The 107,183-nt window shown below is 38.6% G+C and overlaps 6 protein-coding genes, 1 long non-coding RNA gene and 3 pseudogenes across 21 annotated transcripts; 5 read left to right on the forward strand and 5 right to left on the reverse strand.

Moving 5' to 3' along the window:
- The first annotated feature begins 24,334 nt into the window (after positions 1 to 24,334).
- On the forward strand, positions 24,335 to 28,831 carry LOC133735735 (uncharacterized). Of its 3 annotated transcripts, none has more exons than XM_062163174.1 (5): positions 24,337 to 24,706; positions 24,831 to 24,936; positions 27,056 to 27,128; positions 27,291 to 27,391; positions 28,070 to 28,831. In XM_062163174.1, exons 2-5 carry the CDS (start codon positions 24,855 to 24,857, stop codon positions 28,195 to 28,197), a joined length of 384 nt encoding a protein of 127 aa, XP_062019158.1. In that variant the 5' UTR covers positions 24,337 to 24,706; positions 24,831 to 24,854; the 3' UTR covers positions 28,198 to 28,831. The 3 variants fall into 3 exon arrangements, with proteins under 3 accessions (XP_062019166.1, XP_062019158.1, XP_062019152.1); XM_062163168.1 differs by having other exon boundaries at positions 24,346 to 24,458; positions 24,556 to 24,936; XM_062163182.1 differs by lacking the exon at positions 28,070 to 28,831 and adding an exon at positions 27,654 to 28,052 and having other exon boundaries at positions 24,335 to 24,936.
- Positions 28,832 to 30,261: 1,430 nt separating this feature from the next.
- On the reverse strand, positions 30,262 to 31,027 carry LOC133726520 (AT-hook motif nuclear-localized protein 17-like; annotated as a pseudogene).
- Positions 31,028 to 31,424: 397 nt separating this feature from the next.
- Positions 31,425 to 36,214, forward strand: LOC133724714 (transcription factor GTE11-like). Of its 8 annotated transcripts, none has more exons than XR_009853928.1 (4): positions 31,425 to 32,449; positions 32,603 to 33,513; positions 34,364 to 34,426; positions 35,009 to 36,214. XR_009853928.1 is itself a non-coding variant. In XM_062151538.1 (4 exons), the coding sequence occupies exons 1-3, from the start codon at positions 31,540 to 31,542 to the stop codon at positions 34,395 to 34,397; spliced, it is 1,017 nt and encodes a 338-aa protein (XP_062007522.1). In that variant the 5' UTR covers positions 31,425 to 31,539; the 3' UTR covers positions 34,398 to 34,426; positions 35,009 to 36,214. The 8 variants fall into 8 exon arrangements, 3 of the variants coding, with proteins under 3 accessions (XP_062007522.1, XP_062007523.1, XP_062007520.1); XR_009853929.1 differs by having other exon boundaries at positions 35,458 to 36,214; XR_009853926.1 differs by having other exon boundaries at positions 32,603 to 32,675; positions 34,364 to 35,261; positions 35,458 to 36,214.
- Positions 36,215 to 38,299: 2,085 nt separating this feature from the next.
- LOC133724715 (uncharacterized) lies at positions 38,300 to 40,861 on the reverse strand. Its single transcript, XM_062151540.1, has 3 exons — positions 40,500 to 40,861; positions 39,043 to 39,307; positions 38,300 to 38,789 (listed from the first exon to the last, which is right to left on the reverse strand). Exons 1-3 carry the CDS (start codon positions 40,759 to 40,761, stop codon positions 38,555 to 38,557), a joined length of 762 nt encoding a protein of 253 aa, XP_062007524.1. The 5' UTR covers positions 40,762 to 40,861; the 3' UTR covers positions 38,300 to 38,554.
- A 15,393-nt stretch (positions 40,862 to 56,254) lies between these two features.
- On the reverse strand, positions 56,255 to 66,857 carry LOC133724717 (KIN17-like protein). 6 transcript variants are annotated; one of them, XM_062151547.1, is made up of 10 exons: positions 66,657 to 66,857; positions 64,249 to 64,279; positions 63,578 to 63,756; positions 60,963 to 61,018; positions 60,783 to 60,844; positions 60,080 to 60,214; positions 59,383 to 59,461; positions 58,816 to 58,936; positions 57,318 to 58,583; positions 56,255 to 56,801 (listed from the first exon to the last, which is right to left on the reverse strand). In XM_062151547.1, the coding sequence occupies exons 9-10, from the start codon at positions 58,456 to 58,458 to the stop codon at positions 56,779 to 56,781; spliced, it is 1,164 nt and encodes a 387-aa protein (XP_062007531.1). In that variant the 5' UTR covers positions 58,459 to 58,583; positions 58,816 to 58,936; positions 59,383 to 59,461; positions 60,080 to 60,214; positions 60,783 to 60,844; positions 60,963 to 61,018; positions 63,578 to 63,756; positions 64,249 to 64,279; positions 66,657 to 66,857; the 3' UTR covers positions 56,255 to 56,778. The 6 variants fall into 6 exon arrangements, with proteins under 6 accessions (XP_062007531.1, XP_062007526.1, XP_062007527.1 ...); XM_062151542.1 differs by lacking the exon at positions 56,255 to 56,801 and having other exon boundaries at positions 57,108 to 58,583; XM_062151543.1 differs by lacking the exon at positions 56,255 to 56,801 and having other exon boundaries at positions 57,108 to 58,583; positions 64,236 to 64,279.
- A 147-nt stretch (positions 66,858 to 67,004) lies between these two features.
- LOC133724716 (lycopene beta cyclase, chloroplastic) lies at positions 67,005 to 69,137 on the forward strand. The gene is made up of 2 exons (XM_062151541.1): positions 67,005 to 67,153; positions 67,364 to 69,137. The coding sequence occupies exon 2, from the start codon at positions 67,465 to 67,467 to the stop codon at positions 68,956 to 68,958; it is 1,494 nt and encodes a 497-aa protein (XP_062007525.1). The 5' UTR covers positions 67,005 to 67,153; positions 67,364 to 67,464; the 3' UTR covers positions 68,959 to 69,137.
- A 752-nt stretch (positions 69,138 to 69,889) lies between these two features.
- Positions 69,890 to 71,500, reverse strand: LOC133737987 (UPF0481 protein At3g47200-like; annotated as a pseudogene).
- A 473-nt stretch (positions 71,501 to 71,973) lies between these two features.
- On the reverse strand, positions 71,974 to 75,303 carry LOC133735759 (pyrroline-5-carboxylate reductase-like; annotated as a pseudogene).
- A 6,146-nt stretch (positions 75,304 to 81,449) lies between these two features.
- On the forward strand, positions 81,450 to 90,657 carry LOC133724719 (uncharacterized). Its single transcript, XR_009853930.1, has 3 exons — positions 81,450 to 82,474; positions 83,246 to 89,786; positions 90,558 to 90,657. It is a non-coding gene; the product is annotated as an uncharacterized LOC133724719 (long non-coding RNA).
- Positions 90,658 to 91,092: 435 nt separating this feature from the next.
- LOC133726538 (uncharacterized) lies at positions 91,093 to 92,007 on the forward strand. Its single transcript, XM_062154109.1, has 2 exons — positions 91,093 to 91,247; positions 91,290 to 92,007. The coding sequence occupies exons 1-2, from the start codon at positions 91,093 to 91,095 to the stop codon at positions 92,005 to 92,007; spliced, it is 873 nt and encodes a 290-aa protein (XP_062010093.1).
- Positions 92,008 to 107,183: the final 15,176 nt, after the last annotated feature.

Below are 107,183 nucleotides of genomic sequence, written 5' to 3' on the forward strand. Positions count from 1 at the left end.
TCCTTTTGATCTCCACCCTTGATTTGGATTGCCTAGGCCTTTAAATAGCCCTTCCACTCTCCCAAAACCGTGCACCCCCTTGGCTCCCTCATTTTGGAGCATCAAAATCTCTCTTTTCTCTAGTTTTAGGTTAGTTTTTCATACCTTGTACATAGTTCTTTGAGTTTGTGTGAGAAATAGGTGTGTAGGCACTTGGGTTTCACCAAAACCGAAGTTACTACACACTCTAAATCAATCAAAACACTTGCTTTCACACATCCAAGCCTTTGTTCTTCTTTGTTATTGAGTTTTGTGGATGTGTATTGTGTTTTGGGTTGTAAAATTGAAAATCCCATACCATGAAGCAATTGTCTCATCATTTGACATCTTTGAGAGCTAGGTGGAAGGTTGGGTAGTTCTTCTCTTTTCTCTTCCTTTTCTCTTTAATATGATGGTCATGGCTTGTATTTGTAATAACATGTGTTATGAGTAGTTGGATTTGAGGCTAGGGCTAGCTCTAGCCAAACTTATGTGCAAATAATGTAAATTTCCATGTGTTTTGATATTTATGCATGTTTTGAATCTTTTGGCTACTATACTTTCATGTATCCTAAGTGTGTTTATAGATTTATCATCTAGAAGCATGCTTTAGGAAATTAATGAACTGGAAACATGAACTTGATAAACTCTTGATTCCGTGAGCATGTGTAGCTAAATAGGTGGTGGCTTAGCTTATTCCTACGAGAAGAACTAAGTTGATTGAATTTCTTACCTTGAAATTAAAGCATGATGTTCTGAGTTTAGGTTCCGGAAGAATTTAGGCTCACGGCACCATAGGCCATTTAGGATCCAGAAGATTTGAATGGTATAAAGGTCATGTAATTTAGCTTTACTTCAAAAGAGATTGTTAAATTACATGATTAGTTGGTTTCTTGGTAGCTTCACCAAAGCACTAAGGAGAAGTTTGTCAAAGCATGTTATTACATCAAATATGGGTTACAGTTTGTGCATGAGTAAGGTTATGTGTGATGCCTAAGTCTCTATTCTTCTCATTGATTTAGTCTCTACATTTTTATTTGTTTCTTTTATTTTATGCATTTAATTGTCTTTATCCAAATTAAAATCAACCAAACTGTTCACTACCACAATTGTAAATACCATCCTCATGATCTTTAGATTCCAAAGGGCTAAGGTTGTGAACTTGTAAAAAGGTAGACTTATATGTGTTTTCTAGGTTTATTTTCACGGTGATCTAGCTAGGATAGAGTTACTCAATCCCTTGAGTACGATACTCTCACCACTCTCACTTTCCCTTTACTAAAACTTGACCTCCTGTACTTGGAAGTAGGAGACATCATACACCAAATTTCATACACTTTCATACTCAAGGATGTCCGATCCCCAATAAGTTTTTGGCGCCGTTGCCGGGGATTGAGGTAAATCTCAATCCCCATTAGGTTGCCGTGGGACTAGAGAATCCATTTTTAGTTTATTTTTTGTTTAATTGTTTGGTAGTTTTCTGTGTGGTAGTTTAACTTTTGAAATTGCTATAAGTACTTTGGGTAAGTAAATTGGTAAATTGTGGTAATTGAAAGACTAAAAAAAATTTGAGCATGTTGAAAATGATGAAAATAGTCTTGCCTATTTGCTATTTTCTTATTACTTATGTAATTTCACCTTTTAGTTATTTTAAATTTATTTAAACGTAAGTGCTTTGACTTATTTCTTGTAAATTTGAATTTGATTAGAGCTTGTAATTTTTAAGTAAATAGGATTTGGAATTCATCTTTGTAACGTCGAGTTTATTCACTCTTCACAAGTAGGCTCATCCGATTGGATATGATGTCTAGGTAAGATTTGAATGAGAGAAGTGTATTCAAGTGAGCTTCGGCTCCACCAAAATGTCTTCCTACTCTTACCTGGTCGTATTTCATGAGGAGTTACCGAACTGTTGAGTGTTAGACAACACCCAAATTTGGATTTCTTTTCCCTTTTGCTTTTCTAACTACAAATTCTAATTTGAGTTCTAATTTTCTAGAAATAGTTAAAGTTTTAATTTGAGTCACATTGGACCTTGTTAATGTCCTTAAACTTAAACCCGGATTGGCGGACTCCAAAATGAAGAAAAAAATAAGCCAAGATGAAGCTTGAGAGTTTGGAAGGGTGAAGTGGCCGTGAGCATGGTTAGTGTCTTCAAGTCCAAGTGTGAGGTACCTTTGGTTCTATATGCATGGAGCTTAATGGATGGCAAGTGCCTAACTTGGCCTTGTGTGGTTATCACCTATTTGCATTATGGAGCTAGTCGGAGGATCTTCAAAGAGTTTGCGCTTTCTAATCTCTCACTTTTACATTTCCTAGCATGATTTGTTTGTTTAGTTATTTAAGTGTTAATAAACTGGTGGCTTCCAGAGTTTTTGATAGTTATTTCACCCTTGGTCAATGGATAAGACACAAAAAATTTAGCTTTTATTGAAAAGATTATCGAAAGTTCAAGTGTGAGGTGGCTACCATTTCTCTCTTGCCTTGTGTTAGTTTAATTGTTCTGAATGCTAGTCTCGGCCATATGAGCATGTCCCGGCCCCAAAACATTGATAGGATCTTAATAGCTTCATTATACATTAAGGACTATATGATGTTTTAAGTGTGAGGTGCTTGTTAAGCCAATGTTTAGTTTGTTAATAAATTATGTTGACTAGCATTAGGAAGTTATTATTTGGTGCTACACTTTGCACATGTTTCACAATTGTTCATAATGGCCGCACATTGAGAACAATGTGTGATTTAAGTGTGAGGTGGTAAGGCTAAGTAATTACATTCCTTATCCTTTTCTTCATTTGTTACCCTTATTGAAAAATCACTCGTATATGGCTAGCCTACACAAGCGATAAAAACCTCTCCTCCCCTTTGGAAACTTGCCCAGAACCCTCAAGATGCACTTTTCCTCTAACGGGGTTAAGTTAGTATCCTGCCTCACTACGATACAAAGAAACGCTGTTAGCACACTGGTAACGCACATATACTAAAGACGCGATCACGATACTCACAAATGGGATGAAACTGAGTAGGAGCCTGGTTCACCATATCGAGGTTCTGCCAGAGACCGCCAATGAGACAATGTCTCCCTCTCCATCGAGTATAAATGTTGGAAGGCAGATCTTCAATGATTACGCGCCTCCATGCCTTGAAGTTCACGCAACCACTATCTCCAGTCTTCGTGGAGTACTGCATCTTGAACATGGAACTAAACTCGTTAATACTAGGGCACTGCTGTCTGCTAAGCTTCCACAACACCAAACCCCCATCATCTGCCTCAGTGCATTAGGCGACAGTTGCCCAACAGAAATGTTAAGGCAAGAGAACAAGTATTGCATCTCCTCTGGTATCGGAAAAGTCAATCCACACTTGAACTGGTACTCGAAAAAGCACTCCCACCCCATCTCGGAATGGCTAAAGAACTCGCCATCCCTTAGGGGACGCAACAACACATTGCCCAGAATGCCCCAGGTCGTCCTCATCTCGTCAATTTGCTCCTTTGTCATGCTCGACCTCGGTTGGTCGATAGACATATCGTCGGGGGCAACAAGCAACCGCCGGCGCAGCGATTGGGAACCTCCAACAACTCGAAGTCTTCCACCTCGGGAACTTCTTGACCCACAGTTTCCTCAAGAGCCCTACCACCACTCAGACCACCGCGAGAGGAACCCTTGCTGCCCCCACCTCGAGAGGAACCCTCACCGGCCCGCTTGCCACGACTACGTTGCTCGCGAGCCATGCTGTGAACGACACCCAAAGTAAGTCAATCACTCCTGCCTCTCGCCTTCCCCGAACACTCCACGAAAAAAAATTTAAAATCCAGACACACCAGTTTGGAGCCACAACACAGGCACTGACCATACCCAAAATTCACACTCCCCAAACCTAACCCACCAACATAAAGACTCAAAATTTCCCGGCTACTCCTAACTCAAAACAATAATTTCTAGTCAAACCCACATTCTCTCGACAATACAACGACAGAATGAAACCCATAAAATAAAAGGCCGACGTACCTGTTCTCCTCCACAGATGAAGACCATAAACACTAACGCAGGAAATCTCCTCTGCAACTAAAAATTCCAGCAACATGCACAAGATTCAAATCTTCTGAGCACCAAAGTCTCCAACTTTATCTGACTTCTCCTTCAAAATCCAGACACACACTCTCCTTGTACACTTTGTTCACTTAGCCGAAAATCAATTTGGGAAAAGAGTCAAGATCATTAGGAGTGACAATGGGCCAGAGTTTAAACTCACAGAATTTTACTCGTCCAAGGGCATTTTGCACCAAACTAGTTGCATCAACACGCCATAACAAAATGGCATTGTTGAGCGTAAACATAGACACTCGCTGAATATGGCTCGAGCACTGCTTTTTCAAGCAAATTTACCTAAGCCTTTTTGGGGGGAGGCTATACTCACTGCTGCCTATCTAATTAACAGAACACCAACACCACTTCTTCAAGGCAGATCACCTTTTGAAAAACTCTTTCACGAAGAGCCAACTTATTCACATTTACAAGTTTTTGGATGTCGGTGTTTTGTGTCAACTCATCCTCTTCGTCCTACCAAGTTTGATCCTAGGTCCACTGAGTGTATCTTCATCGGATACCCACATGGGCAAAAGGGGTACAAAGTGTAAACTTGGTGAGTAAGAAAACTCTCGTACCAAGAGACGTGATTTTCTTTGAAGATGACTTTCCTTTTCAAAACAATCCTCCACGATTTTCTCCTTCAAATCCTATCCATAATAATCCTTCAAATCTCTCTCCATCACACTCTAAGGTTTTTCCTTCTTCGAGTTAATAACAACAGTTTGACTTTGATATTATCACCACAAATCTCTCACCTAATCCCCATCACAACTCCTCATCTTCCGCTGACTTGAATCACTCTGCCACATCTTCTACACGAGATCATGTCATTGATACATCACCAGATCCTATTCCTCAAAACACGCCTACATCTTTACCACCAGACAGTACACAAGCCCTACATTTAAATTCCTCACCACCACCTCCACGACGATCTTCTCGTCCCACCAAGCCTTCAACAAAGTTGCAAGACTTTCATATTGAGGCGGCTCTTCCCTCACGTACTGTCCCATCTTCTTCTTCGAACGAGGTCGAGATTCCTTCCTCAGGTACCATTCATTCTCTCTCCACTGTACTTGCTTATGATAAGCTTTCTCCTACTCACAAAGCCTTCACTGGCAAGCTTACTATGCAGCGAGAACCTACACTATGCCAACAAACCCATCAGACGACAGACATTGACCATCGTCTGATATGAAGAAAATTTGTCCTCTATTAAGCTGATATCTGATTGACGTTCAGACGACGGTTAATGCCCGACGTCAGAAGGTGACTCATACGACAGTCACCAAAAATATTTCTGTCGTCTGAATGTGGCCAGATATGCACAAAATGGTAGTATATGTGGTTAAATATGATATAGAACAACAGTCAAATGTTGTTGTTGTTTAACTTTAGCAACAGACTTTAATAATTTTCTATTGTTTGAAAAAATATGAGACAACAATAAAGTGTCGACTGAATGCGTAGAATTTAGAAGTTTATTTGGCAAATCTGTTGTGTGAACTTTATTCAAACAACATCTACGATGAGTTATCTATGGATTCTGGTTGTTTCAGACAACAGAATTTTACTTGGATTCTGTTGTTGGATGTTCAGTTGTTATGCTTTTTATGGTATGATTTGGTTTACAACCACATAATTTGGCTTCAATATATTGTTCTTTTCTTAATGAAGCAAAATACATTCAGAAACCTGGAAACCAAAATATGTACCAATCTACTAAGAACTGCTCTAGTGGAGTTATTTGAAGTGATTTCCGTGAGGTTATGAAATAAAGCGGTACAACCACGGTCTCCGTAGTAGGTAGTTGACCAAAGAGCGACCGAATGCCACCGCAGCGGGATTTAAGACACTTTAATCCCTCGTGAGGTAAAATCATCAACGATGCCCCTGTTACAGCGGTTTAAAGCATCGGAATTGATGAATAAACGCATGATATAGAGGGCAAAAGTCTTCTTGGCGGAAGTAAACCCACTTGTTGTACTCATGTGGCACTGAAAGTATACACCTAGTGAAGAAAAAGGGTTCCCAAAGCATCAGAATTGTTCATGTGGCGCACCATTCACTAATAATTGGCTAGGGTTAGTAATAAAGCTAAACGTTGAAAAGCGTAATGAATAGACCGTTCATGCCTTCCCCCGGAATCCATTTACTATCTGTAAGCATGTTCTTCAATAACCTTTTACATAGCGTAATAAGAGAGTCATTCTAAAACAGCTTACTGCTTGTTCCGGTATAATGTATTGGCATACCGTTCATGTCCCACCCCCGTGGTCCATTCACTATCTGTAAGCATGAATTCAATAAGGTAGTGACAGGAGTTAATTATAAAGCTAAACAACAACTGGTTTTAGGGCGTATAGCATCAAGTCAAGCTATAACAACTTGGTTGTACCGTTCATGTTCCACACCCGTGGTCCATTCTCTATCCGTAAGGTTAATTCAACTAGGATTGACGATTGATAGAAACCTAGCAGGAAATTCGATACAACTGGTTGTTGAGCGTATAGCAACAGAAATACCGTTCATGTCCCACACACGTGGTCCACTCACTATCTGTAAGCTAGTTCTTCAATAGTCGTCTAGGCGTAACCTTAACCATCATCCGCTACGGATAAATAAATTTATGAATAAGTACATTTTATCTCTCCATAAGGCGTTCATCTAGGTATATCGGAAGATGCGAAAGAAAGTGTATGATTTTCTGATCGTCTAAAGGGAGCAAATTCATATCAGAATATTGTTGTATTAGATCATCTCCGGCAAGATAGGCGGCTGTAGCCAATATACAAACGGTTAGGCTGGCGATCACTAATCGACTAATAACGATTTTTGACGCCTCCATCATTATTTTATCCGACTCTGTTACATCAGCGGATGTACTCTCTACTCTCATTATATTCCCCATTGATTTGATCGAAAACACAACACTTACTTGTTTTATTGTTAAGTCAGCCCAATCTATTAGCATCTCCTTAATGGTATTAAGCATGTCGGGGGTTAGTATTTCACCATGAGTCTTAAAAACCCCGATGTTAGTGATAAGAACCGGGATTAATGTGTACTAGATGGAATATCCATAGCGAACCACAGTAGTCATACGTCCACAGCAGGTTTTAAATATGTCACGGTTGATGTCTATCCTAACCGTATCTAGGAAGCTGGAAAACGGCTCGTACCGTTTCTCTAATAGATTGATACGATCAGAGATTTTGACGGTCATCTCTTTTAGTCTCTCTATTTCTTTAAAGATGAACAATTTCTCTATGATACCACGAAAACAATATTCACTGGCCCTATATTTTAATAACAGCTAATCTGTAATTGAAACCTTTGACTATTCTTCCAACGTTGGGGAGCGGACTCCTCAGCACGAATAGACAATTTTTTCTATATGAGATAGCGGTGGAGGGAAGGTAATAAGAAGGAATGTAAGTACGTTTGGGTGGACCTCTGTAATAATCTTTCAAAACCCTTACCATTGATTGTATATATTTTTAAAAGAGTCATCTCTCTCATTACTGGAGAGCCTATAGGGTAGTAATCACGTATACGACCTGTGTGCATTGGAGGGTTGAAGATCAAATTGGAAATAGAAAGCATTTTCCCTTTAAAGAATGCAATTTTATTTCCAATTATATTATTTTTCATATCCCTTTTATATACAGTCATCTTTCTTCTTTTTTACTTCGAATTTGACTTGACCATCATGGTCAATACTAACTAGACCACCATAACATGGGATAGGAGCGTCACCCCTTCCAATTAATAGACCTATATTTACCAGAGAAATTAAGTTGGTCAAATAGACCTACTACCCTTTCTTCGAATATCTCCAATGTAGTTCCGTTCATACTCTCAGTTATCCGAAAGCTTATGCAAAAGACTCTCTCGATCTATCTTCATAAGTGAGTTAGATAGATCAAATTTATAAAGCCTCATGACATTACCTCGCGAACTTATAATACCATAAAAATCATCCAAAATAACTTTCAAGCCTAAGGAATTCTCCATGTGAAGGTTCGATAAATGAATACACGTATTTAACAATAATCCTAGACCTATTAGCACTAGCGCATCTTCCGGTATCACTTTGATAGTAAAAGCGGTATGGGGCGCGTCTTCTATTGTCACAATATGAGACGACATACACCAATATGTATCCTCTTCTGCGATGCTGGTAATTTTAAGCGGTGATAGAATATACCTCCTAGAATAGAGTAGCGAATTAATATGCATAAGATGAATGGGAGTTATGGATTGATCGAATTCTTCTTCGTTCCTGTATACATAGTCTATGTTAGACACAAGCTTATCTAACAAACAATTTTCATATTTTATCAAACTATGATATCGTTTCGTAGAAAACACTATATCGAGGCTTGATTCAATCAATCTCATTGGCATTTTCACTTTAAAGAATGCCATTTTCTTTCCAATTATATATTTATTCATATCCCTAAATGAGCGGCCCTTTCTGAAAGGGTTAAAACCAAAATCGCTAATCCAAGGTAAGTGGCAACACCTCTAGCCCTGTTAGGAACATTAGCCGTTATTTGTAGTGGGTCGGCAGGCAACTCAGTTGTTCCGATATACATCGGTAATGCGATGTTATATGGCTGTTCACATGGGCATGGACTAGGGGTTCCGTGTTCGCTACAGACGTACCTAATGTATGTATCCATAGCAACCTGATGGAGATCGGCTATATCCGGCGATACGAGAAGTCGCGGCCATTCTAGCACAGCACCAGGTACCGAGGAAATATACGCGGTAAACCCTATTGAAAGGGTCGTTCCTATGAGGTATTTTATGTAGCGCTGGATACCGTAGTTCACCCCGGCAGATAGACCTATACCCGTAAGCTGTCGTGCCATAATCAAGGGATTGTAGTATTCACGCTTCCACTCCCTAGGAGGAAAGATTGATCTATGATACTTCATAAATGGAGAGAAGATATAGGTGAGAGAGTCTCTGCCTCCAGTTAATTCAAAAACAAGATGCACCTGACTGCGCTCAGTCATCCAACCCCGACTTAGCCTGCGGAGTGGTAGACTATCCCGAGTCTGTTGAAACAAATATAATCTCATACGGGCTTTACATACTGGTTCACGAGAACTTGTGACAAACTGTGAATTTTTGGAGAAAATAGGCATCGTATCAAAAAAAGATTTCATGGTATATATACATTCTTCGTCAAAACAACATTCCCTTTTTTATTTAGACGAAGAAAAGCCCCTAGAAAAAGATAAGGATAAAGATAATCTCTACCCTTATTGGGCAATATTATTTGACTTGTGTAGTTGACATCTTCTAAACCAGCCTTGATTAAGACTTCGTCTAAACATTCTTCTTCTGGTCCTTCACCATACACAGGAATTAGAATTTGGTTAAAATACCTTACATGTGGCTGGTCTAAAACAATTTCTGGAAATACAAAATCAAAGCGGTTTAAAACTAAATTCATTATTACATCGCAGAGAGGACTTACTGGCGGAATACCTATATCATCCTTATGATCCACACCCTCACTATCAATAATAGGGACATTTAGAAAACTCTGTAGTAGACTATGCATTTTACTATCCTGATAGAAAATATCATAAAGGTAATGTAGGATTACACCTCGCGGAATCATAAAGGTAATGTAGGATTACACCTCGCGGAAGTCTGCGTAATGACTCAGAATTAATAGAATGATATTCAATTTTAGATAACCCCGCCCAACTATTGATTTTATCTAAGAAAATGGTAAAATCATCACCTTTTTTTTTTTTTTTTTTTTGAGTAAATGGGGTTTGGAACCCAGTCAAGCTGGGAGGCTCATCCCCACGCCCATGTTATTATTAATAATATTTTGTTGCATCGGGGGGGACGTAATACCTGTACCCCGAGCATACATAGTTGCGTGATAATTATCCTCATAGAGGACATCCTGTAGGAAGACAGGTGCCTCAACTAAAGAGAGATCCACAACATGATCTAAACTAGCAAAGTGAGCTAATCTATTAGCTGCACTATTTGCTTCACGATAAACATGCTGAATTCTAATATAGTCAAACGCAAGCATAAAATGTTTACAATCATCTAGAATCCGGCTCACCTCGGAGTTGTCCTCCACATGGTGATTAAGAGCAGCAACTAAAACGGAGCAATCACTTTCCACCTCCACATGCTGCCAGCCTTGATATATAGCTAGCAGCAACCCGGCTCTGCAAGCCTCGGCTTCGCTCTGATACGCCGACCCCAGATTGGGGATCGACCTAGACCAAGCCCCACAAAACTTGCCTCTGTCGTCCCGCACTATGACTCCTATGCCACCCGTCGCATTGCTACTCTTGAAAGCCCCATCAACATTTATTTTGAGTCGTCCACGTGGTGGAAAGACCCATTTGGCCTCCCCTCTTCTCTTCCCGCCAGTGGGAGCTTTAAGAGGATGAAACTTTTGATACTCACCTAGAAGATGCATTGCCCACGTTACTGCATGCATGGGGTTAAAGAAACCACCTACCCACACCAACTTGTTTCTTTCTGACCATATGGTCCAAAGTAACATGAAGAAAGCATCAATTTGTTGTTTATGGAGAACTTCAAGCATGTTCCAGACCCAATCCTTCAAAGACGTTGCTGCATGGTTTCGAGCCCAAAGCCCCAGGGAGCTGTAAAGCCACATGCATGCAATTACATTGCACTCCTTAAAGACATGCAAACCTGTCTCTCTCTCGCACCGGCAGAACACACATATTTGGTCATCCAACTCTACTGTTTTACCATCCAATGCAGCTTTCGTGGGAAAGATCCCCTTAACCACCCTCCAAATAAAATGTCTCACCTTTGGTTGAACATTCGCATCCCAAACTTTCCTCCATAACATGTGATCACCCTGACCATTAGACATCGTGCTTGGAGAGGAAATTGAGGCAGAAACCCTTGCTACATGGTACCCAGATTTCACATTATAAATACCTCGCTTATCAAAGTGCCAGACGAGTCTATCCTCGAGACTCCTCATGCTAAGTGGGATCCTCCTGATCATGTCGACCTCATCCGGGTAAAACAGCTCATGTAACCAATCAAGCATCCATTCATTCGTGTCTGGGTCAATCAAGTCAGCCACCTTCAATTCATCCAAACCATCAATCACTCCAGAGTACGGTCTGAAGGTATGTGGCCGAGGCAACCATGGGTCGTCCCACACCGATATAGTCTCTCCTGAGCCTACCTGATATCGGACACCTTTGACTAGCAATTCTTTACCTTTCATCAAACTCCTCCATGTATAAGAATCTCCCGAGTTTACACCAGCCTGTAAGAAATCAACATTGGGAAAATATTTAGCCTTCAAGGTTCGAGTAAGAAGGGAGTTTGGATACTGAATTAATCTCCAGCCTTGTTTAGCTAGTAGAGCCTGATTGAAGAGCTCCATATTTCGAAATCCTAAGCCACCTTCCTCCTTAGGAATGCACATTCTATCCCATGCCATCCAATGGATCTTCCGACCCTTGTCAGAGTCCCCCCACCAGAATTCCGCCATGCAGCGCTGCATTTCATTACAGAGATGTTTCGGTAACTCGAAACAGCTCATAACATAGGTAGGCACAGCTTGGACCACTGATTTAATCATCACCTCCTTGCCAGCCATGCTCAGAGTTTTCTCTTTCCAACCTTTCATTTTATTTCTAGTCTTCTCCACGATGAATTGAAAAGCTTCTGCTTTCGAATAGCTAACCTCGGTAGGTAGACCGAGATACTTATCATGCTTATCCACTCTTGCCACCCCCAAAACTGCAGCCAGCTGTTCTTGTACCTCAAGGCTAACATTCTTCGAAAAGGAAATGCAACTCTTGTCGAAGTTGACCTTCTGACCCGACGCAACCTCGTAACACCACAAAACTTCCTTCAAACGACCACATTCTTCCAAATCTGCCTTCATAAAGATAAAGGAATCATCTGCAAAAAATAGATGGTTGATAGGGGGCGCACCTCCAGCGATCGAAATCCCATGTACCCGCCCTTGCTCTTCTGCCTGTTTCAACATTCTAGACAGACCCTCCGCACAAAGCAAAAAAAGATAGGGAGAGATCGAATCCCCTTGTCTTAAACCTCTAGAAGGGACTAGATTACCTCTCGGTTCGCCGTTTAGAATGAAAGAGTAGGAGACAGTTTTGACGCATCCCATGATCCATTTAATCCATGTTGAATGAAACCCCATACTCCTCATCACAGCTTCAATGAGGGAGTGGATGATGAAGAGCTTGAGACGTTGATCTTGAATCTTAAAAGCAAGACTTCACTATCACGGCACAAGGTGGATGATGACGGCTAGGAGGCTTCATGGCTTGTTCTTCTCTTCTTCTCTTTGCTTGGAAATGCAGAAACTTGAAACTAGAGGATGGAAAGGAAAATGGAAAGGAAATGGTGAGACAAGAAGATGGAATGGATGAAGGAATGTGTTTAGAGTGAGAGGAGAAGGTGTTTATATAGGGAAGAAAAAGAAGAGTGAAATGATAAATGGAAGAAAAATAATGAAAGTGGTTTGTAAAATATGGAAAAGATGGAGTAATGATGAAATGAAAGCAAGGCACGAAGGTGCAGAAGTATGGAAGTGATGATGATCTATTGGAGCAGAAAAATATATCCAAGGAAAAAGAGAAAAGCATCTAGCTTTCTTCATGTGGGTAGGAAACATGAACATGTGGTGTTGAGCTGTTTTTAGATCAGTTTCTGCCCCTTTATTCCTTCAATTATTTCTCCAACAGGACTTCAGATTTGGCTCTTGACTTCTGCATATGAAATAATCTACCATGAGTGTAGATCATCCTGACAAATTTTCAGAGCTTTATTCCATGCGGTTGGGCTGGAAATGCTGTTGGACCTCTTACAGGTCCAGTTTTCCAGTTTTGCTTCTGTAGAAAATTGGACTGATTGTTTGAAGGCATTCCACTCAAAACTAGCTCTGGCACTCTTCATAAGAAATGATCCTTAGGATGTCTAGAATGGATCTGGAAAGTTTCAGCTCATTTGGAGTTCATTTGGTCAGGCGGCCGCTCCTTCTTCCTGGCTTGGCTTGGTTTCTCCTAGCCGGAGTAGGAAAATGTGTAAAATTGACCTTTTAGTACATTTCCATTTTTCTCCATCATTTATAGGTAATTATGGACCTAATGCTCATTTCATCATCATCTACTCCAATGTACCTAAAAAAATAGAAATTAAGTTAAAAATCGATTCGTTAAGGAATTAACTAAGCAAAATGTGAGGAATTAACTATTAAAATACCACATTAAAATGCTCCTATCAGAAAGCATGTGGCTATGTTGGACATGTAGTAGGTGCTGCTCCTCGTATTGTTAAGAAGAGAAAGGCTGCTTCATAATGTCTGCAAGCTTCTCTCTAATTTCTCTTAGTTCAACTTTCTGTTTTCAAACTCCGACACATGCTAATTCAGCAACCGCTTTCCTGTTGCTGAAATTTTCCTAGCCACTTGATGTAAAACATTACCGGTTGTAGGAGTCGCCCACTGCTTTCGAATAATATGCAATGCTCATTCCTCCGTGCCACATCTTTTCAAACCTAAACTTGCGTTTAGGCTTCATGAAACGGCCCTTCTCTGCTCGAAGTTCCACAAGTATAGGGTAGTGATCTGATTCATTGGACGAAAGGCCAGGGTGAGAGTTCTGCTAAAAGGATAAAGGCTTCTCAACGAAACGGAATGGAAACTACGATCAAGACACTCCTTTGTATACTTGTTAGACCACGTAAAGCGACTGCCAATAAATCCCGTATCTAGTAATCCACAGTCAGTCATAGTGTGTCTAAAGGCAGCCATAGGCGCTGCAGCACAAGGCGCTCCGCCTGATTTGTCAGCTTGGCAAAAGATTTGTTAGATGTCTTAAGAACAAGACATTGTATTAGGCTGGACATAGACATATATATATGTGACTGGTATGGAATTCAATTATCAAATTGAGGTTGCAGACTTAATTAAATCATGTTAGTCCACCTCATTAATCTGTTTTGATTTTAAATTCAAATGAGTACAGTTATTAGGATAAATCTAATCAAGACAAATTTGAAAAAGCAGTTGAAATGGCATGACAGTTTCTTGATGGAAGAAACTGTCATGCATGGCTAAGCTTCATATATAATCAGGTTTTGGTCCCTGCTGATACACGCCCCTTTTCTCATTCATAAAATAGTCCCATCTACTTGTAGAGAATCATAAAGGTGTAATCAGGAGAAGATCAAAATGAATGAATCAAGTTCTTCAAGTAAGTATGCAGTTCTTCTAGTTTTAATATTTTCTGGAAATCTGGGATTGCTGATGCTGTATCTATCCTAGTTCTATTTTGCACATAAATGTCTATCTACATGTATTCATTTGGATATAGATTTGTATTTATTTTCATGTACAGTTCTAACAATTGGTATCAGAGCATGTCTATATTCATGTGAATTACATGTTCTGTGTGTTTTTCAATTTGAATTCTGGGATCACACAATAATCCGCATATAGTTTCATTATATATCGTTTAAATTTGAATGCATACATATAGATATAAATCTGAATGTTATGATACAGATTATTAGTATGAATTCATCAATTTACATTAAAATAATTGCTTCAACTAGTTGTTATAAGTATGTATATCACATGTTCTGTGATTTTGATACATGTTTTAATAAAACTCATCTCTATAAATTCATATATATATGTTCACTGCAGTTTATCAAATTGCTTGATCTCCTATATGTTTTCTTGACATGATATGCTGCCAAAGTAGCTATAAATAAGAAAATCTCCAGAATTGGGAAGATCATAAAGACATGAATAAACCTGACAGAAGAAGTTTCATTTACTTCATGCTATCAAAGTAGCCTAGTATACAAGAAACTATCTACCTATTCTGTCTACTTCATACAAGATCACATCATAAAACTTAAAATCAAATTGATGTTAATTTCCAAAGAAACATGCATCAAGCATTTGGTTTATGATTGTGCATATGCAGAACTGTGAACTTTTAGATATCATTAGAGATGAGTACACCACAAAGGTTGTCAGAATCTTGAAAGTGATTGAGTTTCATTTTTTTGTTTATATGATTTGGCATGGATGAATTTTCAAAACATGAACTTTCATTTCATTTTGGGACTTGAAAATATTCTGGTATTTGGCAAACTAGAATGTTTACTAAATTTTATTGATATGCAGCCATGCATTTCCCTATGAGTACCAGCCAAATTGAGCTTTTGAATGGCTCTAACTTCAGAAAATGGAAATCGGACATTGAGCTCAACTTGGGAATACTTGACTATGATCATGTGCTCAAGGAGGATCCACCTGAGGAATTGACACCAACTGCAAACAGGGAGGTCAAATTGACACCAACTGCATTTCCCTATGAGTACCAGCCAAATTGAGCTTTTGAATGGCTCTAACTTCAGAAAATGGAAATCGGACATTGAGCTCAACTTGGGAATACTTGACTATGATCATGTGCTCAAGGAGGATCCACCTGAGGAATTGACACCAACTGCAAACAGGGAGGTCAAAGAGAAGTTTGAAAAATGGCACAAACACAACAAAATGGCTTTGATCATGATCAAGAAAAGCATACCTGATAATGTGAGAGGAGGCATTCCAGATTCTGAGTATGCCAAGGAATTCTTCAACTTCATTGCTGAGAAGTTTAAAATCTCAGATAAGGCTGAGATAAATAATCTCATGAAATCACTCATGAGAATGGAGTTCAATGGGAAAGGCAGTGTTAGAGAATTCATTATGAGAGGTTCTAATGTTGCTGGAAAACTAAGGGTACTGAATATGCATGGCTGTGGAAGATTCATTTCTAGTTTACATGCTGCTAAACAAACTGCCAGAAGAGTATGATAATCTGAAATCACTTTACAAGACTCAGAAGGAGCAGTGGACTGTGAATGAATTGATCTCACTCTGTGTTGAAGTTGAAGATGAAGTCAAGAAGAAAGGAAAAGAGATTTCAGTGAATTTAGTCACCAAAATGCAGCACAAGAAAAGGTTTGGAAACAATTGCAACAAAGGCAGCACCTCAAAACTTGCAGTTAAGACTGACAACAATAAGGGTAAGTCTTCTAAGCCTGCTATAGTGATGAAATGTTTCTTTTGCAAGAAAACAGGGCATTTTAAGAAAGATTGTGAGGGTTTCAAGGCTTGGCTAACTAAGAAAGGTAATTTTCTGTCAAAATCAGTCTTTATTTTGGAAACAAATGATTTTCTACATGACAATTCATGGTGGTTTGACACTGGCTCACCTATACATATTGTCAATTCATTGCAGGGATTATCAAGAATAACAATCCCAAACAGGAATGAGACAAAGGTGTGCACTGCAAGTGGCCAAAAAGTAGCTGTAAAAGCTGTAGGAATTATCAAGCTTGTGTTTAGGAACAATTATGTACTAGAATTGAACAATGTTTATTGTATCCCTAGTATAAGTAGGAATCTTATTTCTGGTTCTCAGTTTGTGTCAAACAATGGTTTCAAGTTCTCTAGTAACAATAAAGTTATGCTATTCTATCATGATTCAGTATGTTTTGGTCAAGCTAAAATTATAGATGGTTACTGGTTTGTGGATTGTGTTAATGCATCATCTGGTTCAAATCAAAATTAGGAAATCTTCATGTTGAACAAAAGTCTTGCTGTCAAAAGAAAATTTGATCATAATTCTTCATCTTATCTATGGCATAAAAGACTTAGCCATATATCTAAGGAAAGAATGAAGAATCTGATTAAACAAGGCATTTTACCACTTTTGAACTTTGAAGATTTTGAAACTTGCATTGATTGTTTGAAGGGAAAAATGACTAACTCTAGAAGGACAGGTTCAAAAAGAAGTGAAAATTTGCTTGACTTACTGATGTTTGTGGCCCTTTTCCAGTAAATACGATCTGTGGGAATTGTTATTTTATTACCTTCATTGATGATTTTTCAAGGTATTGTTATATTTATTTGATTTCTGAAAAATCACAAGCCTTGGATACCTTCAAAATCTTTAAAACTGAGGTTGAAAGACAAACTGGAAGACCTATAAAGGTTGTTAGATCTGATAGAGGAGGTGAGTACTTTGGAAAATATTCAGAAAAAGGCCAACACAAAGGTCCATTTGCACTGTATTTGCAAGAATGTGGCATTGTGGCACAGTACACCACTCCATACACTCCACAACAAAATGGAGTTTCAGAAAGAAGAAATAGGACCTTGATCAACATGGTTCGAAGTATGATTTTGAGATCAGGTTTGCCAAAATTTCTGTGGGGAGAAGCATTGAAGACTGCTAACTACATTTGTAACAGAACTCCAAGTAAAGCAGTTTCTAAAACACCTTTTGAGTTGTGGCGTGGCTACAAACCAAGCTTACACTACAAAAAAGAATTGTATTAGCTTCACCAATTTGTGTCAGCCTTCAATTGCCGTCGCCAATGCCTCCTCTTTTGCGACGGCAAAAACTGAGGGGTCGCGATTGTGCAAAATATTTGCGACGGTAACAACTGCCGTTGCCACTGGGCGTGGCAAACCCAATGGTTTACTTCGGAAAGAGTTAGCCGTAGTAAAATAATATGCTTACGATATGTTTGTTGCAGGAGATTACAATCCCACCTAAATCTAGTCGCTAACCCTAATCCCTCATTCCCTCAGCCTCTATTCGAGATTTCGACTGACCCTGACCCTCAGCCTCTCTTCGACTCACTCCCTCAGTTTCAGTCGCCGCCGACCCACCGCAAAGTTCGACGGTTCGGCCTTATCTCTAAGCTAGCTCTAACCTCTCAGTCAGTCATCTCACTCCCTCAGCCTCTCAGTCTCAGTCTTCCTATTCGTAATCTCGAACCGCTGAACCGCCGACCCACGGCTTTGCTTCGACCCACTGTAAGTAAACCTTCTCTCTATACTTCATTGTTGGGATGTTGGTCTCCGACCCATCGATCTCTAGTTAATAGATTTGATTATTTGAAATTTCATCTCACAACTCTCAATCTCCCTCAGTCCCTCATCTGAAATTTCATGAACCCAGTAAGTCAAGTAACCAATTATTTCAATTTTCAACCCAATCTCAGTAACTAACTCTCTGTTTTTGATTAAATAGTCTTAAATCTTACTCTTGGAGAGTTGGAGTCTTGGGGAGAGCGGAGGCCGGAACTCAGGAAGACGAGCAGTCAGAGTAGACAGGAGGAAGGAGGTGAGAAACTGAGAACGTGCGGACTGTGAATCTGTGAGTCTTCATTTGAAAATTGAAATTGCTTTGTGGGTTGTGGCTTCTTTGGTTAATTGATTATATATTTATATGCAGCTAAGCAGCTTGATCAGTTTTTTTTTAATTATAATTTATATGCTTGATTGCTTGGCTGCTTCGTTGAAAGACAGAGAGGGATGGAAATTGCTTTGTGGCCTTGTGGCTTGTTTGATTAATGAATAATGATTATATATTTATATGAGTCTGTGTCTCTGTGTATCAGTGTATGAAAGACACAATGGTCAAATGGAATTGGTCAATTGGATTGGATAATTATGTTTGGTCATGGAAATGTTTGGTCAATTGGATTGGATAAAAATATATATATTTCTGTTTGTAGTGCAATGCCATCAGGTTTTTCACCACAATACTCATCGGCGTACTTTTTGGTGTCATCTTCTGGAAGAAAAGAAACGTGTTGTAAGTTTAAGAACTTTAACTTACTATAAACTCCATTTGTCAATTTCTTTTTTTGTGTTCTTTTAATATGCGACCGAGTTACAAGTTTTCTCCAATCTGAGTTTAGACCTCCATAAAATTGTTTTTGTTTTGAACAAAGTTGTAGAGGATCCCATTCCTTTTTCTGTAAATATTGTCTCCTAGAGTTCTCACACATATGATTTGTCAACAGAGGGAAACAACAAGATATTGTTAACCTTCTGGGAGCAACCTATTCTGCTGTTCTTTTCCTTGGAGCGGGAAATGCTTCTGCTGTGCAATCTGTGGTTGCGATTGAGAGAACAGTTTTCTACCGAGAAAGAGCAGCAGGAATGTATTCAGAGTTGCCTTATGCATTTGCTCAGGTAATCTATTCGAACATAGACTCACTTTTGTATTTGTTTTTGCCAAACACCAAATTATACATTCTGCTTTGTTATTTATTTATTAACTTTTTATGAACATTTTGTGATGAAGGGTTTGATGTCATCTTCAGAATCTAGTGAAGATGGAGGAAATGAAGTGTTCTGATTACCAGTTTTCCAGTACATTAACTATATGTAATTTAATTTTGTAAATTTATGTATTTGAACATTGGTGAAGATATATAAAATTGATGTTAAAAAGTAATTTGATGGAACTTTTCCTTTGTATCACTTTCTTCCCTAAAATAAAAATTTTAAAAAATTCTAGCATGTAAATTTTGTATGCTAGATTTTTTTTTAATTAATAATTCACATTTTGCGACGGCAATTTGCCGTCGCAAATATCAATGGCGACGCCACCAACGACATCGGCAAAATTGCCGTCGCCTAGCCGTCGCCATTGGTCTTTTGCGACGGCAAATTGGCTTTCCGCGACGGCGTTGCGCCGTGGCAATTTGAATTCTTTTTTGTAGTATTAAATCATTTCCATGTGTGGGGATGTAAGGCAGAGGAAAGAGTGCATAGTGTTGAAGCTGGGAAACTTGATTCTCAAACCTTGAGTTCTTATTTTATTGGTTACTGTTGTTTGGCTCCAGTTTTTCTTGAGCTAGTCAACAGTCTCTTTTCTGCGCGGGCGTGCCAGCACCGTTCGGGTGCGGTCGTCGGGGGTGTCCCTTGACCTAACTTCTATCAAGCGATTGTAGACGAGGAGAGCACCAACCTCGTCGTGGGATTCTTTATGCCTCGTGGTGAGGACTTTGCTGAAGCTTCTTCTTGTTAACACAATCGATACTCAATATTGTAGATTGAGCAGAGCGACATCACCGGGAAGTATTGAGAACTTGCTAAAGCGTGACTTTAGCTTGGCTGGGTTGCTAGGGCGTTACCCTTGCTTGGCTGGTTCTGTAACCGTTGTGGTCGCGGCACTACCGTCGGCTCCCGAGGAGACTAGGACCGAAGCACGTTGACAGAGGGTTTGGTGGCACTGAAAGTCGGCTTCCGAGAAGACTAGGACTAGGAGTGTGATCACCGATAAGAGAAAGAGAAGGAGAGGAGTTGCTCTTAGAGAGGTTTGCTCTAGAGAGAACTTAGATCATCTTAGAGATGTTTTGAATGTATGAATTGGTCCTTTGTGGTGTTTTTGGTCGTGGTACTACAATCGGCTCCCAAGGAGACTAGGACCGAAGTACGTTGACAGAGGGTTTGGTGGCACTAATAGTCGGCTCCAAAGGAGACTAGGACTTAGAGTGTGATCACCGATAAGAGAAGGAGAAAGAGAGGAGTTGCTCTTAGAGAGGTTGCTCTAGAGAGAACTTAGATCATCTTAGAGATGTTTTGATGAATGAATTGGTGAATTGTTCTATGTTGTAGCCTCTATTTATAGGCTACCAAGCAACACTATTTGGCCTTAAACAACTCATAATGGGTTAGGTTTTAGCACTTAAACATTAATGGAATGTTAGGTTTGAATACTTAAACACTTAATGGAATTTGTTAGGTTTAAGTCATTTTCTGCTCCCTTATCCCTCAATTTTTATCTCCACTAAGAACTCAGATTCAACCTTCGATTTCTTCATATGAAATGATCCACCATGAATGTAGATTATTGTGGTAAAATTTCAGAATTTATTTCCATGTGGTTGGGCCGGAAATGCTGCTGGACCTCTTACAGGTCCAGTTTCCAAGTTTTGCTTCTGCAGAAAATTGGACTGTTTGTTTGAAGGTTTTCCACTCCGAACGAGCTTTGGCACTCTTCATAAGAAATGATCAATGGGATGTCTAGAATTAATCTGGAAAGTTTCAACTCATTTGGAGTTCGGATGGTTAGTCCGCCATCCCTCATTTCTTGTCTAGCTCGCTTTCTCCTAGCCGAAGTAGGAAAATGTGCTAAAGTTGATTTTTCATTTCCATGTTTGGTAGGCCTTATTTAGCCTCTTAATAATATATTTTTGAACTTATCGAAAATATATATGTGAGCCACTGATATTGGCTCAATTTCTCCAAGACATGCTTTGTCAAACCAAAATGCTCATTTTGGGTCCAAACAACTGTGACAAGTCCAAAGGCTACAGATTTTATTGTCCAAGAAGAGGGACTAGGATTTTTGAATGTCACAGAGCTATTTTCTTTGATGAGTTGATTGATCAACAAGAAAATGTGGATGATGACATAGATACAACAAGTTCAGTCCATAGCAAATTTGAAGATTGGTTCATATATCCTACTTACTGTGATGATATTGAAAGCAACAATATTGCTCAAATGGAATTATTTCCATTGCAAGAAATGCAAAATGATCAAGTCAACATTGTGGGAGAAGTCCAAGGTGAAAATGCAGAAGTTGCTCAAGTAAATGCAGAACCTGAAAATGCAGAAGCTGAAATTGCAGAACCAGTAGTTCTTAGAAGATCAGGGAGAGAAAGAAGGTCAGCAATCCCTGATGACTATCATGTTTATCAAATAGATACAGAACCTGACATAGGAGCAGAAGATGATCCCACATCAGTTAAGCAGGCAATGCAGTCTATAAACAGTGTTAAATGGAGAGAAGCCATGGAGGATGAATTGAAAAGCATGTCAAAGAATGAAGTATGGTCCTTGGTGGATAAAACTGATGCATGTAAACCTATAGGCTGCAAATGGGTTTTCAAGACCAAAAGAGATGCAGATGGGAAAGTTGAAAGGTTCAAGGCTAGACTAGTTGCTAAAGGTTATAATCAGAAAGAGGGAGTTGACTACAACGAAACCTTCTCACCAGTTTCCACAAAAGATGCATTCAGAATGCTTATGGCCTTGGTAGCACATTTTAACTTGGAGCTGCACCAAATGGATGTAAAGACAGCATTCTTGAATGGAGATTTGAGTGAGGAAATCTATATGTTGCAGCCAGAAGGTTTTGTGGAAGATGAAAGAAAAATTTGCAAGCTTAGAAAGTCAATATATGGGCTTAAGCAAGCTTCAAGGCAGTGGTATCTGAAATTTGACAAGGTGATTACTGATTTTGGTTTCCTGGAAAACAAGCTTGATGAATGTGTTTACATGAAGACCAGTGGGAGTAATTTGATCCTTTTGATATTATATGTGGATGACATTTTGCTAGCAAACAGTAAAACATATGTTTGCTAAAAGAGACAAAAGTTTTTCTTTCAAAGTAGTTTGATATGAAAGACATGGGGGAAGCACATTACGTACTTGGAATTGAAATTACAAGGGACAGGAAACAATGTGCATTGGGACTGTCACAAAAGAACTACATAGATAAAGTACTCCAAAGATTTGGGATGTAGGATTGCAGGCAAGGAGAAGCACATATATCTAAAGGAGACAGATTGCACAAATGGCAGTGTCCAAGCAATACTCTGCAGAAAAGGAGTATGGAAAATGTACCATATGCAAGCCTAGTTGGAAGTTTAATGTATGCTCAAGTATGTACAAGACCTGACATATCTTTTGCCATAAGCATGCTGTCAAGGTACCAAGCAAATCTAGGCTATGAGCATTGGGTTGCAGGTAAGAAGGTTTTAAGGTATTTGAAGAAAACCAGAGATCATATGCTGGTTTACAAGAAAATTGAAGATGAAGATTTTGAGATAAAAGCATATGCAGATGCTTCATACAAGTCTGATATGGATGATTTAAAATCCACTTCAGGCTATGTTTTTGTTTTGGCTGGAGGTGCAATTTCATGGAAAACTGCCAAGCAAAGTTTGACAGCAACTTCAACATTCCAAGCAGAATATATAGCTATTTTTGAAGCAACTGGTCATGCACTGTGGCTAAGGAATTTTGTATCTCAATTGAAGCTAGTGGAGTCTATTGAGAGACCTATGATCATCTATTGTGACAATGCATCTGCAGTGTTCTTCTCAAAGAACAATAAAAGATCATCTGGATCTAAGAACATAGATGTGAAGTATTTTGCTGTTAGAGAAAGTGTGAGAGATGGTGAAATAGAAGTGGTCAAAATTGGAACAAAGGATCAACTAGCAGATCCTTTGACAAAGGCATTACCTGTGTCTGTTTTCATTGAGCACATCAAAACTATGGGAGTTTTGGGAAGCTTGGATGCTGATATGAACTAATCACATTGTACCTAATACTATGTGTTCTGGTTTTATTCATTAAGAGTGAGTGAAATATTGTAGTTCATTTACATTAATGTATTTAATGTGTTGTTTGCTGCAAAATAAAGTTGTACAACTATAGATGCTGTTAATGTAACAGTATATTTGCAGACGAATGATTTTAGTATGAAATAAATTCAGTCTTCAATGTATGTTGAAATTTTGGTAGGACTATATATATATATGCTTAACTGCAGATGATTGCTCAAGTTTAAGCATATATTCACTACTGTATTTTGAGGTAATTCATGTGGTTTTACTTGCTGCATTGTGGCTTTGGAAAGCTGGTGATTTACAAATTCACCAAGACATTCTTTGGTTCATTACAGTTTAAGTATAGCTGACGGGATTTTGAGAACAGATTTGTGATGTGAATTGGATTCAAGTGCACACTCTAGGATGCTATGTCATATATGTATATCTAAGTCTTAAACAATGTCTAGTTCAGTGGGAGATTGTTAGATGTATTAAGAACAAGACATTGTATTAGGCTGGACATAGACATATATATGTGACTGGTATGGAATTCAATTATCAAATTGAGGTTGCAGACTTAATTAAATCATGTTAGTCCACCTCATTAATTTATTTTGATTTTAAATTCAAATGAGTACAGTTATTAGGATAAATCTGATCAAGACAAATTTGAAAAAGCAGTTGAAATGGCATGAAACACTACAAGAAATCAGGTAATCAGCGAGGAAAGTATTTGCGAGGAACGATAATTCCTCACCCAAAATTACAATTTGCGAGGAATCAATGGTCGTTGCTTAGTTAAAAATCAGTGAGGAAAAATGCCTCACAAATTCTCATAGTTTGTGAGGAAGTTTATGATTCCTTGGTTATGAAGCGGTGAATATGGCGCCAAAAATATACCCAAAAAACAGGAGCAATAGTTTGCTCGTCCCGCCTAATTTTTTTGTCGAAAGTTAAACTTCCCACCTTTTTTTTCCACACATATTCGCACTTTGGCCTCTATATTTCAGCTGACCTCTCTCTCTCTCTCTCTCTCTCTCTCTCCGTGCATCTCTTCGTCGAACAAATTGGAGCTCTGATTCTTTAGCTGAGCAAAACAAATCTCACCACAGATGGGTAATTCTCTCTTCTTCCCAATCTGTCTATAGCCTTTTCTTATATCTATATGCTTTATGCAGATCATAATGTATCGGTGGCTTTCTCCTATATCCAGATCGAAATTAGATGCTATGCCAGATGGTCGATTCATAATTGATATTTATGCGGATAAGATGCTAGAGGTTTAATTTTTGTTTTCATCTACTCTTCCGCAGAGGCTGAAACCGTCTCATCCTCTCATCAATGTCGTCGCCGTTGTGATCAAGGTGAGTGTTGAAATTCATCAAGATTATAGCTTTTGTGAGATTTGGATTGGACCCATGATTCCAACTTGGGTCTTTGAGCTTAAAGTTGGTTTCTTTTTTATGAGTTTCAGATCTGTGATTTCAGGTAAAATGGTAATGTGAAAGGTACATGACCATTTTTAAGAACAGGGACACGGCAAGCACGCCCAGCACGCCGAGGAACACGGCGGCCATTAATCCATTCAAAACTGGTGTATTTCACTCTTCCATTCTTGTTTCTTTCTATGGATTCGTTCATACTTTATTTCTTATCTGCTGATTTTTTTTTTAGGCAAATTTATCGAAATTGGATGAGATTTGTAATTGGGCGGTTTTGTTTGTGGAAATTGTGACGTGTGTTTCTGCTATTGTTGAGTGCTAATTTTTGTGTAATTCCTTGTAGTTGGTTGGCTTTTGCACTTTGATTTCGGGATTACTTGTTTATGATTTGATTGCGATCTTCTGCGTATTGGTTAAGTAGGAGATAATGCAGCGGACATGATTGTCTGTATCATGTACTGTATGGTGGTAGTAGTGGAAGTAGAAACAGAATCAGGCCTTTTTGTTTTGGCTTCTTAAAAGTGTTGACAATAGGTTATGTAATCCCATTGTGGGGAAGATTGATAATTTGATGTTATAATTCGTAAAGAGGTTGCTTTAGTTTTGCATCTAACTGAGGTTTACCTTGAGTTGAATAAGAGGTATTGGGTTACTTGATATCCTAATTGGGTAAGCCTTTATCAGCGTACTGCCTGATTGAGCAGTCATTCATTTTGCATATAATGTAGGTTGCATTGTTCTTTAAAATTGCATTTGGGTTAGCCTTTAGCATTGATCCAACTGCTATGATCTAAGGGGTCATTAGGTAACAAAGTTTGGCCTGCTATTTGAACAGCAAACTTTAATCACTAAGATTTGAAACTTGCATTTGGTTTAGCATTTAGCATGACCTATCCCTAAGATCTAAGGGATGGTCAGGTGATGGAAGTCCATTCTGCAGGTGAAGCTTTTCTTGTGTTAAGTTTTATAACCTTCCCATTGCTTCTGATGCCAATTTGAAGAAAGAGTAGTCCTTTAACATATTACTTAGTAAGTACAAGATAGAAATTAAGAAGAACTCTCTCTCTCTCTCTCAAACACACACCCACCCACACCCACTTGATGTTTTAAATAAGAAAATCAAAGGCAACGGTTGAGCTGCAGCAGGTGTTAAGGGAGGATGATTTGAGGGATGTTGTGTTGGGATTCATGAGGAGATTGGAGACTAAGATTGTCTGTGGTCTCAGCACTTTGAATGCACCTAGAAATCCTTCTTTCCAGCAAATACACCCACTTTCTAAGATGAGTGGACAATGACCCGAAACTGCTGACCTTTGCATCATTTTTTTAGTTTTTTTTCCCCACACCCTTTCTTATGAATCACCTTGCAAAGTTCAGTAAAATGGAAAAAGTGTTTAGCCTTTTTTCATCATAAATTAGTTTTGTTTTTGTCATTGACTGCTTATTTGTTGACAATTAGATGGCTGAATTGTTTCTTTCACCTGATTTTGTGCAAAGACAATATTTGAATGCTTACCAAACAGTCACTTTCAGATCCTTGAATCACATTGTGTTTTGAGCCTATAGTATTATGCTATCCACTCTCTTTCACAATTAGATGGCTGAATGGTTTCTTTCACCTGATTTTGTGCAAAGATTTAATGTTATGTGGCTGGTATCATACTTATACTTGAGCTTCAGTTGTTTTTTACATCTGGTTTAAGAAGGGATTCAGTTGCTGCAAACTTGAAGATTATCATTAGTACCCTATTTGCACTGGACTCTTCATCTCCCAAAACAAAACAAATTTGAACTCTTAATTCCATCTAAAACAGGGAACAGTTTTACTGAAATTCTGCATAAACTGCAGCACTGCCCTCTTCAGGATTTATTTTAACCAACTTAGTTCCGTCCAAATGTTCTGTAATTTTGACATGTTTCTGTTCTGCTAGTTAACAAAGGATCTGGAAAGTTTCATCTTATTCCGCTGTAAAGTGAATTTTTGATGTTTTTTCCAAGTTTGGTCTGTAATTTAGAAAGTTCTAAAATTTTGAATGTATCTTCTGATTTTCTGTTGAGATTTGAACTCCCATTTGAATCAATGAACATCTAATTTTTATGTATATTGAATTAGACATTTCAAATGGTTGTTTCAAGACTGATTTTAAGTCAATTGGATTTAAAATGAATTTATGCACAATTTCGAAAGAAGATTGTGTCACTACTCTTTAGTTTTGTCCTTCAGAGATGCTCTAATGAAACTGAGAAATTGTGCATTTCTTGTTGATGTAGTAATATTTTCAGTGAAGAATATAAATCTAATTGCAAAAGCAAGCAGCTCAGTGCTCCACAAATTTGAATTCAGGTTCAACTTTCATATTCATATTAGAACTTTCATATCTAATATTGTTTCTGGATTATAGAAGTATATTATAGACTACAAAAAAAAAAGTTGATAATTCAAATCATTTTTAGGTGATGATCTAAATCTAAAATTACCTTTAAGATGTATTGGACAAACTGCCAGGACCTTGATCAAGGAGGAGGGTTTTGGTTTATTGTATAAGCTGGACAAGCTGCAGAGTCATGTTCTGCGGTATTCTGTTCTGAAGTTTGCTCCTCTCTTAGGTAAAATCCATCTTCAATACTTATAATTTAGTGTTGTTTTTTATCTCAGAATTGAAGAAAATACTATTATTTGGGAAATAACAGCTAGCTGGTATGTAATATAATAAGAAGAGTTAAAGGGAGCAGCATCTGTTTGAAATGAGATCAGTTTGAAAGAACTTTAATGAAGTAACCAATAGAGTTAGTTAATTTCAACTATCTAGAATTTGTGCAAGTATTTTGTTTTTTTGACCTTGATAATGATGACTTTCTTATGTGTTAGTTACTTGTAGTGTTGCTGGAAACTGGAAGGTCACTGGACTTTACTGTGTTTTGGTATGCTGATGACTAATTCTATGTTGCTTATGATATCTGTTTTGCTGCTAGTTGTGTGATTATGTTGGTGGCAAGACTCATACTATGCATTAGAGTCATTAAGCTTTATTGGTTATGTAGCTAATGTTCCATTCCACGCTCAGATGCAATACAAGCTCCTCAATGTGCTGCTTTCATTTATGTTGAATAGAATTTATTGTTCAAGCTAATATCATCCATAAAGTACTACTTTTTGATAAGTTTTTGGTGGTGGTATAACTTTTGTTATGGGTTGATCAATGTCAGATTATTACTAAACTTATGATATAAATTTTCTGGATTTGTTTGTCGGCTATGTAGTCATCTCTTTTCATTTTGCTGTAGGAGAAAATGAAGAAGAGGATGAAAGATTTCAGGGCAAAGCGTTGAAGAGGCATATCATTGGATACTCATCTTCAGTCATACAAGTGACTTTGAGTGACAAGCTTCCAATAATAGTCGAGCAAAATTGAAATCTTTTTAGTGGATGATCTTTAACAAATTACAGGGGTGTATTTTACTAGCAAAAACAATGGGATGCTTTGCACCAGGATTGATAATGTTGAAGGCATAGATGACTTCCCAGGGGTCTTGGTATGGAGGATTTAAATTGATGCCTTGATTTTCATGGACCTCTACTTAGAGAGTATCTTTTGTATATGTTATTAAGGAACTAAACATCTTCCAAGATCTTTTGTTCTTGCAGTTGAGGAACTATATGTAATAATTATTCTTTATTTAATATAAGTCCAAAAGTGTTATTGATAATTCTTTAGTTATGCCTTTTATTTGTTGTTTATCTTCAAGGCTTCCAGCAAGTAAAATAACAGCATATAAAAAAAAATTAGAATTGTGAAATGAACAACATATTCTTAACTATGAGGATACAAGAGCCTCACAAATATTAATACGAGAGGAATATGTGTTCCTCGCAATCCTCAATTTGTGAGGAATATGCGTTCCTCGCAATTCTTAATTTGTGAGGAATATGCATTCCTCGCAATTGTTCATTTGTGAGGAAACCAAAAGTCCTCGCATATAGTAATTCGTGAGGGGGTTTAGGCGAGGAAAGTTTGCGACGGCTTGATTTCCTCGCTCATCACTTTTAGCGAGGAATTTAAACTTTTTGTGAGGAATTCTATTCATCACATTTTTCATTTTCTCTTGTAGTGAGTTGTGGAGATTCAAACTGTCTTTAACCACGACCCTTAAACATTACTTTGGTGATTTTTCTTTCGAAGATTTCCAACACAATGATCCCATTACCATATACATCTCCTTTTCTTGAATGCTCAACACCAATTGCATGCTCTGCAACTCAGAAAGCAATCGAGTTTCTATGTACTATATACATTCTCTAGATGTTTAATTAGACCCATTTCATCATCAATATGAAAGCACAGGTAAACCTTAAAAGGATATTGAGATCTGTTTGAGATTGGTAATCTTAGAACTCTATGACCTCTGCCTTTGCATTTAATGGATACTTCAAGAAAGACTCATGAGACCAAGACTGGCTAAACAGACACTTTGGATGTGCCAATCAAAGCATATGGCTCCAAGGACGTACTAACCCAACCGGGTTAAGGGATGAAAGAACTGTACACTAAGAACAACATTGGCGGATCAAAACCCACATAGGCTACTTGGACGGGATTGAGATTGAGAACTGTCGGTCTCTCTTCATCATGCTCTTAGACAAGAAATGCTCAGAGACAACGTCTATATATAGCAATGATTAGTCGAATGCTGGCTGGGGTTAGCATGAAGGTGACAATAGGGTGTGAGGCTCTCGCATATGAAAGCACTTCAACCAACTAGCATTTAGTCTACCTAGTACTTCTAAGGTATTTCCCCTGCAAAAGGAAGCGTCAGTAAAGATGTCAAGTTCGACATCTAAGGTAACATTAAGGTCTCTTTTGGTTCACGGAAAGGAAAGTAATTCCTTTGCCTTTCCCATGGGAAGGGAAATGAAATTTTCCAAAAACTTTCCATTCTGATGTTTGGTAACATAAGGAAAGTTATTAGGAAAGTTGTTAAAAAATTTGTAAATAATGTAATAAAATAATATGTTGTGAGTAATAAATACAAGGAAAGAATAGGGGAAAGTGATTCATTTGGAGTTTGGAAGGAACCACTTTCCCCCTTATTTTTCCTTATTTCAGGAAATGATTTACTTTTCTTTTGCATCCCAAACGCAAGAAAAGAACAAATTTCATTTTCTGATGCTTACTTTCCGCGAATCAAACGTGGCCTAAAAGAAGTTACATATTTAATACACTAACCATTTGACACAATCTTCACACGTGACAATTAGTCTTTTCATTTTATGAGAAATTTTGAAGAATAACCCTTTTTTGGTCTTCAAATTGAAATATAGCCTGGTTTTCTGAAATAGTTGAAAAATGACCATATGAAGCATTAAAATGTCATAATTACCCTCACTGAAAGCTTACATTTCCCAACTCTCCTTCTTACTCAATGCACTTTCCATCTTGCCGAATTTTCTATCTATCACCTAAATAGAACGCGCTAGCTCACGGGCTTAAGAGAAATTGAAACTTCTTCCTCCCGGTCCGGCGGAGACGCCGGGACTTTGTTGGCCCTCTGTGGGTCTGGACAAAACTGGACTCCTCTTGCGACGTGTCCTCGACGATCTGTCCCTGCTGTCCGGCAAGAGAGATGGTGAAGCCGTTGGGGATCAGGCTGGTCGCCGTCGTTTGCGGAAGGAACGTGGCGGAGATCGAGAGGATGTCGAAGCGGCCGTGGAACGTTGGCGACGAATCCGATGTTCTTGCGGCAGCAGAATCTCGAGACGACTTCGACGACGTTGCTTCCGCCGGGGACTTCAAGAATGTACGGGCTCATGGCGGGCTCGGTGTCGCGGGTTATGATGACGGGAGGCTTGGGCTTGTTCTTGGAGCCGGGAGGGTGGCCCCTGGGCCTGCGGACGACTTCAATGGTGGTGCCGTCGCCGTCAGTGGGGTTGTTGGGATCTGAAACAAGCGGCTTGGTGGCTGTGCCGCTGTTGGTTCGGCTGGTGTCTTCTTCTTCAGAAGTTTGAGGCTGACATTCGCGGACTAGGGTGATCTGAAATGGGTTGGAGAAATGGTGGTGGTAGTGTTGCTGCTGGGGGTGGTGGGGGTGAGGATGAGATTGTGGGTTGTTATGATGGTGAAGCTTCGAGAACATGTTTTGGGTTTCACTCTTGGTGTCACCACCTCCGTATTCACCTTCCATGGAATGGCTTGAATCTGTTCAGATCCGTCCGATCTGGGTTAGGTCCTCACAATCACGTGTATTGCGAAGAAGAAGAGTTGGAGAGTGTTAACTTTTCATTAAGGGTAATTATGACATTTTATTGCTTCATAAGGTTATTTTTCAACTATTTCAGAAAACCAGGCTATAATTCAATTTGAAGACCAAAAAAAGATTATTCTTCAAAATTTCTCTCATTTTATGTTATTTTTGGAACAAACATTGGTCGTTTTATTTGTGTAATTAATAATTTGATTTTATATGTTTCATTTTATTTGTTGAAGTGAATCTGCTTATTATTATTTGTTTTGGAGAATGATTTATCCTGGAAATTATATAAAAAATTGATTTCATTTCATTTTCTTGGAATAAAAGAAAACAACGCGTCACGACGCCGTATTGGCAACCGACCCTTTCCTTTTCCTTGTCATATATAGTCTTGCGTTTCATAAGGGATCTCCAATTGCACTCGCTTCGCTTATTTGTTTTCTTCTATCACTCTTAGTTTCTGCGTTATATCTGTCTCTTTCTGGGTTTTGCGCTTCAGAATTGCAGCTATGGGTTGCGATTCTAAAAGAAGGCGTAGAGAGGATGTGGGTGACACAACGATTTCATCATCCAAGAAGCAAAAGCTGATGCCGGTGACAGGTTTGGAGCAGACCCAAAAACTTCTTTGTTGCGGCATCTTGCAGGAGCTAATTGATCACCGTTTTGGCTCTGTGGCTGTTCGAATCCCTGATTCTCAGGAGGTTCGAAGGCCTATGGATCTGTCCACCGTCAAATCCAAGTTGGAGAGAGACAACTACTCCAGTATTGATGCCTTTGTGGCCGATGTCAGGCTTACCTTCCAAAACGCGTCATGGTGTTACCCTCTTGGAGATAAACAGCGTGCAATGGCCAGGACTCTTGGTAAGGTTTTTGAGGCTAAGTGGAAATTAGGGTTTCCTGAAACTAGGTCTTCAACCTTGAAAGCTTCTTGTGCTAGTTTGGATAGGTTTGTGTCTCCTATTAGTCCAGTGAGTCCATTAAGTCTTAAACAACTCAACAACAACAACAACAAAAGAGAGGCCAAGAGGTCATCCAGAAACCTTGACGAAAAGAAGGGTTCTGCTTCTGCAGTGGATAAAGATAAGGAACACCGAATCAAGCGCGGCCTTGACGAAGGGAAGGGTTCTGCTTCTGCTATCACTTGTGCAGTGAATAAATATAAGGAGCTCCGAATCAAGCGGCTAAGGGAACAGGCTCGTAAGGAAATTTTGAGGGTTGAAGAGGCTGCTCGCTTGAAAGTCGAGAATCCTTTACAAGATCTTCAACAACTCAAGTTGTTGTGCAGTGGTGGCATCAAACAGGATTCTTGTTACAGGGTTTATCGTTGGTTGACACTTGAGAAGTTGGGCATCTATTTGAAGAGGGATGAACTTGAAGATGTTGATGAGGATGAATTTCGCATTGGAGATTGGGAAGAAGGTGAAATCCGTTGATGGAGCTCGCAGAATTTCCATTTTACTTAATTGATTATCACTTCTTTAACTTGAAATTCTTTGTTGAAATTAAAGAAACTGAAAACAGTTTCTTCTCTAATTGTCTGTCCCTTGCATTGTGATTTGTTATGGTGAGCAGATGGAGAACAGAGTCCACAAACAACTAAATATTACATCCACATATGGTGGCATATCATCATCATCATCCACATGTAAGAGAAAAGAAACAGTACCATTTCCTCACTGTGTGGGGTTACTGATTCCAGAAAAGGGTATCTTGTCTGTACAGTGATTTTGTTTTTACAATTGCATCTGGTTTATTGCAATGAGTAGCTAAACCGTACCATAATGGTTATTTTGACATTGATCCATGTGGTAAATTTTGTATTTAGTGTGCTCCAATATTTGCTGTACTTGGTTGAGTATTGAGGGTACGTACTTTTCAATGTTTCTTCATAGACAGCATTCAATTTAGACTGCTGAAAGTTTACGTCTTGGACATGAACTTATTCTTGGTTCACTTGTGTACAGAATTCTGTTTCCTCCAGAATGCATGGTGGCTTTACATTTTGTGTTTTGAACTTTTGAAGCTAGGAAAACTATGTTGTGAACTTGTGATGTTATGAGAAATTGCAAAAAAAAGTCATCCTGTTAATGATTTTTTGTTTGAATTTCTTTTCGAACTATGTGATTCTATTTCTGTAGTTCCAGGAAATTAGATTTTAAACTTAGATAACCTTTTGTTTTGCCTAGTTGTAAGGGTTTTTGTTGAATGTGTTGTTTTGGAGATTTTTTCTTCTGTTTTGTGTTTTCAACTTCAGGAGCTTCCTGAAGGTAGCTGGTATTGTCCGCATTGCACCTGTTGGATAGATGGCGATTCTGCTGATGATAAAGAGGCTTCAAGCACTTCTGATGGATTTCAATGTTCACAGTGCAAGCAAAAACCTTTTGTAAGACTATCTTTCTTGCACCTAAATAGTTTTCATTACCTGTAGAGAGGGCTTAAAGTTGTTTGTTGTGGACGTGTGCTATGTACATCAGAACCGACAGGTAACTGATATTGGTAAAAGAAAATCACCCTTAGTATAAAGAGTTTCCATGCTAGAAATCAAGATTTTCAATTAACTTTTAAGTTGGCATGCTGAAGCTGGTTAACGTTTTTAGAAGGTGTATAGCATTAGAAGCTTATGAGATGGTTAAAGAACAGAAGTATTATGTTTGAAAGCAGACAATTATTTGCTATCATCTTTCAGCTTTGACTTGTTATGAATTCTCAATTTCACATCCTGTCTATGTGCTATTATAATCGCTTTATCTGCTTCTACTTCTTAGATCAGTCGGAACTGGTTTTCAATTAATTATCTTGGTTTTAAAAATTATTTCCTCTGTGTGTTACTAATGACCTTGTGGAGAAGTTAAATTACCTTTCCATCTTGGTTTCACGGAAGTTCGATGTCTACCTTGATCATGAGGCATGTCTCAATAAAAAATGCATTTATGTAGGAGCCATACATACTGAATTCTTGGTTGTGTTGTAGAAGCTGGCAAGAGGTATGTTAGCAATTCTAAATACACTTAGGAGGATCAGTTGATTTTAACAAATGAGGAAATTAAGGATTTCTCTTTTATCCTGCCATGTTTTTATTGGTAAAGCAAGGACTTCACTTACAGCTTGCTAGTGTTCAATCCCATTGCTTCGATATGGAATATTGTGGTTTCACTTTCCCGAAGCTTCATTCTAACTTTAGGCAAATACTTGCAAACTGTTAGTGTCTTGTTAATTATATCAAGGACTCCATTTTTTAACAAAGAGGTCTAGCTTGCTTGCTGCATGTCTTCTGTTTTTCAGAGTCAAATGAGGTTAATATTCAACTTAATGCGTATATTTTTCTCTTGCCAGAGTTCTCTTCCAAGGCTTGACAGAGGGGTGTTAGTGGAACTCTATTGAAGATGTATTTCCCAGGTCAGGCATTTGCCAAGAATCATTATCGACCCTTGCCCTATTTGGTGCATGTCTTGTGAATTGTGACAGTACACATCCTTAGTTCCTTATTCCCAACCTTTTGATTTGAGTCTGTGTGGTTGAAGCGCAAGGTATTTCAATACTTTGTTCAAGTCCTCCTAGCCAACACTCTAGTTGCTGTATAATACATTAAAGCCTTTTGGCACTTGTTTCATAGCCAAAGAGAAGTTCTGGTTAAGCTAGATTATACTCAGAAGGCCGTAATTTCCAATGGGGGATGTTTCATTTTATCTTCTAGGAAAAAAACTAGCAAATATGCCTTGGTTTTTCATGGCAGCACTCGTTACATTTCAACCTCTGCAGACAATGTAAAGTTGAGTACATAGCAGCACTAGTTCTGTATCTTCATTCTATTCTTTGGTGATGCCTCCAAGCATACAAAGTCCGATCTTAAGAATCAAAAGTATGCACTTCAACACGTGTTCATTTTCCTCAGATTCTCACATACAGTCTCTGTTTTCAACTTCAATTCTGCTTTGATTTCGTTTTCACAAGCACTCATTTAGTTCACTTGATTTTCAGATGTGCTCATTCGACAGTGGCAGAAAGAGCAAGGTCCAAAATTTGCACAAGTCTTCCGAGTGTTGCCAGATAACAAAGTACAGTTTCTTGATGGAAGAAACTGTCATGCATGGCTAAGCTTCATATATAATCAGGTTTTGGTCCCTGCTGATACACGCCCCTTTTCTCATTCATAAAATAGTCCCATCTACTTGTAGAGAATCATAAAGGTGTAATCAGGAGAAGATCAAAATGAATGAATCAAGTTCTTCAAGTAAGTATGCAATTCTTCTAGTTTTAATATTTTCTGGAAATCTGGGATTGCTGATGCTGTATCTATCCTAGTTCTATTTTGCACAGAAATGTCTATCTACATGTATTCATTTGGATATAGATTTGTATTTATTTTCATGTACAGTTCTAACAAGATTTTGTTAAAATCACCGGCCATCTGCCATGGCATATCACAGTTTTTCGCAGCCAAGGCACGAATCAAATCCCATGTTCTGCTCCTTTCTCTCCGGGCAGCAAAACCATAAATTCCCGTAAATCTATACACAGCAGGGATACCTGGTTCTTTGATCTCCACATCAATGTGATGGGGAGACTTTGTTCGAAGATCAGCATGAATCTCACCATTCCAGAGAAGAGATAAACCCTAAGAACCATCTTCATGTGGGTAGCAAATGTGGCCAATGAAACCAAGTTTGTTGGCAAGTGAGGCAATATGTGATTGGTTTGGCTAGGGTTTCAACCAAAAAAATCAAATTTGGCTTCTTTAATTGAGCTAGGTCAACGAGGGCTCATTGAGTTTCGTTGCAGACAATTCCACGACAATTCCATATCTAAACGTTACCTTGTAGCATTCTTGATCATTGGAGGACGACATACTCATCACATATAGGGGTGGCGCAAACCTTAGCAGCACTGCTTAGAGAGAGTATATCTAATATGCCCTTCTGATAGTAGAAATGCCCTTCTGATAGTAGAAAGTTAAATTAAGGGGGGTGTATTCAATCTAGATTTTAAATGATTCTATATGATTTTTAATAATCCACGGATTCTCATGGATTTTGCAGAATCCACATATTGTTTTAATTCTATATGGATTTAGACATATTCTAATGTATTATATTAACAAGATTTGTTTGGATTTTAGGATGTCAACAAGATGATCTGTACGCTTGAACCTTAATATTATCTGGGAGTGGATAATCATTTCATGCACATGAACCAGCATCCATGATCCAAATGAGTGGAAAATAGTTTGAAGTTTGAAGGCTTAAGAGTTGAGAGTAGGTACTTTTTCTGCTACCTCAACATTGCATTGTCAAAAAAAAAAAAAACGATGTAACTTTCACGATTATGTACTGCATGCTTATGAGATTGAAGAGGAACGGCATGCCATAAGACATCCGCAATGGCTTATATATGAATAAACAAGCAACCACAAAACTTAAATAGCCATGTGGACGCCCACAATCAATTTAAAAGCATATTCCCGGGCATTTATTTCTCTTTCTTTTCATTTTCAAGCATCAGATTGTGAAAAAAATTTCACCAAAGAGGCTTCATTGAGTACAAACAAAATAACAAATAGATAGGTTCTCTGATCTGTTTAATCGTTTATCCACATTCTAAGGAGTATGGTCTAGGAAGGGGAAAAACGACGAAGTATAATCATAGGATCTATGTAAATCAGTATGCAATACAAGGTCTGTTGCTAAATGCTGGCATTTGTCTAAGCATCACCTCCAGGCCCCTCATCAAGTGGTATTTCATGTCGCGGCCTGTAGTACTTCTCGCGTTGTTGCTTGGTTAACAGTAAACAAACTACTCATAGGGGGAATGTTTGATGTCTGATGTCTGATTCTCCTCAGCAACTGCAGCACAAGAAAACCAACAAAGTTTACAAAATGACCACAGGCACTTATGCAATAACACTTCAACAACTGCTACGCAACGTAGCTAGAGTGCTCACTAGCAAACCTTGCACCATTTTCAACAATACCCTTATTTTTCCAGACTCTTTCAAAGCAACATTAGCATCTACAAGGGTACAGCAAGTCCAGTAACATTTAAGCTCAAGCAGATAATGCTAATGTTTACACATGAAATCAAAATCGGAACAACAAAATTCAACTAAACTCTGCCAATTCCATCTTGCATCAAATTTATAGCATACAACACCAAATTGAAGACTCTGGTCAAAATCTAATCTTTCTGTACCATGTGTGAAAATTGAAATATCATTTGTAAATCCCAAGCATCTCTGTTCCAACAACCAGAACAATCCTAATAGCAATCAGCACCGATTAGATAGCTGACCTCTGTAAAATGGTGTATAAGTGAATACACCCCCCTAAGTTTCTTCCTTAATCTTATCATCTATTTAAATTTGAAATAGTAAGTTAAAAATCAGGTTGTTTTAACTTTATCATTATCACTTACATCCTTGATTTCTTCCCTTCTTTATATTGTTATTACTGACTTGAGTATATATTCAGACTCATTGAAAACTTTGTTGCTCATCCCCTTCTCCACTAAGGCCTTCAAGCTTATGATACCAGCCATGACTTGTTAATATGAAGCCGTGATTATAATTTTTTTTTTTTTTGCCAAGTATAGTTATGATATTCCATGTTTATTATCTTGACCAACAAATTGTCTCCATTTTTCTTTTCTCTTTTTCTATTACATTAACAATCGGGAATTACAACAACTAAATTCTGTGAGTCCAACTTATGAAATTGAGACTGTCATTAGTAATGGATAATTGTCTCTATTTTTCTTGTCTAAATTTTTTGGTCTATTTTTCATTGCGCCTGAATAGAAATAACATCATCAATCCACCACTGCTTATAATCAAGCAAGTTCCTCATCTTATTTTATAACATTTACATCATTTTGTGCTGAATTTTGCAACACCAAATTGAGTTAGGTGTAGAACAGATGCACCAAAGGAATCCTAAATTACACTACTGTTTTGGGCGTACAATCTGATATTTAGTTGTTCGTGAAAAGGTCGAGTTGTTTTAATGGTCCACCATTACTCCCTTGCAGCTTCTGATTCACTGTGTTTTAAAAATAAAAATTAATTAATTAATTATTATAAAAATTATAAAAAAAATCATTAAAAAAATAAAATAAAAAAGCGGAAGTAGAAGACAGCATGGTGCGTTCATGTCAACTTTGGAAATACTCCCCCTTAGGTGCTGTTTTAAAATGCTGGAAGGAATTCAGGAAACAAGTGCTTAAGGGCAGGTTTGTAAAATGTTCTCAGAGTTTGAGATCCCATTGAATAAAACCGAGTTACGAATACATGGTACAAATACATCCATGTAAACCATGATTTAGAAAGCACATTAATACTCAATACACGCAAGTGTCTCGAAGCTAAAATTGGACAAATAGAGTACATACATCTACTTACCAATCAACGTCTTCAATAATTAACTTTGGCTACAGAAGATAACTTTAATATAACTATGTATAGAGCAGGCATACACATATGGTAGCGCATCTCAACCCACATAGTTTACCAGGAATCTGCTATTTATATAGCGCCTAAGACGTATATTCTCTTGATGCCCATCTCTCCTCATACCTTCCAAATGAATATGCAGTTGATGGCACCTCAATCATGTGAAGAGGGTCTGGTTCGATCCCATAATCTGTTAATGGTCTATGCTCAAGAACATCATCATGAATTTTTACAAAGTCGGGAATCTCAATCTCTCCTTTCTTTATATCATCCCAAAGATACTGCAGGCGGCTTACATACTTGATTTTCCAATATAGGCTGCAAAGAAACAGAATACTTAGAAAATATCAAAGATTTGAAATATAGTCATTTTGTTTGATACTCAGACATAATGTGGATGACTACATGGTATGATGTTGTTTCAAACCTTGAGGTATGTTGAAAGAAAAGTAGGGAGGAATGTTACTATTGTAAAAATACTTGAACCACAGATTCTTATAATTATTACTACTACTATTCGCTGTTAATTAAATGTTAGATAACTGGTTTCTAAATATATGAAATCACTCACCCTCCACTTAAGAAAAATCGGCCAAGAGTGGCAAAGACAAGCCTTGAGCGAAGTCCAGGGTGAATGAAGTACACAACTTGAAGCCTATCCTTCAAATAACTAGGAAGTTCTTCATAAATCCACCTCAAGATAGTTATTCCAGGGGAGTTATCCTCCTTTTGCACAGTACTATGCATGTAAACAATGCAGTATGGCCCTTCTGGAGAGTCACTGCATAGTTTGTTGCATATGTACCTCTTTAGCCTATCCCCACTCACAACTGGAGCTGCAGAAAGAGCATAAATAGATCAAAATAATTCATGTCATGTTTCTGCTAACTAAAATTAGGATATAAAGAAAATTTAAGTGTGTTTGATTACATCTTTACTTTTTTTTAATTTTTTTTTTTATGTTTTTTAGTCAAGGAGATATGAGAAGAGAATAAGAGGTAGAGAAGTTTAAGACTTTAACAAAAAGAAAAAACTAAAAGCCATTTAAATCGATTTCTAGTTTATAAGTATGTATTTTGAATGATTCTATGTATTATTCCATTCTCTCCCTCAAATTGTTCATCTCTCTCCTCTTCTCCATCTCCCTTAACCAAAATATAAACTGAAAACAAAACAAATAAGTTATCAAATGGATCCTAAATTATGGTCTCTTCTAACTATATGAAATTCTAGAAGTTCTGAGCCAAACTAAATGGAAGCAAGACACCATCTTCTTTACAAAATTAAATGCAAATCAATAGACGTTATCCATAAACAACTGAACACGCATAATATATTCCGAGACATTGTTACTTAACCACAATCCACTATTTATCAAAAAAAAAAAAAAAATACAATTTTTAAATGAAGTTTTTTTAAGAATCACTAGGTCCTACAGAGTCTTCTAAGCTCAATATAAATCGTTGTAAGCTGAACTCAACTTCTGATTGTATTAAGATGCAAACTTCACATGCAGCACCACTACATTCAGGTGTAAAGATCAAATGTTGAAATATCCACAATCTTGGACTCAAGTAACTCAACTAACAAGACATTATGTCTCCCAGCCATCCTCTTATCAACAGCTATATTAAAAAACCAGGGCAACAGAGCCTTTTAAAGCTTTTCGCACAACATTCTTAAATAAGATTCACTGCCATCTCTCAGCTAAAAAGTTCTCTGTCTGCAAACATCCCAAAAACAATAAACTCTATGCAAAAATTCATAAAGCGATCCTAGCCTTAAGGAAATCATCTGTCTGCCTCTTTTCAATTCCTTGTACAGTCAAAACCATAATGTTAGGGTTGTTTATGGTAACTAGGCTAGATACATAAAGGACATGTTTATTATCAGTTAAACAGAGATTAGTTTCGAATAACAGATGAAAAATTTTGTATCCGAGCAGCCGAATTATTGTAATTACAGAATTTATAGCACATGATTCTCCTTAATGGAGCAAATACGGAAGGTGTTAGATCGGATTGTTACCGGGAAAGTATTTTCCGACAATACGGAAAATCAGGTTTCCAGATTTGTCACGGCCTTGGGGACGAAAGAACTGCAAGAGCTCGAGATCGGAGAAGTCCTCGTCGGAAGAGAGGTGCTGAGGACAGTCGTGCCAATTGTCTTGGTCTTCTTCATCTTCTTCTTGTGAGGACACTCTCTCCTGGTTCGTGAGGAACGGCCTCGCGTCGATTCCATAGTCCGATGGCAGTACCACCACCGAGAAGTCGTTTGGTGAGCTCCCCATCTCTCTCTCTGCGTTCCCTTCCTTTCCCTCACTCGCTCGCGCGCGCGCGCGTTTGGGGGGAGCTAGGGATACCCAGGAATTTGAGGTATTGAAGGTCTGCTACTGTTACTACGTGGGATTGGACACGTGGGAATATGTGATACGGTGAGTGGGCCGGATGTTGCAGTGGCAGAGTGGGAGTCGGAGGTGTTACCAAAATTATGTGTCTCTAGATACACACGATGATTACCCCCTCATCGATCGTGTCTAAACGGATAAGCCCTCAAGAAGCCTAAATTACACTTCGATCCCTCTAATTATTATTATTTTTTTTTCCTGAGAAGATCGACTCCTGTTACATTAGGGAAAATCGTCCAAACAGTGTCTGAACTTTTCCAGACTATTAATTTTCATACCTATACTTTAAAAAACCTCATAATGGTACCTGAAGTTTTGGTCTCGACCCAATTTCCGTACCTAGCAACAGTAAAATCGTTAACAGAGTTAACTTTTGAAGGATATTTTCGTCATTTTACTGTTCATCTTCTCTGAAAATCGTCTGCATCCTCTTCTTCTCCTCCACCGAAACCATCACCAACACCTCTCTTGGAAGTCCTTCTCCAGCAGAACATGTAGAACACCTCCTTTGATGGGCTGCTGTAGTCATCTTCTATCTCTCTGTTGGTCAGCCTCTTCTTCCACCACAGCAAGTAGTAAAGCTCAGCAATTAGAGCCAAGAATAAGCAACCAAAAACCACACTCAAACCAAGTCCTACACTACTCAAAGATTTCATCTTTGTCTCCAAATCTCATCAGAAAACCACTAATATCACCTTTAAAGACTCCAGCTTTTTTCACCCAAGCATATTATCAAACAACCAAGATGGTATCATCCAAAACATACAATGCTCATAGTTTTGGGGTACAGAACATTATTTAGAGCCATATCAAACAAGGGAAATGCAGAAAAATACATCTGAAACAAGAATTAGCACACAATTAGAAGAAACCCAATACCCCTCTATGGTTCTCCGCCGAGCTCCACTCGAAGATTCTCATATGGGTACACTTTTGGGGCAAACAGAATTTTGGACGCCTTGTTCCAGAACATGGTGGCGAGGATGAACCCAGTGACCACAACGGCGCCGAGCCGGATTCTGAACAGCTCTGACATTCGTCTCGAGTTTTTCATGGAGCGTTTCGCGATTTCGATCCAGATGGGGTTGGCGAAGGTGGGGACCATGGAGTTGGGGCTGGCGTCGTTGTTGGTGGCGCCGGAGACGAGCTTGCCTCGAGAAATGCCGGCGGAGATGGCTTCTTGGAGAGGAACCACGTGTAACATCCCGTATCTTAATTCACCGGTTTACTAGTCATTTGGACAGTAAACGACAATTTGATATACTTTTACTCTTTTTCGGTAACTTTAGTGGCCCTAAAAGTTGACTTTTTGATCGGGTCAAAATTTGAGAAAAGCTTCATTCATGGAAGTCGTGGAGGACGTTAAACCGAGCCCGTGCATATGTGGTACGTAAAAATCGAAGTTCGTATGCGTAAGTTATAGCCTAAATACTAAAGTTACTGTTCACAGTAACTTTCTATATATATAGAAAGTTACCAGGGTAAGTTTCCATTTTGGGAAACCTACCCCCTACCTCGACTTTCTCTCTTCCTTTCCCTCTTTCCCCACGTCGGCCTCTCTCCTTCTCCCCTTCGTTTTGCCGCCGTCCGGCCACCAATCGGCGAGCCCAGGGTGACGGTCGACTCCTGATAGGAGCATTTTAAAGTGGTATTTTAATAGTTAATTCCTCACATTTTGCTTAGTTAATTCCTTAACGAATCGATTTTTAACTCAATTTCTATTTTCTTAGGTACATTGGAGTAAATGATGGTGAAATGAGCATTAGGTCCACACTTACCTATAAATGGTGGAGAAAAATGGAAATGTACTAAAATGTCAATTTTACACATTTTCCTACTCCGGCTAGGAAAAACCAAGCCAAGCAAGGAAGAAGGAGCGGCCGCCGGACCAAATGAACTTCAAATGAGCTGAAACTTTCCAGATCCATTCTACACATCCTAAGGATCATTTCTTATGAAGAGTGCCAGAGCTATAATTGAGTGGAAGGCCTTCAAACAATCAGCCCAATTTTCTACAGAAGCAAAAAACTGAAAAACTGGACCTGTAAGAGGTCCAGCAGCATTTTCGGCCCAACCACATGGAATAAAAATCTGAAATTTTACCAGGGTGATCTACACTCATAATGGAACATTTTTTATGAAGAGGTCATAGTGAAATTGGGAATGCTTGTTGGAGAAATAATTGAAGGAATAAAGGGGCAGAAACTGATCTAAAAACAGCTCAACACCACATGTTCAAGTTTCCTACCCACATGAAGAAAGCTAGATGCTTTTCTCTTTTTCCTTGGATATATTTTTCTGCTCCAATAGATCATCATCACTTCCATACTTCTACACCTTCATGCCTTGCTTTCATTTCATCATTACTCCATCTTTTCCATATTTTACAAACCACTTTCATTATTTTTCTTCCATTTATCATTTCACTCTTCTTTTTCTTCCCTATATAAACACCTTCTCCTCTCACTCTAAACACATTCCTTCATCCATTTCATCTTCTTTGTCTCTCCATTTCCATTCCATTTTTCTCTCCATTCTCTAGTTGCAAAATTCTGCGTTTTCAAGTAAGAAGAAGAAGAAGAAGAAGGAGCCGGGAATACCATATCCTCCATCGTCCACCTTGAAGGCTTGCTTCCAAGATTCAAGATTTCAACGTTTCAAGCACTCCATCTCCATCTCCAACTCACGGTGTAATTCATTCTTTTTCCTTATTTAATTTCGTAGGAATTTGTTTCTAGTTAACAATAACATTAAGGGCAAAGTTTAAGCCCAATTTCTATGTTTGAATAAAAATTGTGATTTCTTTATGTTGATTTTTATGTTGCTTATGTGAGATTGCTTAATTGATTTTGGATTATGGAAAACTTTTATATGTATGTGTTCTTTGATGGCCAACTTAGGATATATGCATGTAATTGGTGCTAGATTTAAGTAGTAAAGGCTTTGGACAAAAGTCGAAATCAATTAAGGAGGATTGCAAATAGATGGACTTTTTCATACTAGGTTGTGCACTTTGGTTGACATCCTTTCTTTGTTCTTCATGCATTGAATGTGTTCTTGATTAGCTAGTTTTCTAGACTATGATTGCATGTTCAATAGGTTTAATTTAGGTGCTTTCACTTAGATTAAATATTCAAGGAAAGTAAAATATGGGAAATCATTTGCTTCGAATGTTTCACATGGTCAACTTATTTCTCATGACATAGATAATCAACTATAGGAATTGTAATTGGATTTCATTCATATGATTGTAGTTTTGATCTTTGTTTCTTGTGTTCCACCCTTGTATATGTGTTTTTACACTTTCTTTATTTCATTTAATTTTAATTCCAATTCTATAATCTCAAAACCCCCCTTTTTATATTAACTTGTATATATTTTTATTCTTTATTTTATTTTTGTACATAATACTTTTTACTTTATTATTTTAATTCTTTATTTGTTTTTGACAATGACAGGTGTACCCTCAATCCCCGGAATAGAACGATCCCTATTTGCTTATACTACTAACGATGTTTTCAGGGTTAAATTATGCGCTTGCTTTGAGCGTATCAATTTTTGGCGCCGTTGCCGGGGATTGAAAAATCACTTGTTTTTGTTTATAATTGTTGTATATAAACTGTTTGATACTTAGTTTAAATTAACTAGGTTGTTTTTTTTTTATTGTTGAATACGAATTTAATTGTAGGTTGTAAATTAAAGAAGGAATAGGTGAAGTCGTGTTTATTAATATTGGCCTAAACCCCTTATTGGTACCTAGTTCAGGTCCCTTAAGGTTGAGGGCGGCCTTTATTAACATTCATTGAACTGTCTAACACACTTAGGACCTTTTACATCCTAGTAAGAATATCCTATGTGAGATGGTGTCTAGGAAGGGGACAACGTTCATGACGGGTTTTTGAATCCAGAAGTGCTTATAAATGGGCTTAGCTCATGCCAAAATGGATTTTTCCTCTCGTGTTCACCCTCCCCTACCTGGCCATTTCAGTAAGGTTGCCCAACGGATGTAGGAGGGACTTTGTGTCTAGACGACTATACTTGGGCCGCACGTCCACTTGATTTACCGCTTGGAATTAGATTTGATATCAATAATGTTTATAACAAAAGAAATACTTGTGCATACTCTTTACGTGTAAATTATTTTGTTGTTTCACACTTTATACTTGTAAAAATACTTTTTACGTTTTATACTCACTTGTGTACTTAACTTGTGTCTTATGTACAAAATACTTGTTAATTATACTTGTAGTTTGTAATTCATAGTTACTTGTTTATTTTTTTTTGTATTTCTTTGTTAATATTAAGTTACTAACTTTATTTAATGTAGGTACCGTCTGGCTGCAAGACGTAAAATACAAGCGCTGCTTGGGAGGCAACCCAATTCAGAATATAATCAGATTTGCTTTCTCTTCCCCTTTTACTCCTCCATTTTCTTTTTGTTTTAGTAGTTATTTTCGTAAATTCCATCCCTATATGCTTACTTATTTCATTGCATGCTTTTAATTGATTACATTGAGGATAATGCAATATTTAAGTGTGGGGGAAGGGATTTATATTTTTGTCTTTCATTTTGAATCCTATAAATATTTTTGTCTTTCTTTTTGAGTCCTATAAATATTTTTGAGTCCTATATTTTAAAAAAAAATAATAATAAAAAAAAATAATAATAATAAAAAAAAAATATATATATATATATATATAAAAATAAAAAAAAAATAAAATGCATTCATTCAGTCTTATTAAATTCCAGCTATTTACAAAAAAAAAAAAAAAAAAAAAAAAAAATAATAATAATAATAATAATACTCTATACTAAGCCATGTCTGCATCTCTGTAGGAGTTGAGGCTGAGCTCAAGGGAAATGTGAGAGCCACCGCCATAACCGCTACCTCTCTCGGAAGTAGTCTTCATGATGCCCAAGATGTCCTCACCATGCATGGGGAACAATGGAAGGGTTTCAATCTCCTGGTGATCTCCTCCTCGTTGTTGCAGGGATGTTTGTCCTCCTGTTGTGCCAAAAGAGTTGTACTGGTATTAGTGTTGAAGTGTGAGGAAGAATATGAAACAAAATTTAAATCAAGAAATCCTTCATTACCAGTAGAATCGGTGGAACCAAAGTTGAGATTAATGGATCTACCATCATCAGTAGAACTAGTGGACCCAAAATTGATGTCAATGGATCCACCAGCTGGCCCAAAATTGATGTCGATGGATCCACCAGCACCAGTAGAACCAGCTGGCCCAAAATTGAGATCAATGGATCCACCAGTACCAGGAGAACTAGTTCCCATGGGCACTTGAGCAGCCTGATTGCACCTCTTCATCTGCTTCTCTCGAGCCCTGACATTCTGGAACCAAAAATAAATGTTCTTGCCCTCAACATGTCCATACTGGTTCAGCTGGAGACAGATCTCGTGAATATGCTCTGTAGTTGGGCACGTAACTCCCTTGTCGTAGTAAAGATCCTTGAGGATCCTTATTTGATCTGGAGTAGGAACCCACCTGGCACGGCTTCGCCAGAAATCTGTGTTGGCACTACTCCCGGCTGCTTGGTTGTTTCCTCCATCCTCGATTTGTTGCTGGGTTTGTAGCTCCATCAGTTGCAGAGTTCGTGGTTCCATGGTGATGGGTTGAGGGGATGTGAAGATCGAAGAGTAAAGTTGTCGAGTGTTTGAAGGAGTTGTTGTTAAAGGGATTAAGGATGATGATGGTGTGTTGGAGATCTGAAAGTTCAGAGGAAAGATGGGATTGAATCAACTAGATGGGAGAGAAGATCAGAAGAGAAGGATTGAATCGAAGAAGAAATATTTTGAGTTTTGAAAGAAGAGGAAAGCTGAAGAGTTGGGAGAGAGGGGCTGGAACTCAGGAGAGATTTTCGTTCCTTTGGAGTGAACAGTTGCGCCCTCAGAATGCACCTATTTATAGAGCGAGGTGAGCAGATCTCCACCGTTGGATGGACGATTCCTGTGATTCATTCTACGCGTTGGATTAAAGTCGCCCTGAAACCCGGAAAAGTTGTTGGCGCGTGGAGAGCGTGTAAGGGGACCGAGGGAATCTCGAGGCGCTGTGGCAGACAGCTGTAGCCGAAAGCAGATTTGACTGCCGTAAATCACGGAAGGGATAAGCCGTGACACAAGTGGGCCGTACTTGGGCCTGTCTCGGATCAAGGCATCACTGTAGCTGTGGGTGGAGGCCTGATGGGCCGAGTTTCAGAAACAGTTTTGGACATGATGGGCCGAGTTTCTGAAACAGTTTTGGATGAGTTGGGCTGGGTTTCTGCAACAGTCTTGGATGTTTTGTGCCGAATTGTTGAAACAGTTGGTTTAAATAAAAGGATTGGTATGGATAATAACGTGAGCAGCCGTGCTCGAGTGGTTGAGTGTAAAGTTCGTGTACAAGAGGTCTGAGGTTCGAACCTCGCCTCTCGTTTATTTTTATTATGTTCGTTTATGACATAATAAGTATAAAATTTGTACACATTATATTAAGCACAGCTTGTGCTCCAGTGGTTGGGGACAAAGGTTTCGTGTAGCAGGTTAAGGTTTCGAACCTTGCCTCCCCCGTTTTTTTTTTTTTTTATTTATGTCACTCCATCAGAACCCTCCTCCGAAGGCTGAAACCAGCAAGAAGGCTGCCACTCGCCCGCATACCGCTCCTCCAAAGGAGTAAATGGAGGTACAAGTCTAGGCTGAAAGACTTTAAACATTAAGCGCTGCATGGGAGGCAACCCATTTCAACCGTAGCTGTGGAGGAGCCATCAACGCAGATTTGCTCTCTTAAACTCTATCTCCTCTATTACTATTTTCTGATTGTATCTTTGTTATTTGCGTTTTTAGTTTTTGTTTTTAGGTTTTCTTGAGTTAATCATTCCATTCACATGATAATTGTTCATTGCATGCTCTAACTTGTTTAACATTGAGGACAATGTATGATTTAAGTGTGGGGGGAAGGATTAATGCTTGTAGTTAGTTTTTGTCATAAAAAGAAAACAAAACAAAAAAATCGAAAAATGTCAGAAATATAAAAAATTTCGTTGCTTTTGTTTTTGTTTTGAGTCTTAGGATGCCTTTCAACTGTCTGGGATGATTCTATATCTCTGAAATCATGACTAAAAGAGGATCACAACATTGAGATGATTTTAAACATGGTATTCTTTGGTTAATTGAGATATATGAAAAATGTGTGCCTTGTAGTGGATATGGATTGCATGACCTTGGTACAGAATATGAGCATGTTAAGATGAGTTGTGATTCATAAAGCCATGTGAGATAATTGAACCATGTCCCTTTTTCTTGGAGTGAAATGAAAAATATATTCTTAATTTCTTGGCGATGTTTTGATGATCTCATTATTCTTTCATCTTGATTGACTGCTTGCCATAGATTAAGTTTAATGGACTAGAGAATGCTAGAATTCGCTCTTGTGCTTGTTGAGACGTGATATCAATACATGGCCCTGATTCTGGAAGGGATAGAGGTTCTCTAGGAATTACCACCATTGCCAAATAAACTTGTGTCCCCATTTGTGCCCGTCGTGGGACCCCCCTAGATAAGCCCCTTTGAGCCTACATTAAGCCTTTTCGTTCATCACCCTTAAAATCCTTAACCATGAAGCTTAGTATAGTTACAACCCTACCCTTTGTTCTAAGGACTTAGTGGAGCTATCTTTTGAGACATACTACATGGGTTTGGTGCTAAGGATGAAGATTGAGAAGAGGTGAAAGTTCAAGTGTGGGGATAGACTTGTCCATAAAGAAAAAGATATGTTGAAGCCGTGAAAAATGAAAAGAAAAGAGAAAAATTGTGTACGGCTAAAAAGAAAAAGAAAGAAAAAAAATATATGTTTATGAACTTTCATCCCCCATACTTAGTGATTTTGGAGTTTGCTTTGAATTGAAGGCCCACTACAGAAAAATTTGGCCTTTGTCCATTTCACTAGAGTTCAAGGGAAGTTTATATTGAAGATTGGGCCCAACATGAAGACATTTGGCCCTCTTATATTACCTCTATGGGGAAGTGACGTTTTTGCAATGCCTTGGTGAAATATTTCGAGATCTCTACATCTGCATGAGCTCTGCTAGGTTTTTAGGATACTTTGACATTCCATACCTTTCATTTCTGAAAACTTTGAGCCTTAGCCCCATTAGAACCCTTTGAGAAGACCTTCTTGATCCTTAAGATGGGACAGCCTTTGATGTGGAAATGAGTTACAAGAGTTGAACCTATGGCTTGGGTCCATTCGTGCAAGTAGTTGATATCCTTCATGAGATCTTTTGAAAAAAATTATATTCACAAAGTGCTTTTCGTTTCTTATATATGTGAGCTATTTGACTGCCTTAAAATATGTTCTCTCACATATAAATGAGTGATTATAAGCTTTTAAGCATTGCCTTGATCTGAGAGAAGAAAGAGTGGATATACCTTGTGAGGATATGAATCGTACTTGTCTGAAGCATGCTAAGCTAAACCCCAATCACCATTATTACAACCAAGTCCTACTTGTGTATGTGTGGATCATATGTTTTAATTAACTCTCGAATGCTTAACATTGATTCTTGATTGAGTGCTAATCTTGGTGTTGTGAAAGTATGAGATTTCTGAGACAATATGTTAAAGGGCAATAGAGGTCTTTGTGATGTCAACATCTTGGTCTTTGTCTTTGAATTTACTCTTTTATGTGTGACATTTTTTTTTTCTTTGTGTTTTGCTTTGTGTTTTACGTTTTTGGTTTCTTTGAGTCTTTGTGTTTTTGTTTCCATACTTAGTCATTTTTTTTTCGTTGGTTTCTTTGTTTTGTGTCATAGTCTTTTTGGTTTGTTAGTTTTTGATTTTGCTAAGGGACTAGCAAAAGCTAAGTGTGGGGGAATTTGATAGGAGCATTTTAAAGTGGTATTTTAATAGTTAATTCCTCACATTTTGCTTAGTTAATTCCTTAACGAATCGATTTTTAACTCAATTTCTATTTTCTTAGGTACATTGGAGTAAATGATGGTGAAATGAGCATTAGGTCCACACTTACCTATAAATGGTGGAGAAAAATGGAAATGTACTAAAATGTCAATTTTACACATTTTCCTACTCCGGCTAGGAAAAACCAAGCCAAGCAAGGAAGAAGGAGCGGCCGCCGGACCAAATGAACTTCAAATGAGCTGAAACTTTCCAGATCCATTCTACACATCCTAAGGATCATTTCTTATGAAGAGTGCCAGAGCTATAATTGAGTGGAAGGCCTTCAAACAATCAGCCCAATTTTCTACAGAAGCAAAAAACTGAAAAACTGGACCTGTAAGAGGTCCAGCAGCATTTTCGGCCCAACCACATGGAATAAAAATCTGAAATTTTACCAGGGTGATCTACACTCATAATGGAACATTTTTTATGAAGAGGTCATAGTGAAATTGGGAATGCTTGTTGGAGAAATAATTGAAGGAATAAAGGGGCAGAAACTGATCTAAAAACAGCTCAACACCACATGTTCAAGTTTCCTACCCACATGAAGAAAGCTAGATGCTTTTCTCTTTTTCCTTGGATATATTTTTCTGCTCCAATAGATCATCATCACTTCCATACTTCTACACCTTCATGCCTTGCTTTCATTTCATCATTACTCCATCTTTTCCATATTTTACAAACCACTTTCATTATTTTTCTTCCATTTATCATTTCACTCTTCTTTTTCTTCCCTATATAAACACCTTCTCCTCTCACTCTAAACACATTCCTTCATCCATTTCATCTTCTTTGTCTCTCCATTTCCATTCCATTTTTCTCTCCATTCTCTAGTTGCAAAATTCTGCGTTTTCAAGTAAGAAGAAGAAGAAGAAGAAGGAGCCGGGAATACCATATCCTCCATCGTCCACCTTGAAGGCTTGCTTCCAAGATTCAAGATTTCAACGTTTCAAGCACTCCATCTCCATCTCCAACTCACGGTGTAATTCATTCTTTTTCCTTATTTAATTTCGTAGGAATTTGTTTCTAGTTAACAATAACATTAAGGGCAAAGTTTAAGCCCAATTTCTATGTTTGAATAAAAATTGTGATTTCTTTATGTTGATTTTTATGTTGCTTATGTGAGATTGCTTAATTGATTTTGGATTATGGAAAACTTTTATATGTATGTGTTCTTTGATGGCCAACTTAGGATATATGCATGTAATTGGTGCTAGATTTAAGTAGTAAAGGCTTTGGACAAAAGTCGAAATCAATTAAGGAGGATTGCAAATAGATGGACTTTTTCATACTAGGTTGTGCACTTTGGTTGACATCCTTTCTTTGTTCTTCATGCATTGAATGTGTTCTTGATTAGCTAGTTTTCTAGACTATGATTGCATGTTCAATAGGTTTAATTTAGGTGCTTTCACTTAGATTAAATATTCAAGGAAAGTAAAATATGGGAAATCATTTGCTTCGAATGTTTCACATGGTCAACTTATTTCTCATGACATAGATAATCAACTATAGGAATTGTAATTGGATTTCATTCATATGATTGTAGTTTTGATCTTTGTTTCTTGTGTTCCACCCTTGTATATGTGTTTTTACACTTTCTTTATTTCATTTAATTTTAATTCCAATTCTATAATCTCAAAACCCCCCTTTTTATATTAACTTGTATATATTTTTATTCTTTATTTTATTTTTGTACATAATACTTTTTACTTTATTATTTTAATTCTTTATTTGTTTTTGACAATGACAGGTGTACCCTCAATCCCCGGAATAGAACGATCCCTATTTGCTTATACTACTAACGATGTTTTCAGGGTTAAATTATGCGCTTGCTTTGAGCGTATCAACTCCTCTCTTCCTCTCCTATACGCCTTTGGTCGTGGGTCGTCGTGATTTGGCCGGAGAAGCTCGAATTCAAGCCAAGAAGATTACTGTAGCAGTTTGTTATTTCCGGCGATATCTTCCAATTCCGGCCATCTCCGGCCACCAAACCGGCGTCGAAGGTGCGGTTTTCTCCAAGGATCATTTTCCCCCTAGCCTTGAGCCACGATTTGCAGTAAGGGAGAATCAAGGAGAAACCCAATTCTAGGGTTTTGAATTTTCTGGAAATTTTTCACCGGCCGAATTGGAGCTCTTTAAGGTAAAATTGGAACTTGTTGTAGTTGAGAAAAGTGTTAGGCTTGATGAGTAGGTGTTGCTTCCAAAATTTGGTGGCCAGTGGCGCGTGGGCCCCACGTGCCGCCACTGTGGGTGGCGCGTAAGGCAGGTTTTGGCTTCGGTTTTTAGCCTATTAAATTCTATAATTGCTGTAGAGCTTGAATATGTGATGTTGGTGAAGATTGGAGAAGTTTTGAATCGATTCCAAATTTTTCAAAATTTAGGATTTCGATTATCGAATTACGAGAATCCGACCGTCGGATATCTCTCAGTTCTGCCTTGGAACCTTTAAATTAACGAATTGGTATTAGTGGTATAATTTGGGTTGAATCCGAGAAGAATCAGAGAGATGTTATATGAGGATTCGATTTTGAGAATCGTATTTAATTAGAATAGTTATTCACAAAATATAATTGTGTACAGGGCGACGTACCGAGCTATTGCTCGATGAAGGAACTCGTATGCGTGATCGTCGGAATAGTACTGTGAGTGGACTTTTGTTTTAAATAATGATGCATGCAATTATTTTGAAATTATTGATTTATTTAATTATCGTTTTAATTATCGAGCATGATATTTTGTCTTGGATTATAATTTGACATTGATTTTTCATGAGTTTCGGATATGAACTTATTATGCTCGGATTTAGATTTATGAGTTGTTTTTGAGAGTATGAATTGATTTTCAGAAATTGATTATAATTATTATTTGAAATTCTGATATTGTGATTTTCAATGAATTCTTTTCCGAGGTGATTTCCGGAATTTCATATATATTTTCATTCGTCGATTTGAGATTTCTGAAAGATTTTCGAAATGGGATTTCGATGGAATTATTTGTTGTTTATTTATAGACTTTCGGTTTTGGCATTGGGAATGCCTCGATGATGATTTTGGAATTGGTTTTGTTTCGAATTATGGAGATACTCTTGGCGTGTGGGACACGTCGTTGGAAATTCATTTGCGAGAGTTGGGGAAGCCTTATGTATTTATGGATTTATGGTTATCGGATTTTCCTTTTGCCATACTGTGGGTGACTATTATCATTGCTAGCATTGATCTTCCGCCTTTGTGGCGAGGTGATGTGATCACCGAAGCCCGTCCGCCTTTGTGGCGTTGGTTACTGTCTTTGTGACAGTAATGCTGAAGCCCAGTATCCTAATCGCTACACATAGTGGCGTGTGGGTATATAACGGGAATATATGGGAGTACTTTAGCCTGGGAGGCTATCACCCGAGCCTGAGTGGCTTATTCGTATGGCTATCATCTTCCCCTACTCATTATATTATTGCTGGGCTAGCGGGGTCTAGTCCGATTCCCTTAACCAGCGGGGCTGGTCTTATTTTCATGAGTATCAGAGTTCTTTCCTCTTTGCTTGGTTGTGGCTAGCGGGGCTAGTCGGTTTTCTTGAGCTGAACTAAAATTGTTGTGTTTCTTTAAATTGTTGCATGCATCGGGTTTTTAAAGAGATAAATGTGGGAAAGTATGAAATCTTTTTTTTTTAATTGTTTATTTTTGTCTACTCACGCTAACGTTTTCATGTACTTTCCCCTGGGCCCTTCGGTTTCAATGCCCAGTTTGCAGGCGAAATTAGTTGAGGTCGGGCGTACATGGAGTCGAGGCATAGCCAACAGCATTGCTTCCGCGTACTCATTCTATTTCTGTTTTCTTTGTTACCTAGTGGATTAGTATTGCTCTGATAACCTATGGGATTAATATTGTTTTTGGGTTGAGACTGATATTTGTGAAATTGGAGTTGTGATTTGGGGAGCAGATGGCTCCAGGAGATTAAGGATGGATGATTTAGAAGTGTAAATGTTTTCCTACAGGTTTTGGGTAGCCTACTTTTAGGGGAAGTTCCGCCAAATTTTTGGTAGAATTTATTCTAAAGTGGGCCCCGCAAGGCCACTTCGGATTTCAGGGTGAAATCCGGGGGCGGGTCCTGTCACCACGTGTCGTATGTCGGTGGCGGAGCGGTAGTGAGCGCTGTGCCAGGACGTGTTGAACTCGACGAGGGATTGGGTCCCGCCGGGGGAGCCTTCCAGTTCTCGGATCAGGTCCAGAGCGAACTCGGTTTTGTTTTCGGAGTCCGGTACGGGCCAACCGAAGTCGGCGAAGTACGAGGGAAGCTGAGCTGGAGAGCCGCTGAAAATGGTTTGGCCGCGGCTGAGGAAGAGGAGCCGGTCCAGCAGGCCCAAGATTCCATCTACAGAGAGAGAGAGAGAGAGAGATTTGAGCGCAGAGGATTTTAGTGAGAAATGGGAATGTCATGGCTTCGGTGGAGGAGAAAAAGAGGATGGAGAAGAAGAACAATGGTGAAGCTGCAGAGAGAAAGGAGAGTCAAGAATTTCAGAGAAGATGAACAGTAAAATGACGAAAATATCCTTCAAAAGTTAACTCTGTTAACGATTTTACTGTTGCTAGGTACGGAAATTGGGTCGGGGCCAAAACTTCAGGTACCATTATGAGGTTTTTTAAAGTATAGGTATGAAAATTAATAGTCTAGAAAAGTTCAGACACTGTTTGGACGATTTTCCCTGTAAATTAAGGACTATGCTGAAGAGACGAATGAAGATCATCATCATTTATTCCCGTCCGTGGTTCCCATCACTAGGACGTTAATATATGCGTGTAGGAGAAAAAAATAAGTAATATAAGACTACGTTGACTAATTAACCTAATAAGTCGAAGAAAAAAATAAGTAATGATATATGAATAATAAGAGAAAACTAATCAGCCAAAATGTTACACAAAAAATAAAGTAATAAACTAATGACATAATTTATTTCATATCTAATTTACAAAAGAAACATGTGTGTATGTATCATCTTAACAATACCATTGAAAGTGAGCTTAATTAGCTAGAAAGATTAAAAAAAACAAAAAATTAGATGAAAGCAGAGGCAGAGGCAGAGGATGATAGTGGGAAGATAGGTCTAAGACAAAATGGATGAGTGTCACCTATTGAGAGCTGTTTTTTTTTTTTTTTGTGAATAGCTTCTTCATTTTTTGAGTGGGAAAGAATCCATCAAAATCTTTTGGGAAGTGGTTGGATTGTTTTTGAGTTTTGATATGTATAAAAAGCACTATAGAATCCATCAAAATCTCTTGGGAAGTGGTTGGATTGTTTTTGAGTTTTGATATGTATAAAAAGCACTATAAAATCCTCCAAAATCCAGCATTTAATGAAATTCTTAAAAATCCGTATACTTTTAAATATATGCAGATTTGAATGGATAATTCTAAATCTTAATTGAATACATCAAGATTTTAAAGGATTATTTAAAATCTCAATTGAATACCCATAGACTTTCAAAATACAAAAAAATCTTATAGACTCTTAAATGAATACACCCCCCTTAGTTTATTAATTAATTTAAAGTTATTGGTTGTTTGAAGGTTTACTTACGGGATGTCAAAAATTATGGTTTCGCATCAATATCTTCTCTTTCAAGTGAGGATGTTAGTTTATTCATTTCTGAACTTAGTTGTAATCTGTTAGTGTGTGATGTTTATGGTTATAATTGCAATTTATTGAAATTTCTTTCCATAATTTGTAAATTTTTTAATATTTTCATAATATCGGATAATTTGATTGATACGAGGAAGAAAGTTTTCCAGTTCAAAATTCAACCAGAGATGGTCTAAAGAGTCGTTCCCCTAAGCCATATGTACTCTTAGATCCTTAGTCCACTGCAACCTCAAAACACTCTCACCACACCACTATGATTATTTTTCTGCAGACTTCTCCTCTCTGTATCCCACATCCACCCCCATAGCCCAAACTCATGCGCCTCCCAAACTGCCAGGTCAAACCTATATGTTTGGAGGAATGAATCAATTTCTAGAAAAGGACCTCTCTCTTTGAAGTTCTGTTGGTATATAGATCATGGATGCCATTTTCTTGTTATAAACTTACAAGACCTGTGTGCGGTAACAATTAGTAAACCTTTCAATTAGTGAATGTGAATGTGGAAATGGTGACATTGAATTGAATGTAAATAGTCTGGAGGCCCCGTTCTCCTTCTCCCCTCGTAGGAAATTACTATAGTAAAGAATTTATCTGTGCAGTATCAGAGTGGAGAAAAAAGAAATGCATTGAATCACATTTTGGAAGAGTTCAATAAGTTCTACGGAATGGGGAGTAAAATGCATCCCAGGTGAGGTGTAGATAGCCGCATCTTCGACTTATTAATGATGAAAAACAACAAAAGGACCCTTGCTTCAAAATTGTATAGATGGTAATGAAGTAGCAAAGATAAAGTAGAAAAGTTTTGCTTCAATGCACAGGGTTCCTACTAGTCGAATTACACTAGAATCAGAACTATTTCAATTACTGTGTCAAAGCCTAGGCTAAATCTAATAGATCGAGCAGATATGCAACGATGCTGTGCTAGTCTCCATTCCACATGTTAGTCCAGTCTCATTCTGAAGCATAAATACAGCAAGCAATGGATCTTGCATGACAAATTTCCATTACTAGTTTAACTCTACTTCAAAGGATTCCAGTATTCAAATGTCCTTGATTTAATATATTATTTCATTGTGTAAGATAATATTCTTCATCAAACTCCTTCCTAGCATTTTTATAAGAGTTGAATCAATTTTCCTCTACCAACTGTAATCGTAAGGATGTGAGGTGATGGGTGAAGAGGTCATTTACAACACAATGGCCTGTGGATTTGATTCACTAACCTCCAGCCGCAAAGATCTCCAAGCATTCTTGCATCTTTCCCACTTCTCCTGCAGATGAGCCAACAATGCCTCCGCCCATTCTTCTTTGCTCCCTCCCATGCTTAGACCGTAAGGCACCGAGAAACTATTCAACCATTAACAAAAGCAGATGCTAGTCAGGACGCTTATGATAATCTTCAACATATATCATCATAGTTTCTAGCATGGTGGTCTAACTGTTATAAGTGGTTGTCCAAAAATTTAGTAATCAATAACTTCTGTACAATCTGTTCTATTTTACCACGATTTTTCGGTACAAGCTTTCTCTGAGTTCAATTATTTGGACTAATTGTCCGCATTGAAGTAAGGCTTTCCCAGTTTGTATTCTAAATGTTCTTTTTGGTGGCAGTACATCAAATCTCTCTGTGAAAAATTAAAACTAACATCTTAATGATACATCTGAATTTGGCAATTATTTACGGTAGTATAAGTTTGATATATAAAGAAAAGTCTGATATGTAATTTCCCAAATTTGAAATACGCTGACGACACCGAACACACAAGTGAGCACACTGATATAGTTTCTGCGTGAAAAAAGTTATGCAGACACGTTATGCAAGTTTACAAATATCCTCATACTCAACAGCTTTAAGCACCCTACCATCATAGACGCCCTTCTCTATCTGCACCTTAGCACAAAACTTATCCGTGTCCACTGCCAGCAACCTCGCATTCGATCCTCTGTACGCGCCATTCACTATCTTCACAAGGCACCCAATTTGAGGAATCACCGTCTCAAGCTCCTGCTGATCAACTCTCAAGACATGTTTGCTTTCAAGCATTTCAATCTCCCCAACATACTTGTCAATTACTTTCTTCACAAGCCCTTTTTGCTTATAGTAACCCTTCTCCGCCAAAGCTTTACTCATAACTTTCACAATGATCCCCTCACACACCCAATAGTCCTTCCTATTAACCCTCTCTTTCTTCCTCTCCTCTTCCCTCATCAACTCCTCCAATGCCAAACCCCCTGCACCACCAGTACCACTACCATTACCACCCCCGGTTTTCGACTTCTTACTCTTCCTCTCATCCTCCACCTCCTCAAACACCAATTTCAAACTCTCCCCTTTCTCCCCCTTCTCTTTCTTCAATCCCCCAAGCGCAAACCCGATTTTCACACCACTCTCCACTTTCAACTCCCTACTCACCTCCTCACCACCGTGACCCTCTACATTATCCGCATTCGGCATTGACTGATAAACCCTCTCAATCTGCTTCTTAATCTCCCTCTCCTGCTTCTCCTCCTCCGCCAAATCGGCCTTCACTCTCTTCATCTTCTCCCTCTCCTTAAACAGAGTCTCCGAATCCCTATCAATATAAGTAATGAACCACCCCTTCGGCGTCTCCTCCACCTTACACTTGCCGGTCCTCCCCAAATGCTTCACAAACTCCGTCAGCGTGGCCCACTCCGTCGAGTTCATGTGCACGTGGTGGCGGTCATTGATGTACTCGTTGTAAATGACGGTGGCGGCGATGCGGCTGAAGCGGTGGCTGCGCTTCATGTGCTCCAAGAAACTGGTCTCGAACTCCTCAGAGTAGCCCTCGACGACGCGGTTGGGGTTCTCGCCAAAGATGAGCATCTGGCGCTGGTGGCTCTCGCTCATGCAGTGGCACTTGAAGCCGTTTTCGTCACGGCATTGCTTCTGGCACATCTGGCAGTACCACCGGAGCTTCTGCAGCCCCTTGGCTTTGATTCGGTTCGCGATTGCCTTGGGTGTGAGGAAGTCGTTCTTCCCCATGGTGAAATTGGATTTTGACTAGAAAGCGTGCCCGCGCTTTGCTGCGGATAGGGTATCTGATAGTGAAAGTTGAAATGGGTCACAATATGCTCTCAAGCTGCTTGACATTCACAGATTCGTCAAACCTGGATAATCAACCAGAGAATCAGACTTGTAGAAAATGTGAATCAGATATGTTATCAGTGGAGGTATGATGAACTGTGAATGTATATTTGTTTTGCCAATTGAAATGTAGAATGTTGCCAAGAAATAAAATAAAGTGAGATGTGTCTGCTGCCTACCGTGATAATTTAACTGCTGAAATTTGCACGTTAGAATTGAAAATTGCTTTTTGTCAGCAGGAAACACAATACTTACATATATGAATGGATCCTCTCTGAAAAGTCCGTATGCAGAGAAAAGAAAGACTCATCAAGAAGGTTTCAAGAGAAAGATAGAATGGCATGAACTCGATGCTCCTTGTCTTGATCACTAATTTCTGAAATAATGGATATATGTTAAATCACATGTGTGGTAAATGTGAAATTAAAGCAACACAGAAATTGCAGTGTGAAAGCACGTTAAAAGTGATATGTTTGGATGAACTTACTACTATAAACAGCCGTGAAGTAAACATTGAGATAAGTGAAAAAACACATATCTGATAAATGTTTGCCTTCCATCATAGTGTAAAACTCTTAAGCTCACAAAGACTATTAATCCAAACATCCTAAGAGAGACCCAGATTACATGCAACGAAATAATCTAATAGACAGAACCAAGGAATTCAGAAAAAGTAAATGAAACCCAGTAAATATCACACATGACCAATCAATCTGTACATGAAAGAATCATCATCATTATGACAAATAGCTGGAAATTCAATGATGTAAAAGATTGAAACTCTGCAATGTTCTGAAATTTAGAGTAGAAAGAATTGAGTACCTGAAAGGAGTCAAGAGAAGTGAGACCAAAATGCTTTGGCTTTTTGATAAGTTGAATGCTTTTAGGGAGTACACAACATCTGTGAGGAAAGCAAGGTGAAGATGAACAGGAAAAACATGGAGGAACATAAAAACACTAACAGTATTCACTATTGGTTCCAACATCATTGGCATCCAAATTTGTGTGCCCATAAAAATAATAGCATTTAGGTACCGGGTTTTGCATCAAATTCAGAAGTAAAGCATTGTTAAGAGAACATAATAGCTATTGATCTTGAAAGTTCTAAACAATCAATTACGCTTTGTGCAAAACAAAAAAATCAACCAATTACACAATATCAAAAACAACAATCTAAACAAAAGAGTACCAGCAATCTAAATACACAGACAACAACTCCAGTGGCAACATGATCTTTCAAATATCAAAGACCAGGAAGATAATAAGGGAGAACTGGCATGGGTTTCACTCTGATTGTATGTACAATATTGCATTGTACAGTTGGCATCACATTGGACAACTCTGATATGGATAGTCAAAATTATCTTATGTAATACTTACTGTATTGCCACTAATGCATGCATACTATATTGAATTTCTTATCCAAACTATTCCAACAGACATAAAATCTAATCCAATTAAAGCAAAGCATAGCAATGTGAGAGGGAGAACAACAAAAAGCTCAGAAAGAGAAAGTCACCTGAGAGTCGAAACCGGTGGTGTTGTTAACGATGCTTGAATTCTCTTCTGCTTCTTCTTCTTGTCGTCTAACAATCTTTGTGGTGTAAAAGTATTGCAAACTTGAGCACTCCCTTTACGTGGCTTTGAGGTGGACCTGGAATGTAAAGAACATGAGGCTCAGTAGAAGCCATTTAGGTCTCCTGTGTATATATATGGTTGAAGTACTTGCAAAAAACTTGATTATTTATACTGCTAGCTAAACTGCCTTTCTAATGATATACTTTTGATGGGGCAAGAGACTTAAATGATTACTCTAGACTGAAATACAAACTCCAGCAATATACAAATATCGAGAGACTACCCCAGCAACGTATCAATGTTTACTTCAAATATTTGTATCAGAATTATTGTTTCAATCATAAACACAACACTAACTCAAAAAAAAAAAACATGATATAAATTGATCTCTGTCCTAAGCGAAAGATTAACCGATAGATCAATACAAATGAATGAATGTAAAGTACGAAAACAAAGTTTGAAATTGACGAATTTTTAGAAACAAAATCGGATTAGAGAGTCTCAGATCAATATTAATGAAAGATTGCAAATGACAAAAGTGTAGCGTGAAATCGATTGATTTTTGAAAGAGAGAATAAGATCGGTGATACTGGAAAACAAAAGGAGGTTTATGATGTTTGATCAAATAGAAAGCGAAAGTTTACCCGGCTTTGACCAATGCTTCCCGAAAGAAGTAAAGACTTGGTTCTTTGGTTTTTAATAGAACCTACAAAATGAAAACAAAAAAATTATCAGCACTCCAAAACAAAGAAAACACTGAAAAAATCAAAACCCATATTTGCTCAAAGCCAATGTCTTGCAATCACCCAAAATCAAAACCTCACCTCGAACCTCTTCCAATCAATCACTCAAATCCCACACTCCAGAACAAATAATACCCCTAAAACATCAAAAACGCACATCAATTGATAGCCAACCCCAATAAAAAATCAAAGGAAAACCAAAAAACATAGAAAGGAATAAAACAATACAGTGAATGATAAACCTTTTAAAATTTACAAAAACAACGACCCACTATGTATTCAAACAGATCTCATACCTTTGTTCTTCATATAATAATTCACTAATATATAGAAGTACACTAGTTACTGATCCCGCGCTTTGCTGCGGGTAGTGTAACTACTTTTTAGTCATTTAACATTTATCAATTGCTTTATTTCTAATTGAACAAACAACAAAAATCAAATTGCTTTATTTCTAATTGAACAAACAACAAAAATCAAATGAAGTTCACAGTTTCAAAACAGTAACAATCCAAATAGCGAAACCAATTCAAAACAAAATTGAAAAGAAACGAAACCAAAATAAAAAAGGAATGCAGGTTGAGTATTGTTCTTCACTTTTTCACACTTTAATACCAACAGTAATCAAGTTAGAAGTTTAGAAGAGTAAATTACTTGATGCTCTGCTCTCTTCCCGTATATGTAAATCCACTTAAACGACTATGTTTGAAAAGTTAAATAAACTTCAGGGACGTAATAACAGTATATACTGAATTTCCTGTGGTGATTTTAAACATTAGCCATATCCAGCATCATCTTGTATCAATCCAATTTTGATGAGAAGAATAGCATCGAGTTGGTCCACTTTTTATTTAATTTTGTTTAAATATCAGATTCTTTTATTTAATGGAAGTTAATGAGATGTTTCTTTCCTGATCCATAAGTTTCTCTGAAGTTTCCAATACTCTGTTTGTAATGGTATGCTATACATACATTATATCGAAACTAAACAAACAAAAATAAACTGAAGTACATTATTGTTGACTGAAAAATGTAAAGAATTAATTATGTATGCACCAATTACCTTCACAGGTGGTGATCATGCCTCTGAACTTTACAACCATTAAGTTAATGTTCTTAGTTTTCCCCTCTCAATATTCTTAGATGTGTATTTACAGTGTAAGTGTACAACTCAAAATTTAGCACCTCAGAATAATTGCTTCAGCTGCTATTCTAGCCTGATAGTTAAGGTAAACCTTCACCTATTTGAAAGTCAATCTTTAATCACAGATTAATAAGACCGATCCAATTGTTTTAAGATTAGTATCACATGATCAGTCAATGAGATCATCCAACTCTATATAGCATCCTATCCTTTCCTAGGTTTATCCATTTGAACATTTTCACACTAAGTCAAATTTGAAAATTAATCCTTAAGCTGCCAAAAAACACAACCAAGAGATCATCATTTAGTCATCACATTGTTACATAGCCATTTGTAGACTTTGAACAAAACTGCACAATATCTCTAAACATTAACAAACAATGTCCAAGAACAGCCAAATAACTTCTATTTATTTCGTTAATTAGATTTCTATACGGCCATCCAATCGCATCAGATTATTTTGTTTAATGAAAGTTAATGAGATCTTTCTTTCCAAATCCGTAATTTTCTTTGAAATTTCTAATACTCTGTTTCTAGCGCTCACGTATATACAGTATATATTCAAACTGACCAACCAGAAAGAAAAAAAGAACATAAAAGGAATCGAAAATTTTTAAACCAAAAAAAAAAAAAAAAAAACTGAAATCTCTATCTTCTAATTTTTTCAATCAACCATCAAAATCGCAAAGTGCAGGACAAACAAAGTACTCAAAAGATCACAATCTGTATCAGTCAAAAGGCAAAGTCCAGAACATGATCCTAAACTCAAAACTATAACCAAAATTGGAGAAACCAAAACCTAAACTCAAATTCAACTTAGAAGACGTGACTTGAATGAATAACATGACTAAACTTGACAAAGATTGCCTCTTTGGAAACACATTCCTAATAAAATTTTTGACACACTGTAGATTGCAGATAGTGAAAATCTTTGCTTCTTACAGTAGTAACAATTAATATGCTGCTGCTGCTTATAATATCATATTACCAAATATATATATATAATCCCACCATCACATCCCTATACGTTCTCATTATGATCGTCATATAACACCAAAGTTGATACAAAGTTGTTAAGTTACCAAAATTGATAAAACCATTCCACTCAAATACCTATATCTCTAACCCCAGCACAAACAAAACTAAAAGAAGAAGAACACAAGAGCAAAAAACACAAATTTCCGAACCTGCAATCCCTACTCTCCAAACCAAACTCATATCTATTACTCCTCTTCTTCCTCTACCATTTGAACACACCACTGAACCACATTTGGAAAAAAATTATATTGCTATTACAATACTTAAAGGCCTCGGCAGATAGCCAACTCTTCAATTAAGCATAAACAGAACAAACTCAGAATCAAAACTCTGAAATTACAGAATCAAATTCAATCACCCAAAAAAAAACCCCAATTCAGTAACCCTAACCGTAAAAGCTAATAAAACTCAATTCCCAATTTCCGAAACCCAGAGTCAATAACAACATGAATCAAAAGAGAAAACAAAAACCCCAACAAAAACGAAAAAAACATAGAAATCTGGGAAACAATACCTTCGATACAAAACGCTTTCTCTCCACCGATCTGAATCTTGCAGACAGATTCGACACTCTCGCAGCAAAATGAAATCACCACGAACGAAATCTACGTGTATTTGACTTGATTATAGAACGATGGCATCCCGTAAATCAGAGGAACATAAGGGCAAAAGAGTCACTCCACTTTGTGCACACTGATGAACAGGAAACCGGGCAACTCTCAGATTGTATAATATCTTGGTGTGATAAATGAGAAATCCATATAGAACAGTTTTGGCTTTAGTGTTTGCATATATTTTCGATTACACTAAAAAACTTCTCTCTAGCACCTATTCAACAAAAAAAAAAAAAAAAATCTCTAGCACCGCCGAGAATATCCAAAAAAGAAAAATGCTATTACATATGAGTTGAATACGGATATGTAATCAATATGATATGAAGTGATATATGAAGATTCACAAGGTAATTCCCTGCGCGATACCGCGGGTTTGTTTGTTTGCTTGATAAGTTTTATGCATTTATTGTACATTTACATATTTCAAAAGCTGATATTTTTACCAAATTTGTATAATTACATATCATAAAAGTGGAAATCCTAAGTAAAAGTTAAGCCCGACTTATTTATTTACAATTTCAAAAAATTGGTAAAAAACCGCTAGAAATTGCACCATACAAAAGCTTATGACCTCAAACTTGAACTTCAAAACGCTGTCCAACCTGTCCAGATAAAATAAAAGGTAATTAGTATTTCGTTCAACATGTATTATTGCCTGTATCAAAGCATTACTATGAAGAAAAATTGTTTCACAAATAGCGTTCCAATATTGATAAAACGTATATGTAATCTGGCATTTTTTTTAATACAATCATTCATTATATGCCATATATCACAGCAAAGATAAAATACAAATGCTATGATATAATTTATCAAGTGCAATAAACGAACTACAAACTAAACCCGCGTATGATCATAATCTATTTAGGTATATAGTGACAACGAACACTAACCAATACCATGGAAGACTACATACAGATTTCCTCTATATATTAAATTACTCAACCTACAGACCTCAATATGACCACTTTTTTTTTTTATTCCGAAACAAAGAAAATCTAAAAATTGAGATCCACATTCATATTTTCATACAGCCAACAAAAGACCATGATAGGGTGTTAAGCCTATAACAGAAGAAGTTTATCTAATTTTGGTACCATCTGCTATTGCAAACTAATGCTGTACTCTGAAAAACAGCGTTTTTGTGGTACCAATCTTTTTTTTTTTTTTTTTTTTAGGAATTTCATATTTCCCCTTTATTTCTCTCTTTCTGTTTTTAGAAATTTATCGAACACATCAATCACTTGGGCCTTGATACTGTCATTTATCTGTCTGTGCACTCATGTGTATGTTTGACAATATAGTAAAGTTGAGTGTTTGGAATTTTTTTTTATAGAAACCTATATTCCATTTGGATCAGTGACCAATTTCTGCTTCTCATTACAATATTGTCATTACATCCTGACCAAGAGAACCAATTCGTAAAATAAACATTAAAAAACAAACCCAGCAACTGTTCAAGATAAAAAAGAACAAAGAATGCAAAAAAAAAAAAAAAATGCATTAATGGGAAATATCTATTAGCAATCTGGAAAACTTCCTTCAAATCATAACCAACAAAAAGAAATTCAATCACTGATTGGTCAGAAGCTCAAATATACACACAGACATATACATATACATATACATATACAGAAGAAAAAACATAAGATATGCCTGAGAGAGGTTAGAACACTTGCGCTTGCCGGGATTTTACAACCGAGTCAATGAAATGCCAAGTCTCCTCCTCAAATAAGATCTAATGAGATGAGCAAAAATAAATAAATGATGGTGTAACAGATGCAAGGTGAAATGACTGAAGCTGCAGATGTAAAGGTAAAAGTAAGACGTGTGAGCTCAAAGTAAAGGTAAGACGTGTGATGAATCTCATTAATGGCTTCAGACCTTAAACTTAACGTATATAAGCACATTTGTTCAAATATTTGTATCAGAACTTCCAATTAGGAACTATACAGATATTTTGGCATCTTGTGTGAATTCATGTGATAAGTACTGATCTCTTGTAGTTATGTACTTATGTACCTATTGATAAATTTGTGATATATGTACTTATATCCAAATTCATGTTATTTAGTTGTATATTATGCCTTCTATTTTTTTTACTTCCGAATACTAAACCCTAAAACTTAAAAAGGCAGATCAAATTCCAACAACAGCTATACAAACAGAACATGCCTTCTATTGACTTATTTTCTGGATGTACTCTTGATGCAGATTGTAATATGGGGTTTAGGCTCTTTGTCCCCCCCTTGTATTCGTCGGTTTCATTTATGAAGGCCTGAGGGCAGCCACATCGGCCCTTGTTTCAAAAAAAAAAAAAAAATACAAACAGAACATGCTTCAACCAATGCTTGGAATAATTGCTATGTCTCAATATGATGGGCTTATAAATACTCAAAGAGCACTTTCTAAGCTTTGTTAAGATATTAGGCCAGAAAAGGCTAATGTAGATAGTGTAGATATTTGTATGTGTAGGGTCAAGTCATAGGTGATTGGGAATCTCCTTTCTGCAAGCAATAATATGTTCCAAAGTTTTTAGATGACAGAAAGCAACTATAGTTTGCATCACCTTCCTGACTTGCCCATACTTCATAATGTTTTCACCAGCGATTTGAGATAAACAATCAGTGCCGTACTGTTTTCATTCCATATTAATTAAAAGACAAAAAAAAAATCTTTTCTCTGGACTTTGGACTCCAGTTGAATTGCAGGTAAAGTTTGCAAGCATGTGATGTTACCTGAGCCATTTTTACTCATCTTTTTTTTTTAACAGGGATAGCAGGTCCATGGAGAACTGAGAGGGCAAAGTAGAATATACACATAATCATCAATAACACAGAAAAAGGATGAAGCAAAAACAACCAGTCAATGATCTCTGTTTGCAGAATAGAGAGAGACACGTACACTCATTGAATAAAAGCTTTAAAGGGAAGGTAAAGTTTGCTGCTCTCAAATCAAAACCCTGAGCCGAAAACATACCAAGTGAGTTCCGATTTTCTCGATGCTTGAAGCAATGGTGAAAACTCTTGCTGTGTTGTAACAAGAGGGTGAGTTTGGAGGTGGACCGGCCTGTGGAGACAAAACCCGACCCGGAATTGGAATTGGAATCGGAATCGGAATCTCCAATGAAGACGCGGTTGGAGGAAGAGCCACAGTTGAGGAGGCAGATGGAAGAACAGAGAGAGCAAAAACAGTCGGGGTCCGGGAGGCCAAAAAGGGGAGGAGGGGCGTAAAAAAAAAAAAAAAAAAAAAAAAATTTCAAGTGAGGGCAGAATCGTCTTTTCGCTTCCAACTTGTTAGTTTGTTACTCGGACAGTCGGATTTGTGAGGAGGGAAACGGGTCGGGCCAGTCGATAACCACAAGAGGAGTTGAGTTTGTCGTGGAGGATGCAGGCCACACAAGCTTCACCTTCACCAATCTGTTGGAGACATTCAAAATGCGTGATGCTCTCTTTCTCTCCTCTCTCCCGTCTTCGGTAAGCATTCAATCTTCTCTCTACTCTCTGTAAGTAGTTCACTGCTTACCAGTAGAATTTCATATTTCAATTCCTTGTAAATTCCCCAAAACTTGTTTACAATTTTTCAAGTCTATTCCGCCTTTAGTATCACTGTTCTAGTTGCTTCAATCTATATCTGAACTTTAAGTTTTTCTAAGGAGACCCACTTCATGTTCTGTGTGTTTCCAGACAACCCAGCCCTGAAATTGATTTCTCAGTTGAGGAACTGTGAAATTTGTGGCCGCTCCGGTTTGAAATTTTGAGAGAATTGTCAGACATATTGGAATTTCATGGATACATTACTCAAAACACATAACAAGCTCGAGTTTCTGCACCCACTTCATGGGTTTTCAGAGAAAGTGAGTAATTGGAACTCTTCGAGGCAGGAGCTTCGATGTGGTCTCAGGAAGTCCTATAGAACTGGTCGTGTTAAGGCTAGTAGTAGTGCCCTTCTGGAGCTTGTGCCTGAAACCAAGAAGGAGAATCTCGAGTTTGAGCTTCCCTTGTACGACCCATCAAAGGGTCTTGTGGTGGACCTTGCAGTCGTGGGAGGCGGCCCTGCAGGGCTTGCGGTGGCACAGCAAGTCTCCGAGGCAGGGCTATCTGTTTGCTCGATTGATCCCTCTCCCAAGTTAATCTGGCCCAACAACTATGGTGTTTGGGTGGATGAGTTTGAGGCCATGGATTTGCTTGATTGCCTTGACACTACCTGGTCTGGTGCTGTTGTGTTCATAGATGAACAATCAAAGAAGGATCTTGATAGGCCATATGGGAGGGTTAATAGGAAGCAGCTCAAGTCCAAAATGCTGCAGAAATGCATTTCAAATGGTGTCAAGTTTCATCAAGCTAAAGTCAGTAATGTTATTCACGAGGAGGAAAAATCACTCTTGATTTGCAACGATGGCGTCACAATTCAAGCTTCTGTGGTTCTTGATGCAACAGGTTTTTCAAGATGCCTTGTGCAATATGATAAGCCTTACAACCCAGGTTACCAACTGGCGTATGGGATTTTGGCAGAGGTCGAAGAACATCCATTTGATGTGGATAAGATGGTTTTCATGGATTGGAGAGATTCACATTTGAAGAATAGTCCTGAACTGAAAGAGAGAAATAGTAAGATCCCTACTTTTCTATATGCAATGCCTTTTTCATCCAACAGGATATTTCTTGAAGAAACCTCTCTAGTTGCTCGGCCTGGACTACCCATGAAAGATATCCAGGAAAGGATGGTTGCTAGATTGAGGCACCTAGGCATAAAAGTTAAGAGCATTGAAGAGGATGAGCATTGTGTCATTCCGATGGGCGGGCCCCTTCCGGTGCTCCCTCAAAGAGTTGTTGGAATTGGCGGTACAGCTGGGATGGTGCACCCTTCAACAGGATATATGGTTGCGAGGACTCTGGCAGCAGCTCCTATTGTTGCAAATGCCATAGTTCAGTACCTTGGTTCTGATAGAAGTCTTTCAGGAAATGAACTGTCAGCAGAAGTTTGGAAAGATTTATGGCCCATACAAAGGAGGAGACAAAGGGAGTTCTTCTGTTTCGGCATGTCCATTCTGCTCAAGCTGGATTTGAATGCCACAAGAAGGTTTTTCAATGCATTTTTTGATCTAGAACCTCGTTATTGGCATGGATTCTTGTCATCTCGACTGTTTCTTCCCGATCTTGTATTTTTCGGGCTTTCACTGTTTTCTCATGCTTCAAATGCTAGTAGATTAGAAATAATGGGAAAGGGAACTATTCCTTTGGTAAAGATGATCAACAACTTGATACAGGATAGAGATTAGGATAACTGATATTATTTGTATAATGCAGATCGTTTTGGGAAGTTGGCGTCTTCAAAATACTTACACTTGCTAATATTGTGGAAAAAACCATTATGAATCAGCTACTTCTCAGAAGAGGAAGAAGATTCCATGTCTAATGCCATTATATTATTATATGTGAGAAAGTTGGCTTACAGAAATTCTTGTGGTTTGAAAGTAGTCTTATGTATTTCCATTTTCAAATATATGACTTAATGTTGATGTAGCGCAATCACTAAACGGGATACTTGTCGGCACTCCTAGTTTACCCATGATGGTCTCTAGGGAAAAAAAGGTAAAAAGAAGAGAAAAAATTACTGTTGCACTGGGGGAGACATCACCTGTAGATTATGTGTGAAGTCTCAGATTTTGATAAAGGAGAAGTTGATTGAAGTCAAAGAACCACAGAAGTGAGTTAACATAAAAGAACTTAAGTTGTTCAAATCTAAGGTTCATGAAATAAGCTACGAATGCTGAGATACACGTACTTTTAATGATACCTATCAAATTTGTGACTGATATATGGTGACTTCAAGCCTGGAAAACCATAAGGAAAAAAGGTCTGGAACATTCAAGAGAGACCTAATAACTGATTTTCAGGCTGAATACATTCAAGCGAGCTTCATTTGCCCGAAAAGCAAAATGGATATCTGAAATTGTTTCTGCTACATTTTTCTTGAAATTGAGCAAATTGAGGCTGGTTTGCTCTAGTGTGAATTTGGCCTTCTTAATTGAACAACAAACTCGACATAAGTTGAAGTCAGGCAAAATGAATAACATCAGACTCGATTTTGTCAGAAGTGTTGATTAAACTACTCGAGAAACTCATCATATGAAATTACATCGTTCCACACATGAATATTGAATTACATTATGACAAAAACTTAAGCTAAGTGAAGAAATAACAGTACATGTTCAGCTTCATATCTGCCTAATGAGAGCTGAAGTTGGGAACCAAACAAACCAATAGCAAAAACCATACTAGGAAGAACCAAACTTGATTTTTGTACCTCTGTGTGAGTGTGTGTATCACTCTATTTTTAGCTGTCTCTTCAAGTACTCGCATACAGCATTGCAGGCAGAGGGGGGAGAATTGATTGTGTACCAAGTCTGGATGCTGCTTAACCCCAGAGCTGCTAAAACACCAAGGAAAGCCAGGATAGTCCAGGGGCTACTGAAATGATTGTGACAGAATTGAGCCATCCAGTTTTTCCCCCTGTTTTTGTAGTGCTTTTCTAATTTGGATTTGACACTGCGGTATGTTTCACTGTTAGGCACCAAGTCAGTGCCTATCTCATTGAAAAGTTGAGCCACCTCTTCATCACTCCCAAGTAAGTTGTGTAGTACGCGTGCCGACCTTAGCTGTTTAACATCATCTGCATGATCAATCAGTGAATCCAAGAAGCATATGTAAGAGGTGACCCCAAAGTCATTTTGGAAATCAGGACACATTTCATAGGCTATCAAATTCAAGAACTTAGGCCTCGTGGAGTCGTCTATTGATATTGGTGGAAGATATAGGAATCCTGCAAAGCCTAGAAGAAGAGTAAAAGATATGTCCCTCAAGGTGCTTGTCTTACTAGGCTGTAAATGGATCCCTGTTGCTTTAAGCTCCTGTATGTTGCGGAATGATTGTCGGCGATGTTTAGGTTTTTTCTTCTTGGGGTCGATAGATTCTTTGGGACCTAGCATTTTTGTCCTGAGAAGCTCGAGAAGATGAGTGGGCTCTTCCATGTTTACGACGATATCTCCTGGTTCACTCGTTTTCTTGTGTTTGTGCCATTTCCATTTTTTTCCTGCTGCCATGATGTTCCTTCCAACAAATCCATCGATTGCGGTCTTCAAGTCCCTCTCTTTGTCACTTAAGCTCATCAACAGCTTGAGGACTTGGTAAGGGAGTTGGTTTTCTAGCAAGAACAAATCCTGTTCTGCAAAAGCCACCTGATCCCTCTTGATCCTGAAATCTTCTAACTCATTATTCATAAACGAGTATATGAACTGTAAGGTTGAACACCTATCTAAGAATAACAATTGTGTAGCAGTCCTCATCGGTGTAGGATCTTGTTGCTTCCTCATCGTAGCAGTCCTTTAGTTCGTTGATGTTGTCCTCAATGATCTCTTGTGCAAATCTTCAGCTCGACCGCCACTTTCTTTGATAAATTTTGCTGCCAGTGCGAACTTGAACTTCTCTGCCAGCTGACACCTTGCTTTATTATGATGGAAAGGACCAAGTGCTACTGCCCTTGGCTCATAGTATTTCTCGAAATTTGGGTGATCTCGGAGCATGTCGGGAACCCTTTGGATCTTTGGTTTTGAGCTTTGAGACTGAGGCTGAGCTAGCCTTTCTTCTGCTTCCTTTATGTTTCTGAACAACTCCTCCTTAGAGAACTGTTCAAGGATTGTGATGCTCCGACTTGGAGCTTCATTCATGGAAGCCATGTCTTCATTTCGTGCCATTTTTGAAGTGCCTGTCTTAATAAGGCAACTCTGGCTCTTTGAGTACTGGTTCTAGTGTCTGCTTGTATAGTAAGAACTAACACATGCCACAGAAACTTGTGGATTAAGAAAACATAAAGGGTAGTAACACGCACATTGCTCAGGATCTGCATATGAAGCTTGGTATTATATGTAGACAGTCTTACGGAAAAAAAAAATTTAACAGTGCATTTGGATGAGAAAATTATAAAATCCGTAGGAATTTATAAATGAGGGAATTTTTAACTCCATCAATCTAAAATGAGCTCCTTTTAACTTTATTCCCTATCTAGCAGGGAGCATCTTTGGTACAAACTCGACACTCTCTACCAGATGATTCGATTAACTTCAAACCCCGCAAATCCAACTGACTAATATTACTTGGGGTGGTTTATTAAAATCAAAAGAATGAAAAGCAATATCCGATCATAGACAACTAGAGCATACAAAAAGTTTGAGATAGCCCTGTCAGACTACCAAGACTTGTATGGTAAATGAACATAAACAAGATGAATATTTTATTCTTAATAAATAAATGTTGCCACAGTAAGCATCATATATACCTACAATCCATCCTTGAAAGTGTTTCCACATTCAATCAATCTTGTACTTCAACCGACTGTCCAAAAGGACAACATATAAGAATCTTCAATTGTCTCTGAACCAAATTTTGGTAAGGGCCAAAAGCATACGTAACATAATTCTAACTAATTAAGGGTACCAAAAAAAGTGAATTCATTGCTTAGCCGGTAATATGCGTGGATATAAGAATATCGAAATGACTAGTTCTGTGAAAGTTCTCGGCTGCGCCTGGCAGCAGCAACAACTGCATTCATCAATATTCCACGAAATCCGCCCTTCTCCAGCTCATGAATGCCAGTAATGGTAGTTCCACCAGGTGATGTTACATCATCTTTTAGCTGACCTGGATGCTTCCCAGAACTAGTAGCCATAGATGCTGCTCCTAATACCTAAATAAAAAAATAAAAAAATAAAACACAATATAAACAATCAGAGCTCCTCATAACAAAGAATCGAAGAAGAATAAATGGAAATTGCATAATGAGTAATGCCAGGAAGAATCAATGGAAATTGCGATGAAGTTTAAGTGGACATTATTACAATAGAAACTGTAAACGTGCAAATACTTTTAAAATATCTTGAAAACAAATAAAAATTTTAGATTTATCTTTCAGATTTTAAAGCCACTGAATATTCATATAGAGTTAGAGATTTAAAAAAGAAAGAGAAAATTCACTTCTTTAGTTACTTTTTGTGTGCAGGTAATAGAGTTTAACTTCTTAAAGCATAGTGATTTATAACTAGGATATATTACATGAAACATGTCCCTTTTGTGCAACTGCATTGTCAAAATTTTGAGAAATATAACAGGCACATGGCATACGCACGCACATATACACGATGGTGTGATATTACGTGACTGCTTTAGTATGTCATTTGACTTACAGTTTGAGATGCTAGACCCAATGCAAGTTCTCGCGGTAGACCTGCAGCAACTCCTCCATCTGCCAAAGCCTCTATAGCCAAATATATATATGCAGGACCACTGCCGCTGTAATTTCCAACATATATTAATCAAAACAAAATTTAAAACTCAAAAAGCTGGAATGAGAAACATTGCATTCTCTGAAAGATGCAGTGAAAGAGGAACACAGAATTATCATTTCACTTATTTTTTAAGTTGTGTAGGTGCAATAGGAGATAAAGTAAAGATACTGTACAGTAGAGTATGAATCAGTATGAGTTTATTTCATGACTTCAAGTTACATACCTTAGGCCAGTAATTGCATCAAACAATTTTTCATCGGCTTTCCAAATCTTGCCTACTGATCCAAATGATTCAGCTATTAAGTCTCCATCTTGTTCTGTTGCAGCTCCTCCCAAGCTCAAAACTGTTTGAACATAGGATTAAGAACTTCACCATATTCATCCCAGTTATACAAACTTTCAACACCATATTAAAAACAATATAAAAGGGCAAAGCAAATTAGAACAACGAGAGGCAAGAGTTTGTAAACCCATATGCTAAACATGAGAGACCATGAAGTTTATGACAATAAAACGTATAATTTTCTCCGATATCATATTATAACCTAGTCATTTAACCAAATGCAGTAAGACAATCCGCATTTTAAAAGTCTTCTCGCCACTGTCACATGTCATACCAGCAGGTTTTAGGGTGCATAGCTCTCTTATTGCAAGCTTTTGTTGAAAATATAATGAGAAAGGAAATAGGGTTCAGTATGCTATAAGTCTGCTGCCTTATCATATTGTGAGAGTTCTGAAGGCCGCTGGAGCAATCCATGATATAGGCTTTAGAAATGTTATCAACCTAGTAGACATAAAATTACCTTTAATGCTTTCCATGACATAAGAACTGAAAAGCTGATTGGATGAACCAATCCTCATAAACGAACATATTAACTATACATATAAGAGATTGGTTCTCCAAAGGACAACTTGTTCAGCCCCTACACATATCTTTTGCTGGAAGCTAATGAATTTAAAACAGCATCCATTTACTATTCGTAGATTACAAATAATATCATTGCACATTTTTGGTTTTATTGAGCCTAAGCCTCAGATTTAAAATAAAATGATAAAAATTTGAAAGGAAAAAACAAACATCATTAAAAAGATAGTTGAAGTACCTGATGCTGCAACACCAACAGCAGAAGGAGTATTGGGCATTACCCTGATAAATCGGCTGTGACGGGCCTAATCCTGAGGAAGATGGAACAAATTGGTTAGCAAAATACAACAAGCTTGAAAGCTAAAGACTTGAATTTCATACATTTTTCAGAAAGATTGAGATCACAAAGTCATATGTGAAACTTAAAAATAGAAATAAACACACGAACCATGAGATGTATACTCGTACAGGTAGAAATCAATGCACAAAAACATGAGCAAATAGGAAGAAACAACGAGCAGCTATACTCTTTCATGTTATGATTTCAAAAGCTGAAGATGACAGCAATCTTTATGCATAAGATGTTGATCAACATAAGTTGTTTCCTGGATTGGGCCTCTCCTGGTATTGAGAGCACAGTTACTACAGTCATCATCAACCAACTAATAGTGTGTGCCTCATAAGTCATTATTATGCTAGAGCTATCACCAGTCTTCTTTTTTCTTTTCTTTTTTGTCTTTTTTTTTTCACATGAAACAAAAGCATTCATTAATAGTTGACCCAATAACGAAAGTTGCAACAACACTGGAGATTGAATGCAGATAAGAGTAATAGGATGGTGAAAGTGAGAGACCTGGGGATCTTTCAATTTGACTCCAGCTGCAATTGAAACAAGCAGCTTCTTTCTGGAAAGCAATGGCCTCAATTGCAAAACTACATCTTTGACTGCATAAACCATTATCATAAATGTCACACTAAACATACACAAAATCATCATCTCCAGAATCAAGAAACGTTTCGATCATAAAAGGGCATACATACCAACTTGAGGTTTGACAGCGAAAATGATGACATCACTCTCTTCAACCACCTGTTATGAACACGAGTCCAAAGAAATCGATAGATGCAGATTACAGACATGATGAGAGACAAAGAAGAAGAAAGAGGAGGGGAAGGGGCCAAACGTCGTCGTTGCGAGGGAGTAGGTAGACGCCGAAGGACTCGAAAGCTTGGCGTCGAATGGGAGGTAGTGATGCGATTTTTGGGGGAAGAATGCCTGATCGGATGACTCCTCTGGCGATGCTCTCCGCCAGTTTACCTGCTCCGAAACCAAGCTTGTAGGTCTCCGTCGGGATGGATAGCGCCTCCATTGTTTCGGGATCTTTTTCTTTCGTTTTCAACACCTTTTTATCTCACTTTCTTTTGTATTTGTGTGCGCTTTTTATGCTGCGGCGAGTCGGGTGTTGTGAAGGTGGCGTTTTGGAATAGGTACTTGAGACCTAAGGCCATCTCCAACCCAAAGGGCCAAAAATGGCTCTGGGGCTAAATTTTAGCCCTAAATTCTGTACTATTCATTGATCTGACATCAACAGTCTCCAATCCGTCAATTTTAGCCCAAAAACTAGTCATTGCTGACGTCATGCATATGTCACGCAGCACTACACGGGTGGGCCTCCCATTTCTGATCCATTTGGCCCTAAGGGCTAAAGGGCTATCTTCAAGGCTATATTTGCCCCTTTGTTTGGCCTTTTGGCCCTAAATTTTAGCATTTTAGCCCTCACTTGTTTGGGTTGGAGACCAAAAAGGCTAAAATAAAGTCATTTACCCCTTTAGCCCAAGGGGTTGGAGAAGGCCTAATTGCCTAGCTGTAGCTGTGTGGTTCTTTGGACATTTTGGACTTCCAAGGTCACTCAATCAACTCACGAATCACGATTACTTGATCGCCATTGTCGGAATCAGCTACTTTTCAGAAGAAGAAAAATATTCTATGTGTAATGCCTGTTTGGCTCCAATTTTGCTGCAGCTGGTCAACAGTCTCTTTTCTGCGCGGGCGTGCCAGCACCGTTCGGTGCGGTCGTTAGGGGTGTCCCTTGACCTGACTTCTTTTGAGCGACTGTAGACGAGGAGAGCACCAACCTCGTCGCAGGATTCTTTGTGCCTCGTGCTGGAAGACTTTGTCTTGTGTCACCAAGTTGATACTTAACGTTGTAGGTTAAGCAGAGCGAAATCACCGGGAAGTAGAGAGAACTTGTTAAAGCGTGACTTTAGCTTGGTTGGTTTGCGAGGGCGTTACCCTTGCTTGGCTGGTTCTGTAACCGTTGTGGTCGCGGTACTACAATCGGCTCCCGAGAAGACTAGGACCGAAGTACGTTGACAGAGGGTTTGGTGGCACTGAAAGTCAGCTTCTGAGAAGACTAGGACTAGGAGTGTGATCACCGGTAAGAGAAAGAGAAGGAAAGGAGTTGCTCTTAGAGAGGTTTGCTCTAGAGAGACTTAGATCATCTTAGAGATGTATTGATGAGTGAATTGTGTTTCATTGTAACCTCTATTTATAGGCTACCATGCCAAAGTGTTTAGCATTAAACAAATGATAGTGGAGCATTAATTGGAGATCAGAAATGATGAATTTTGGAGATAAGGAAGCATAATTGGAGATAAAAAATGATGAATTTCGGAGATAAGGAGATAAGGAGGCATAATTGGAGATAAGGAATGATGAATTTTGGAGATAAGGAAGCACTTTCGGCTCCTTTATTCCTTCAATTTTATCTCCATCAAGCATTCAGATTTTGACCGTGACCTCTTCATAACAAATGTTCCACTATGAGTCTAGATCACCCTGGTCAAATTTTAGAGCTTTTCATATAGTGGTTGGGCCGGAAACGCTGCTGGACCTCTTACAGGTCTAGTTTTCCAGTTTTGCTTCTGCAAAAGATTGGACTGATTGTTTGAAGGCCTTCCACTCAAAAATATCTCTGGCACTCTTCATAAGAAATGTTCCACTATGACTGTAGATCATCCTGGTCAAATTTCAGAGCTTTTGATATAGTGGTTGGGCCGGAAACGCTGCTGGACCTCTTACAGGTCCAGTTTTCCAGTTTTGCTTCTGCAAAAGATTGGACTGATTGTTTGAAGGCCTTCCACTCAAAAATATCTCTGGCACTCTTCATAATAAATGATCCTTGGGATGTCTAGATTTAATCTGGACAGTTTTAGCTCATTTTGATTTCATTTGGTTAGTCTGCTGCCCCTCCTTCCTTGTTTAGCTCGGTTTCTCCTAGCCAAAGTAGGAAAATTTGCTAAAGTTGACTTTTCATGTTTCCATGCTTCCATGCTTCCATAGTAGGCTTTATTTAGCCTCTAAATATATATTTCGAACTTGTCGACAATATATAGCTTGAGCCACTGACATTGGCTCAATTTCTCCAAGACGTGCCTTGTCAGGACAAAATGCTCATTTTGGGTCCAAACATTGCCCCCCAGACCTCGAAGTCAAAGGTCTTCGTCTTGACTAAAGAGGTCTTGAATCAACACTACTCTTATAATGTTGTTGCTCCAAAGCCACTTGTATTGGCTTGACTGATAATACTTGACTGATTCCATATAGGCCTCTAAATAGGCCGTAAAGCTTGAATGCCACAATCTGGATTGCCTTTGTTATGAACTGACGCTTCCTTTGCCAACTTTATTGCCCCCCATGGATCTGGCGAAACTTGGGCAGGTTGTAGGAGATCAGAACTTTAGCGTGCCCCCCATGCGAAGGAAACTGCTTTTGATCGCGAATGAGTATCCTTCTCTTCCTTGGTGGTAGCTTCGTCATGTGTATAGCAACATGTATCTGCCTTGTTCGCGGGCTCTCTGTTGATTTTCTCAAATGTAGGTGTTGAAGCCGCTTTCCTGGCTAGATCAAGGCCTATAGTACTTGGCGAAATAAGATGCAAAATAGCAAACTGTTTGCTGTCATTTAATCCTTCGCGAGTCTTATGTCGAAGAGGATGATTAGATCATGGCTATCGACATCATGACGTGTGACCAGGTGAAACCACCATATCTGCTGCAACTTTAGTATCTAAAACCGCATCGGTTTTAATCATGTTTTATTTAAAAACTTCAGGCCACTATGCTGGCCCTACGGTGGTAGGAAAAGGTGGAATATCTTCACTGTCGCCTTAGATGCGATTCTCAAGATGGAATAATGGCTCATTAATTATTAACTAGGGCCACTCACTGGCCCAGCTAATAAACTAATCTCCAAAAATATCTGAGCTATAAATCAAAGTGTAATGGAGAAGTATCTCTACTGTCGCCTTAGATACGATTCTCAAGATGGAATAATGACTCATTAATTATTAACTAGGGCCACTCACTGGCCCAGCTAATAAACTAATCTCCAAAAATATCTGAGCTATAAATCAAAGTGTAATGGAGAAGTATCTCTACTGTCGCCTTAGATGCGATTCTCAAGATGGAATAATGACTCATTAATTATTAACTAGGGTCACTCACTGGCCCAGCTAATAAACTAATCTCCAAAAATATCTGAGCTATAAATCAAAGTGTAATGGAGAAGTGTTCCTTGCAACCCAGAAACGGCATCTAAGAAACCATTCGTTATCTGATCGCAGATGAAATCACTGAGAAAGCCGCATTCACCTGGCGGACTAACATGAGTGTTCGATGTAGAAGTCAGACCATAGAGGAGAGAAGTCGACTGATGGGCTTTGGTGGCGGCGATAGTCAAGCGAGTCTGGGTCCCACACTGATTATACGCATTTATATACGTGTAATTATATCTAAAACACTAGAATTAAACTAATCCTCATGTCAATTATTATGTAATTAATTCACTTTTATTTATCTTGTAGTAAATAAGCGGAGTTATGAATTTCGGAAGAAATTGTGCAAAAATGGAGCAATTTGGAGTTTTCGACAAAAGGACGAAATAATCAATGCGGGTCAACCGTAGTCAACACTATCAAGGGAGCGGAATCTAATCACCTTCGATACTATGTTGTGGAAGTGCATAGAGAAGAGAGAAGAAAGAAGAAAAAATAAATTGAGGAAAAGGAAGAAAAAGGAAAACAAAAAAAATTGAAGTTTGCTGACGTCATCATGACGTCAGCAATGACATCATCATCTCCTTTCTTCCTTCCCCACGTGCAGCTCCCTTCCCTTCTTTTCTTTTCTTTTCCTTTTTCTTTTTCTTTTTCTTTCTCTCTTCCTCTCACATGTGGCCACGTGGTCCTTATATCTCTCTCTCTCCTTATCCCTTCACGGCAAGACCACACACATATTCAAAAAAAAAAATCTCATTCTTCCTCTTCTCCACAACACCACGCCCAGACTATTAACTCCAAGACCCTCTATCTTCCTCTCTAACACCGAAACCACCCCACCTCCAACTATCCTTCTCCATTTCTTCCTTCTCATCTTTTCTTCCCTCCTCACCAAGATCTCTTCCTCACCAAGAAATTCCTTTTTCTCATCTTTTCTTCTCCTCACCAAGATCCACACTTCCTCACTAAGATCCACCTCACCAAAATTCCATCTTCTCATCAATTTCACAAAGATTCAAAGGGGAAGCACTTCAAGCATTAGGGGTTTAATCACCACTTGGGTAAAAGGGAGAAATTATAATTCCAAGGCTTGTTATGTTTGCTTTTTAGCATTTGTAATTTGTCTTGGTTGTTCTCCCTCTTCTATACCTTTTCCTCTTTTGTTTGTATGAAATTGATGGAATTGATGATGTATATATTTATGGGTAGTGAGTAGAAATTTTGTTGGGGGTTAGGGTTGTGTGCCCTAGCCCAAATTTTATGTAAATGATGCCTATTTTAATGTCATGATGCAATTTAATTTGATGGATGCTTATATCAATTTTTGTTGGGTTGAAATGCATGTCTAGGAGCCTAGTCAACTCTAGGGTATGTGTTTTGAGCATGTCTAGGATGGAGTTAGAGGCTTGACCCCCTCTAATTCCTAAGCTCTACCCTCAATTTGGTATTGTAGGGGTTATAAGCATTGTGATTTACACCCGCCGCGTGATTGCAAGGGTGAATCGCTTAGTGGTCTAATTCTTGAGCTTTATGCCAATTAGAGCGACTTAGAGACCCTTGAACCGGCTCTAGCTCTCTCTAGTTGAGTTTTTGTGACCCTTGAAACGGCACATTAATATCGTAATTGAGAATATATGGTCCTTGAGCCTTGAACCGCCTAGGATACGACTACCGCCAAATGAAGAATTTTGCATCTACATTAGATTAGCTTCCGGCACATAGGATTTGGGTGAAGGAACCTCCCTAGCACCCAACACTCTCTTGTCTTGAATTTTTTTCGCAAACTACTTTAGCATTGCATTTTTCATTTCTAGCAATTTTCTATTTTCGGTTCTTAAATTTAGTTTAAGTCTTCACAATTAAAAATCACAATTTCGGATACTTGTTGCTAGGATAATTTGTATTTGTGCTTAGTTGTCCGTAACCAAGTGGGGGTTCCCTATTCCCTTGGGTACGATACTTGGAGCTTAATTTATTTGCCCTAAACTTGATGACCGTGTTGTATTACGCGTGAGGCGCTAGTATAGGCACCGAATCAATGGCGCCGTTGCCGGGGAGAATGCCATTTGGGCTTTGCAATGCCCCCGCTACATTTCAAAGGTTGATGATGTCTATTTTTCATGATATGACCGAAAAATTTATGGAGGTGTTTATGGATGATTTTAGCATACATGGAGATAGCTTCGATGATTGTCTTGCCCATCTATCACTTGTACTTGCAAGATGTGAGGAGACCAATTTGGTCTTGAATTGGGAGAAATGTCATTTTATGGTAGATGAGGGGATTGTATTGGGGCATGTTGTTTCATCACGAGGCATTGAGGTTGACAAGGCGAAAATTGACTTGATTGCACGTTTGCCACCTCCGACTAGTGTGAAGGGTGTGAGGAGTTTCTTGGGACATGCGGGATTTTATCGGCGGTTTATTGAGAATTTTTCCTTAATCTCTAAACCTCTATGTGATCTCTTGGCGAAAGATTCTAAATTTGAGTTCACCTCCGATTGCCTACGTGCTTTTGAGTTGCTTAAGGAGAGGTTGACACAAGCACCTATTATTGTTGCTCCTGATTGGTCACTCCCATTTGAAATTATGTGTGATGCATCAGACTTTGCCTTGGGAGCCGTGCTTGGTCAAAAGCGAGATAAGCGCTTGCATGCTATATATTATGCTAGTAGGACTTTGAATGAGGCTCAAATGAACTACACTACTACCGAGAAAGAACTACTAGCGGTGATTTTTGCTCTTGAAAAGTTTAGAGGTTATCTCTTGGGTTCAAAAGTGATAGTCCATACGGATCATGCGGCATTGAGATATTTGTTGAGCAAAAAGGATGCCAAGCCCCGTTTGATTCGTTGGGTGCTATTACTCCAAGAGTTTGATTTAGAGATTAAGGATAAGCCGGGTCGGGAAAATCTTGTTGCAGATCATTTGTCTAGACTTGAGTATGGTGGAGATTCTTCTGATATACTGATAGGAGCATTTTAATGTGGTATTTTAATAGTTAATTCCTCACATTTTGCTTAGTTAATTCCTTAACGAATCGATTTTTAACTCAATTTCTATTTTCTTAGGTACATTGGAGTAAATGATGGTGAAATGAGCATTAGGTCCACACTTACCTATAAATGGTGGAGAAAAATGGAAATGTACTAAAATGTCAATTTTACACATTTTCCTACTCCGGCTAGGAGAAACCAAGCCAAGCAAGGAAGAAGGAGCGGCCGCCGGACCAAATGAACTTCAAATGAGCTGAAACTTTCCAGATCCATTCTAGACAGCCCAAGGATCATTTCTTATGAAGAGTGCAAGAACTTTTGTTGAGTGGAAGGCCTTCAAACAATCAGCCCAATTTTCTACAGAAGCAAAACTGGAAAACTGGACCTGTAAGAGGTCCAGCAGCATTTTCGGCCCAACCACATGGAATAAAAATCTGAAATTTTACCAGGGTGATCTACACTCATAATGGAACATTTTTTATGAAGAGGTCATAGTGAAATTGGGAATGCTTGTTGGAGAAATAATTGAAGGAATAAAGGGGCAGAAACTGATCTAAAAAAACAGCTCAACATCACATGTTCATGTTTCCTACCCACATGAAGAAAGCTAGATGCTTTTCTCTTTTTCCTTGGATATATTTTTCTGCTCCAATAGATCATCATCACTTCCATACTTCTGCACATTCATGCCTTGCTTTCATTTCATCATTACTCCATCTTTTCCATATTTTACAAACCACTATCATTATTTTTCTTCCATTTATCATTTCACTCTTCTTTTTCTTCCCTATATAAACACCTTCTCCTCTCACTCTAAATAACATTCCTTCATCCATTTCATCTTCTTTGTCTCTCCATTTCCATTCCATTTTTCTCTCCATTCTCTAGTTGCAAAATTCTGCGTTTTCAAGTAAGAAGAAGAAGAAGAAGAAGGAGCCGGGAATATCATATCCTCCATCGTCCACCTTGAAGGCTTGCTTCCAAGATTCAAGATTTCAACGTTTCAAGCACTCCATCTCCATCTCCAACTCACGGTGTAATTCATTCTTTTTCCTTATTTAATTTCGTAGGAATTTGTTTCTAGTTAACAATAACATTAAGGGCAAAGTTTAAGCCCAATTTCTATGTTTGAATAAAAATTGTGATTTCTTTATGTTGATTTTTATGTTGCTTATGTGAGATTGCTTAATTGATTTTGGATTATGGAAAACTTTTATATGTATGTGTTCTTTGATGGCCAACTTAGGATATATGCATGTAATTGGTGCTAGATTTAAGTAGTAAAGGCTTTGAACAAAAGTCGAAATCAATTAAGGAGGATTGCAAATAGATGGACTTTTTCATACTAGGTTGTGCACTTTGGTTGACATCATTTCTTTGTTCTTCATGCATTGAATGTGTTCTTGATTAGCTAGTTTTCTAGACTATGATTGCATGTTCAATAGGTTTAATTTAGGTGCTTTCACTTAGATTAAATATTCAAGGAAAGTAAAATATGGGAAATCATTTGCTTCGAATGTTTCACATGGTCAACTTATTTCTCATGACATAGATAATCAACTATAGGAATTGTAATTGGATTTCATTCATATGATTGTAGTTTTGATCTTTGTTTCTTGTGTTCCACCCTTGTATATGTGTTTTTACACTTTCTTTATTTCATTTAATTTTAATTCCAATTCTATAATCTCAAAACCCCCCTTTTTATATTAACTTGTATATATTTTTATTCTTTATTTTATTTTTGTACATAATACTTTTTACTTTATTATTTTAATTCTTTATTTGTTTTTTTTGACAATGACAGGTGTACCCTCAATCCCCGGAATAGAACGATCCCTATTTGCTTATACTACTAACGATGTTTTCAGGGTTAAATTATGCGCTTGCTTTGAGCGTATCAATTTTTGGCGCCGTTGCCGGGGATTGAAAAATCACTTGTTTTTGTTTATAATTGTTGTATATAAACTGTTTGATACTTAGTTTAAATTAACTAGGTTGTTTTTTTTTATTGTTGAATACGAGTTTAATTGTGAGTTGTAAATTAAAGAAGGAATAGGTGAAGTCGTGTTTATTAATATTGGCCTAAACCCTTTATTGGTACCTAGTTCAGGTCCCTTAAGGTTGAGGGCGGCCTTTATTAACATTCATTGAACTGTCTAACACACTTAGGACCTTTTACATCCTAGTAAGAATATCCTATGTGAGATGGTGTCTAGGAAGGGGATAACGTTCATGACGGGTTTTTGAATCCAGAAGTGCTTATAAATGGGCTTAGCTCATGCCAAAATGGATTTTTCCTCTCGTGTTCACCCTCCCCTACCTGGCCATTTCAGTAAGGTTGCCCAACGGATGTAGGAGGGACTTTGTGTCTAGACGACTATACTTGGGCCGCACGTCCACTTGATTTACCGCTTGGAATTAGATTTGATATCAATAATATTTATGACAAAAGAAAATGTAACAAAATGTTGTGATACACTAAGGTAAAAAAAAAAAAAAAAACATTTGTGTAAATATTTTTCATGTTTTTTTTTTACTCACTTGTGTACCTAACTTGTGTCTTGTGTACAAAATACTTGTTAATTATACTTGTAGTTTGTAATTCATAGTTACTTGTTTATATTTTTTTTGTATTTCTTTGTTAATATTAAGTTACTAACTTTATTTAATGTAGGTACCGTCTGGCTGCAAGACGTAAAATACAAGCGCTGCTTGGGAGGCAACCCAATTCAGAATATAATCAGATTTGCTTTCTCTTCCCCTTTTACTCCTCCATTTTCTTTTTGTTTTAGTAGTTATTTTCGTAAATTCCATCACTATATGCTTACTTATTTCATTGCATGCTTTTAATTGATTACATTGAGGATAATGCAATATTTAAGTGTGGGGGAAGGGATTTATATTTTTGTCTTTCATTTTGAATCCTATAAATATTTTTGTCTTTCATTTTGTGTCCTATAAATATTTTTGAGTCCTATATTTTTAATAATAATAATAAAAAAAATTAAAAAAAAAATAATAATAATAAAAAAAAAAAAAAAAAAAAATGCATTCATTCAGTCTTATTAATTTCAGCTATTTACAAAAAAAAAAAAATAAATAAATAAATAATAATAATAATAATAAAAAAAAAAATAAAAAAAATAATAATAATAATAATAATAATACTCTATACTAAGCCATGTCTGCATCTCTGTAGGAGTTGAGGCTGAGCTCAAGGGAAATGTGAGAGCCACCGCCATAACCGCTACCTCCCTCGGAAGTAGTCTTCATGATGCCCAAGATGTCCTCACCATGCATGGGGAACAATGGAAGGGTTTCAATCTCCTGGTGATCTCCTCCTCGTTGTTGCTGGGATGTTTGTCCTCCTGTTGTGCCAAAAGAGTTGTACTGGTATTAGTGTTGAAGTGTGAGGAAGAATATGAAACAAATTTTAAATCAAGAAATCATTCATTACCAGTAGAATCGGTGGAACCAAAGTTGAGATTAATGGATCTACCATCATCAGTAGAACTAGTGGACCCAAAATTGATGTCAATGGATCCACCAGCTGGCCCAAAATTGATGTCGATGGATCCACCAGCACCAGTAGAACCAGTGGACCCAAAATTGAGATCAATGGATCCACCAGTACCAGGAGAACTAGTTCCCATGGGCACTTGAGCAGCCTGATTGCACCTCTTCATCTGCTTCTCTCGAGCCCTGACATTCTGGAACCAAAAATAAATGTTCTTGCCCTCAACATGTCCATACTGGTTCAGCTGGAGACAGATCTCGTGAATATGCTCTGTAGTTGGGCGCTTAACTCCCTTGTCGTAGTAAAGATCCTTGAGGATCCTTATTTGATCTGGAGTAGGAACCCACCTGGCACGGCTTCGCCAGAAATCTGTGTTGGCACTACTCCCGGCTGCTTGGTTGTTTCCTCCATCCTCGATTTGTTGCTGGGTTTGTAGCTCCATCAGTTGCAGAGTTCGTGGTTCCATGGTGATGGGTTGAGGGGATGTGAAGATCGAAGAGTAAAGTTGTCAAGTGTTTGAAGGAGTTGTTGTTAAAGGGATTAAGGATGATGATGGTGTGTTGGAGATCTGAAAGTTCAGAGGAAAGATGGGATTGAATCAACTAGATGGGAGAGAAGATCAGAAGAGAAGGATTGAATCGAAGAAGAAATATTTTGAGTTTTGAAAGAAGAGGAAAAGCTGAAGAGTTGGGAGAGAGGGGCTGGAACTCAGGAGAGATTTTCGTTCCTTTGGAGTGAACAGTTGCGCCCTCAGAATGCACCTATTTATAGAGCGAGGTGAGCAGATCTCCACCGTTGGATGGACGATTCCTGTGATTCATTCTACGCGTTGGATTAAAGTCGCCCTGAAACCCGGAAAAGTTGTTGGCGCGTGGAGAGCGTGTAAGGGGACCGAGGGAATCTCGAGGCGCTGTGGCAGACAGCTGTAGCCGAAAGCAGATTTGACTGCCGTAAATCACGGAAGGGATAAGCCGTGACACAAGTGGGCCGTACTTGGGCCTGTCTCGGATCAAGGCATCACTGTAGCTGTGGGTGGAGGCCTGATGGGCCGAGTTTCAGAAACAGTTTTGGACCTGATGGGCTGAGTTTCAGAAACAGTTTTGGACATGATGGGCCGAGTTTCTGAAACAGTTTTGGATGAGTTGGGCTGGGTTTCTGCAACAGTCTTGGATGTTTTGTGCCGAATTGTTGAAACAGTTGAAACAGTTGGTTTAAATAAAAGGATTGGTATGGATAATAACGTGAGCAGCCGTGCTCGAGTGGTTGAGTGTAAAGTTCGTGTACAAGAGGTCTGAGGTTCGAACCTCGCCTCTCGTTTATTTTTATTATGTTCGTTTATGACATAATAAGTATAAAATTTGTACACATTATATTAAGCACAGCTTGTGCTCCAGTGGTTGGGGACAAAGGTTTCGTGTAGCAGGTTAAGGTTTCGAACCTTGCCTCCCCCGTTTTTTTTTATTATTTATGTCACTCCATCAGAACCCTCCTCCGAAGGCTGAAACCAGCAAGAAGGCTGCCACTCGCCCGCATACCGCTCCTCCAAAGGAGTAAATGGAGGTACAAGTCTAGGCTGAAAGACTTTAAACATTAAGCGCTGCATGGGAGGCAACCCATCTCAACCGTAGCTGTGGAGGAGCCATCAACGCAGATTTGCTCTCTTAAACTCTATCTCCTCTATTACTATTTTCTGATTGTATCTTTGTTATTTGCGTTTTTAGTTTTTGTTTTTAGGTTTTCTTGAGTTAATCATTCCATTCACATGATAATTGTTCATTGCATGCTCTAACTTGTTTAACATTGAGGACAATGTATGATTTAAGTGTGGGGGGAAGGATTAATGCTTGTAGTTAGTTTTTGTCATAAAAAGAAAACAAAACAAAAAAAAAAAAAAATCGAAAAATGTCAGAAAAATAAAAAATTTCGTTGCTTTTGTTTTTGTTTTGAGTCTTAGGATGCCTTTCAACTGTCTGGGATGATTCTATATCTCTGAAATCATGACTAAAAGAGGATCACAACATTGAGATGATTTTAAACATGGTATTCTTTGGTTAATTGAGATATATGAAAAATGTGTGCCTTGTAGTGGATATGGATTGCATGACCTTGGTACAGAATATGAGCATGTTAAGATGAGGTGTGATTCATAAAGCCATGTGAGATAATTGAACCATGTCCCTTTTTCTTGGAGTGAAATGAAAAATATATTCTTAATTTCTTGGCGATGTTTTGATGATCTCATTATTCTTTCATCTTGATTGACTGCTTGCCATAGATTAAGTTTAATGGACTAGAGAATGCTAGAATTCGCTCTTGTGCTTGTTGAGACGTGATATCAATACATGGCCCTGATTCTGGAAGGGATAGAGGTTCTCTAGGAATTACCACCATTGCCAAATAAACTTGTGTCCCCATTTGTGCCCGTCGTGGGACCCCCCTAGATAAGCCCCTTTGAGCCTACTTTGAGCCTTTTCGTTCATCACCCTTAAAATCCTTAACCATGAAGCTTAGTATAGTTACAACCCTACCCTTTGTTCTAAGGACTTAGTGGAGCTATCTTTTGAGACATACTACATGGGTTTGGTGCTAAGGATGAAGATTGAGAAGAGGTGAAAGTTCAAGTGTGGGGATAGACTTGTCCATAAAGAAAAAGATATGTTGAAGCCGTGAAAAATGAAAAGAAAAGAGAAAAATTGTGTACGGCTAAAAAGAAAAAGAAAAAAAATATATATATATGTTTATGGACTTTCATCCCCCATACTTAGTGATTTTGGAGTTTGCTTTGAATTGAAGGCCCACTACAGAAAAATTTGGCCTTTGTCCATTTCACTAGAGTTCAAGGGAAGTTTATATTGAAGATTGGGCCCAACATGAAGACATTTGGCCCTCTTATATTACCTCTATGGGGAAGTGACGTTTTTGCAATGCCTTGGTGAAATATTTCGAGATCTATACATTCATATGAGCTCTACTAGGTTTTTAGGACACTTTGATAATCCTTACCTTTCATTTCTTTAAACCTTGAGCCTTAGCCCCATTACAACCTTTGAGAGGACCTTCTTGATCCTTAAGATGGGACAGCCTTTGATGTGGAGATGAGTTACAAGAGTTGAACCTATGGCTTGGGTCCATTCGTGCAAGTAGTTGATATCCTTCATGAGATCTTTTGAAAAAAAAAAATTATATTCACAAAGTGCTTTTCGTTTCTTATATATGTGAGCTATTTGACTGCCTTAAAATATGTTCTCTCACATATAAATGAGTGATTATAAGCTTTTAAGCATTGCCTTGATCTGAGAGAAGAAAAAGTGGATATACCTTGTGAGGATATGAATCATACTTGTCTGAAGCATGCTAAGCTAAACCCCAATCACCATTATTACAACCAAGTCCTACTTGTGTATGTGTGGATCATATGTTTTAATTAACTCTCGAATGCTTAACATTGATTCTTGGTTGAGTGCTAATCTTGGTGTTGTGAAAGTAAGAGATTTCTGAGACAATATGTTAAAGGGCAATAGAGGTCTTTGTGATGTCAACATCTTGGTCTTTGTCTTTGAATTTACTCTTTTATGTGTGACGTTTTTTTTTTCTTTGTGTTTTGCTTTGTGTTTTACGTTTTTGGTTTCTTTGAGTCTTTGTGTTTTTGTTTCCATACTTAGTCATTTTTTTCGTTGGTTTCTTTGTTTTGTGTCATAGTCTTTTTGGTTTGTTAGTTTTTGATTTTGCTAAGGGACTAGCAAAAGCTAAGTGTGGGGGAATTTGATAGGAGCATTTTAATGTGGTATTTTAATAGTTAATTCCTCACATTTTGCTTAGTTAATTCCTTAACGAATCGATTTTTAACTCAATTTCTATTTTCTTAGGTACATTGGAGTAAATGATGGTGAAATGAGCATTAGGTCCACACTTACCTATAAATGGTGGAGAAAAATGGAAATGTACTAAAATGTCAATTTTACACATTTTCCTACTCCGGCTAGGAGAAACCAAGCCAAGCAAGGAAGAAGGAGCGGCCGCCGGACCAAATGAACTTCAAATGAGCTGAAACTTTCCAGATCCATTCTAGACAGCCCAAGGATCATTTCTTATGAAGAGTGCAAGAACTTTTGTTGAGTGGAAGGCCTTCAAACAATCAGCCCAATTTTCTACAGAAGCAAAACTGGAAAACTGGACCTGTAAGAGGTCCAGCAGCATTTTCGGCCCAACCACATGGAATAAAAATCTGAAATTTTACCAGGGTGATCTACACTCATAATGGAACATTTTTTATGAAGAGGTCATAGTGAAATTGGGAATGCTTGTTGGAGAAATAATTGAAGGAATAAAGGGGCAGAAACTGATCTAAAAAAAACAGCTCAACATCACATGTTCATGTTTCCTACCCACATGAAGAAAGCTAGATGCTTTTCTCTTTTTCCTTGGATATATTTTTCTGCTCCAATAGATCATCATCACTTCCATACTTCTGCACATTCATGCCTTGCTTTCATTTCATCATTACTCCATCTTTTCCATATTTTACAAACCACTATCATTATTTTTCTTCCATTTATCATTTCACTCTTCTTTTTCTTCCCTATATAAACATCTTCTCCTCTCACTCTAAATAACATTCCTTCATCCATTTCATCTTCTTTGTCTCTCCATTTCCATTCCATTTTTCTCTCCATTCTCTAGTTGCAAAATTCTGCGTTTTCAAGTAAGAAGAAGAAGAAGAAGAAGGAGCCGGGAATATCATATCCTCCATCGTCCACCTTGAAGGCTTGCTTCCAAGATTCAAGATTTCAACGTTTCAAGCACTCCATCTCCATCTCCAACTCACGGTGTAATTCATTCTTTTTCCTTATTTAATTTCGTAGGAATTTGTTTCTAGTTAACAATAACATTAAGGGCAAAGTTTAAGCCCAATTTCTATGTTTGAATAAAAATTGTGATTTCTTTATGTTGATTTTTATGTTGCTTATGTGAGATTGCTTAATTGATTTTGGATTATGGAAAACTTTTATATGTATGTGTTCTTTGATGGCCAACTTAGGATATATGCATGTAATTGGTGCTAGATTTAAGTAGTAAAGGCTTTGAACAAAAGTCGAAATCAATTAAGGAGGATTGCAAATAGATGGACTTTTTCATACTAGGTTGTGCACTTTGGTTGACATCATTTCTTTGTTCTTCATGCATTGAATGTGTTCTTGATTAGCTAGTTTTCTAGACTATGATTGCATGTTCAATAGGTTTAATTTAGGTGCTTTCACTTAGATTAAATATTCAAGGAAAGTAAAATATGGGAAATCATTTGCTTCGAATGTTTCACATGGTCAACTTATTTCTCATGACATAGATAATCAACTATAGGAATTGTAATTGGATTTCATTCATATGATTGTAGTTTTGATCTTTGTTTCTTGTGTTCCACCCTTGTATATGTGTTTTTACACTTTCTTTATTTCATTTAATTTTAATTCCAATTCTATAATCTCAAAACCCCCCTTTTTATATTAACTTGTATATATTTTTATTCTTTATTTTATTTTTGTACATAATACTTTTTACTTTATTATTTTAATTCTTTATTTGTTTTTTTTGACAATGACAGGTGTACCCTCAATCCCCGGAATAGAACGATCCCTATTTGCTTATACTACTAACGATGTTTTCAGGGTTAAATTATGCGCTTGCTTTGAGCGTATCATATACCATTGGTTGAGCATTTTCCCGATGAGTACCTATTCCATGTTGATATTGAGACGCCTTGGTTTGCAGACTTTGTGAACTATTGGGCTAGCAATTGTACTTTCATTCCGGATCACTATGATGCACAAGCTAGAAAGAAGTTTCTTCGTGATGCTCGATCTTATATTTGGGACGACCCGTACTTGTGGAAGGTGGGCAAAGACCAAGTGATTAGACGTTGTATTCCTCAGTGGGAAGCCCCAAAGATTATTTCATTGTGCCACTCATCTTTATGTGGAGGTCATTTTGGTGGGAGGAGGACTGCTTTCAAGATCCTTCAATCCGGATTCTTTTGGCCTACTTTATTTCGGGATTGTCATTCGTTTGCGCTTCAATGTGATAGATGTCAAAGGACCGGGAATATATCCTCCAAGGACCAAATGCCTCTCACTAACATTATGGGCGTTGAGATTTTTGATTGTTGGGGCATTGACTTTATGGGACCCTTTCCGAAGTCTCATGGGAATGAATATATCATAGTTGCGGTTGATTACGTTTCAAAGTGGGTTGAAGCCAAGGCCACACGGAAGAATGATTCCAAGGTAGTGACCAAGTTCTTAAAAGAGCACATTTTCTCTTGATTTGGGACTCCTAGGATTATCATTAGTGATGGTGGGACACATTTTATCAACCGGACTTTTGATGCTTTGTTGAAGAAATACGGGGTCAAGCATAAGGTTGCCACACCTTACCATCCTCAAACCTCTGGTCAAGTAGAGGTGTCAAATAGGGAGATTAAACGGATATTGGAAAAGACGGTCAACTCTTCTAGAAAGGATTGGGCTATTAAACTTGATGATGCTTTATGGGCCTATCGGACCGCATATAAGACTCCTATTGGCATGTCTCCCTTCCGTTTATGCTATGGAAAGAATTGTCACCTTCCGGTCGAGCTTGAGCACAAAGCTATGTGTGCTATCAAATTTTTGAATTTTGACTTGAAAGCAAGTGGTGAGAAGCGGAAGCTTGATCTTTGTGAGTTGGAGGAGATTCGGGAAGAGGCATATGAAAGTGCCAAATTGTTTAAGGAGAAGACCAAAGTGATGCATGATCGACACTTGGTGAAGAAGACATTTCTTCCCAAGCAAAAAGTTCTCCTATACAATTCTAGGCTCAAGCTATTTCCCGGGAAGTTGAGGTCTAGGTGGAGCGGTCCATTTGAAGTAGTTGAAGTTTTCCCACATGGCGCTATAGCAATCAAGAACCTCAATGGTGGGGAACCCTTCAAGGTAAATGGGCACCGATTGAAGCCCTATATGGACTCTACCTTTGACTCTCAAGAGGAGGTGATCATCCTCCAAGATGTTCCTTGACTCACTCTTTTGACATATAGACCGGTAATGAAGTCCTTAAACAAAGCGCTCGCTAGGGAGGCAACCCTAGCATAGTTATGATGTTTACTTTCCTTGTTGATAGTTGTGGTAGGTAGTTTAATTTCTTGTTATTTTTGGGAGGTTGGGAGGTGGTTGGAATTCGGAGAATATAGAGATATTTGGCATGGAGAATGACTTTGGGTTGTGAATTGATGGGATCAAGGCTATGAGCTTAATGGAGGACCCTTGTCCTTATTCTTTGCCTATTTATGACCGATTGCTCTTGGACACTACATATTTCTCAATGGAGTTGATCTTTACATGAGCACCTAGAGCTATTGTGGAACATACGTTAAGGAAGTCAAGGCCTTGTGCCTTGAGGTTGGTGTCTCGTGTTAGTCTTCTCCAAAGGTCGTGAGCAATGGAGGGTCGCCAAAGGGGGTTTCCTTATCTTTTCTCCGCAATTAGTTAGTATATTTTTGTGTAGGTTTTTCACGGGTCTTTACCCGGACTTCACTCTCATGCCTAAATCCAACATGGATTTAGCTTTCGAGCTCACTTTACAACATTGAGGACAATGTTGGTTTTAAGTGTAGGGGTGAGGGCTTGGGCGCCCTTAAAAAAAAAAAAAAAAAAAAAAAAAATTAGATTAGCTTTATGTAATTATATTTTAGTGGTTAATGCCTTTTCCAACCCCAATGACGAGCCATGGACTTAACTTGTTATGATTGTGGATAGATTAAGCATGACCTAGGACTTTGAATTTATTTTGTGATTAAGTGTATATGTGATCTATGCTTGATTATATGTGTGCACATAGCCTATGTTAGGTTCGTTCATCATAGTTAGAGAAGCATATAGATTATTCGATTAACTTGCATGCCTTATTTGTGAGCTTTTGAGCCTAATATCTATAGTGTATGCATTGTTCATTCACTTATTCTTTCATGTGTGTACAATTTCATGACATTGCGTATCTAGAACTTGCTTGAGACCTCTCGAGGCTACTTTTAGCTTGCGACATGATAGAAAGGATTGATGCATTAGGACTATATACCACCATGGCCAAAGAAGCATGTGCCCAAAGATATTTACCACTAGATTGCCACTTTGAGCCTATTTATATATTTAGCCTTTTTGTTCATTACCAACTCAAATTCCTACCTAGCCTATACACTCATATCCTACCCTTCCATGGTAGTTGGTGAAGCGATTCGAGAGAATGACTTTATGTTTGAGTGCTTCAAAAGAAAGAAAAAGTTAAAAGTGTGAGGTTACAAAAGAATAAGTGTGGGGGTGAGTGATTTGTATAGAAAAGAAAGTTCAAAAAAAAAAAAAAAAAAAAGTATTACGTAGAAAAAAAAAAAAAAAAGGAAAGAAGAAATTGTGAAAAAAAAAAAAAAAAAAAGAGTTGAAAAAAAAAAAAAAAAAAAAAATAGCTAGTATTATTTTTGCTTATAGTATAGTGTCGTGTGGGTTGTACATTGGGTTTAGAGTAAGTGAGTTAGCATTTGAAAGCAAAAGTCTAAGATCTCTACAAGAGAGAGTTGCTTCACCGATTTCCATGGACTTTGTCTTTCTCTATCTTTCATTTCTATTAGCCACTTACCCTTAGCCCCATTACAACCGAATAAAAGACCTCTTAATCTTGAATGTTGTGGGTTACCTAGCGGAGATGAGATCGAAGAGCAAGCATATGGCGGCGCGTGTTGTGAAATTGTTTTTGAGTGAAACACTTATAGCCCCGAAACACTTGAGCGGTAATATTTAGTGAACCTATGTGAGTTTAGTGGGTTATATCGGGTCTTCTATGTGCCTATTTGATTGTGGTTGATTGATTTGACACATGGTCAACGCATGCATATACTTGAGCATTTCTCATATGTGCTTCTTAATTGCCTTAGAAATTCGTAAGTCCTATGTTGTGCTTTATCAACTTTATGGTCATATACATAATTAGTTCTCTGAGGGTTATGGTTGGAAAGGCTAATACCACATTTTCTTTATGTTTGAGCATATGTGTTTAAGTTAATAGATTTTTGGCTATTAATTTACATTTAGTTTGCTTGGGGACAAGCAAAGTTCAAGTGTGGGGGTGTGATTATACGCATTTATATACGTGTAATTATATCTAAAACACTAGAATTAAACTAATCCTCATGTCAATTATTATGTAATTAATTCACTTTTATTTATCTTGTAGTAAATAAGCGGAGTTATGAATTTCGGAAGAAATTGTGCAAAAATGGAGCAATTTGGAGTTTTCGACAAAAGGACGAAATAATCAATGCGGGTCAACCGTAGTCAACACTATCAAGGGAGCGGAATCTAATCACCTTCGATACTATGTTGTGGAAGTGCATAGAGAAGAGAGAAGAAAGAAGAAAAAATAAATTGAGGAAAAGGAAGATAAGGAAAACAAAAAAAATTGAAGTTTGCTGACGTCATCATGACGTCAGCAATGACATCATCATCTCCTTTCTTCCTTCCCCACGTGCAGCTCCCTTCCCTTCTTTTCTTTTCTTTTCCTTTTTCTTTTTCTTTTTCTTTCTCTCTTCCTCTCACATGTGGCCACGTGGTCCTTATATCTCTCTCTCTCCTTATCCCTTCACGGCAAGACCACACACATATTCAAAAAAAAAAATCTCATTCTTCCTCTTCTCCACAACACCACGCCCAGACTATTAACTCCAAGACCCTCTATCTTCCTCTCTAACACCGAAACCACCCCACCTCCAACTATCCTTCTCCATTTCTTCCTTCTCATCTTTTCTTCCCTCCTCACCAAGATCTCTTCCTCACCAAGAAATTCCTTTTTCTCATCTTTTCTTCTCCTCACCAAGATCCACACTTCCTCACTAAGATCCACCTCACCAAAATTCCATCTTCTCATCAATTTCACAAAGATTCAAAGGGGAAGCACTTCAAGCATTAGGGGTTTAATCACCACTTGGGTAAAAGGGAGAAATTATAATTCCAAGGCTTGTTATGTTTGCTTTTTAGCATTTGTAATTTGTCTTGGTTGTTCTCCCTCTTCTATACCTTTTCCTCTTTTGTTTGTATGAAATTGATGGAATTGATGATGTATATATTTATGGGTAGTGAGTAGAAATTTTGTTGGGGGTTAGGGTTGTGTGCCCTAGCCCAAATTTTATGTAAATGATGCCTATTTTAATGTCATGATGCAATTTAATTTGATGGATGCTTATATCAATTTTTGTTGGGTTGAAATGCATGTCTAGGAGCCTAGTCAACTCTAGGGTATGTGTTTTGAGCATGTCTAGGATGGAGTTAGAGGCTTGACCCCCTCTAATTCCTAAGCTCTACCCTCAATTTGGTATTGTAGGGGTTATAAGCATTGTGATTTACACCCGCCGCGTGATTGCAAGGGTGAATCGCTTAGTGGTCTAATTCTTGAGCTTTATGCCAATTAGAGCGACTTAGAGACCCTTGAACCGGCTCTAGCTCTCTCTAGTTGAGTTTTTGTGACCCTTGAAACGGCACATTAATATCGTAATTGAGAATATATGGTCCTTGAGCCTTGAACCGCCTAGGATACGACTACCGCCAAATGAAGAATTTTGCATCTACATTAGATTAGCTTCCGGCACATAGGATTTGGGTGAAGGAACCTCCCTAGCACCCAACACTCTCTTGTCTTGAATTTTTTTCGCAAACTACTTTAGCATTGCATTTTTCATTTCTAGCAATTTTCTATTTTCGGTTCTTAAATTTAGTTTAAGTCTTCACAATTAAAAATCACAATTTCGGATACTTGTTGCTAGGATAATTTGTATTTGTGCTTAGTTGTCCGTAACCAAGTGGGGGTTCCCTATTCCCTTGGGTACGATACTTGGAGCTTAATTTATTTGCCCTAAACTTGATGACCGTGTTGTATTACGCGTGAGGCGCTAGTATAGGCACCGAATCAATGGCGCCGTTGCCGGGGAGAATGCCATTTGGGCTTTGCAATGCCCCCGCTACATTTCAAAGGTTGATGATGTCTATTTTTCATGATATGACCGAAAAATTTATGGAGGTGTTTATGGATGATTTTAGCATACATGGAGATAGCTTCGATGATTGTCTTGCCCATCTATCACTTGTACTTGCAAGATGTGAGGAGACCAATTTGGTCTTGAATTGGGAGAAATGTCATTTTATGGTAGATGAGGGGATTGTATTGGGGCATGTTGTTTCATCACGAGGCATTGAGGTTGACAAGGCGAAAATTGACTTGATTGCACGTTTGCCACCTCCGACTAGTGTGAAGGGTGTGAGGAGTTTCTTGGGACATGCGGGATTTTATCGGCGGTTTATTGAGAATTTTTCCTTAATCTCTAAACCTCTATGTGATCTCTTGGCGAAAGATTCTAAATTTGAGTTCACCTCCGATTGCCTACGTGCTTTTGAGTTGCTTAAGGAGAGGTTGACACAAGCACCTATTATTGTTGCTCCTGATTGGTCACTCCCATTTGAAATTATGTGTGATGCATCAGACTTTGCCTTGGGAGCCGTGCTTGGTCAAAAGCGAGATAAGCGCTTGCATGCTATATATTATGCTAGTAGGACTTTGAATGAGGCTCAAATGAACTACACTACTACCGAGAAAGAACTACTAGCGGTGATTTTTGCTCTTGAAAAGTTTAGAGGTTATCTCTTGGGTTCAAAAGTGATAGTCCATACGGATCATGCGGCATTGAGATATTTGTTGAGCAAAAAGGATGCCAAGCCTCGTTTGATTCGTTGGGTGCTATTACTCCAAGAGTTTGATTTAGAGATTAAGGATAAGCCGGGTCGGGAAAATCTTGTTGCAGATCATTTGTCTAGACTTGAGTATGGTGGAGATTCTTCTGATATACCATTGGTTGAGCATTTTCCCGATGAGTACCTATTCCATGTTGATATTGAGACGCCTTGGTTTGCAGACTTTGTGAACTATTGGGCTAGCAATTGTACTTTCATTCCGGATCACTATGATGCACAAGCTAGAAAGAAGTTTCTTCGTGATGCTCGATCTTATATTTGGGACGACCCGTACTTGTGGAAGGTGGGCAAAGACCAAGTGATTAGACGTTGTATTCCTCAGTGGGAAGCCCCAAAGATTATTTCATTGTGCCACTCATCTTTATGTGGAGGTCATTTTGGTGGGAGGAGGACTGCTTTCAAGATCCTTCAATCCGGATTCTTTTGGCCTACTTTATTTCGGGATTGTCATTCGTTTGCGCTTCAATGTGATAGATGTCAAAGGACCGGGAATATATCCTCCAAGGACCAAATGCCTCTCACTAACATTATGGGCGTTGAGATTTTTGATTGTTGGGGCATTGACTTTATGGGACCCTTTCCGAAGTCTCATGGGAATGAATATATCATAGTTGCGGTTGATTACGTTTCAAAGTGGGTTGAAGCCAAGGCCACACGGAAGAATGATTCCAAGGTAGTGACCAAGTTCTTAAAAGAGCACATTTTCTCTTGATTTGGGACTCCTAGGATTATCATTAGTGATGGTGGGACACATTTTATCAACCGGACTTTTGATGCTTTGTTGAAGAAATACGGGGTCAAGCATAAGGTTGCCACACCTTACCATCCTCAAACCTCTGGTCAAGTAGAGGTGTCAAATAGGGAGATTAAACGGATATTGGAAAAGACGGTCAACTCTTCTAGAAAGGATTGGGCTATTAAACTTGATGATGCTTTATGGGCCTATCGGACCGCATATAAGACTCCTATTGGCATGTCTCCCTTCCGTTTATGCTATGGAAAGAATTGTCACCTTCCGGTCGAGCTTGAGCACAAAGCTATGTGTGCTATCAAATTTTTGAATTTTGACTTGAAAGCAAGTGGTGAGAAGCGGAAGCTTGATCTTTGTGAGTTGGAGGAGATTCGGGAAGAGGCATATGAAAGTGCCAAATTGTTTAAGGAGAAGACCAAAGTGATGCATGATCGACACTTGGTGAAGAAGACATTTCTTCCCAAGCAAAAAGTTCTCCTATACAATTCTAGGCTCAAGCTATTTCCCGGGAAGTTGAGGTCTAGGTGGAGCGGTCCATTTGAAGTAGTTGAAGTTTTCCCACATGGCGCTATAGCAATCAAGAACCTCAATGGTGGGGAACCCTTCAAGGTAAATGGGCACCGATTGAAGCCCTATATGGACTCTACCTTTGACTCTCAAGAGGAGGTGATCATCCTCCAAGATGTTCCTTGACTCACTCTTTTGACATATAGACCGGTAATGAAGTCCTTAAACAAAGCGCTCGCTAGGGAGGCAACCCTAGCATAGTTATGATGTTTACTTTCCTTGTTGATAGTTGTGGTAGGTAGTTTAATTTCTTGTTATTTTTGGGAGGTTGGGAGGTGGTTGGAATTCGGAGAATATAGAGATATTTGGCATGGAGAATGACTTTGGGTTGTGAATTGATGGGATCAAGGCTATGAGCTTAATGGAGGACCCTTGTCCTTATTCTTTGCCTATTTATGACCGATTGCTCTTGGACACTACATATTTCTCAATGGAGTTGATCTTTACATGAGCACCTAGAGCTATTGTGGAACATACGTTAAGGAAGTCAAGGCCTTGTGCCTTGAGGTTGGTGTCTCGTGTTAGTCTTCTCCAAAGGTCGTGAGCAATGGAGGGTCGCCAAAGGGGGTTTCCTTATCTTTTCTCCGCAATTAGTTAGTATATTTTTGTGTAGGTTTTTCACGGGTCTTTACCCGGACTTCACTCTCATGCCTAAATCCAACATGGATTTAGCTTTCGAGCTCACTTTACAACATTGAGGACAATGTTGGTTTTAAGTGTAGGGGTGAGGGCTTGGGCGCCCTTAAAAAAAAAAAAAAAAAAAAAAAAATTAGATTAGCTTTATGTAATTATATTTTAGTGGTTAATGCCTTTTCCAACCCCAATGACGAGCCATGGACTTAACTTGTTATGATTGTGGATAGATTAAGCATGACCTAGGACTTTGAATTTATTTTGTGATTAAGTGTATATGTGATCTATGCTTGATTATATGTGTGCACATAGCCTATGTTAGGTTCGTTCATCATAGTTAGAGAAGCATATAGATTATTCGATTAACTTGCATGCCTTATTTGTGAGCTTTTGAGCCTAATATCTATAGTGTATGCATTGTTCATTCACTTATTCTTTCATGTGTGTACAATTTCATGACATTGCGTATCTAGAACTTGCTTGAGACCTCTCGAGGCTACTTTTAGCTTGCGACATGATAGAAAGGATTGATGCATTAGGACTATATACCACCATGGCCAAAGAAGCATGTGCCCAAAGATATTTACCACTAGATTGCCACTTTGAGCCTATTTATATATTTAGCCTTTTTGTTCATTACCAACTCAAATTCCTACCTAGCCTATACACTCATATCCTACCCTTCCATGGTAGTTGGTGAAGCGATTCGAGAGAATGACTTTATGTTTGAGTGCTTCAAAAGAAAGAAAAAGTTAAAAGTGTGAGGTTACAAAAGAATAAGTGTGGGGGTGAGTGATTTGTATAGAAAAGAAAGTTCAAAAAAAAAAAAAAAAAAAAGTATTACGTAGAAAAAAAAAAAAAAAAGGAAAGAAGAAATTGTGAAAAAAAAAAAAAAAAAAAGAGTTGAAAAAAAAAAAAAAAAAAAAAATAGCTAGTATTATTTTTGCTTATAGTATAGTGTCGTGTGGGTTGTACATTGGGTTTAGAGTAAGTGAGTTAGCATTTGAAAGCAAAAGTCTAAGATCTCTACAAGAGAGAGTTGCTTCACCGATTTCCATGGACTTTGTCTTTCTCTATCTTTCATTTCTATTAGCCACTTACCCTTAGCCCCATTACAACCGAATAAAAGACCTCTTAATCTTGAATGTTGTGGGTTACCTAGCGGAGATGAGATCGAAGAGCAAGCATATGGCGGCGCGTGTTGTGAAATTGTTTTTGAGTGAAACACTTATAGCCCCGAAACACTTGAGCGGTAATATTTAGTGAACCTATGTGAGTTTAGTGGGTTATATCGGGTCTTCTATGTGCCTATTTGATTGTGGTTGATTGATTTGACACATGGTCAACGCATGCATATACTTGAGCATTTCTCATATGTGCTTCTTAATTGCCTTAGAAATTCGTAAGTCCTATGTTGTGCTTTATCAACTTTATGGTCATATACATAATTAGTTCTCTGAGGGTTATGGTTGGAAAGGCTAATACCACATTTTCTTTATGTTTGAGCATATGTGTTTAAGTTAATAGATTTTTGGCTATTAATTTACATTTAGTTTGCTTGGGGACAAGCAAAGTTCAAGTGTGGGGGTGTGATTATACGCATTTATATACGTGTAATTATATCTAAAACACTAGAATTAAACTAATCCTCATGTCAATTATTATGTAATTAATTCACTTTTATTTATCTTGTAGTAAATAAGCGGAGTTATGAATTTCGGAAGAAATTGTGCAAAAATGGAGCAATTTGGAGTTTTCGACAAAAGGACGAAATAATCAATGCGGGTCAACCGTAGTCAACACTATCAAGGGAGCGGAATCTAATCACCTTCGATACTATGTTGTGGAAGTGCATAGAGAAGAGAGAAGAAAGAAGAAAAAATAAATTGAGGAAAAGGAAGATAAGGAAAACAAAAAAAATTGAAGTTTGCTGACGTCATCATGACGTCAGCAATGACATCATCATCTCCTTTCTTCCTTCCCCACGTGCAGCTCCCTTCCCTTCTTTTCTTTTCTTTTCCTTTTTCTTTTTCTTTTTCTTTCTCTCTTCCTCTCACATGTGGCCACGTGGTCCTTATATCTCTCTCTCTCCTTATCCCTTCACGGCAAGACCACACACATATTCAAAAAAAAAAATCTCATTCTTCCTCTTCTCCACAACACCACGCCCAGACTATTAACTCCAAGACCCTCTATCTTCCTCTCTAACACCGAAACCACCCCACCTCCAACTATCCTTCTCCATTTCTTCCTTCTCATCTTTTCTTCCCTCCTCACCAAGATCTCTTCCTCACCAAGAAATTCCTTTTTCTCATCTTTTCTTCTCCTCACCAAGATCCACACTTCCTCACTAAGATCCACCTCACCAAAATTCCATCTTCTCATCAATTTCACAAAGATTCAAAGGGGAAGCACTTCAAGCATTAGGGGTTTAATCACCACTTGGGTAAAAGGGAGAAATTATAATTCCAAGGCTTGTTATGTTTGCTTTTTAGCATTTGTAATTTGTCTTGGTTGTTCTCCCTCTTCTATACCTTTTCCTCTTTTGTTTGTATGAAATTGATGGAATTGATGATGTATATATTTATGGGTAGTGAGTAGAAATTTTGTTGGGGGTTAGGGTTGTGTGCCCTAGCCCAAATTTTATGTAAATGATGCCTATTTTAATGTCATGATGCAATTTAATTTGATGGATGCTTATATCAATTTTTGTTGGGTTGAAATGCATGTCTAGGAGCCTAGTCAACTCTAGGGTATGTGTTTTGAGCATGTCTAGGATGGAGTTAGAGGCTTGACCCCCTCTAATTCCTAAGCTCTACCCTCAATTTGGTATTGTAGGGGTTATAAGCATTGTGATTTACACCCGCCGCGTGATTGCAAGGGTGAATCGCTTAGTGGTCTAATTCTTGAGCTTTATGCCAATTAGAGCGACTTAGAGACCCTTGAACCGGCTCTAGCTCTCTCTAGTTGAGTTTTTGTGACCCTTGAAACGGCACATTAATATCGTAATTGAGAATATATGGTCCTTGAGCCTTGAACCGCCTAGGATACGACTACCGCCAAATGAAGAATTTTGCATCTACATTAGATTAGCTTCCGGCACATAGGATTTGGGTGAAGGAACCTCCCTAGCACCCAACACTCTCTTGTCTTGAATTTTTTTCGCAAACTACTTTAGCATTGCATTTTTCATTTTTAGCAATTTTCTATTTTCGGTTCTTAAATTTAGTTTAAGTCTTCACAATTAAAAATCAATTTCGGATACTTGTTGCTAGGATAATTTGTATTTGTGCTTAGTTGTCCGTAACCAAGTGGGGGTTCCCTATTCCCTTGGGTACGATACTTGGAGCTTAATTTATTTGCTCTAAACTTGATGACCGTGTTGTATTACGCGTGAGGCGCTAGTATAGGCACCGAATCACACACCTCGCGATCGTTTGCCAGATGATGCTATGGCCTATTATGCGCTTCCCATCCGCCGTCCCATCCCGGCTCTTCACCGGTCTCCTGCCGATCTTGGAGGTTGGGGCCAGAAACATCATAGAGTCAAAATTGGTTTCTGGCCCTCAATCCAACCTCCTGATGTAGCCTGGTTCAATGAGGTTCGTGCCCGAGATTTGGCCCGCTGGCGCGCAGTAGGCATTGCGGATGCTATTTGACTTGTGTCTTCAAATTCCCGGCGGCCTTAATCGCGCTCTTCTCGCGGCGGCCTTTTGCTTATGGAACACCGCCAGCAACACTTTTGATTTCCGCTTTGGGCAGATGAGTATTTCCTTATTGGATATTCTCGCTATCACGGGCCTACCCATCCACGCGGCACCGTATGTTCAAGGCCAATTTGATGACGAGAAATTCCCGCTGCAGATGACTCAGACTGGTCGCAGCATTCATAACAGATCTTACCCGTCTTGGCGAAATTACTACCGCGGACATCATGACGAAACCGGGGGAATTGCCTTCCTCGAGTGGTGGCTCTGTAAGTTTATTTTCTGTACTTCTGCTGGTAAACCAACTGGCACTTGGTCCTCTTTGGCCACTGCTCTTTATAATGGCATAGTCGTTGGCCTTGATCAACCAGTTCTGGGTTCGCTTTATCGAGCCCTTTATCAAGTCTCTATGCATCCATTTGAAGTCCAATCCTCAGGCCCCTTCTGGATTATGGATTTCTAGCTCCAGACTTATTTCCCTCATTTTCGCCGACCAGACGTGCCAGCAGTGCCTCCAAATGACGTTCTGTTGGGCCGGTGGCTCTGCCGCGAGGGAAGGTATGAATCTCCCGCATTTTCCGAGTGTTTCTCGTTTTTGTATCTTCTGGATGAGATGCCGGATGTGAATTTGGTGGTAAATAGAAGATTCCCCGCGATATTGGCAAATGGGTTTCTTCCTCGCCCGGGTTATCGCGAAGAGGCTATGATGATGTTTCGCCGCACTATTTCTTGCTCCGACATTCAATTGGCCACGGATGAACTAAGTTACGAACTTTATGCACCCAATCACTTTGCTCGTCAATTTGGGTTGGCCCAGTTGGTACCCTGGCCTCTGGTTGATTCTGCCAATTACTACACCTCTTGGCGGAGATCAGCTCCGCCTGGGTCTGCCCCATTTCAGAGTCAGTTTACTTTGATAGTGATTCCCCCTTGGGTCAGAGCGCTATACCCCCTCAACGATATCGATGATGACTATGCTGATTGGTGGAAAGAAGTGTCAGTGAACTGTTGGGGCATGAATAACTATGACCTTTTCGCCATCCTTTTCCGCGACTTGGAACATCCCTTTGCCATGGACAGCGACATCCTTGAACAATATTATGCTGGCGAGGCTCCTGTTCCTGCTCCTCCGCAACGTCAACCTGTTCCGCCCCCGCAGCCGCAAAGGCCCTCGCGGCAAACACAACCGAGAATACAAATTCGGGAACATGGGGCATCAGTAAGTTTCCAACTTCCCTCACCATTTCTTTTCCTTGGCTTAAGTATCAATCCTTATTGCTAAGTACATTTGTTTTATTTTTAGCGTACCACCCGGAGCAGGGTAGCCTCTACTCAGGCCGGGAAACAGAAGGCAGTAGCCGAGGAGCCTCCTGAGGGGGAGTCCTCTGATGATGACGATGTGAGCCTTGCTGAGGTGAACTGCCCCAGACTAATTCTGACTTTGCACATTTGGCTTTCTAGACCCCTTCTATTTTCTGAGTTGTGATTCCTCTTCTGTGCAGGTAATTGCTGCTCATACTTGCAAACGCGGTGGCGCCCAAATCGCTGAAGAGGACTTTGAGGATGACGAGCCTTTGTCAATGCGGCTGGTAAGCTCTGGCCCTGTTTTATTTTATTTAAATTTTAGAATCTGGGCAGGATCTTCATTATGTATCTTTTGACAGGTCCGTCAGAGGACCACTGATCCCTCTCGCCTGAGCGAGGCTGGATCCTCAGCCGCTGTAGAAAAGCCAACTCTCTCGCTAGTTCAAGCATCAACTAACCCCGTGGCGCCTCTTCCGTCTCCCACATCTACAGAGCATCTGCAAGGTCCTACCATTCTAATAACGATCTCCGATGACGACTCCTCGGAGCATGAGAGTGTGGAAAGCCACTCTGAGGATTCTGCCGCTTATGAGGAACTGATGACGACATAGATTCTCGCGGCACTAGAGGTCCAAGAGGTGAATGAGGTGAGGCCTCTTCCTCTTCGTGACCACGTACCAGATATTGACTCGACAACTCGAGAGGTAAGCCACTGTTGGCCAATGCTTTCCATTTCCCTTTTTGATCCAACCCTGCTCTCTGACTTTCTGAATCTGACCAGAATTCTGTTTGTACCGAGGAGGTGGCTACAAATGCTGAGGGTCCTATCGGCAGGACAGTCGCCCCAGAGATGGAAAATGATAATGACGGTGGTGGTGCCCCCCAAGTCTCGCGAATAAATGAGACAACCGTCGAAGCCGAGGGCCCTGTGCTTGAATCTGCTCCACTTGCCCATAGTGAGCCGTGAGTTGAGTTTCCAGATTCTCCTGCGGCTGAAGGGACAGACCAACCTGTTGAAGATGAAGAAACTGAGGAAGGTGTCCACCCTTTTGCATTGGTGGTTCGTGATCCTGAGGCGCCTCCGCCGCCTCCTCCTCCTACAAGATTCGAGAGATTGATGAGGGTGTTGGAGGTAACTCCTCTTTCTGCTGTGGATGAGGCTAAGATGGTGCTTCACGAACATCTGGGTCCTCGGGTATTGGAGACTGACATCCTCCCGCGAGTCTTGGAAGCCCTAAGGTATCTTTGCCAGGAGAAGGCATTGACCCTGCAGCAATGTAGTGTCATTGACGATCTGCTGAATGAACTTGGTGAGGCCCGCCAACGTCAACCGGCCGCGAACGCCCAAGCTCACGACACTCGAGAGGCTTTGAATAGCCTCTCTCGAGAAATGGACATCTCTCGAGGTATTTTAAATGAGCGAACCAACCGCCTGCGAGAACTACAAATCCAAAGGTCCGACTTCAAACTTCGGATCGAGGACCTTCATACCGGTTTAGCCTTTGTTGAAAATGCGATTGCTACAGAAGAAGCCCAACTCGATGAACCTCTGGCTGCTTCTGAAGAAATGGGCCGCAACTTGGCCCGTCTCAGAGAACGGGCCACTCAAGCCGAAGCTAGTGCTATTGCGGCGAACCTCCGCATGGAGGAACTTTGCTTGAAATTAAGCTTTGCGGGCAAATCTCTGTAGGCTCCCTCGAAAACCATTCGGTTTCCTCACATGCTATTAATCCCTTCTTTTCCGAGATTTAAGGCATTAATCACTCGTTGAAAAACAACGGTCGTGAAAAAATAATCTCGTGAATAGAACAGTTACCTCCTCGAAAACCGTTCGGTCTCCTCACATGCTATTAGTCCCTTTAATAATAGCTAACTCCTCAAAAACCGCTCCTCACATGCTGCTAGTCCCTTCTTTTTTTTTCCCGAGATTTGGAATCACTAATCTCGATTTACTGACATCGGTTTTGAAATTGAGCTTCATCCAAGGGTGGGGATTTGCCTGAAGTTCCTATAAATAGTTGTATTTCGGGAAGGGAATACTCACAACAACTTTTCTGAAATATTCAAGAAATGGCCTTTCAGTCCTTGCTTCTTTTTCTCCTTCTTCACAAATCTTCCCCTCATGAAATGACCTTTAGCCTCTAAATTTTAGGCTTTATGGCGTAATCTTAAGCCTGGGTTAGGCCTCATGGCGTAATCTTAGGCAACCCCTTGTTTCGTCCTTCTGGAGTTCTGCAACAACAATGCCAGGCTTCAGATTGGTTTAGAAACGCGAGGGGGCTCCGAGTGTGGGATCCACGATCATGCGAGATCATCTTTATCATAATCCTACACGCGGAACGAAACGGAGAAAGGGAGGACGGCCACTCTGAGGTTCGTCTTTCCTCCTCTGTTTCCTTCCTTCTGGACCCGGCCCGTGTTGTGCCCTCCAGATGGAAGGGGCTTTGGTTCTCACCTCCTTCTCCCCCTTTCTCTTCTTGATAGAATCTTGGAGGGATGAGAAGGGATGGACTCTTTGAAGGAATGGGTTCAAGCCACAGAATGGCTGTTCCTATACGTCACGTCCAATTAATGGTGGTTACCATGGCTAGAGGGGGTGCAGAGACTCAAGCTGATATTCGGTTCCTTCACTCTCTGCCCCTCCCGAAGATAATGGCACGGCTCAACCTGACGTTGGATTCCATAGCTGCTTCCACTTGAGAAAAGATTCAGAAAATATCCGAAGATTCCTGTTTTGTATTCTAGCCACTTTTGGCTTTGTAATGAATGTACTGCTTTTGGCCGCAAAGCCACTTTATGAATACAATAATATTTTCTTATCTTGATATCCAAATATCCAGGAGAAGCCAATAATTGTGTCTCGCAAGGCCCCAAATATAGGCCCCCATAGTTGTATATTGAAAATAATATGAACTTTTAAAATATGTTCCGCGTCAAAAAGAGCCTCGCGGCGAGGGTTTTGAGAAAATATGTATCTTTTGGATCCACTTGCTGGCTCCCAACTCAAAACTCTTAGCGCCAATAACTCCTTCTTTTCCGAGATTTAAGGCATTAATCACTCGTTGAAAAACAACAGTCGTGAAAAATAATCTCGTGAAAAGAACAGTTACCTCCTCGAAAACCGTTCGGTTTCCCCACATGCTATTAATCCTTTAATAATAGCTAACTCCTCAAAAACCGCTCCTCACATGCTGCTAGTCCCTTTTTTCCCGAGATTTGGAATCACTAATCTCGATTTACTGACATCGATTTGACTCCTCTTTGACCGTCCATCCAAGGGTGGATATTTGCATGCCTATATCTTCCTCCACATTATAAACCCAAATTTCCAATCCCAAAATCATTTCTTCAACTCGAATATTTCTAACAGCAATTTTTCTTAATTACTCATCATCATCACTCTTCAATTCTCGCATTCTCTCAATCCATCACCAATGGAACCACAA

The sequence above is a fragment of the Rosa rugosa genome, chromosome 1 (genome assembly GCF_958449725.1).
Source record: "Rosa rugosa chromosome 1, drRosRugo1.1, whole genome shotgun sequence".
Classification (NCBI taxonomy): Eukaryota; Viridiplantae; Streptophyta; class Magnoliopsida; order Rosales; family Rosaceae; genus Rosa; species Rosa rugosa.

Bases quoted from the DNA above. Each gene is read 5' to 3' on its own strand.
- LOC133735735 (XM_062163174.1), top strand. From the start codon at position 24,855: ATGACCATTTTTAAGAACAGGGACACGGCAAGCACGCCCAGCACGCCG. The intron at 24,937-27,055 runs GTGTATTTCACT...TTGTTGATGTAG, and splicing joins CATTAATCCATTCAAAACTG to TAATATTTTCAGTGAAGAAT. The intron at 27,392-28,069 runs GTAAAATCCATC...ATTTTGCTGTAG, and splicing joins GAAGTTTGCTCCTCTCTTAG to GAGAAAATGAAGAAGAGGAT.
- LOC133724714 (XM_062151536.1), top strand. From the start codon at position 31,540: ATGGGTTGCGATTCTAAAAGAAGGCGTAGAGAGGATGTGGGTGACACA. The intron at 32,450-32,602 runs GTGAAATCCGTT...TATGGTGAGCAG, and splicing joins CATTGGAGATTGGGAAGAAG to ATGGAGAACAGAGTCCACAA. The intron at 32,676-34,363 runs GTAAGAGAAAAG...TTCTCTTGCCAG, and splicing joins ATCATCATCATCATCCACAT to AGTTCTCTTCCAAGGCTTGA.
- LOC133724715 (XM_062151540.1), bottom strand. From the start codon at position 40,761: ATGGGGAGCTCACCAAACGACTTCTCGGTGGTGGTACTGCCATCGGAC. The intron at 39,308-40,499 runs GTAACAATCCGA...CTCTTTCTGCAG, and splicing joins TGTCGGAAAATACTTTCCCG to CTCCAGTTGTGAGTGGGGAT. The intron at 38,790-39,042 runs GTGAGTGATTTC...GTTTCTTTGCAG, and splicing joins CGATTTTTCTTAAGTGGAGG to CCTATATTGGAAAATCAAGT.
- LOC133724717 (XM_062151545.1), bottom strand. From the start codon at position 58,458: ATGGGGAAGAACGACTTCCTCACACCCAAGGCAATCGCGAACCGAATC.
- LOC133724716 (XM_062151541.1), top strand. From the start codon at position 67,465: ATGGATACATTACTCAAAACACATAACAAGCTCGAGTTTCTGCACCCA.
- LOC133726538 (XM_062154109.1), top strand. From the start codon at position 91,093: ATGGGCGTTGAGATTTTTGATTGTTGGGGCATTGACTTTATGGGACCC. The intron at 91,248-91,289 runs GTTCTTAAAAGA...TGGGACTCCTAG, and splicing joins GATTCCAAGGTAGTGACCAA to GATTATCATTAGTGATGGTG.